A 123464-nucleotide genomic window follows, 5' to 3' on the forward strand; every position below is an offset into this window, starting at 1 on the left:
ATGTCATTTTTTAAAAGTAGTTTTGAGCAATAGTTCTCCAGGCTTTCTGAAAGTCTTTTTAAAAAAATTCTTTGGACATTGGATGCTTTTTGAGTCCAGTCCTTGCACCATATCATTTTCACAGGTACAGTATGCTTTTTGTTTGTTAAGCCACCTAACACTGACCTATGACCCTTCCATGCATAAAAAGACACCTAACTCAAGGGATCAACCAGTGTTTTGTTTGACAGCTTAGGAAAGAAACTATTTTAAATTCTATCTTTAGTCTCTTTGTTAATAGCAGCCTGTCACAAAACATATAATTTGTGCTGATTTACTCAGCTGAATCTATTGAAAATGTCAAGATAACACAGTTTGACAGGCACAAAATAGTATTTTTGCATTAACAAGGTGGTCTCAGTGAAAGGGTGGCTGTCAAGAAACCATTCTTATGGAAGGGAAAGAGAGAGAAAAAGGCTAAGGTATGCCAAATCATACAAGAACTGGACTGGGTAGGACTTATGGAGTACTGAATTTCAATGTGAAATTTTTGGTTCAAATCATCGTTGTCAGAATGTACAGAGGAGGTCAGGGGAGAGAGGTGCAACAGTGTCTACACCCATCTGTAAAACACAGAAAAACTTGGTGCGTTTCAGGCCGGGATGTTGTAATCTTGTCAAAACTGATGAATTATGAAAGCAAAAAAGTGCAGTCAGACTTTGATCCACCCTGCAAAACCATCTGGAAAGCATCTGATTGGCAACAGCTTCAATTTTCAGCATGTCAATGATGAAAAATGTAAATTTGATAGAATTGTGCAAAGTCTGCTTTTTGCCTTATATGCTGTATTTCCATGAATATTTGCACACAGTCCAATAAATCACTGCACTTGTTTTCTTTTGCACCACACTATTCTGGAATTTTCATTTTATTTTGAAGGCATCTAATTTTATGCTAAACCAAAGCAGAGATTGAAAGTTAAGTTAATTGTTAACCTGGTTTTCTGTGCCAAAAACACATGAATGCACTGCTGAAACAACATACCTTCACACAGCAGCAGTTTGTCAGATTCTGACACTCTATTCCACTCTTCAAACTCGCACAATGGAGCGGAGAAGAGTTTACTAAATTCCTATGAGGAGGGTGTGGCAAGACCAATAAAAGGAACATGAGGCGCTATACAAAAGAATAAGAATGTCTGAGCAGTTATCAAAACAAAGAGCCACTTCTTTTGATGTTGTGATTTACTGCTTTTAAAGCTGCTTCACTGTGTATAGTTTATCACTGACCCCCACATAATGTAAAAAAGCTTTAGCATTTAAGGTTAGCCCAAGCACTGAGATTGCTGTAAAAATAGAGATGTCTTATTGTAAAAATATTGACAAACAAAACTGTCGTTGGTGGTCACAGAGAAGATTACTATCAAAAAGTATTTCATTACTAGTATAGTACAAAATTTGAGCCACCCTTCATTTCTTTTATATTTTGCTAGAAAAATTGGAAACAAGTGCAGCGATTTAGTATAAACATTAAACGTGGAAACACAGTATATAAGGCAAAAACTGAGGTTATAAAATTCTAATGAGTTTGAAAGTCAGCATTTGGAATGGCCATCTTTTTCTTCAACATGACCTGGAAAGCCAAGCTTCCCTGTATCTTAATCCATGTTAAAAAAAAATCCCGGTGAGGAAATCCAAGTAAGTTGATTCTGTTACTGTAACTAAAAATGTCACATTTAGATTCGTCACTCCATGAAACCTGTTGCCACTGATTTTCATTCCAGTTCTTGTGTAATTTTGGCTCTCTGTTTCTCTTCCTTAACAATGCCTATTTGACAGCCACCCTTCCACTGAGATCACCTTATTGGTGCAAAAATACTATTTCATGCCTATCAAACTGTGTTAGCGTTGGCATTTTTCAGCAATTCAGCTAAAGAAATAGGGAGAAATTATATGTTTTGTGACAGGCTGGTAGTAGACAAGTTCCTAAAGATAGAATTTAAGATAGTTTCTTTCCCAAGTTGTCTTTTAGGTGGAGCGACAACACTGGCTCATCCCTTGTGTCGGGTGTCTTTTTTATGCATAAATAGGTCATAGGTCAGTGTTAAGTGGTTTAGCAAACAAAAGCACTCCTTTGAAAATGATACGGTGCAAGGACTGGACTGAAAATGAGTGAAAAATCAGCCAATGGTTAAAGAGAAACTTTGAAAGACCTTCTGAAAGCATGGAGAACTATTGCTCAAGGCCTCCTTTTAAAAAATGACAAGAAAGTCTGGCTTCTTAGAAGCAAAATATAAAGAAATGGGGGTTGAACAATACACATTAATTACACACATTAATTACACACATTAATTACACAATGATAGGGAACAAATTAAAGAAGACAAATAATTTCACTGATAATCACACAAATTGTCATTTTTTTAATACATAATATGAAAGAACAATATTCGTTTTCTTGTACAGTACACACACTGCAACATAATGCAAGAAGACACACCACACTCATCAATCATTTGACATTTACTTGAAATTACTCCTTTAGAGATGTCAAAAACTGGAATGAAAAAGCTTTTTAAAATTATGCTTAAAGGGTAAAAAGCACCTTTAGAATGAGAAACATTGATGAAGCACTGCTTTAGAAAGACAGCACAACTTAGCATAGCAGCTAAGTATATGTTAGGCAGACTTTGCCTTTAATAGTGACGGACGTATAAAACAATAAAAACAATCAAACACAGAAAAGCTGACACAGTCGCTTAAATGAGCTGCACCTCCAGCTTAAGGCACAAACAGGTGTGTGCAATAGAGAATGTTCATGTAGAGCAGGAATAGAGAGAGGAGCCCTAAATACTGGAAGTCATGATAGTGATTGCTGGTTGTAGTGCAGGTAATGATTAAGTTTAACTCCAATCACAGACAGTGTTTGGTGGATAAGCTGAAACATATGGATTCTTCTCTCTCTGTAGTCACTTCAGTGTAACTACCATAGAGCCCTGTGTTAGAGAGATATTGCTTAAAGGTAGCATGACACTATGACAGTCCCATTATAATGGCAAAATTAAACCGTTTCCCAGTTTATATTGTTTCCTCCGTGTGATTAGAAACTTTCTAATTCATAATTAATCTTATATTTTGTGATGACTTGTTACAGGCTGATTAAATATGTCAGCATCAGATATCCCACACATTAACGTCTTGGTCCTGTCTGGTTAAGTTAACTTTGTATAGTTCTAACACATTTCTGTGTACTGAGTACTCATAAGAATAGATATAAACACCCAACAATAATTTAAAACCTGAATGCAACACGAATGTTCAAACACAGAGTAAAGAAATGCAATTGTTATGTAAAAACAATATTTACTTTATAGCTATATTTGGATTTCTCGTCCCAGAATCAAATAAGATTGAGGAAAAGATTCACCAGCAAAGCCGGAAGTGAATATTATGCTCTGTCACAGTGAGCTGTCTTTTAAACATGCGGACTGCAGAGCTGCTGAACATAAACGACTTAATGATTACATCACTCCCACTGAGGAAAACGCAGGGAAGTCCTGCATTCACACTGTGTAGTCTAGATCAGCATTCATCTTATTGTACATGTCGTATATAGCATCAACAGTTGCAGAGAAGTTGATGAGAAATTTTCTGATTTTTTCCAAGCAGTCCTCTTCCTTGACATCCCGACCCTTGGAGAGGGCTCTCAGGAAATCGGACTTATACGGAGCAGCAAAAAGAGCCGCCTATAAGAACAAGCACAGATTTTACTTACAAGCCTACGCGTCTAATGAGCTTATGACACATTTATTGTATAAAGAAAATTTTTGTAGCTACTTTGAATGCACCTTGAACAGTTGTTGCACAAACCAGCCGTGATATCTTTTAAGTGCTATTTCATAGGCTTTGGTGACATTGACTCGGATAAGGTTTGGATTGTTCTCGTCCTTTTCACCGTCCACCAGGCTCTGAAGGAAAACTTGGATGAATTTTAGACCCCTTTTGGACAAGAAGACATGCACAGTGATTATGGACGAGGACTTTTCTCAGCTTGACGAAGCAAGTGCAGCACAACAGTCTAAAACAGGGATGTCAAACTCATTTTACATCGATGGCCACATTAAGTGGCATTGACAGAAGAGTGAAACTCCACTTTCTGTCAATGTAAGGACTTTTAACTACACAGTCAGTCCCTAAGATATATTAATAAAAGATGAAGAAGTGTTGTTTCAATAGAAAATCTCAGTTTTTATAATGATAAATGTGTAAAATTACAGAAAAAGTTCTGCTAGCACTCTGGGCTCAGAGTGCTAGCAGAACTTTTGCCGTGGTATGAATGGCTGTTGGGGATTCTTTATCAGCAGGAAAAGATGTCAAATTGATAGTTGAAAGTATTTTTAAAACAACATTTTAAAATATAGTTAAAAGTTTAAAATATATGTTTTAGAAAATTGTCCACCGGGCCTACTTGGAGTCTTTGCTGGGCTGATTCTGGCCCCTGGGCCTTATGTTTGACACCCCTGGTCTAAAATGTAGAGTTTCTCACACCTTTTTAGCCACATAAGTGCCAAAGTTGCTCCAACTTTGGGCCATTCTCCTCCATGCATGTCCTTCTCTGCCTCCAAAATCTGCTGGAGAGTCTTGAACCGTCCGGGGTTGCTATCATAAACAGACTTGATTTTCTGTTAAATAAAACAGTTATTGTATCATTGTATCATCCATTAGCAATGTAGAAGTCAAGGGGCATACTTACTGTGATGTTACCCGATATGTCAGCCTTGATCGGTGCGAAAATAGTAGAGCCGAGGCAGTCTGAGGAGGAATATTTACACAGGCTGTGACTCGCAATTAAAGAAGTCAAAACTTATTTCCCCACACATGTGAACAAAAACTACGGAGCTCATATGAGATGATGAACATTCTCTTTGGAGGTAATCAACATCTCCTACTAATTAACACAAAAGCTCAATTTGAATCTGTATTAAACTTGACTTAAACTCCAGTTTGAATGCACAGGATCATCTGTGGGGACTTACGAACAATCTCACAACCCCTTTAGAAGTTAGATTTTTTTAATTATAGCTGTCCTTCAAGATTACAATGGAATCCCAAGAGCTTAATCCCATGTTTGCTATTTGACCTGTCCGTACTTGTAGACTGTTGAACAGTAATGTCTTTAAAAATCTAAGTGGTTTACACATTCGTCCCTGATTTGTTTCTGAAAGCAGACACAAATCCCTTTGGAGTTGCATCAGGCATCTGGTTTTTAAAAGAACTGAAAACTACCAAATCAAATAAATAGAGCTGTGTGCTGTGGCGACCCCTCGTGAATAATGATATAGCTTTAGTAAAATGATGGAAAAAGCATGTGCAAACTGCCAGTGGTTTTTTTGCACCCTCTGGTTAAAAGTTTTAAGCCTGTGTAACCTCTGACCGCACCCTGCATCAGTGCTGCACGGCAGGTATGTTGTAGGGTGACAGGTGAGCATTGACTCTACAACTATGATTATAAATAAATAAAGTGCAGGATTGTTTAGTGAACATTCGTTAAGAAAGTGTTTTTCCTTTGTTTTCCCACCAGTGACAGGTCAAAATGTCTGCTGTGACAAAAATCTGCTGTTGGACAGCGAGTATCAGACACATAACACTGTTTTCATTTGGTATCTGTTAATTAGGCGATGCTGAGTGAATAGTAATAATGAACAACAAGACATCTCGAGTGCGGACCTCCCATGGTTCATGGCTGACCTGCTAACACAACAGACAGCCTTTAGCTCTTGAGCTGTTACTGGAAACTACCCATGACTAAGCCTTTTCTATTGTGCAATGCAGTGTAATGCATCGCCACAACACTAATGGCATCATTTAATGTTTCAGATCCCTTTAATTTCCATACACTCCACGGGGAAAAGGTTTTTGTACTAAATATTGGACTTCTGAAACTAATTATTTATCTACTAATTATTTATTACTAATAACAAGCATAAAGTAAAACTTACTAATTGAAATGACTCAGAATGATTTGAGGCAAAGCCATGATGACATTTTACTACTAACTTTTACTACTACAGGTTAAATAACAAGTCTCTATTTAGATATAAATAAAAATAAAATACACTGGTGTGTTGAAACAAGACTAACAGGAGAGTGAACGTGCCAGTGGAGTGAAGTCTATTAGGACACTAATTAGGGAAGAGAGTTTCAGACACCTGTGTGAATGTACTATGAGTGTGCGGGATGGTAATGGCCTGTAGGAAAGTTGGCTCAAAAATTTCTGGGTCAGGAAGAATAATGGTGACAAGGAGGAAAGAGCCTAATATCGACATCAGACTTGGTTCATCTCAAGGGTTTCACGTGGCAAATTCAATGGAGGGACTTTGGCATATTAATAGAGAATGAAGCCGCACAAAGATGCCCTGGCGCACTGCGGCACCGGTGAATGGGCATGGGGAACTCAACACCGTACTAATCAATTTTCACAACTTAAAATCCAGGCCAGTGGAGTAAATTATGCATGCTAAAGGATTGTGGACAGGTTGGTGGAGAGAAACACGATCCAGAAAAGATTATCATTAGGAAGAGCAACATCGTTTTGTTAAACGAGATGGAAGTGTTGTGACAGATTTATCCTCACCACAAGTTCAGTGTTTAATAATCAGACAAATTCCAAATGAAGATTCACAGCAGTGGAAAAAAACACGTCCATTGCATGGGTGGTAATTTTAACGTAAACTGCACATTTTGTGCCTACTGGACCAGTTTAACAGTCCTGGAAGTATAAAGCACGATCGGTCCGTGGCATTAATCTGGAAGCCTTTGAGAGGTTAATCATAAAGCACCACAACTATACATTTTCCCTGCTGTCATCTATTTTTAAAATTCACAACTTCATTTGCAGTCCCATTAATGTAGTCTCCCCTGTGTTACACTGTGGAAACTTCACTTACCAAAGAATGGTGGAAGGTATGACACAGCTTCCAGAAACGGTCTTGTTTCCACTTGTCTGTCAGCTGGCAGCTGTCTGAATTGGTGCTCCATTAGCAGAGCCATCTCTTTAGTCCGGATACACTCCTAACTGTTGAAATGATAGCAACAGGCTGTCAGTCCTCCACTGCAGCTTCACAGTGATAGGAGGAGGAGAACACAGAGAGAGAGAGAGAGAGAGAGAGAGAGAGAGAGAGAGAGAGAGAGAGAGAGAGAGAGCGACATCTCTCTCTCTATTCACACACACACACACACACACACACACATACACACACACACACACACAGATAAATCTCTCTCTCACACACACACATAGAGAAACCTCTCTCTTTCTCTCTTTCTCACCCTTACACACACACACACACACACACACACACACGGACAGATCTATTCACACACACACGGACAGATCTATTCACACACACACACACACACACACACACACACACACACACACACACACACACACACACACACACACACACACACACATCTCTCTTTCTCTCTCTTACACACACATGGAAGTCACCTACACTGAACTCCTGGCTGCAGAGGAGCTCATGTGATCGACATGTTAGTGATAGGTCCGGGCCATCGCCACCTGCCGGGGTAAGAGGGCGGATAAACGGTACCAGACAGAAGAAACAAGTCCAGAGTAAACAGCACCTGATGTGCTCCATCAGCTGACACTGGTCTTCCTCTGCGTTTAATCGCATGTGCTGCTTTGCTGCCAACTAATGGAGTCTGGTGGAATATCGCTCTTTGGTTCCACTTAATTTATCTGTTTATCTGTTAGTTAGTTATAGTTATCCCGGGATTCGTGCAAGCATATAACAACTATGTAATATCTTACTGTAAGAGACAGACAAAATAGTATCACACATGAACTCCGCAGTTTGGTATTTTACGTAGATTATTTTATTTTAGTCCTTTTTAGTTTTAACATTTTGTGTTAAATATAGTTTAGTTTGCAGAGTAGGTTTGCTAGTTCTTATTGTTAATTATTAGTTTCATGTAAGTTCTAATTAATATTAATATTATTAATATCAGTGGTAGTAATAGTATTAGTGGTAGTATCAGATAGATGTGTCGAATCATATCTAACGAAAATTTAAAGGAAAGTTACAAAATTTCAACACACTGACCGAAGAGATAATCACATAAAATCATGACTTATCGACGACGACAAAGACAAAGAAAATTCAGTGGCGGAAACAAACTTCCAATTATGCGTTTCGCGTTTTCCGCCGCTAACTAAATTTGACCTTCACTTCATCCCGTAGCGTATGAGTAACTAGGAAGTGTATGTATCGGTAACTAAGGAAAGCTGTAGTGAGTAAATTTGAGCTTTCCTTGTTTGAAAGCAAAACGTCGATTTTTTTTTTAATTAAAAGCCAAGGGGAGGCAATCCAAGGTAGCACCGAGAGGTAAAGTGGCTGCTATCGGTGTAGCTAAACGCTCCTTATATCCGAGTGCAGACGGGTAGTTGGAGCTGGTAGTCTTTTGTTCTTATTGTTTTCTTTATGGCCATGAAATTATAATTTTTTCATGGGCAGATCACCTATAACAGTGGAGATATTGAGCTGTCTTCGGCGTCAGTATTTGTTAAGTAACTAGTTACTTTAAAAAAGCAGCATTAGTGAATATATGATGGGGCCAAGAGACCTTTGACTTGTGATGTCTGCATTCGTGCATACTGACTGGCTACATGCCCTAATGAAACTATGTCTGCACTGTTATTTTTAGCAAATTTAATATCAAGCTTTCATTTGTGCTAACTGTTCAGGTTCATGGCTCTGCCGACACTTTCGACCCGTGTGCCCAGTCGATCTCGGGTCTTGGCCGACCAGCTGGCCCGGCAGCGGGAGCAGGAGGCCCGGTGGCGGCAGCAGTGGGAGCTGCATGCTCAGTACTTCAGAGAGCAGAGCATCCGCAGCCAGAAACAGACGGTGTGGAGCTCCCGTCAATCCTACCAGCAGAGGTAACTTCCTCCAGCATAGATGCTCTCACTCACACGGTCTCCGAAACGTTACACAAATATTGAAGCAATCCAACTAAATAACTACACATTGCTTTATATTTGGTGATTTTATTTTTGTATCCTCCTTTCATTTTCTTGTCATTAATTTTACATGATTGCCATAACGTACTCCAGCATTATCATCCTGTTTCTCCTTTATTGCCCTCGGAGATGGCTCTGTAAGTAATCACGCCATGTCATATATAAGTTTTGTGTTATAAAAAAAGTGATAGTACTTGACACTACTCCCTACCTATGGCAAAACTAGGCTAACCTTTATGTTGAAGTCTCGATTTTACAACAGCCAGATTGGTCTCATCTCAGGCTGGGAGCAGAAAAATCTTAAAATCTAAAACCTACAGGAATCCAATGTGGTAAAGCCAGGAACATCCTGGAAATACCATAAATACTGAAATTACAATAAATAAATGTTTTCATGAATTTCTTTGGCCTATTAGAATATGCTGGTATGCTAAGAGAAGTAGTGTTAAGTTGTTTGTTGTATTGTGAGTATACCATAGTGTATCTTCCTTTAAATCTGTGTAACAACATATATATATGTATGTATGTCATATTTGTTTGTCTGTATAAATTAGTTTAAAAAATAGATAAATAGCCTTATGTTATTATATTTACTGTGTTGCTCTTTGTCATCAGTTGACAAAAATGCTAGTATTTATTTAATTTTTTTACCCAAGCATTTTTCTTCTTTTTGTTTTCAGTATGTCAGCATACCATAAAGACAGACTGAAGGAAGAAAAGAAAGCCAGCTTGGAGCAGCGCAGGAATCGACTCAGGGTAATGCTGCAAGAGGAGCAAAACCAACTTGAGGCAGAGCTCCGAGAGATGGTGCCCGACAGGAGCACGTTGGCAAGTCAGTTGGTGCAAAAAAGTGAAGAGCTTCGCACGGCAAGAGAAGACAGAAGAAAGAAAGTTGGTGGAATATTGCCCCATAAATATTCACCACAGTGTTGTGCCATGTAAGTTTGCAATCCCCGTTCATTTTTTTTGTCATGCCTAGCTTGCACAGGAGCTGCTGAGGGAGCACTGGAAGAGAAACAACCAAGAGCTGAGAAAGGTAGGCAAGTTTAAACTATTGATGCAAATGTGACAAGTTGCCGAGCCCCATACCTCAGACCTCGAGGTGTTACCACTGATGAAGTGTTTGACGGCTTCAGGAATCTAGTGACCACCCCATACGTCTAGAGAGTTCACCAAGTAGAGGAAACAGACACTTTTTGTCAAGACATCCATTTGATCTGGAAACCTATATGGCCTGTGATGCAGATATTCCATGACTTTCTGTTAACCTGATTCCAGTGTTGACTTAAGAAAAAGAAATGTTCTGGTATCCCTTCCACCCAGGGTCAAGGTCATCAGTATCTCTGTCTCAGCTTTGTCACAACTCACTCTTTCAATCTGTCTGCAGCTGGAGTCAGGATTACATAAAGATCACATTGTCAGCCAATGGCAGGAGCAGATATCTGAGAAGAAACAGGTAGGTGGATCATTCCAGGCACCAGACAAAGTCAGTTATGTTCATTTCAGTGTTTTAATAACTTTGATAGCCAGTATTGAAGAAGTTGCTTCAGTACTTCATAGTATAGCCCTTCTCAGGCCGGTGTTGACACATATGACCCACAAGTCATTATCTTTTTATGTGGCCAAGTTTTTATGTAACACATCTATTTTTAATTGAACAGTGTTCGTGTACTCTGTGAGCACAGTATCACGGCCGCAACCTACTCTGGTCAGCCCCTCAAAGGTGGTGCATAATTAAGAAAGCTTTGACACTTACTGTAAGTGACCCAGCTTGTCAAACATGCAGAAAGAAGTGGCGTACCAGGAGGAGACGAGACGCTTTGAAAACGAGTACGAGAGGACCAGAAGAGAAGCTCTGGAGAGGATCAAACAAGCGGAGGAGAAAAGGAAAGACGAGGAGCGTAGGAGAGGGGAGGAGCTACGCAAGCAGATGGAAGAACTGAAGCTGAGAGAAGAAGAGGTATTCAGAGCATCAGCAAACAATTTCTTCTGTGCAAAACCACCTTTGCAGGCTTTTTTTTTTGTAAACAAGATTATTTTTTATTTTTCTCTTACAGGCCACTCGTCTGAAAAAGGAGCAAGAGGCTCTACTGTTGCAGCAGTGGGAGCTGGAGAAGATAGAGGAGGACAGGAGGAAGGCGGAGGAACAGAGGAAGAAGTTTGAGATCGGGTATGTGAAGCTTATTCTCCAGATGACCAAACAAAAAGAGTGGTATGATATTTCAATCTACTGAGGTACTTTACATATGGGATTCATGTTGCACTAGGCGTTTCTTGATCCGTCAGTATCGAGCTCAGCTGAGAAGAAGAGCCCAGCAAGTGCAGGAAGAACTGGTAAATACTTTTTTTACCTGCAGATTTTACTGTGTGATCATCCAGATAACTTCCCCAGACCTTTTCTTTGAAATCCTTTTTACGACACCAGGAGGCCGATCGTAAGATCCTGGCAGCCTTGCTTGAAGGAGAGGAGGAGGACAGGAGGCTGGAGACTGCAAGAAGGGAAAGAGCTGTCGCTGATGCAGCCTGGATGAAACGTGTGATTGAAGAGCAGCTGCAACTGGAGCGTGAGAGGGAAGCTGAGTTTGAAGTCTTACACAGGTGAGCGCCAAGATTTAGTAAGCCTCAACTCTCCAGAAAGGCGCACGTGCGGCTCTGTGAATACAAATCAATGCATCCCATTTGTTCGTAGGGAAGAAGCTCAGCATGTTTGGGAGAAACGAGAAGTTCAGTGGGAGAAAGAGAGGAAAGCCAGAGAACGGCTCATGCATGAGGTAAATTTCTCTTGGAGTAAAACTTGAAGTAAAGCTTAAAGATGTGAGTTCAAATAAAAGTTGTCCTGTTTTGGGTTTTTCCTGTCTTTTTTGATAAGGTGCTTGTGGAGAGACAGCAGCAGATAGAGCTGAAAATACAGAAGAACCGTGAGGCTCAGGAGGAATCTCTAAAGAGACGAGAAGAGCTTATCAAGGAGCTTGAGTGGGAGAGGAAATTCAGACGTCGGGAAAAGGAGCAAGAAGAGGGCCGAAGGACAGCGCGGATGCAAGAGATAAATGCTCAGGTTGGATACTTTTTATTTTGTTTTTTATGGGAGGGGGTTCTCAGGTTTATTTCCCCAACTATGCATTAACCTCCTAGGACCTGGCGTCCACATATGTGGACATCACATTTTGGGTTATTAAGACCAAAATACTCAATTTTGCTCTACAAGGGCCTTGATATCTACTTACGAGGACATTATACTGCTACTGTTCGATCGAAATTTTATACGAATATCCTCATTTGTGGCTCTCATTTTTCTTAGAAACAAAAAAAGGTAAAAAAAAAAAAAATCTGGTAATCTTTGTTTTTACATTCATCAGGTCCCAATCAGCCCAAATATCAAAGAGAAATTAAAATTGCATGCCATGAAAGAGTTTGGTCTTAGGAGGTTAAATAAGAAATCATATGTGAAGTTGTTTGTTTTCATGTTATGTAGGTGGAGCAGCAACAAGAGGCGCAGTGGGAGGAGCGGTGTAGGAAAGAACAGGAGGAAGAGGAAGAACGGGAAGCCCTTCGAATCCAAGAAGAGGAGCTGAGGCTTGAGATGCAGAGGATCGCCAAGAAAGGATACCAGGACAAGGTGAAAGAAGAGTGAGGCAGCCGTATTCATGATTCCAAGCTTAAAATTGCTCTTTAATATTAAAATATGCTTGAAACCGTCTCTTTCAGATTCACAGCAGGCCACGATCAGCCTGGACATGAGAGACCTGCCAGACTGAAGTGAAGCCGAACATGAGCTGTTGTATTTTTTCTGTTAGGAATTAGCCTTAAAGGATATTTCATGCTTTTTAAAACAGCCCTATGAAGACTTAAAGGCCATTTGTCACAGTAATTACGCTGTTGGTCAACACTGAGCATGAAGCATTATGTGTTGTCAAATGATTTCAAAGTGACAGATGCACAAAGAAACTCTCCGTCCAAATTCAGGACAAAAACGTCCAATGTTAAAGTTAAAATAAAAGCTCTCACCCATTGCAGTCTTTGAACACATCCTGTGGAAGCAGGCCTGCAGTGGAATTTGACTTTTGTTGTACATTAGTGTTTTTTAACAGCCAAAAGAAAACTTTGTCCTTTGAAAGGATAAAATGTAAAAAAAGAAAAAGAAAAGAAAAGTAGGCCACATGTGCCTCCTGTCATGCCATATTGATTTAATTTCTATTTGTTGGACTCGAATCGATTCGTCTCTGCTCTTAGAGCTCTTGAATGTCTATAAATTTTCTATTCTGTGTGTATTAAAGCTGTTGCAATCAAATCATTTGAGCATTTTGTATTTACAAACCACAACCAGTTATAGTTATAAATTAAGTTTATTTAGAAAATAATTATTTCCCCAAAATGCACCTTCTGCTGCATCACGCATCCCTGCACTCCATGCAAGCACAGAGATGGACGTTACTTAGAACAGATTTCAGAAGGAAAATGAAATCTGCAACACCTGGCGATGATGAACATTGGCTAGCACAGTATTACAGGATCCCATATGTTGCACATTACACACAAAACTAGTAGCAACAGAACGGAGCACAATACACATGGACATACATACAGTATGGTTACTAGCACTAAATATTAACACCAAGAGTGGCTGTAGTGTACAGTGCAATGGGTAGCCTATTAGAAACACACCAAATAATCCTAACTTGATGCAACAACATCTCGGTGCTGGTGAAGATGATAACTTGGCCCCTGAACAAGTGTTTCTTGCATTTATTGACTTGACAAATGGGCACACATAAATAGCTGCAGTAAGTGCACTGCAGACTGGATTACACTTGGGCAGGGAGCAGGTCATATTAATAACTTTTTTTTCCCCTCAGTGTAACAAACATTATCAGCATTGCGCTGAAACTGAAATGTGCGTAAAGTCTTCAACTTATGGAAGCTAACAAAACCGTACGCTCGTTTTTTCTTCCTTTTTTCATATTAAAACTTTACAGTGTAGTGATGCTTAAACAGTGCAATATATTAGAGGAAGCTCCTTTTGCTACAAGAGTGTTTGTAATAGCATCCAATGATAACGATTTCATGGCTCATTTATGGTTTTTCAGCATCCATGCATGGCTTTGGTTTGATAACACTGACCAGTATCATATCGATTTACTGTGCTCTTTGTCCTAATGCAAGGCATTAACTCTTTAATGATATTTTGTAATTCTAATTATCAAAGACAGAACAAGCTATTTCCCCAGCATGTTAGCTGGAAAGTCATATCACCCCCCCCCCCCATCAGAAAATGTGCTTCTACAAAAGCTGGCTAAGTTTCTGACTTTTCCCTTGACACCAAGACTTTGTCTTTAAATATTGTCAATGCTTATTCATAAATAATTAAAAAACAAGGCATGCATATACCACATATACAAAAGACAAAAACAATAAAATAACTATAAATGCGTATAAAAACAAAACTGAGATGCTGACTTCTTTGCAGCCCTGTAAGTGCTGTTAGTTGGTATTTTCCTTTGTGGTGATGGTGACAAGCTGCTTGGCGGCCTTGGCAATGTCATAAGCACATTGGATGACCTGCTGGGTGACCAGCTGCATGTCCGGTCCTGGGCAGCCCTCCGAAGGCACCGCCTTCCGGCACTCGCCCTGGAGCCTGCACGCACTGGAGGTCAACAAGCGCAGAGAGCCTCTCACCGTCTCTGAACGCGGCTTCTGCAGAGGAAGATTAAATGATCTTAATAAACACAGAAAAAGTCTGCTCACAGGCCTCTTCAGAAACGGGGTGCAGTGTGCATCCAGGTGTCAAATAACAAACAATTAGCAGATCCATTCTTTGCAAGAAAAAATCTATTTACCTTAGGAAATAGGGCAGCCATTTCTGTTACAGCCACATGTATTCTTTCTGAGCAGGGTATGAAGCTGTGAGGTGAAAAGATTGAAGTCACAGTCAGAAAGTAAACTGAAAGTAACAAATACAATGGTTATAAAAGTGATACGAATGATCAATTAGCTAATCACCACTGCAATCAGGTTACTTCACAAAGTGGAGGTGCAATTTAGTTTTCAGAACACACCATGCACCATCATCATCGACAGATTACCTACAAAACATGCCATTTAAAAGACATTTTAAACCTTGTAAGTAAACAGCACTTTAATTCTACAGTAAAAAACGTCAAGATCAAAAACAAATATGCTGTCAGCTATAAGTCACTGCACAGATGCACCTTACCTTTTTTACCTAACTAAAGCAAAGTCAGCGCTTGAAGATAAAACATGAAATGAATTGATGTTTGAAACTCGGCATACTCAAGCATGCAGCACAATATGACAGAAAAAGAGACAGCTTGTTAGCAGGTGAGGCAGACCAGAAGAAGAAAGTGTCTGAGGGAGAGGAAAATAAAACTGTGCCTGGGAGGCAGGGACAGAAGCCAGAGTACCAGGAGGTGGGGTCGGGGGACCGGAGGCTGAGCGGCTGAAGGGGAGAGGGGGCCTTCTCAGCCCAGGGTACCAGAGTGCTGAAACATCCCAGGCTGTGCCTGAGCCGACGCACACCTTCACGCTCACATGGTCTGATGGCAGGAGTGATTGGTGGCGACACCAAAACAACATGATAACAGCGGAGCAGAGAGGAAGTAGAGTGAGGAGGAAGAGTGACAAGAGCAGGACAAAAAAAAGGGGGAAATGACAGGGCTTACATGGAACTAATTATAACAGAGTAGCTATGAATGTAGGAGGAACTTGAGGTTTAAAATGAGAGCAAGGAAACGAAAGTTTAAAAAAAACACACACACATACAGTGGGGCAAAAAAGTATTTAGTCAGCCACCGATTGTGCAAGTTCCCCCACTTAAAATGATGACAGAGGTCAGTAATTTGCACCAGAGGTACACTTCAACTGTGAGAGACAGAATGTGAAAAAAAAAAATCCATGAATCCACATGGTAGGATTTGTAAAGAATTTATTTGTAAATTAGGGTGGAAAATAAGTATTTGGTCACCTCAAACAAGGAAAATCTCTGGCTCTCACAGACCTGTAACGTCTTCTGTAAGAAGCTTTTCTGTCCCCCACTCGTTACCTGTATGAATGGCACCTGTTTGAACTCATCATCTGTATAAAAGACACCTGTCCACAGCCTCAAACAGTCAGACTCCAAACTCCGCCATGGCCAAGACCAAAGAGCTTTCGAAGGACACCAGGAAAAGTATTGTAGACCTGCACCAGACTGGGAAGAGTGAATCTACAATAGGCAAGCAGCTTGGTGTGAAAAAATCAACTGTGGGAGCAATCATCAGAAAATGGAAGACATACAAGACCACTGATAATCTCCCTCGATCTGGGGCTCCACGCAAGATCTCATCCCGTGGGGTCAAAATGATCATGAGAACGGTGAGCAAAGATCCCAGAACCACACGGGGGGACCTGGTGAATGACCTGCAGAGAGCTGGGACCAAAGTAACAAAGGTCACCATCAGTAACACACTACAACGGCAGGGAATCAAATCCCGCAGTGCCAGACGTGTTCCGCTGCTGAAGCCAGTGCATGTCCAGGCCCGTCTGAAGTTTGCCAGAGAGCACATGGATGATACAGCAGAGGATTGGGAGAATGTCATGTGGTCAGATGAAACCAAAGTAGAACTTTTTGGTATAAACTCAACTCGTCGTGTTTGGAGGAAGAAGAATACTGAGTTGCATCCCAAGAACACCATACCTACTGTGAAGCATGGGGGTGGAAACATCATGCTATGGGGCTGTTTTTCTGCCAAGGGGACAGGACGACTGATCCGTGTTAAGGACAGAATGAATGGGGCCATGTATCGTGAGATTTTGAGCCAAAACCTCCTTCCATCAGTGAGAACTTTGAAGATGAAACGAGGCTGGGTCTTCCAACATGACAATGATCCAAAACACACCGCCCAGGCAACAAAGGAGTGGCTCCGTAAGAAGCATTTGAAAGTCCTGGAGTGGCCTAGCCAGTCTCCAGACCTCAACCCCATAGAAAATCTGTGGCGGGAGTTGAAAGTCCGTGTTGCTCGGTGACAGCCCCAAAACATCACTGCTCTCGAGAAGATCTGCATGGAGGAATGGGCCAAAATACCAGCTACTGTGTGTGCAAACCTGGTAAAGACCTATAGTAAACGTTTGACCTCTGTTATTGCCAACAAAGGTTATGTTACAAAGTATTGAGTTGTATTTTTGTTATTGACCAAATACTTATTTTCCACCCTGATTTACGAATAAATTCTTTACAAATCCTACCATGTGGATTCATGGATTTTCTTTTCACATTCTGTCTCTCACAGTTGAAGTGTACCTCTGGTGCAAATTACTGACCTCTGTCATCATTTTAAGTGGGGGAACTTGCACAATCGGTGGCTGACTAAATACTTTTTTGCCCCACTGTATATATATATATATATAAATCAGTTGCAGAACTCATAAAAAAACCCAAAAACCTTTCATCTCATTCTGACCTGTCATGTTTGTTCTCCTGAGCAGCTCGCAGCAACTCCTGGATATTCTTGGTGATCTGTTCGGTCTTGCGGATGACGTCCTCTGTGCTGGGAAGCGTGGGGTCAGAGTCCATCTCCAAATCATCAAGTTCAGGGATAGAGCTACCCTCCCCCAGCCAGCCACTGCTCCTCAGCCTCCCTCTCCTGCAGAACCTGCTAAGTGGGTGAAAAAAAAACCCAAACAACAAATCAAGCCCCCTGCAAAAACCTGTTTTTTCCTATTGAACTGTACATGAAGACCACTTTGCCTCACTGACTTCTGGGTGATTTTCTTACCCCGAGTCATCCATCTCCGAGTCATTGAACGTGTTGTCATAGTCACTTTCTGGCATGCTGCTTTGCTTCTCCAATTTTGAAGCCTGGGAGGGAAGAAAGAACAATATGAGAGAGATCCAGTATTACTCACGGCAAAACCCAGCAGCAACTGTGGTGAAAATACATTTTCTTCATCTAAAAAGCAAAAACATAAGACTCATCTGTGTGCTGTGCCAACAAGAAACTGCACAGCCACATCAAAGTGGAGTATAAACAAGTAAAGGTGATGCAGAGGACTGAATCAAACAAGCCAGTAAAGCTGTAAAGCAAAAGCACATCTACAGTTTAAAGATTTCACATTAGTAGAGCAGATTATGCTGAGATCATATCATTTATTTGCATTAGTATGACACTTGTTGCCTTTCCTAATACCTTATGAAACCTCTTGAAATGCCAAAGCAAGGCTGGATTTACATGTGACATTTGAAAACAGCCACACAGAAAGCAACAAACCCTAAAACGTTACTTTACAAGTGCGGCACAAGCTTTTCTCCTCTAAAATAAAGACAAGTAAACCCCAGAGGGCCCACACTTGCATATGTGAAGTCAGAGCTCAGTGGTGCATGCCACACAACATAGGCACGCTATCTTCATACCATATAGGGTTTGCTGTGATCTGATAGCGTGACTTAACTTTATGCAAATTCACACTCAACGCTACATCTAAAAAAACAGGAAGTTCACTGTACTACACAACATGTTCATACTCTGACAGTCTGCGTTCAAGAGTCTGAGCAAAATCCTCTCTGTGCATGCAATACTAAATGCAGCACATTGTGGGATTATCTCATGCTTACATAAATTGTCCTCTTAGCAGATGATCAATCGCTTCACACTGCAAACCACTCACAGATTTCCACTGTTTGGTTGTCAGAGAAGTAAAAGCAAAGTAGCTAAGATTTTGTAAGAAACAGGGCAGAAGGAAACTTTGTCTTATTCTTAGAGTATTTCAAATGAAAAAAAAGTCCAACTAAAACAATATATAATGTGCAATTTCTTTCCTTTGTCTTCACATAGATTGCTAAAATACTTTAATATCATCTCATATACCAGTTTCTAGAACACAAAAAAAGCAGCGCTGCATGACAAGCACAGATTTCTGCTCAATGCTCAGCAGTGACGCAGAGGTTTTGCCTTTACAAAACCCCACAAATTCCATTTGTTTAGTAGGACAATGAGGATGATGCTGATGAAGGCAGGTATCTGGCGGTGAGGACAGCCGATGGAAGGATGGCTCATGCAGGGCAGATAAAGAGCAGGAGAACAGAGGATGAACGGGTAGAATTGGGCTCCGAGGAGATTTGCGGCGTCCCGCGAGACGCAGACCGAGTTAGGATGTACTTAACCTTTTGAGCACTGTCGTCCTTCGACCAACACAAGGTGGATGGAAATGAGGGAAGGGATGAAGAGGTGGTCACAAAAGCGCCCCTTTCCGTCTAAAGACAGGGTTCAAATCATAATGTAACACAGACACACACACACAGATTTCTTAAAATGAAAAGACCTGTTTATACGGACTTACAAAAAAGCTGAATGGATATTAAAAAAATACTGTGTATGGACTGGAGTCGATGCAAAGCTGTGCAAAGACCGTGAGCACTGAATTCAAAATAATAAAAGTCTTTCTTAGCTTAGGATAAATCAATAGTACAAAGACAATGCAATGGAGCTTAATCCTCCTATTTTTATTCCCTGAGCTCCACTGTTTCCTTTCGGTGTACAGTGCTTTAAAAAAAAATATCACTGAATAGCCTGGAAACGAGCTGATAAAGGGAAAAAAATATCAGAAACTATAAGTCACAGGCTTGGATTAAAACCAAACAGAGCAGATGGACAGTTAAAGTGAGTGTGTAAATGTATGGTGCATTACAAAAACACAGAGTATTTGTATGGCAGTTTAATACTTTATCAACATAAAAAACACAGTACAAACCAACACAAACCATGACAGCATGTTTCTGCGTGTACAACTAAGTCTTGTCTAGCAAAAAAATTAAAAAGGCAGCACTCCCATTAACAACAGATGTTTGCAGATGTGTGTGTTATTAAACTGGACACATATTGCGATTGCTCTGGCTCTATCTAACATTGCATCGCATTGTGGTTTTTAATGAGTCAGTCTTTGAAGAAGCCAAAAATTAAAAAAAAAAAAAACCCAAAACAAAACAAAATAAAACGTGCGTAGTGGAAAACGAGTAAGGAGAGACACAAACACAGGCAGGGGAAAATGTCTGCAGACAGGATGAAGACATGAGGGACAGTCACTGAGTGGAAATGGCAAAGGAGAGCAGGGAACAGGTCTTACTTACATGAGTTGGGAAGGATTGAAGGGTGGGGATTCCCTCCTCTGAGTAGGGAGTTTCCCCTTTAGGGAGATAGGGCTTCAGGCCTGAGCCGGTCTCATACATAGACATGGGCCGACTGGCCCGTGCAGACTGCCGGCGTTTCAGGGCAGAGGGACTGGAGGGGTCAGGGTAGTCTGTACCGCTGGGGATCTGATAGATATTGGTAGTGACCTGCCGCCTGAGAGAGGTGTTCTCGCTTTGCAGAGATTGCAGCTGGAAGAGATGTCAGTAATACACTAAGAGGGGCGCTTTAATGCCACTGTTTCTCTAGATTGCTATCTATTTAAATTTTGATAGATTGTTGCCGCTCCTACTGCCAAGGTTATAATTTGGCAGAAACCACCAGTCTTTCCAGATACAGAGTTTGAAACATGTTCTTTTCTGGCACGTCACCAATATACAAAACCTGAAGCTGTTTTCACAACTATGAATGAATTATAAAAAAAAAAAGTCCATAGCTATGGAGAGAATGCTCGCTCAAAGCTCTGATAGATTTTCATCACAACACCCCTCCTATAGAAAAGTGTCTTGCTGAGTACCCTTCACTAATCATTACTAACCATTGCCATTCATATTCAAACAGCTTTAGATTCTGTTTACTTGACGACAGTATCCAGTAGTTAAGTATCTATAGTGCAGGGAAATTCAAATTCAAGGTCTCGTCTGAAACAGCATCAAAGGAATAACATGAATTTTGGTTTGGGTGGATTCTTTTTGCCTATCAGTGCAAAGCTCAAGATAAGCAAGCAAAAGATCATTGTACAGGTAAGAAACACAGGTGCAGTTCAAGTCAAAGATTCAGCTGCAAGGAAAGGTTTGTGAACACTTTGGAATAATCATGATTGCTGCATGAAAAACTAATAAACATGGTCTGATCTTCACCCAAGTTACAATTATAGACCAACACAATCTGACGAAACCAAAAAAAAACAAAACAAAAAAAAACACTCCCTCCCAGTATAAGCAGGAAAAAGTAAGTGAACCTCTATGACACAGATTTCTCCAGAAGTACTTTAAGTCACGTGATCCAAGTCAGTCTATGAACAATATCTAGGAGGACTATAGAGGTTTAGGAGGACTAGAGGTGGACAAAGCTGGAAAATACTACTAAAGCATGGATGAAAAAACAATTTGGCTTAAATTAAACAGAAAAAGTATGGTGAAGAGAGCATCATGGTTTGGGAATGCTTTGCTGCCTGAGGGTCTGGAGGCTGAGGTTGAATGACTTAACAAGGCAATGGAGACAGACTAATTGAAAAAGAGGACAAGGTTTTTCAAGTTTTTGAAAAAGCTTCAACCTTTTCAGATGTTTGCTCTTCTTCTTGCACCTTGGGTGAAGTTGTCTCAGAAACCTTTACCCTGTTTCCCCACCTTTTTCAAAGATCACGTGAGAATCTGACTTAACCCAGATAAGATGTTGTAGCACAGCCCAATGCAGGCTGTTCTTCCAGAAATCCTGATGAACTTCCGAAGAAACTGTCCAAAATTCCTCAATGTTGTGCAAATCTCATAAGAAGCTACAGGAAACACCCGCTAGAAACTATGGTTGGTAAAGGAAGTTCAATAACATTAAAGAGTTCACTTATTCCCCCCCAAACCTGAAGTAAGTGCTAACTCGGTGTCAACGAAAAATACAACAGTTTGTGTATTTTTGTTGCATTTGTGGAGAGTCATTGTGTTGGTCTATACCTGTGACTGAGATCATTATCGGACCACATTTTATAGCTTAACCAATGCAGAAATCCAAAGCTTTCCACGGTTCTTCTTCCAGGTTTACAGCACTAACAGACTGACTCAGGAATTATAAAGGGATTCAGGGATGCTCTAAACATCAACATTTGATCAAGAATACACTGGCCTTAAATACTACAACTACTTTAAAACTGTGATGAAGATTAATAGCGATAAAGCTAAAGATTGTGCTTATGTGATCATGAACTGATATTTAAATATAAAAAGCTAACAAAATAAGAAACATTTGTACTTTTGAAACTACAAGGTACAACCACAGTAAGCCAAGAAAAGCCACAGTGCTGCACGTTTTCTCCACTACATCTTTATCTAAATGATGCTGTGTGCTACAGTTTACTGCAGGGGGAGAAACAACAGCAGACTGAGTGCAGCTACGTGAATGCTCTAGATGCTCTTCATCAGCTCTAAAAGTAAAACGACAACATTGTAACATCACTGTTACTTTACCCTGGGTAAACTTTATACCAGGTTTACTTTACCAAATAAGTAAATAGTAACTTAATAACTTCCAATTTGGTTTAGTTTTAGCAAGCTAAAACTGTATAAATCTCAAATGTCTCCCATTAAATCATCAGTTGAGTTTAACAGTATAAGGTGAGGTGTTCTGTGAAAAATAGCCAAACAAAAAGTCCACATGTGCTAAAGTATGTTCCCCCAAACAGCTGGAAATCATCCAAAAACATTCATTGCAGTAAACACAGTATATATGACAAAGCAAGGCACACACATACAATTTCAGTTAGTCACTGTGTGTTATCAAAGGGATTAAAAACAAAACAAAACAAAACAAAAACAAAAAAAACACCATCATCAATTATATCATGCTTTTTCTTCAAACATGCTTGTTAGTAACATTAGACCGGCTTTAACTTTAATTTATAAATTAGGTGGGAAAAGTGACCTTGGTGTTAAACCAAAACACACACACACACAAAAAGGAAAAAAAAACAAAACAGAAATCTCTGGTTTACATTCAGACTCTGAAAATTGAACATGCTGGCCATAACAGAGGGTGGACCAGCAGGGTGTCACAGCAGCCTTATCGTACCACAGAGCATTCCTATTCAGGTGGTTCGGCCGTGATTACTAAACACAGGCTGGGCCTCCACACCAGAGAGCGTTCGCACTGTGCAGGAGAAGTGCTCTGCTGACCGCTGTGCCCCCGCCCCTTCTAGTCCGGCCCTCGATGTTAGTGATCTTACGGGTGGAGCGCGGTGGGTACCTTTTTCTGCATGAGCCTCAGCTCATCGCTCAGACTGTTGTTTGCTTTCATGAGTTGCTGGATTTTTGCTTCAGAGGCAGAGAGGGCGGTTTTCACCTCCAGGTATTCTTGCATAGTGATGGGTCCGTCTGAGAGGTCCGAGTCCAGGCTCTGTAAAAGACATGCCAAACAAAACAAAGAGGTGAATGATGCAAAAGAGATTTCATTCAGGGTTTTAGTTTGTGAAAATACTGTCTGGGTACCTTGGTCCTGTCTCCTTTGCTTGATGGGAGCTCTTGATCTGTATCCTCATCAGATGCCACACTATCATAGTCAGGCTGGTCATTGTCCTGGCTATCACTACAGTGTCTGACGGCCACGTTCTTCATGATAAGTTCAACGTTGTCTAGGACAAACAAGAAAAAAAAAAAACTTGTTTTGTTACTCTGTATCTTCATGAGACTCGGGTGTCGGGGGGATTTTTGAAGAAAGTAACAAGAAGACACCGACCTTTGGGACTGACTATCGGATTCCCTTGCTGTCTGCGCTTTGCTTCACTTAATATGTCAATGACCAAAGTTGCAAATTCATGTGCATTAAATCTTGCAAGCTTTTGCCGCCCCTAAATAACACACAGAAAGAAAGAAAAAAAAACACAAAGAAATTACACAAACAATGCACAACCTTTAAGGTAACAACAGAGAGAAAACCAACACAACCACGTTTGCAGGGGTGTTCTGCACAGCTGACTTGCCTGGTTTCGTGTAGATGAATACTCCGGATTCACAGGAAGGAAAGGAACCACAGTTGTCTCTGTGACCAGCGTGCTGTGATTCTGTGTTGCCAACCACACTGCAGAGAATGAGCAGAGTGCTGTTTAAGGCACGAGTACAGCTGCAATGCTAGTGGAGGTGTTGAAGAGTGCGTGTGAATACCACTATAGATGCATTTGAGTCCTCTGGTAAGGGGTAAAACTCTACCTGCATCAGTCTCTCGCCTGTCCACTTCATCATACACGTCCATGGCCAGCTCCTCAAATAAATGATTACTGAGCTACATTAAATAGAAAAGAAAGAAAAATCACACCTGAGCAAACTTCAGGGGAGAATATTTAAAATGAAACACAGTGAAAACACTTACAGACTGCAGTTTCTTTTTCGCTGCCTTTGCAAGTTCCGATAAATCTGCACTGCTGCAAACAGAAAATTGTGTTTGTGAACATTGCTTAATAAATTCGTAGGTCTGTAGGTCTATTGCTACTATAATGCAGTTTATTTTCAGTAATACTTACATGTTCCTGATCCCAATAAATGAAAGCAGTTAAAACAGATCGCATGTGTCATTTGACGTGCAAAAGTATTTTTCTGCTCTTTTTCTGCTTTGAAATTAGAGCTAATAATGAAAACTTCCCTCACTCTGTTTAAAAGACTGCAGCAAGCTTAACTTCATGACAGAACAAGACTCACAACTAAAACAACCATCACTAAATGCCTCACTGCATTCACTCTGCTGGCTCAGTTCAACTTAAACTCATTCACTCAGGCGCATGTTAATTGGTAGACATGCATCATACTGACGTACAGCTTCTGCTTTCTTACCTGTCGGCCATTTGTGGAACGATGAAGTGCTGGCCGCTTTTATGATCTGAAAGGAACAACGCGAAAGTTCTGGATAAGTGCCAAAATCCTTCGGGGCAATTACAGGAACTGTATTCACTTTCTGTTAATCACCATTTAAAATCTGTATTTAGCTCATAAGCAAATTTGATCAGCTGTAGAGCCACATCACTAAAACACCTACAGCACTGTGCAAAAGTCCCGGTCTGTGCTGGATTGTTTCACATTTCTTGAGGATATGACTTTTAGATACTGTTCGTCTGCTGTTTTTAGGTCTCCCACTTCTTCTTTTGCCCTCCACTAGTCCAGTTTTCTCAAAATTATTAAGTCCACACTGCACAGCATGCTCGGATATGCCAAGCTTTCAGCCAGAAGCTCTTAGAATCACTTTGTTGGTGCAAAAATACTATTTTATTTTTACAAAAACATCAAGAGTTCTTGCACATTACTGCTCACCCAGCAGCAGCAAATGCTGCTTTTTCAGCTTTTTAAAAAAAATTTATTTTAAATGACACATCTCCGCTTACCTGGTTTTCGTCCACACAAGTAAAATGCCAGTCGATCGGTTAGTTCATACTGAATTTCCACCAGCCTGTCTGCCAGGTCGTTGTGGCCAGCTTCTCTACAAAACCATATTTAAAAAGTCAAATTAAGCTTAATATTTTGTCTTATATATAAATAATTATTTTACATAATAAACACGTAGGCTTGCCTTGCACAGTCAATGGGAGTTTTGCCTCTGCTGTCTGGAGCACCAGGATCTGCCCCATAAACGGTCAACAGTTCAACCTGAGATACTTGCCCAGCCTTTGCAGCTACATGCAAAGGAGTGCTTCCCTTTTCCTGCCCAAGACAATGATCAACATAACAAAAGCCAGAACATGAGCCAGAATTTGACAGAAAAAAAAAAACACATGCAAAAACACGGAAATGATACTTTTAAATACAGAAGGTCTTACAGGATGAAAGAAATTTGCTTGAGCTCCGAGTGTCAGCAGCCTCAAACAAGTCTCCAGATTACCAGTGCGTACGCTTGAGTGAAGTTGCTGGGGGAAAAAAAAAGGAAATAAAAAAATTTAACTGTGACTTTAAAAAGCACAACAATAGAGCTCTGTTCAAAAACATGCTTCCTTTCTTTCCCTGGTGGATCACTGCACCCAACCATTTCTCCTCACCTTGCTTAAATCCTTGGCTGTTGAGCTGTCATCCTCTCGGCAAGGTATGCGATGGACAAACACCAGCATTTGATATTTGGCTCTTATAAACTCTGATTTGTTTGGACTTTTGGGATGCCATGAAACACACACACACACACACAAAAGACATTGAGAGACTATGAATGAGAAAGCAGCAAGAGAGTCCATTGTCATTTTTTAATTAAAAAACAAAAAAGTACTCCATAATCATTTCCAAACATTTATGACTCACTGGAGTTTGTCCTGAGGGTTGGCCTTGCGTTTTCCACTCGTCACAGACGCAGGGTCCAGAAGGGAGTGCTCCCAAATTGAATTCGCACCGTTGTTGTATAATGTCTGAACCATCTAGGTTAGATTAAAAAGGAAAGCATCGTGTATAATTTGTCATATTGATTTAGACCTTCAAATGGTGAGGGGAAAATAAATAAATAAATAAATAAATAAATCCCCTTCCTGTGCTGCACTTGCTATATTTGGACAAAAATCAATACACCTCAGGGGATCTGCTGCACTTGATGTCATACAGCTCTACTGAATTTAAAACTGAAGTAATACTAACCCAAACCCAAGTATAACATGTTCTAATGGCTTTAGTTCAGCATCTAAGCACAGAAACTACAAGTAAGACAAGTTCACAGCCAACAGAATAAATATGCATGCAACAGCTGAATGATCAAAATATTTCTGTTGAGGATTATTTACCTGCAGCTGCGTAGGGGGCCATGGCGTGTGCGTCAGGTGGCGCACTTGGGAGCTGTGTCTGCCCAGGCTCCGATGTACACTGCAGCACTCGTCGCAGATCAACACGCCTCTGTTCACCGAGGCCCAGCGAGGTTCTGAGCGAGAACAGAAAACAACCAGGTCACAATTATGATAGATAAATTGTGCACTTAGAGTATAATCTTGGAGTTCGAGCAGTTCACTGGTTTTACTTTGATCAAGCCGAGGAAGTTAATCTTTCTTTCTCTTTTTATCATATTCAAATCAACTCAGTGCTTCTCTTTTGACAACAAGCTGGACCCAAAGAGTCTCCTGTTACCGCTGTTGTAAGATGACCACTACAGGCAGGTGCTTACTTGGTAATAATTATGATATTTTGCTTTTTTGTCCAAGGAAAAAACATCATTTGATAGTTCTTACTCACAAGTACTGCTAATTTACCCAAAGTTTAATACAGTTTATTCTTCTGTGCCATAGGACTCTTGAAAATTATAGCCAAGCCACAGTGATATCAGTACTTCACACACACCATTACGCACCTACAAAAATGAGCTCTCAAATGTTTAGAGGCACAGAAGTAACCGTTTTACATGGATCCTTCATAATTCTGACAGATTTAGCTGGATTGGGCTTAAGACAACTATCTTTTAGGTTCCTAGCACCCTAAAAAGAGTTGTGATTTCATGACAGAAAGGGATAATATCGGAGTTTCGAGACAACATAAGAATTTCAGTTGGGCCAAAGATCCCACAGAATGAAATAATCGACAGAATCTGATTGTTTTGATAGCGTAAATAGTCCCCATATGTATAAGGTATTTAGTTTTTGATTGCTATGGCATGATTTTATGAGTTAAAGCATATTATTTTGAGGACCCCTTAGCACAAAGCTGTCCCCAGACCCGCTCTGAGAAAACAAACATATAGTTATCTATAGCTGAGAAAGGTCCCTGAAAAATATGCTGTTTAATCCTGCTCAAGTGGCATTCGCTGAAAACTAGTGTCCTGCTGGAAGAAATAGCTGAGGCTTTTCAAAATAGTTATTTCATATATTTTATTTTTTTAAAAAATCTTCATTGGCTTTCAACACATGGGATTAACAAAATGTTGGTGTTGGCGTTTTCATTAAATTTCTGGACACTAGATCACAATGTATTATATGTTATATAATTAAACATAATAATATCACAAGATGCTGAGTGGATGCTTTAAGATCTAATGAAGAAAAACACAATCCAAGAAAGAAAGAAAAGAAAAAGCCAAACTCAAAACAGGCTGTGAAAAAGGTCACATTCATAGTCATGTATCGCCTTTCTGACTGCAGATTTAGGTGAAGCTATGGGTTGCGTAAAAAGGAAGTGAAGACTAACAGAGCAGCTTCCTCTTTCAAAGCACTATAAAGAAAATACCTGAAGAACTAATAATCTTAGAACTGAGCTGCAATATTAACCTAATGCGTGGTGTTTTTTGCCCTATGAATTAAAAGTGTACTATGACTCTGTGACCAAAATAAATGTGTTTACTTAACCTTGGCCTATTTTGCACGGTTCATGCAGTGCAAAAGTCACAGAGTTGTCTTCCATCTGTGCACAGACTCTTCTTGACAGCAAACATCAAGACTAGAAACACTGTAAAATGATACAACACTAAAGCCCACTGAGTTTCAAGCAGATAGAGTGACGGGACAGGCGCTGTAAAAATCCCAACAGCAGCTGCAGTGCAAGAGCAACAGATGCAGGAGGTCGCTGGACAGATTGTGGCTCCTGGTCCCAGAGTTTTCAGAATCTCTTTCTAACAACTGTCCCTCAGGACCTCCCGAGTCTCAGTGCTCTCCTCAGCACGTGCTGCTAAATTTAATACCACATCTTGAAACGCTAAAAATATTCACACCCAACAACTGGTAGCAGCCATAAAGTGGGGCAATCCAGGGCAGCTGCTGAGGAGAGCTCAGGGTTAACTAATGACATGAGTGACATGATGACAGACGAGCTTCTTAATATTTGCGTTCCGCTGAATGATGCAAAACAAACCGATGTATTTTCTATTATTAGACTTTGCTTAATTTACAGTGCATTATGTCGCCACAAGAAGAAGAAAAATAAAATCTCTCCTGCATTGAGTATGCGGTCAATTCACTCAGCATCCTGTTTTGCTTCCTGTGCCTGCTGAACAGCATCACGTCATTTCTATACAAGTGGAACTTCTGTAAGTACAGCCTCAGACACAATACAACAATTGTATGCTCAGCTCTCAGAGCTTGGTGCCATTGGTCCCGAAAAACAAAGCTCTGTTAGAGAGTGCTCGTGTACCCTGATGCCATATAAGTAGTTATAGCACTATTTTTTTTACTCTATTACATTACAAGTGACTGGTTACAGATGACACGGACTGCAGATTTGGGTTAATGATGCAGCGACTTTTTTAAATAATCAAATCTTTATGAATACAGTAGGAAATACAATACAGTCATTACTCATTAACACCTTTAGTTCAGCTGAGTTCCATCGTGCCAGAAGACCACTGTTATGCCCCCTTTTTTATTGCACTTTACTCATGAGAAACAGTTAATCCCAGCAGTTGAAAGTTAATTTTATAACGGGCATATAAAAGGGACATATCATATAATTATAATAGGGTTTTGGTTGGTTATTAAACCAAACGGCACCCTAAAAACTCCTTTCATGAAGGGAGCTATGGCGTTAGATATGAATACTAACTAGGTAAACTGGATACCCTAAATTACTGTAAAGAGAAACCAAAGTGTTGCCAGCGTTGCTAATCGGATTTATTTGGATTTGGGGTGTTTCTTAAGCACCAAATGTCAGCTAACAGACAAACACTGCATAGATGGTGTGAGTTTTACTTACCTGGGACACAGCAATCTGCGCAGACCTCAGTGTTTCGCAGGCGTTTAGACATCCTCAACTCGGGAAGAAACGCCTTTTAAAACTGAGTAGAGGAAATTGTGTCCGTTATGCTAACCATTGATTACTCCGTTAAGATGCCTTCCGCGTTAGCTAAACCCAGCAAATTAAAAACAATCCAACAACTAACTATCGTACTTACTTCCTTTTAACCGTTGCGAGCCTTTTCGTTTTTTGCTAGAGTTGGAGTTATGACCATGATAACATTTCCTCCCGCTACAACGCCGCTCGTCTGCAAGTGAGCTGACTGAGCAGCCACCTGATTAGCTAACTAGCCTGTGCACACTTGGTAGTTTACTCCTCTGCCTCTAGACAGCAGCATTTAGCGCTAGCGCGATCCCAGAGGCAGTTGTGACTGTGACCTATAATTGTGGTTTACTTTGCCCATAGTTTTGACTCTCAGGAAATAAACCTCTCAAAATAATACGAATAAGTCCTGCTTGAAATTTGTTCCGATTCTCTAATTTTATATCTACGGGTAAACATGAAATATGAATACAACACAATACTTGTGGAGCTCGTTTTTGTCGGTACACAACCTGACAAATTAAAATCAGGGTTTTAATTTTCCCTAAAAGAGGTGAGTTTGATCTACTCACCTTGGAGTACACTGTAGTATTTTTTATGTCTTAAATTAATCTCCATACATGTTCACCTACCGACAGCCTTTTAAATCGCGCTTTGTACATCTTTAACACTGATGCAATTTTAGATTAAAAAAACAAAAACGGCAAGTGACCAACCCAGATACAAGACGTGAAAACAGTCATGTGTATTAAATCATGTATTAAAATTTGACTGCGTAGAGCAGAAAAAGGCACCGAACGTAACTGAGACAGATGAGTTTTTAATTAATATTGATTTGTGAAGTTTTAAACAATAAGCCGGATACATACAACGTTATATACTATCTTTAAATTTAGCAGGCGTAGTTATGTACATTATAGTACAGGAGATGTGATTCTGTTCTGATTGATTTAATATGTCGCTTGTCTCTTTGAGATTGTCATTGTTATTGTTCTAAATAAAGTTCATTTTTTTAAAAAGTTATGTACATTATAACCTGGCGGTACAGATTTAGATTTTTAACCCGCATCCACCCCCTCTCTCAAAACGTAATATTGCCAATCCCATTTCAATGTTATAGGGCATAATAGGACAATTAACTTTCTGGGAATTTACATGGTTTGTTTAGCTAATGTCTGCACGATATAGCAGCGCTACATTTCAAGAATTCAAAATATGGGAACCAAAGTTAGACAATATAGAAATCACTTTATTTAGTCATAGTACTAACAATGAAGGTTCTGCAACCCCCACGTCGACATGCTAAATGGTTGATTCCAGACTGGGACTGTCTATTATTTTTTTAAGGCGATGATTTTAACTACGAGTGCTGTTTCATTTGTTTTTAGCCTAAATGATTTTTTGTAAACCGTATATAAGGTGTTCCTTTAAAATTGACCATTAGGTTACCTTAATCAGGCGATATTTAATGGACTGCGAGTCTGTTTCTATATAGAACACCCCTGTCGTTGCTGGGAACTACTCCTGGCACTTCCTTGTTCAAAAGTTTTATTTAGGGGAAGGCTTGGGGGGGAAAGTTGGTCACCGGATTGGTTATTCCTTCGACGCTGCTGTCAGACATTAAAGGCATGGATCAAAGCTTTTTGGCGTAACTACTGTGGCTGTCCCAGCTTTTCTCATGGCTCCAGTTGTTAGAGGGTGGCTAACGTTGCACTGAAAGAAAGAGGAAGATGTCCATGGCTAACATTAGCGAAGACATCAGGGTGAAGTTTCCCCTACATTCCGCAGTGTGGGAGAATGACTACAGGAAGCTGGAGCAGCTATTAACATCAACGCAGGTTGGTTAAAACCACTGGCGAGGTTGGTAACTTTGGCACCGATACTCAGCTAGCCGGACTAAGCCAGGAGTGAGCTGCTGAATTTCCGCAGGCAGGCAGTTAAAGAAGGCCAGTGGTGTTTACAGATGCTCCGCAGGCAGCCACATACACATGACACTGAGTAGCGCAGCTTTTTACGCATCTATAAGTTTGAAAGCTTTAAAAGACAAAAAAACCAAAAGTCTTCCGGTACAGACTGGTAGCTTGTTTCCAGTTAAAATGTAAGCTTCTGTCCCATTTCACTGGATTCCTCAAATACACTGATTAACAGACAGCAGTACGTGTTTTATCACTCGCATGCATAGATTTGTTGTTTATTTTTGCACTACCTACAGTAACTCGGCATTGCTATTTAGCTTCAAAATGGAGAGATCCAGTAGCTCAAACAATAAGAAGTGTTAGGGATGGGTATTGATAAGAGTTTATTGATGCAAATGCCATTATTGATTTTCTTTATAGGTCAGATTGGTTTTTACTGTCAACTCAGTTTCATTTTCACTGCTTGGACAAAGTGTAGGGGGAAATAAGCTTGCATGTGACTCAGGTGTGTAAAAAGTGCCGCTATCACGAGTCTGGTGTCACTGTTGTGCAATCTGCAACTTTGGGAAAAACATGCCATGTGTCGTGAAAAGATTCGATGTTTTGGGGGGTTTATGATAATCCGATGAATAGTATAAGCTCTAGATTCCCATCCCTACGCCGATAATTACCTCAATACGTGCTTGAGAGTGTATTTTATTTACTTAAAATGGACAATGCAGTTTGACATAGTTCCAGTACAGAGCATGAAACTGATGTGCCGCACAAAGAGTTTATAGCTGTTCCTAATTTTCAGCCCTTGTTGGGCTTATACATCCAAACTATACAATTATTATGATTCCTCTGTACTGACTCCAGCAGTTTTATATCATTGTTAGCCATGACCAAATTGCATGTTGTTGACTGCACTGGTTATAGTAATTGCTTGGAGGTTGTTATGTCAGCTCGGTAGTATTTAATCTAAACAGGCACCTTATTATTTTTCAGAATGACATCGAGGCTGTGGATCCCAGAGGCCGAACACCTCTGCACCTGGCTGTATCACTCGGGCACCTGGAGTCAGTGAGAATCCTGCTGAGACATGGCGGTCAAGTGACTAAAGAAAATGCCAATAATTGGACAGGTTTGTTACGAAGCTAGCTACATAACAGACAAGGAGGGCTAGGATTTGGATTGGTTTGTTGGTTGATTTTCAATCCCTGCTGTCTATAACTCTACCCGTCATCTGCTGTTGATGAGGTTTCTTGTAAATATACTTATCCAAGAATATCAACTCCTACCACAGCAGTAAAATGGTTTCTTTGGTCTTTAATTTCATTGCTGAGGTTTTTAATGGTTAATCGTTTCTCAGGAAACGGATGCTGTTGCATTAAAAGGTTTAGTGGTTTGTTTCTGCTTGACTTTCTATGGGCAGTGCTGCAGGAAGCAGTCAGCACAGGAGATCCAGAGATGGTTCAGTTAGTGCTTCAACGCAGAGACTACCTCAAAGCCTCCACTGCCCTGGGAGGAGTGCCTGAGCTGCTGTCAAAGATCCGAGTGGTGTGACTTCATATATTTTTGCCTTTTGCTTGTCATCATTTGTAAGTGTGCCTGGAAACATTTATAACATTTCTTTTGCTCTTTCTAGTCTCCAGACTTCTATATGGAGATGAAATGGGAATTCACCAGTTGGAGTAAGTTTTTTTTTTTTTTTTTTTTTTTTTGTGAGTGGAAATATATATTTTTTAAGTAGATTTTTAAAGTAGACAAGTGTATAAATAGTATTATGTTCATGCAAAAACAGCTAGTTTATCAGAAATCCAGTATGCAAAAGAGGGATGGTTTCAAAAGTTGTTGTTTTTTTATTTAAGGCAGCAGTCTATTTTTAAAGATTGACACTTTTCCTGTGCGGCTTCATCAGGTCACACAGGAAAAACTACATACCTGCCTGATGGCAGGTGAAGTATTTGTTTGCTTAAGTGGTGTTTTTCACGTATGGATGCTTTTTGTTTCTGTATCCTGTTGTTTCGCAGTTCCTCTCGTGTCCCGGGTTTGTCCGAGTGATGTTTGCCGCATCTGGAAAAGCGGCGCCTCGCTGCGAGTGGATGTTACTCTTCTAGGCTTTGAGAACATGACCTGGATCAGAGGGCGTAGAAGCTACATCTTCAGAGGAGATGGCATGTGTTTACACTCCCTCACACAGACGAGTTTTCTTTGCTGCTGTTTTGATTAAAATGGTCTAAGCGACTCCCTGTCTGCGTGTCTGCAGATTCATTTGCAGAGCTGATGGAGGTGAACCATGATGATGAAGTCGTGGACATCGAACGCTTCAACATATCCCAAGAAATGGAGGATGTGACGTTAGAGTCAATGCAGCCAGCTGAGCAGGAAGTTGCAAAAAGGTTGACGACTCCTATTGTCAACACCTACTTGGACACAAAGGATATTGCTTTTGAGAGGTAAGAGGCATTTATTCCTCCTTGTTCCTGTTTTTCCTCATGTCAGGAAAGGATCTAAATTTGTTTGATAAGCTGCGACAGAACTCCAAAGCTATGCTACTTCACGAGAGTTGGCTTCTCATGGCATCTTGTTTCAGTGGAATTACTGCCTGAGCCAGGTTACTGTGTAACCCATTAGAGTTCATGATCACCACCTCTGATCTATGGATGACATTTCCAGTAGTATAAGATAAGAAATATTTTGAGGCCTTACATGGAATATTCTTAAATTTTTCAAAATTAACACGTCAAACCAGAATCTAACATGTTAAAATAGCAGGGTAGATGATTCTCTATTATACAGTATATTGAGTTATTATGGAATTTTTACATGAGATATTCAAGCTTTTTCTTGTCTGTCCTTCTGGAAACTGTAGCATCTAAATGCAATATTTATATTTAGTACTTTTTTTTTTTTTGTTGTTTATTCAACATCCAGCTAGAGGACATGTTATCACAATGATGATGACGACACAGGTGACAGACGGCATCTTACTTCAGCTATCCTTACATTAGTAGTTGCTGTTGCACTGTTGGATTGTGAATGTATTTGAATCTAAAGAACAACGATGAATCTCTTCTATTATGATGTTTTATGTTTTCTGGATATATACCAGTCTTTTGTTTTGTGTTTTTCCTACAGGACTAAGTCTGGCATTTGGGGCTGGAGAGCTGATAAAACTGAAGTAGTCAATGGATTTGAAGCGAAGGTATAGAGAAGTTATAAATCAAACCAGAATGTGTTTATAAAATGTGCTGGTTTTATTACCTGACATTGTATTTTTGTCATTTTCTCAGGTTTTCAGTGTGAACAATGTAAATGTGGTAATCAGGACACGGACGGAGCATCTTACAGACGAGGAGAAAGCCAGGATAAAAAGTACAGTTTTTAAGTATTTCAGTATATATATTGTTTTTGTTTGCTTTTGGGGGGGGTTTCAGCACATAGTTTAAATGAACTGATCAGTGACAGCATTAATTATTAAGTATCCTTTGAAAGAAGCTCAACACAGCCGGGCTTTCTTTGTGTTAGCTGGCTCACAAAACCTAGAACCTAGTTGATGATAACGGATCTGTTAAGCCAGACTTTCTGCTTCAGGCTCTGCACAGACAAATAAAGCAGACATGGAAATTTCTTTAATTTGTCAGTGGATCAAAGTTGTATTTATTTTTTTTAAGTTTAATAAACATTTTTGGTGTTTGTTGTGTGTTCTAGCAGCTGCAATTCCTGCAGTGTAAAGGAGACTTATCAGCAGATTGGAAGCAAGCATAAAAACATTTATACGTTTTCTGCATCGCCAAAACAATATATGCAAATTTTAAGGGACCTGCTGTGATTTTACAGCTTTGCTTCTTTCATTATATCAGTAAGGTAGGGCTTAATAACTTAACTTCCCCCATCCTCCCAGCAGAGAAAACAAGCTGTAAACAAGAGCACTCAGGGAGATCTCCTTCTGCAGGGCGAGGGCTACACTAAACTTCAATGTTTTATGATGTCTTTATTACAGCACACGGTTTTCAGCCTGTTATGGTGTCATTGTGACATCATAGCGTGTCGTATTTGGTTCATAGCTCCCTCCATGCCCTTTCATATGAATATAACTCTCATGATATATTCTAAGAGTATATATTTTGACAGGTTCCTTGGAATGCGTTTTTCACAGTGAACTTTAGCCTTTGGTGCTAAGAATGAAGGTGAAGGCAACCTGGGTACTTATGTGAAGTTTGAAGATGATCTATAAAAATTGTGGGTAATATAAAGTTTTTACAATTAATTTTTCACACTTGGTGTGACCTTGACCTGATTTTTTTTTTTTTTTTTTTTTTTTACCAAAATGACATCAGCTCAAGAAAAAGGTATCTTGATAAGAATGCTAACAAACACATACTAAAAAAGAACCAAATCCATACACCTACCCTTCGGGAGGAGAAAAAAGAATCAATGAAGTCGTGGTATATTTTAAACTGAAACTCTAAACATAACCTTTGCCCCACAAGATTATTCATTCAGCACAAGTTACCATAGTGATTTAGCCAGGTAAAACGAGAGCTGCTCTTGTCACACCAAAAACTCCAACTTTAAGCTTGACATAGCTCGCTAACCAATTGATCTCGCTTTGTAGCGCTCTAGTATTAATGTGGCTATTATTTTGCCTTGTATCACTCACCTAAACACCAGCACCAACACTGGCAGGGTCGTCCTCTCTGACATGTATCCCTGACTGATTGAGGCAGATCCATGGATGCCCCATCCACTAACCCAAAGGACCCAAAGTGTCAGCGAAATAAAATAATAGTAATAATAAAGTTTAATTGTTGATGCCTTTCAAAACAACATGAAATCTGCTGCCAGTTCAAAATGTCAGGGAAGTGGTTTGAATGTTGTTATAGTCAACTTTTCTTTACACTCATAACAGAACTGAATCTGAGTGCTGATTGGCTGCTTTTCTTTTGTTTTTGGTCTTTCCAAAGGTGAAAGAAACATCCTGGAGTCTCTACTGGGGACTGTGGAGCAGCACATAAATGCGCAAGGAGTAAGTTGTTCCTTCAGCATTATTGTAAACGTGATACATTTTGTTGCCATGCACCTGCTTATTTTTTGCGACTTCATCATTCTGTAGGACCTGACTCTCGAATATGCAACTGCCAACAATCCCACTGCGATCACTCCAGAGGAATACTTTGATCCCGACTTTGACCTTGTGAAACGAGACATCGGCCGTCCTATTGAACTGAGTATTCGAACACAGAAGTAATTTCAAGTGTTCTAAACTCCAGTCCACTCATTTTCCTAGTTGTATTGTGGAATTTAATGTTTCACTTTATCTGCAATCTCCTCTCACGCAGATTCAAAGGAACATTGTGGATGAGTGAGGACCATCCCCTCTCCCTGGTGGAGCAGGTAACCCCCATTATCGACCTCATGGCTCGCACGAGTTCCCATTTTGCAAGACTACGAGACTTTGTAACCCTGAAATTCCCTCCTGGATTTCCTGTTAAAATAGGTATTTTTGCAGTTTTATGATTTTTATTTATTGTTATTTTTTTCACTAGAAATTTTGGATTTGCAGAAGCACTCTGATACCCTTTCTGTTGTCACTTTGGTATCTCATGTGGCCCTCTCTTTCAGAGATTCCCCTGTTTCATGTGCTTAATGCCAAGATTACCTTTGGTAGTGTAAATAAATGCAGCACTGAGGAGGAAGCGAACACATCAGCAGCAGCCACACCAACATCCACAGGAGACGATGAAGCAGCAGGTTGGAAAGCAGATGGTTTATCCAGAATATTTAAACACAAAACGCACGATTGTCATTTTAAACTGCTCAACTACTGGTTTTTTTTTTTTTTGTTTTTGGTTTTTTTATCCACCCTACCCAGCACCACCTCCTTTCCAGGTGTGTCCCTCGGTGTTTGAGGTACCTGCGAGTTATCACCGTCGCGGGGGAAGCCGCCACATGCCTGTGTCCAATAACGATGAGGAGCTCTTACAGTACGCCATCCATCAGAGTCTCCTGGAGTCTCGTCAAGGCACTGGCCAGGTCAGAGCAATCGTCACTGACACAAACTTCTTTTTCATGCAAATTTCCCCCCCCCCTCCCCACATGCTGAAGACTGTAACTTCCCCTGGTGTTTGTGTGTTTGTAGGAGGGGCTCTGGGATCATGTTGATGGGGACTTCGCTGATGTAATGCCGATTAACCAGAGTGACAGGTAGGAACAGATTAACAGTGTTACAAGTAACTCTGTTACTGAGTGTTTTAATAGAAGGTGCTTGCAGCTTAGGAGGCCTAGGGATTCACATGGTTGGTTTTGTAGTGTTTTTAGTCAAACTTTATCACATATTTATTCTGCGCACCTTAAGTCTGTTCAGTGTCCACCTGTGAGGATGATATTCTGCCTCGCTGCCTGTAAGCATCAGTAAAGGCAACAGGAAAAAAGGTGAATCTCAGTTTTATCCTGTTGACCTTCTAGGAGTATCCCAGAGGGGGTGCTGGTGGATTATAGAGACACCTCCAGCCCTCCCAGCTCTGCCTCTGCCTCTAGCCCTGATTCAGACCTGCGTCTAGCAATGGAGCTTTCTGCAAGAGCTCAAGAGGAAGAAGAGAGAATGAGGAAACAAGAGGAAGAGGAGCTGGAGAGGATATTGCAGCTTTCGCTCACAGAGAAATAAAGGGAATAAGAGGGAAATATAAATATTAATAATAATTATAATAATACAAATTCTGCTGATCCAGAAAGCAACCACCACACCTCAGTTTTCCTTCCTAACCACTCTCATCAACTATGCAACTGCAGATCTCTTTCTACAGCAGATAATTCTTACACAGCCAAAATCAAACTGTCTGTATCCAATATTTTTCAGAAGGTATTTTGGTAAGAGTATACTCTTTTTTTTGTATATTTCTATCTCAGTATAGTGTCTCCATCGTCACGCTTCTTTCCTGGACTGTTTGAGATCATTCTGGATGGGTTCTACTTTTTATTTATTCAGTTTCTTTGTTTCAGTTCAGACTCACAGCGGCAACTTGCAGGTATTTCTGTCACTGTTGTCTCGGGTGAGGGTTGAGTCAGTGTAACGTGGTTCTGTGAACAAAAAAAGTTTGACTGACTGCTCAAAGGTGACTTCATATAGTGTCGGCACACAAATGTGATATTCGCGGCCCCGGCAAACAAACACAGCAGTGCTGTCATTGTAAAGTCTCCCTACATAGTCACTTGGTTGAAGATATTGGACTCACTGAAAAGCAGAAAACTCAGGGTTAGCAGTTTTGTTTTGTTTTTGTTCCTTTGCTTTGGAATAACTTTGTTAATCAGCTGTAAAACTGACAGAAGTTAGCCAGGTAAATGATTTTAATATGGTACCACTCTAGCATATCGTTCTATAAGAACACTATGCCAGTGTTAAGTTGGAAAGGTTTGTTGGGTTGATTCAGATGTTCATATGTAAATGTGTCTTCTTGTACTTTGTGAATGTACTCTCTACAGATGGAGTAGAGCATGTTGCTTTGAAAGAAATTTGAAATTAGCCGCATGGTGTAGTATCTCTTTGCAAAAAGGATAAAGGGGGTGGTTGGCTTTCCTTTCCTGTCTTGAGCTTCTGGTGAAAATTGACTTCTCTTTTCTTTTTTTCTTTTTTTTTGTAAATTCTCACTGAGCAACTTCACCTCAATTCAGAAATGCAATAGCAAAGACCAGTCTGTCTGTGGATTTATAATAGTCATGCAGCTGGGAAGCAGTAGTTCCAAAGGGCAGTCTACATTTTGTATCCATGAACAACTCAACACCTCTGTGCGGAAGAAGGAAAGCAGCACAGACCCTGAGGTCAAGCATGAGCGCCATACGTTGGGGTTTGATTTTTTTTTTTTCCTTTTCTTTTCTTCAGCATGTGCCAAGGATTGCTTCGCTCTGATAACACGTGGTGGAGCTGAAGCGTGGCAAAATTTATATGCAGTGCAACTCAGACTAAACTGTTTAAATGAGTTTCTTTAAAATTTTGTAGTTTGAAAAACAAGGTGTCTCAGCTGTGTGATGCCAAGTAACACTCATTAACCACTGTCAATGATTTTTACTGACAACCAACCACTTTATCAGAGGTCTGTGCGACTGACTGCATCAGAAGCTTCAGCTGAACAGCTACTAACTGTAAAGATCAAGTTGCCAAACTGCTGAAAAGTCAAATTTGAAAATGGTAGCTTTAGTTAATTTAATGAAAATCTTTGCAGTGCGCCATTTGAGCTGTAAGGTTTTTTTTATAATAGGTTGAAAGTTTCAGAGAATGTGTCAGTTTTCAAAATGTTGTGAAATAAAAGCACTTTATTTCCATTACTGCATGCTTCTTTTTTTTTTTTTTTAATGTGGTGTGTGTGACCATGAATAGTTGCCTGTCTCTATGTGTGAACTCTGTGATGGACTGATGACCAGAGTGTGAGTCTTAGATAGAAAGTACTTACATAGAAAAAGCATAGAAGTGCTTGTATGAATGAGTGAATGAGGCGAGCTGTATGAAAGTGCTTTGAGTGCGCAGAGTAACAAAGCACTAAATAAAAACCAGTCCATTTACTGTTTGATTTTATCCTGCACATCAGGTTCAGTCATGACCAGATCAAAACAAAGACAGCAATGATAACTTGCTCTCACTTTTTAATCTCAAAGTTTAATGCTTGCAGAACTTTTGCTTTTCATCAAACAAAAAATACAACCAATCACAAAATTTCCAGCTTTGAAACCCAAATAAATAACACATGGTGCTCTCTTTTTATAAAATACAGGCCCAGATTACTACTTGTGCCATTAGGTGAGCATTTTAAATCAGTTTTGTCTCATTCTATTTACAAAAGCAATTTTACATAAACTAATATGCAGTGGAGCCAAAAAGCCTTAAAAATGAATCTGAATTTCAGAATATCTACCCCCTATTTGAAAATGATAACAGCTAATAGCAAATGATTCAAGGAGTTTCTTGTGATGTGTATCATCTTAAAGTAGTTCCTGCGAGCCCGGTGTGTTGGCTCCTTAGCAGTAATAATATTCTCCAAAACCAGAAGGGTGAAGGATGTCTCTGATGAAACCAGTGGTTCTCCTTGGTCAGGGTGGAATCAACTCAGTACAAGTATCCATCTCCAGAGCACTTTGGGTTTAATGCACTGTTATCCTTCTCTCTCTCTCCGCATATACCCTTGTGCTACTGACACAAATCTCGCATTTACACACCTACCCAACCCAAGAGACCACCGCTCCTCCTCTGAGACCAGACTAGGCGTGGTTATTTCAACTGCACTTTTTATTCTTCTACTTTTTATTTAGAAATGTCCTTATCTGTGATGGAGTTGCTTTTAAGTGACAGTGAACAGCGAGGTTTAGATGGAGCAATTTCTGGAAAGTTTTAATCTGCGATCTTTGTCTAGTCATAAAATGTGATTCAGTTTCTTTTGCCACTATCACCTGAAGATGACACAGGTGATAGTGGTAAAGCAGTTTTCTGCTGGAAACATGAGGCCCAGTCTCAGATGTTTGATCTCCACTGTATCTGTGTTCACTTTAAATTATATTAATAATTGACCTGAGATCAAGATAAATTAAAGACATTAAAGATACACTGATCAGGCATAGCATTATGGCCACCTGTCTAATACTGCGTTAGTCCTTCTTTTCCTACCAAAACAGCCTTGAACCATCAAAGCATGGACTCCACTAGCCCCCCCGAAGGTGCAATTTGAGCTACTGTAGCTCAAATTGCACCTTCGGGGGGGCTAGTGAAAATGTTGCATTGGGCCAAGTTGGCCAGCCGTTACTCTTGACGTACATCAGTGAGCCTCCATGCTTGGACCACTTCTGATAGAAACTGACCACCGTACACCGGGAAGAGCCCAAGAGACCCGCAATTCTGGAGATGTTCAGTAGAGTTGGCTATCACAAAGTGGCCCTCAAACTCACTCAAACACCTATGCTTGCACATTTTCCTGCTTCTAACACACCAAATTTGAGGACATAATGATTACTTGCACCCTAATATAGCCCACACTCACCAACAGGTGCCATGATGAAGACATAATCACTGTTATTCACCATCAGTGCTCACAAAGTTACGCCTGATCTGTGTTTATAAACTAACTGCGCACACTGGGCTTTTTGGCAGCTGCTTTTCCCTCAGTCGGTTCCCATCTGCACATGGTTACGGCAACAGAGCGGGTGTAACTTTGCAGACAGAACAGGATTGTCTCTCGGTTCATAAGTCCTCCAGATTTCAGCGACGAGACAGCGGTTTGTAGACGCAGACAGCCATAATGATCATCAGCACCAGCACCACCGCCAGGACACTCCCCAGTGTGACTGTAAGGACAAAAACACAAGCACAGCCAATAAAAACAGACTAACGGGCAGACAAGCGCGACGGGTTAACTGGTTACACTGGTTTAAAGGTTTCTGTTGCAGTATATAGTTGTGGTCGCTGGAGACTAAAGAGAAATAAACACCTTGAACCTTACACCTGGATGTCGGGATCATTGAACGGCCCCTCCACAGGCCTCACATTTGTTCTCACCTAAATTCTGCTTCTGCAGGACCACATAAGCTCTCTCGGCCACCCTGTAGTCGTCGGGCTGAGCGATAACCAGCGCATTAAAGCACATTACTGCAGCTTGTGTGAGAAGATGCAGCATCTTAGCAGTGGAGGATGGAGATGGAGGATGAGGATGACAGCGAGGGGTTTCTTCTTCCGCTATAGGATCTGGGTCCTAACGCCGTTGGATTATTGTATCGTGAAACTGTCCAGAACAAGGGTGTCAAACAAAAGGCCCGGGGTCCAGAATGGGCCCGGCAAAGAATTCAGCTGGACGTCTTGGAAAAGACGAAGGAGCGCATGCATTTTGTACTTTGAATTGTTTTTAATACGTTTGAGAGCTTTTCATATTGATGAAGATCCTCCCCACAGTCTTTCCTATTCTGTTCCTTCAGTCTTTTTATCTTTCACACGTAACGTAGGTGTCTACAGCTGTGTCCCCACCAACTCCCTCGCCCTTTGTTGCCTTGTGTGTGAACATATTGTCCCAGTCTCCCCTAGGCCCTACTCCCGAAAGTGGATTAAATTAACAACTCTGAGCTTGTTTTTAAAATTTTGAGTTTGATGAACACGCTTCGTGGAATAGCCCTTTGACTGGTTACAGCTCAACTATGAGACAGAGATTATTCATCTCAGCCTAGTAAGCTGAGCTAACTGTAGACTCTCTCAGCAGCTCTGACACTGAAAGCTTCAGGATGGTGGAAATACAAAGTGTACAAACTCTTTTCTCTTCTCCGCAACATAAAACAGTCGTGTGGTGTCTCTCACACTCTCAGTTTCTGAAATGTCAAAGAGCAAAGAAGGCTCGTTAGAAAGGTTGAGCTCCTTGAAGTTATATTTTAATATAATTACTCTGCGTGACTGGGGTATAATCTCATCGTTTATAGACAAGTGCACACCATTGCAAACTCGTACAGCTGTTGATTACATGCTAGAAAGGCATAATGAGTGTTAAGAAATGTCAGTCACGGTGACCTGAATGTAAAATCGAAGGCTTCCTGGATACATTTATCACAACAAGACAGCATTTCATAATAGCATGAAGCCAGAAATTGTATTGTAATGGAAGGCATTTAAAATCATAAAGTTATGACCTTAAGCTTAACACAAAAATATAAAAGGACTCATCATTATCAAATCATTATTGTGTTTTTTAAAGCTTTTTCAGTACGATGCAAAGTGTCTTCAGATAACGGCTGACATGACTTAGCAATATAGAAACCGAATTAAATTAAATTTTAGTTTAATCAGTGGAAAGTATTTTTTAATTCAGCAGTAAATTAGATGATCAGTCAGTTGAGTTGCTTAACAGTTAGACCTCCAAGTGTCATCAGACCATCTGCTGCAGTTAGGATCACCTCAGCCATCTGTGAATATCAGGGCTAGGCAAGTGAAAGGACCCTCTGGAAGGGGATGGAATCAGAAGTAAATGAGCTGGGGAGGTCGCCGCCTGAGGAATTTGGTTATTTTGGGAGTTTTAATTCCTTTTATTGTTAATACAAGTGTTTGAAGTTTTGCATTCCTTATTCTAGTAGATTACAAGCTTTATTTCTTGTGGCATCTATGAGTGTTTGAGTCCATTTTTTTCTTATAACTCCCCAGTGATAACTTTCAGTTTTTCATCCTGTGTTTTCTTTCATGTATATAATAGTAGTTTTGATCATCGTGGTTTCCCTATCTGTTTCTCTGTGTTTATGTCTTTGTCCTGCAGTGTTCCCTCGTCTCTGACTTTATGTTCAGTCCTCATGTGTCCATGTTAACTATGTTTCCTGCCTTCGTATTTGTGAATATTCATGTATTTTTCAGCCTCCTTTGTTTACTTCCTGTTTAATTTTAAGGTTTGTTATCTTTTGTCTCCTGTGTTGATTTTGCTTCTTGTCTTTAAACAAAAACCCAACAAATAGATGGCTCAGGAGATAACACGTGTTGCCTACTAGTCAGGAGGTTGGTGGTTTAGTCCTTAGCTTCTTTAGCCTACCTGTAGGCTAAAGAAGCTAGCTTAAAATGCTTATGCTAATCGGTGGTAGAAAAGCATAATACCCAGTATCAGTCCCTTTGTTGTTGAATCTCTTACAACTGTCAGATGTATTTTGTGTCACCACTGGTTAAATCAGCAACTAGAAACTACAGCCATGTACAATGGACACCAACAAGTCGGAGAAGAGTACAGTCAAGTCTAACTGCCTGCACATGTGATGAATGAATGTTATTCCTTTATTTCTATTATTCACCCCTTGTTAGAATTATTAGCATTAACTGGAGGGTTTAACAGTGTGTTCATGCAGTAATTCTTTCCATGTATACTGTTTCTAAAGCTGTCCATATCAAGCAGGAGAGAACCACCTATTTAGCGTTGCCTCTTTTATGTGTCTCCTGTGCTTGCCTGTTCTCTACTTCAATAGCAGTCACTGACACAAAAGGGCTTTGATCTGCACGTCCATCACCCAGCAGCTCATTGGGGAATCAAATGTTTCAAAACCACTTCCCACTCTCGTATATTTTCATACCTGTCAGCCTTGACGTGATGGAGCCGTGCTCAGATAAAACTCTGAAGGGTAGCGTTAGCGGAAATTGTACATGTGTGTGTGTCTGTGTCAGTGTGAGGGCCTGAGGAGATCAGAAGGTTTAAGCTGCTCTATTCGCCCGTATGTGGATGGATTGTGGATGTTGCAAATTAGCTTGTTAATTAGAATATCTAATAGAGGTGAACAATGACAGCCAACAGCCATTACAAAGACACGAAGATCATCATGTGGAAATTACAGTTCAGGAAAAGCACAGGGTGTTTGATATAAATAGTGGAATTTAAAAATCTTATGCAGTGTTTTTCTTCCTTTTGTCACATTTAATCTGTTCTATTGAAAAGGAGTACAAACGATAAAATACGCCATTTATGCTATAATTCATTTACACACACATGTCTACAGAAACCACACCGAAGAGAACAGAAAGCACAGAACAATCATCAACCTCGGGCATCACATCGTTCCCTAATTGTAAATAAAGGATAAAGCATTTCAGATAAGGTAACACTAAAACAGAGCTACTATTTATATGCAAAACACAAACAAACAAGCAAACAAACATTTGAACAGTCTCAAATTAGAAAGTGGAAATATTGTCTGGAGAGGCACAGAATCCATAGATATCAATACAACCTTTCCAAGTTTTGCAAATACAGTATAGCATGTATTCATATTAAGGCAAGACAGGCTATCTGGAGTTAAATGAAGCTATCAGACAAAGACCAGAAAATATTCAACAGTCTCATTTAAAATAATCATGAGATTCTTTTACATATTGTATTAGTGTCTACTTTAACTGTGAAACATACACTCACAGTTATGATAAGAAGATTACACTTTTAACACGGTCTTTGTCTGAGAGTCTCACTTACCTCCACTGCAAACACTAGTAGGGAAAAAAACAACTTTTTCAACTTTGACTTCTTCAAGCTGCTGCCTTTAAAATCCTATGCAAGCACTGTATTACAGACCTACTGTCTAAATACAAAATACATCAAATACACTGTAATACACTCTTTTGTTATTTACCTCAGGTTTTGGTTGTAAATAACACGAAATGACTCACTCAACCGAGATTAACTATGATAGCCTCACTGCTGCTACAACTGCAACACTGATGATCCCACTGTTAGTAAAGCTGAGCATGCAAAGCAACAACGTACATAAAATATAGAAATGTTCCCATGCAAATATTCCCATGTTCCTTGGCATCATCTATCTTTATAAGATGAAAAGAGACCACAGATTTTACCACTTAACTTGTACAACCACAAGAAAGCAAAACGAGAAAACTCTAAACTATCCTGGTGACGCAGGTCTGAATCGCTCTCTCTCTATCGTTTCTGTTTCTCTCTCTCACACAAACACACACACACACATAGGGCAGAGATATGAGTATCTCAAATCCTCTCAAAATTAAAAATTTAGCAGCATTTACCTTTATACAGAGTGTACATACGCAGTGAGAGTTCAACACCATTAACTGGTAATCAGTCATAATGTTAGATCATGTTTAGGTTCAGCCATAAACAAACCTACAACTGTGGTTTTAATGGCAATCTAAAAGCACACAGAGATGTTTATCTCTCTATGGTACAGTGGCCATGTTGAGGTTCTCAGCGTGGATGTCTGGTATTGTCCTCTCGGGCCTCAGACACACGGCCAATCTCTGTGGAAAACAAGGGACGCGTGCAAACGAAGCAGAGGTTAGATTAGAAGAAAATGCATCAGAAACAGTTTCAGGACTTTGCACGCATCCACCGACCTGTTTGAGGGAACCAGGGGTCCACACCAGCTTGTAGACCATGTAGATTGGGACCCAAATGAAGGATGATAAGCCAACGATGTACCCGACTATGATGCTCCAGTCCGGGTACTTGTAATCAAACAGTGCGAGGGGTGGTGCTTTCAGCAGGGAGCTCACAATGATATACTGAGAAGATATGGGATACGCAGCATTTCCATATATGTTAATATATGACCTGTACTGAGTCCATTATTTAAAAATATGTAAAAGAAGTCTTATTGGTGTAGATTTCTAATTCTAAAATGTCATCAGGACAACAACCTTATAGGTGGATGCAAATAAGAGATTAGGGTATCAAACAGCATATGTCTGTGTGCATGCTAGAAAATATTTAAGGAAGCTACTTCACAAAGAGAAGAATTTAATCTACAGAGGGGGCACTGAACTGTCTGCTCTCTTCAACTTTAAAGGCCACTGCTGAAGCTGTCTTTTGATCCTGCAATGAGCTTTCTCTCATATCCTTGTCTGCTACAGCTCACTGATCTCTGAGTGGCTTAACTGGATGATGCTCATTTGACCCAAAGAACTATGTGTTAAAGTATTTACAATGAGTGAAGATAACTAAAAGATCTTGTCGTTTTTATACAGCATAACCGCTGACGTTACGACTGAACCTTTGGGTGTTCAGAGTATCTCTCACCGCCAGAAACGCAGGACTGATAGCAACCCAGCACACTTTCCAGAACAGTCCCGGGGCTTTCCCAAGCATAGCCTGAACGTCATTGCTAAATCGATGGATTCCTGAAATCAGCAAAAATAATACAATCCCTTATAGGTCACCAATTTATACTGGTGATAAAAGAAACAGAAAACTAGTCAATAGATTTCTTCTTTTTTTTCCCTTTTTTTTTTTTTTTACCATAGAACCAGGAAACTGCAATAGCCTCAAGGAAACCCACTGCAATAATTGAGCTTCCAACTCCAAACTCCTCCAGCAGCTTCACCACGTAGGCACCACCCTGCCAGTAAGATTTTACAATCATTGATCATCAGTCAGCACTCATTTCCCCTCATTTGAGCAGCAGACAGTAGATAGCACTACTCCAATTTGCTACAATGTATCCAGAGCATTAATTATAATTGAAGGTAATTGTTTTAAAATATTGAGGCGATGCTTTTTGCTCTCTCGGGTTTGATGAGGATATAAAACACGAGTAACTTACATTGGTAAGGGTGCTCAGAGAGCCTAAAAAACAGACAACCACCAAGCACAGAACAAAAAGTTCCCGTCTGTGATAGAACTGATCTGGATATTCATCCAACACAGCAGTGATGATCGCCTCCAGCCCTCCAAACTGAAGCACACAGAGACAGCTGTTATCATTAGAAACATGTAGAGAAGTGTAAGGATGTTTGAAGTTCATGAAATAAGAAATATTGGACTGAATTTATGAATTTGAATCTGTGGTAGTAATCATCATGCACTGAATACTTCTAGGTTTCTCATCTCGTACCGTGCTGTCCAGTCCCAGTGTGATCATCATCACAAAAAAGATGATCGCGAAAAAGGTCGAGCCCATCATGTTTGCAATGGCCTCTGGGTAGGTGATGAAGAGTAGGCTCGGTCCTTAAAAGCACAGAAATGAACATGAACAGATGGGAGTGAGTATCTGTAATTATAATAGTTACAATACATTTTATTTAAAACAATGTTTTACTGTTTTGCCTGCTGACCTTTGTCTCTGGCTACATCCTCAACCTCCACTTGCCTCATCTCTGCCATGTAGCCCAGCACCGTAAAGATGACGAAGCCCGACACAAAGCTGGTCAGACAGTTTACCAAGCTGGTCACGATGGCGTCGCTGCCGAGGAGGAAGCAGCGCAGTCATTGAACTTACTTATAGAAAAACACTTTCTTAAACAACAGGTCTGTTTGCAGACGGAGGCAGAAATGACATTTTCAGCATTTCGCCTGGTTTTCTTTACAAATTTCTTAAAACTTTTTCTGAGACACTTAGCTCACACACACCCAACAAGCCGACAAGATACTGTTTGCTTATAAAGTATAGAATAAATAACTTACAATTAACAGATAATAAAGAATACATTAATTACACATGGAGAAATTAAAACTAGAATTTGCATATTTGAGTTTTTTTTTATTTTATTTTTTTATTTGTTTATCAAGAGATTATGGAAACGTATATACATTGTATTGTATGCATCTTACATGACATATTTTCTCAAACATTTCTTTCCCAATCATTTTAACTTTTTCTTGTTAAACAAAAGAGAAATTAAAATACAAAAAACATATTTGAGTTTTAATTTGTATCACACTATGTTCAGCTTTTTAAAAAATTGGTTTATTTTTTTATTTTGGAAATTTATTGCTTAAAATTGTATCGTGCAATTTATCACATTTTTTTCTGAGGTAAAAGAAAATCACACCGTCGGCGCAGAAGTCTCAAAAACTCAAATAGTATCAAATAGTGTATCAAATGTGACACACTAGGCGTTACGGGGATAATGTTTCCAAAGCTTGTCGTTAAAATCAAACACAACGCTCAAAAGGAGATGTGTTTTCACTCGTGCAATGGTTTCAGCATTTCACCCAGAGCATCAGTCTTTACTATTTAAGCCACAACCACAGTTTCAGACAATAACTCAGTGTCTCATATGTCAGCAGGCACTGAGGGATCTTACCGATAGCAGTTGTTTGTGAAAGAGTTGTAGCTTGAAAGAGCCAAGAGGACCCCGAACCCTGGGCCCAGAGAAAAGAATATCTGAGCAGCAGCGTCCACCCACACCTACAAAACACAGAGGCAAAAATGCTCTGGGATGCTGTAGATTATTATGGTATTTAAGAGTATTAAAATAAATTGTCACTGATTAAACACCATCTAATTTTTCTTGTTTTTATTTTATTTTATTTTATTTTGCCAAGCAGAGATTGGTTGTGTCAGTGGTACAGTGGGTACACAGCTGTATGCAGGGAGATCTGAAGAGCAGCTCGCATTCGGCATTAAAAAGAAGAGGACAGCGTTGGATATCGGGGAGGGAGACAGAAAGGGAGGCTTTTGTTAATGGCAGAAAATCTAAACCAATTATGCATCTTATTATCCTGCTCTGTGGCTTATTTATGCATCTCATTTCATCTCATCCATATTCTCTTCTAACCAAAGCACTCACACATGTTTTGCAAACAACAGCAGCGAGCTAAGAAGGAAGATGAGAAGGCGCGATAGATAGAAAAGAAATACAGGCTGATTCTCAGGGGACTAGTGGGTAGAATTAAATGAATATTTGGAAGATCCAGCTGTGCTGCATGTCTGAGTGTCATCATTTTAACAAGTTAAATATGCATCGGGATTTCTCCTCAGTGTTGGTTAAAATTATCAAGAATATCAACTTATTTGAGTCATTTCACCAGGACCTGCTAAGTGTGAAAGTTCTAAGAGGTTATAAGCACTTTTTTCATATTAGCAAAAAAATGACCCTGCTATAGATAAAATGCTGCTCTAAAAAGTGGCTGCATTGATTCTTCTCACATCGGTGAAAATAAATTATTCTTTTATTTACTTAATTTTTACACATGTCAAATGAGACTACAGGTAACTGAAAACGTATTCTCGTAGAACAAGGGTTTTATGGATCGTTTAAATTAACAGCATTTGTTTGTTTGTTTTTAACTTTAAATAATTATATAATTTATAACAAACCAGCTGGTCCCCCAGCTTCAACTCACACTGGTCTCCAGCAGCTTTCCCCACTGTGGTTTGAGATAAAACACCACACCTCTCCAGGCTCCTGGCAGAGTGGCGCCTCGAATGAGCAGGATAAAAAGCACAATATAGGGCAATGTGGCGGTCACCCACACTACCTGGTGCAGAGGAAGGCGATATATCAGAGTTGGAAACAAAGGTGTAAGAGAACCAGAAATCTAAGATAAAATCTGTGATTCAAGCAAAGAACATCCATTGTTGTGGCAGTAAAGCGACAGCAAAAAAACTACCTTCCCTGAAGTCTTCACGCCCTTCCACAGGCTGAAGTACACTATGGTGAAAATGAGAAAAAGGCAAAGCATCAGCTGCCAGCGAACCCCACCAACATCTCTCAGCCCAGATGACTTGTGGATCTCAAGAACATTCCTCCTGTTGAAACAAAACATGGAACATCACGTTTTCAGCAACAAGATCATATTTCCCAAACAAAACCACCAGCTTGACTGTGTCAAGGATTCCCGCACAGCCGTGTACCTATGTGGTTTTTGCTACTCACACTTACATGCACTTACGTGTAAAATTCCTCTGCCGGAGACCTGGAGGCATTTGTCCAGGTGATGTTGTCCATGCCAAAATAGTTGGTGCAGTCGGGGGTGTTCCACACATTGTCGCAGTTAGTCCAAGGCAGGATGCTGGAGAACGAGGAATAGAAGTAGAAGAGGGCCCAGGCGATGATGGTGTTGTAGTAGAAGGACACATACAGAGCGATGATGCAGATGGCGTATCCTATACCTGAAACACACCAGGAAATGAAAAGAGCTTTGTAGCTGCAAATAAAAAATGTGTTTTGTCCGCACATGATCTGTCGAGCAGCTCAGGCCTCACCTTTGAAAATGGGACAGATGTGTTTCCATATTGATATGGCTCCAGTTCTGTGAAACTGTCCCAGTGCCAGCTCCATGTAGAAGAGCGGAACACCACCAAAGATGGCCATCAAAATGTAGGGAATAAGGAAAGCACCTGCATGGAGAGATGACATCTGAGGACATTTGTAAATGACAAAAACACTAACTTAAACCTGATTTTGGTTCCCATCCCAGCTTAAAGAGTGAATCTGCATGATTTAAGTGAAACTGACCCACTTGTTAGAGCAGGCAAAGAAAGAATTGTCCACATAGTCCTGTGATTCTTTTCCTAGTTTTTGTCCCCTGACCTAAAAATCTTATCTTAATATGAACTTGTTAAGCTCTTTTATTTTTTGAAATTATAAACAAAGACCAAATGCATTTCAAAGACTTTTTAATTGAGTTTCTAACGGATGGATGCTCTCTTCAGCACCATGGACAGTTTCTGCTGTCATCTTTTTCGAGCAGAAACTGTGAGATCAAAATCATTTGAGGACAGAACAAGTTTTACAAACAAAGTCCGCACATCCTAACTTATAGATCGACCTGCTTTTAAACCTTTAGCCTACTTACCGCCACCGTTTTGATAACATATGTACGGAAACCTCCAAACATTCCCAAGGTCCACAGCAAAGCCAATCACAGACAGGAGAAAATCCATCTTTTTGCTCCATTTGTCTCGGGACTCCGTCTGCGTGATGACCGGCACCGGGACCGCGTTGTTGGTGCTATAGCCGGGGTTCGGGGAGCTGTGGTGGGTCAGACTGCCGGCCATGACCGCTGAGTCCTGTCGGGGCACCGGACTGTGAAAAGTCAGGCAGAGGAACAGCTCCTCAGAGAGGAGGATGCTTCTCCTGTGATGATGACAGGGTCGAGTGGGAGGAGTTGTTGGTGCTACACTTGGGGATACCTGTCAGTAGAAATCATACCCTCACTTTTTAACCGTCTTTCAACTAAAACGTCCAGGATGATTTACAGACTCTAAAGCGACGATGCTAGAGTTGATCAATGCGATAACTCACTTTAAAGGCGAGAGGCCTGTTTTTGAACACGGTTGAATTTCACCAGCAGCAAAGACTGATGGGATTGCAGCTTTACTCACATTTTTTTTAAACTCCTTTCCCCTGAACGCATCATGATGTGCAGTAAAGTGAATGTTGAAGTTTCGCTGTGTAAGTCATCTCTTGCACGTCACACCATCGAAATTCAAAACTCTGCAACCTCATATTTTCTCTTTTTATCAATATGAATTAGAATTTGTTGCCGCCTGAAACTCAAACTTTAGAATATAAAGACTGAATTTGGATGAATTGGTACATTATGATCCTCATTTTCTGGGGATATCAGTGTCTTTATTTTTGCAAAAAAAGGCCAAGGAAAATTGATTTCAACATCTTATACCTGAAACATGAGTGAAAGATTAAATCAAACAACAGGCTTCTGACACAGTGTAACAGTAATTTTAACTAGTGTGCAATCGGTCAGTTTGAACTTCCACAGATTTAATACAGAAAGCCATAAACGGCACCTTGGACCATCTTGGTTTGCTGGTCCTGTGGCATCATATAGTTTGGTGAAGACAGCAAAATAGAATCACAGTAGCTTAACTGCACTGATTAGGGAAACCTAATAAAATGAATTTGTAATCAAATCTACCGCTTTTAGCACTGAGTAGTTTGAAAAGGCTACTAACTGGATAGTCAGAGAGCCATGGTCATGTAGGTCTGTGAGCGGAGAGAGTGCATCAAATGAAGTTACTTTGGGAAATGGATATGACACAGGATAGGACAGGAGACATCCAGTAATATCATAAAATTGTCACTTAAGAACCAAGTTGCAGCCGCACTGTCTGGCCTGGTGTCACATGGTTTACTGCCCAGCTTCCCCACCTGAAGCTGGGGCAACGTGCTGTGCAGAAGGATTGATTGTTTAATAACTGTTGTTTTGGCCCTTTCCTGCTAAATGGACATCAAAGGAGAAGCAAAGAAGAATATAGATTATTTCCCCTTCAAGTTAGCACCTCTCCGGGTAATACGGACGATGATGCAATTCTACACTGCAATCATCGAGTCCATCCTCACCTCCTCCATCACCGTGTGGTACGCTGGAGCCACTATCAGGGACAAACAGAGACTGCAGCGTGTTGTGCGCTCTGCTGAGAAGGTGATTGGCTGCAGACTCCCATCTCTGCAGGACCTGTACACCTCCAGGACTCTGCGGCGTGCAGCCCGGATCTCAGCTGACCCTTCTCACCCTGGACACAGTCTGTTTGACCTGCTCCCCTCAGGCAGGAGGCTCCGGTCCATTCGCACCAGAACCTCTCGCCATAAGAACAGTTTCTTCCCCTCTGCTGTTGGACACATGAACAATAACCACATGACTGTCCCCGCCACTAACACATGACCCTACGCTGTGTCACTGCATCATTCCATGTTTGGCACTGATCACCACCTGCACTCATGTATATATCTTTCTACGTAGCACTCATAATTCTTATTCTCATGTATATATCTCATGTATATCTCATGCACATATCTTTCTTTCTACATAGCACTTTAATTCTTATTGTCTGCACTGAAGCACCGCAGCAATTTCCTAATGTTGTAAACCTCAACATCTGGCAATAAACCCATTCTGATTCTGATTCTGATTCTGATAATATTATTGTCAGAGCTAGGATGGAGAAAAGCTGGGAGGGAAAGGCTGTGGTTATCCAGCCGAGGTGTAGGGGCCCCTGAGGGCCAATAACATAGCAACAAACCATACATTACTGGCCTTCTCAGACATACAAACCTGTCAATCTGCATTGGCATACATGTGCAGAAGAGCATCAGACTGACAGGAGCCTCCCTCACATGCCCTGGTGTCTGTTAGAGCACGTCGACTCTAATCACGCATCGACATGTGCATGTTGGCTTCTGCCAGAGGCTCTGCTGACAGGCAAAGAGGCCTGTATGACACAGCATTGTTATTTCTAAAGCTGGTGTTGGTGTGGTTTAAAAATCCTTTGAGTTGTTGTCATTTAGAAAATAACAAAGTCCCTAAATTTAACCTTTTTCATCTGTTTTGTATATTTATATCAAAATGTATTTAAATCAAGTTTTACTGCAACCCCTGTTATTTGTTATTTGATCTGTCCACTTGCACCTTGTTGTGATTCATAGGAACCTGTCCATTTTTTAAAATACATTTTTCTTCCTATACAGAACAGCATTACGCTAAAAGGCTGCAAATAAATGTGGAGTGTTGATGTTTGTGTGCGTTGAGCTGTGGTCTAAAGACAAACATTGCTAATTAGGCAGAGGATAGCTGGTGAGGAGTTTGGTGTGCTGTGCTGTTTACTCAGGCAGAAGTCCTGTTATGACACTTAACACGACATCCTATTACCTCACATTAACTAAAGGTGTGAGTCACCCCAGCCGGGGAATCCTGGGTTAAAGAGGATGCTTGTGAGGAAAAACAACGTGGGGGGAGAAAGGGGCCCAACCCTGCATCCCTCAGTCCCCTCAGTCTGTCATCTTGTGTTATCACTCCATCCTTTCACCACCTGATTCACCTGACAGCTCAGTCCTCCAGGCGTGGCTGGACTCATGGCCTTAAGATCTCCCACTCTATAGTTCACTCAAGTCTACTGTGGTTCTCCAACTCACATTGCAGGTTTCTCTAATGTGTTCTGAGTTGGATGCTATGAGAAAAAAATAAAGTAAGTGCAAAATTTAAATAAAAGGTGAAAAATGGTGATCCACGTGGACCTGCTGGTTATTTTTCTTCTAATCACTGGGTATAAATATATATTACACAGTCGCCATCTTCTGGACAGTGTGAGTTATAACTCTTTGTGGGGATTTTCTGTTGCAGAATGACGCGGTTTTTCAAGCTTTTTTTATTTTAAATTTTACAGAAAAATAATGAAGAGTCATATCTGGTTTGACATGCAGTAGAGTGTTACAGTAGAACAGATGAGGGGAAGAATGGATCTTCATATATATTTTATTTTATTTCTTTTTATTCTCTTTTGCGCCTTTTGTTTTTATTTTATTCATTAATTTAGTTAGTTATTTACTTATTATTTTAGTAGTTACGGTTAATCAATGAATTTTATTTTTTTATTTGTTTATTATGTTAATAACTGATTTTTATATAATAATTTTACCCAGAATTTAATTTAATTTTAGTTTTGTTTTGTTTGGCATCTTAATTTAACCGTTCTTCTACATTTTGACCACAAGATGGCGTAAGAACAAAAGATTTCCCCATCTGATAAATTTACGCAAAAACGAAGCTCTGATGTGTTTTAGTCATGTTTTAATTTCAGTAATAGATTTCATCCAAAATCTCAGTTAAACCAAATTATTTTTACTATCCTTGAGTCAGATTGTCGCTAAGATTTCTTGTAACTAAAGAGCGTTTGTAATACGTTGTATCCATACGGGTTGTATCCGTAAATAATATAGTCCACTCCGATTTTAAGGCTAGAAAGCTGTCTTTCGGTGAACATTTATTTCTCTCCCCTGGTTCTGACCCGTTCCCGGAGGGAGCGCAGCGTGTCTTTAAGAGGCGTGTGCTCGGAGGAGGTGGAGTCGTGATCCACATTGTACAAGCAGCTGATGGGAGGGTGCTGCGTTCAGACAGGAGACAGGATCCATGGCAACAATCATGGCAGGTGGGAGCAAAAGAACATTTTAATTTAAATTTATTTAAGTAACATTTGGCTCTGTTTGGGAACGCGGAGAAAGTTGAGTCGTGTCAGAAAGTAAAGATGCGCTGTTTGGTTTATTTTATTTGTGTTTCAGAGGCAGAGACCCGTCAGCGGCTGCTGCGCACCGTCAAAAAGGAGGTGGGTGTTTTCAGCTCAGCAGTTATCGAGTCGGAAAAACAAACATGTTGGTTCGTATGAAGCTCTGCAGTTCAGCCTGTGCTCGAAGAGGCTTGCCAGGTGATCCCTAACAAACACTGGCTGGCACCGTGTCAGCTGTTTCCTGGTGATGATTACAGATGTGTGCCTGTGGTGCTCATCTGTACCTCAGCCAGAAAAACACCAGGAAACAAGCTGATAGTAAGGGAGAAAAAGTAGAATACTAATAATAGTTATTAAAGTCCAGTAACAGTTTATGGTTGGTTAATTTGTTAAGGTCTGTTCTCAGCATGAATGATGTAGTGCTGCACCTCACTAATTATTTGGGTGGAGAAGCAGCACGAAGGAAGCAGATTGTCTTTAGCCAGTGTTTGTTGTGTTTATGGCACAGCAAACCATCAGCCTTCTGCCAAACCATTTGGTGATTCTAGACTCAAACTGTGTGTGTGTGTGTGTGTGTGTGTGTGTGTGTGTAATGAGTTTTGTGTATATGAAAGCTTCCATACATGTCACTGACATGATAATGACTGTTTAGACTGTTACATAAAGCCTGTGTTAATGAGGCTGGTGCGGGGATGCAAAGCTCGACCTGCAGGAGCATCTGTTTGGAGGAAGGTGTTATTAGATTAGCTAATGTTTTTATGGTTCATAGTGTTAAGCCCTTTGTTCCACAAAATGAATGCCTTAGTAAGGTTATAGAGTTTCATTAGATTATGATGAACGGTCGAGGTGATTGTGCCGCCAACACTCCCCTATACAGTCTTGAAGATAAGCAGGCACACTACATTCAGCTCAGTAAGTATTAAAGTAAACTGCAGGTGAAATTCTAAAGTCCGAGAGCCAAATGTCCTACATGTCACCAGTCATGGAGGGGAATGGTTGAAAATAGATAGTATCTATTGGCATGTTGGCTAAACCTTTGCCTTGATGGTGGAAGCATGATGGAAGTGAACATGTTGTGAGATGTCCAAACTGATGGGCCGTGCCTTTGTGAAGAGCCTCCTTTCATATAGATGCTGAAGGTAAACAAGAGTGGCACCATTTTTTCCCCCACTTTGCTCCTTTTTTTAAAACATGTATTAAATCTCAGCAGCTTCCTTAAAGTAATAACACCCTTTCTTTCACACATAGCAACCTTATTTAAATCAGCAGCAAGCTTCTGGGGTCGTAATTGCGTCCACCCAAACATGGGACTGGCAGGAAACTAAAACTCCCCAACAGGAAGTTGATTTATCATAACAGAGACACGTTGAAATATTCACAGTAGAGCAATAACATTCTGACAGCTGAAATCTAAAACGAAAGCACATCCAGTGTATTGGAGATAGATGACAGGTGCATGTCTGTTAGCAGACTGCTGTGTGTTACCTTATTGTGTTTCCATTGTCCTGTAGTGGTGTATACTTTACAGTTAAGCGTTTTTGTTGCCCTTTGTTTGTACAGGGTAGGTTTTCTCAGTGTCATCCACGCCTTTCTAATATAACCCAAACCCTCCGAGTCTTGTTGGTTTTGGTCTCTAAAAGAATATTCAGATGAAGAGGGACAGTAACAGCTGTTTGATTGTTGCATGGAGACATTTTCAACCTTCATTTGATAAAAGTGTTTATGTTTTTTTTAACTTTCCTCTCTAATTACCTCATGCTCTACTGGGCTTTATTCCTTTAAATCATCACATCCTGAATGTTGTGAAAGGAAGAGTGTAGAGGCGGTGGCCTGATTTGTTTTCCTCTGCTTCTCCAGTGTTTATCTGTGGAGAGCAGACCCTTCCCATGATTAAATATGCTCTCTGTGTGCATAAGGCCTCTCAAAGATTCTTTCACTGGGGCTCTTTGTTAGCGTAGCAGCGACTTTATTCTCAGACAGCTTTTTAATGAAGATCAGCATTTTTAATGATGTAAGAATCTGAAAAGAAAAAAGAAGAGTGGAAAGTGTTACTTTCTTTTTTTTACCATATTCGATCAGGATACACACTGAGCTGATGGGCAAACAAATGACACATACAATTTACATTCTTTAAAACATTTTCATAATTAAAAAAGCATCACTGATCCTGGCAGTGATCGGAAGCTTGTAAAGGAGGTCCTTTTAAAATCTTTGACATCTGAGGTTCTCTGTGCCGATGAATGTCTAAGAGTGTGGCAAGTGATTTAAAAAGATATCTGAATTATTTGCAAGGAAAACTATTAGATGTTAAACATTTCACTTTGCCCTCCAGCAAATTTAGCCCACAGGCAGGACATTAGATGCAAAAAGAAGCCTCAGAAACCCAAAATGTCTTTGCATGACGTGCTGACAGTCTTACAGAGCCTGGTGTCAAACTCCATATATCTACAATCAGAGCAATCAGAAATGTAGCCTGTGTGGAATTTTGTCAGGAAAAGCCTTTGCTGTCCAAAAATAGCATCAAAGCTAAGCTACTGTTTTACAAAGCAACCAAAGACCAGATCATTAGGAACGGAAATATATACACATACGTTTGTTTGGCCACAATATCAATAATGTAATATGTTGTACTTATGTAGCGCTTTTCTAGTTTCACCCACCATTCAAACCACTTAAAGCACTTTATCTAGATCACAGCCAAAAGCCATTTAGAATCACCAGTTAACCCAACATGCTTGTTTCTGGATGGAGGGAGGAAGCCCAAGTACCCAGCAGATATGTTTGGTTCACAACAAAAACATCTTTTAGGAGAAGGTCCTCATTCCAACTTTGATTGGAAATGGAAATGTTATAGTTTGGGTTTGTTTCATGCAGCCTACAGTCATTTAGTCAACTATGAATTCAGCGTCATATCACAGAGTTCTGGGTCAGTCTATCCAAAAACTGAACCTGAGCCAGAAATGGAGCTTTCAGCAGGATAAAGATTCTGGTCCCAATAGAAATCCACTAAGGAATGTCTCAATCAGGAGAAACTGATGGCTTTAGAGGAGTCTAATAAAAGCTAAATTGAGACATCCTTCAACATTTTTCAGCTGAAGAGTGGCCAAAATCAGAGATAGTGGAAACTTATTCAGAGGTTTTTAGGGTTTTTCTTTTTTTGCTACATCTATTAAATCTGTTGATAACATTTTTGAAAAAGCTGTATCTACTTCTTCAGTCCCTGAAAGGAAAGATAGACGTTGTTGTTGTTGTCTGTGCCATTTTCACATCAGTTTATGGTTTTTATTACTCAGTGTGGGCCGTGCCATATGGTGACTCTATGCTGTGTGTTCTCACACTCTCCTTGCCCAGCTGGTTTTGTGCCATCAGTCTGCTCAAATATACCTGGATGTGGGCCATTATCCAGAGAGCGCAGGATGTCTGTGACAGCTGAATTGCCTTCTGGTGCAAAATTGTTTTAAATAAGAAATCTTATTTGCCTCAGCTTTGATACAGAGCCCCACTCTGTCTGGCTGCATTTCGCTCTGATCGTGCTGCTCCCTCCGCCTTCTTGAAAATCACGTGTGCACGTGCACATGCACACAAACAGAAATACACACCTGTGTTTGCTAAAGGAGAGAAGGGGCAATAGAGAGAGGGAGAGAAACTGAAGAGCTGTGTCATTTAGTTTCCTGTTTAATTTTTTACTGTTGGGTCTTGAGTTCCTCCTGTCTATAAACGAGATTGCACAAAAACTACCAAGCGGAATTTCATAAAACTAGGTGGAGAGGTAGAGCGCGGTCAAGGGAAGAATCTAGTAAATATTTATGCACATCCGGAGTACTTTCTTTGAAATTGTTAATAGAGCTTTGGCCTTGGCTTAATTACATTTTGAGGACAAAAAAAGCAAATGAATCAAAGTGAGAACTTTTGCAGGTAGTCAAACTGAATAGACTGAGAGATTGACTGTTTATAGAGATTTTTCACTTTAACTGTTTGTGCAGCAAACACAGTGGAGGTCTGTGAATTTCATCATGTTGTGTTGATTGCTTGTGCGTATACTCCTGGTCTCAGGGATTTGTACAAGAACCAGTTCTTCACAGACGTTGCAAGACGGAGACTCTGACTCAGTAGTGAGCAGCTACTAGATACAAAGCAGATTATGGAGTGGCTACAGCACTAATCCAGGGCTGATGCATTCATTTTGCAGGGACAAATGCAGGGAAAACATCAGATATTATTATTGTATTAGAAACTAATATTTCTGAGATTGTTTCATTAAAAACTAGCATCTCAATTCCAAAAAAAGTTAGGATGCTGTGTAAAATGTAATGACCTGCAAATCTGATTATTTTCAGTAGAACATAGAAAAGATATCTATGTTATATTTACAAAAAAAAAAACAACTTTCTCATGAAAAAATATAAAATAAAAATTTTACAGGGGCAACTAAAAGCTGGAAACGTAAGTGGTAATTGCAACTAATTAGTTTGACTGACAGCAGGTCAGGAAGATGATTGGATATAAAAAGAGCATTTTAGAGCGGTAAAGCTCATGAATCTTCAAAAAGAAATTGTGGAAAACTTTCAGAATAATTTTCCTCAATGTAACATTGTGAAGACTCTTTATATCCCATCGTATACGATACATAAAATCATCAACAGATCGGAAAATCTGGAGAACTCTCTGTGTGCAAGGGACAATGATGAAAAGCAATATTGGATGCACGTGATTTTCTGGCTGTCTGGCAGCACCACATTAACCACCACAACAGAACATTTCTGTTGTGGAAGTCACTGCAGGGGCTCAGGAACACTTACAGAAATCACTGTCTGTGAGCACAGTTCACCGTGCCATCCACAAATGCAGGTTACAGCTCTGTGACGCAAAGAAGAAGTCGTATATAAGCATAATCCATAATAATGCTGCCATCTTCTCTGGGACAAAGCTCATAAAAAAACAGACTAAGGCAAACTGGAAAACTCTTCTGTGGTCAGAGAAGTCAAAATGTAAAAATCTTTATGGACCATCCGATTTATTTTCAGCTCTCAGTTCAAAAGCCTGCGTCTCTGATGGTATGTGGGTGCATTAGCGCTTCTGAAATTGGCAGTTTGCATATCTGGAAAATGCACCATCAATGCTGAAAGGTGTATAAAAGTGACTTATTAAAGGAATATATGCCTCCATCCAGATGACTTTTTTTTTTTCCAGGCAAGGCCATCCACATTTCACCGAGACAATGCTAAACCACACATAGCAGCTGTTACAGCAGCATTGCTTCCTGCACTCCATACAATCCTGACCTTTAACCACTTGAAGACATTTGATGCATCATGAAAGGAAAAATATAACAAAGAAGGCCCAGGACAGCTGAGCAGTTAGAATGCTATGTCATTCAAGAATGGGACAACATCCATCCATCCATTTTCTTCTGTTTAGCCAATTCAGAGTCACGGGGAGGCTGGCGGCTGTCCCAGCGGCCATAGGGCGAGAGGTGGTTTACATCCTGGACAGGTTGTCAGTCCACACTGAGGCCGGAGTACCCGGAGAGAGACAACAATTCAAAATGAGCAAATATTACATATGAAATAGTAAAATGTCTCAGTTTAAAGATTTGATGTTTTCCATGTTCTTCTGTGAAAAAAATGTCAGTTCATGACATTTGGAAATGTGCATTCTGTTTTTATTTACATTTTGCACAACATCCCAAATCTTCCTTTCTTTTTTTGAAAGTAGCCCTAGTGACACTTTTAAATCGATAGGATAGGATTACCTGGCTTTGCTGAGGTGCACTGCTGCTACACTGCTTATAATCAAACTGAACTACAGTACTTCATGCTGTTTAGTATGGCAGTTGAGGCAAATCTGCACAAACTGGACCATGTTATGTGAATGGAGGGCCCTGCTTCCTCTAAAGCTGTCCTGTCTCGACCTCGAATGATACGTCGTGTAAAATTATTTCATGTCAAGGCTGAATATTGACACTGTACAATCAGCGCTTCAAAATCCCACAGCGTCCTCGTAAAGGTGCCGTCATCAGAAAGACGTTTTAGAAAAGCCACCCTGTGGTTAGAGTACCTTGGAACTGTTTTGGGCTGTCTTTTGGTTATATTGACCTTTATGGTGGCATCACATTCTCTGCCATTTTTACAGCTGATCACTCTTTTCATTCGGTATTAAGCTGTAATTCACATAATGGAATCGTGATTCAGCTGGACCTCTTTATAAGAGAACTGCAGCTCCATGTGCCGTAGATTAACATGAATAACAGTAATTATTTTTTTCATTGTGCGCTCCCTTCATTCAGCATTAGACTTAGTGATTATGAATAATGTAGGATGGAGATTTTAATGCAAGGAGCTTTCTCTCTCCCTCTTATTTCCTTTCTCTGCTCTTGGAGGAGTTAATTGGAATACTCAAAAGATCCTTTATCACTCATGCTGTTGCCTTCAAGCAGACTCATCGTGCTTTGCTGATGAAATGAATCATTTTTTTCTCTAAATTTTCAGTTTTTTCTTAAATCTCAGTGAGAATATATTGTTTCTTGGGTGATATTGTAGCACATATGGTTGCTTTAAAAAGTAAAGTCTGGGTGGTATTTCTGCTTTATTGATGCCAGAGTAACAAGATGACGACAACACGGCGCATCTAGATATTAATAGTGGCTGTCGGAGAGCCGCATTCAGCCTCTTATTTCAGAGATGAATGAATGTTTGCGCGTCCTTTTGGCGGAAGTGATCCACTGTGAGACTCGTGACGTCTCCATAGAAACCTGTAGGTTGTCTGTGCTTAGACGTTTTACCATATAAATTCCTCAGAGGCCTGATCTGTAGCCCAGACGAGAGAGATGAGGAGGATGCTTCCTCAAGTTAGCAGTCAGTTTTCTGTGTGTCAGATGCACTGAGAAAAAAAATTGGTGCATATAAAAGCCCTCTGTGTTTTAAGCGTTTGTGTGTGTGTTTGCGTGAACGCAGGCTTTTATATAATCATTAACGGAGCTGGTGTGCATCACAGTGACTGCCACTTTCTCTGGCGTGTCGGCAGTGTGAATCATTTCTGTTGATGCTAAAGAAAACAATGCTACTGATGCGAACAGTCCAAGTTTGAGTAATGACTGCTGTCTAATTAGTGAGTTGTTTTGCTTTTTTTTATTCCAGGCTTCTGGGTTCATTTGTCGTCCAAGTATTTAGAAAAAAAAAAGATTTGTGGATTTAATTTGTCATCTTGCATAAACAGTGAGAGCTCAGTTGGCAGATTTTCTTAGCAGTGTTTGTGCATCTGTTACATTTTCGTGCCTGTAGTCTCCGTCTTAAAAATAGGGGTAGGAAATGCAGTGTTGTACTCTATATTGCCAAAAGTATTCACTCACCCATCCAAATCATTGAATTCAGCTGTTCAAATCACTTCCATGGCCACAGGTGTATAGAATCAAACACCTAGGCATGCAGACTGCTTCTACAAACATTTGTGAAAGAATGGGTCGCTCTCAGGAGGTCAGTGAATTCCAACATGGTATTGTGATAGGATGCCACCTCTGCAACAAGTCCAGTCCTCGCTACTAAATATTCCACAGTCAACTGTTAGTGGTATTATAACAAAGTGACAGTGACTGGGAATGACAGCAACTCAGCCATGAAGTAGAAGGCCACGTAACATCACAGAGCGGGGTCAGTGGATGCTGAGGTGCATAGTGCCCAGGGGTTGCCAGCTTTCTGCAGAGTCAATCGCTACAGACCTCCAAACTTCATGTGGCCTTCCGATTAGCTCAAGAGAAGTGTGTAGAGAGCTTCATGGAATGGGTTTGCATGACCAAGCAGCTGCATCTGAGCCTTGCATCACCAAGCACAATGCAGAGTGGGATTATGGGTTGTTTTTCAGGAGTTTGGCTCAGTCCTTTAGTTCTAGTTAAAGGAACTCGTAATTTTTCAGCATACCAAGACATTTTTGGACAATTTCATGTTTGTGGAACTTTGTGGGAACGGTTTTGGGGATGTTCCAACACGACTGCACATGTGCACAAAGCAAGGTCCACAAAGACATGTATAAGGGAGCTTGGTGTGGAAGAACTTGACTGGCCTGCACAGAGTCCAACCCAAAAGAACACCTCTGGGATGAATTAAAGCAGAGATTACGAGTTAGGCCTTCTTGTCCAACATCAGTGTTTGAGTTCACCACATGATCTGAATAATTGCATTGTGCTTGGTCATTGTGCTTGATTGATTGATTGATTGGTAATTTATTTCAACATGTGAACAATATACAAGTACATTTAGAAAAGAAATAAGAGAGAAAAAAAATACTATACAAATTACATACAAAAAACCATTCTGATTAATTTACATGTTGAAAGGGAGTGGGAAGAAGTATACACTTATTTAATCCCACCCCTTTGCCATAAATTATCAGTGAATATTTAGTCAGCTTCCTTACTGATATAATTTGTAATAAAAATAGTGAACAGATTTCTGATATACTATATACTATAATATCACATCATGAATTTTTTGTTTGTTTGTTTTTAAATAGAGACATTCACTTAATTTAAATATTTTCCTTTTCTTTATAGATCGAGAAGATAATATTTTTATAACTCTTTTTGAACAGTTTTATGTTTGGACATTGCTTTAATTCCATATTCAGTTTGTTCCATAGTTTCACTCCATGAACAGAAACACAAAAGCCTTTTCTTGTAGTACGTACCTTCATTGTTTTGAAGTTACAAAAACCCCTTAAATTATAACTTCCTTCTTTCAAAAAAAACATACTCTGAATATTACCTGGCAGTTCTTTATTTTTTGCTTTGAATAGAATTTGTGCTGTTTGGAATTTCACTATATCGTCAATTTTCAATATTTCAGACTGCAAAAATAGTGAGTTTGTATGTTCCCTATAACCTGCATTGTGGATGATTCGAATTGCTTTCTTTTGAAGAGTAAAAAGTGAATGTAATGTGGTTTTATTGTTATTGCCCCAGACCTCTGCACAATAGCTTAAGTATGGTGAAACCAGTGAACAGTAGAGAATATGAAGTGATGTTCTGTCGAATACCTGTTTTGCCTTGTTTAGTACTGCAATGCTTCGTGATACTTTGGAATGAATATATCTTACGTGAGCTCTCCAGTTAAGTTTTTCATCTATTATTACCCCCAGAAATTTATTTTCACTGACTCTTTCAATATCAACACCATTTATTTGAATCTTTGCATTTGTATTTAAACTACTATTTCCAAATAACATCAGTTTAGATTTATTCAAATTTAATGATAATTTGTTTTTATCAAGCCAGAACTTCACTTTACTTATTTCATTAGTCATATCCTCCAATAAATTCTGCAGATCATCACCAGAGCAAAAAATGTTTGTATCGTCAGCAAAGAGAACCATTTTTAATACTTTGGACACTTTACAGATGTCGTTAATGTACAAGTTGAAGAATTTTGGACCCAAAACTGACCCTTGGGGTACACCACAAGCAATGTCCATACATAAGGAGCAACCACCATTTATTTTCACAAACTGCTTTCTGTCACTTAAATAACTCCGGACCCAATCTAAAACTACCCCTCTGACACCATAACGTTCCAGTTTTCTTATTAATATATCATGATCTATAGTGTCAAATGCCTTTGTCAAGTCTATGAATAACCCAGCCACATATTGCTTTTTGTCTATGGAATTTGTGATGTATTCTATTGAATCTAATAGTGCCGATGATGTTGATCTGCTTGATCTGAATCCGTACTGACTCTCAGTGAGTAGTTTATGTTTATCTATAAATTTTTCCAGTCTGTTTTTAAACAGTTTTTCAAGAACTTTTGAGAATTGAGGTAGTAAAGAGACAGGCCTGTAGTTTGTGAAATGGTGTTTGTTTCCAGATTTGTATAGAGGTATAACTTTTGCTCTTTTCATTCTGTCTGGAAATCGACCAGTTTGAAATGATAAATTACAGATGTATGTAAATGGTTTTATAATAGCCTCAATGACTCTTTTAACCACTATCATATCAATATCATTACAATCCAAAGATTTGTGATTTTTACATTTTTTGACAATTTCAAGAACTTCATTTTCATCAACGGCTGTGAGAAACATAGAATATGGATTTCTGTCAATCAGTGTATCGGGTTTTTCCTGTGCTTTCCCAGGATGAGTGATTGTTCTTGCTAAATTTGGTCCAGCAGTTACAAAGAATTCATTGAGACTATTTGCCACAACATCCATATTGTATTCTTCATGGTCATTACAAATGAAATACTTGGGATAGTTCTTGCCTGCAGCTTCGCCTCTGTCAGTGCGCCCCAGGGCAGCTGTGGCTACAATGTAGCTTGCCATCGCCAGTGTGTGAATGTGTGTGTGTGAATGGGTGAATGACTGAATGTAGTGTGAAGCGCTTTGGGGTCCTTAGGGACTAGAAAAGCGCTATACAAATGCAGGCCATTTACCATTTACCATTCTAGAAGAATAGTCAAAAATTCCCATAAACATACTCCTGAATCTTGTGGAAAGCCTTTTCCAAGCAAAATATAAAGACGTGGTGGGTGACTCAAGATTTTTGCACAGTATTAAACATCACTATATAAACTTACCAGTACTGCCAAATGTCTGAGTAACTTTATTCAAGTATAAAAAGTACTTTTCAGTTATTATAGTTAACCTCTCACTTAAAATCAAATTTAAGTGAGAGGTTAACACTTTTCACCTCATTTGTTTGAGAACTAGATTAGCATTTTATAAATGAACAATAAACATAAACGTCAGATGCTATGCTTAGAATAAATATCAACAGTAAGGTAGCTAAAATTACTGTCATCTTGATTAACAGCAGTACTTAAATTCCTCATAGCCAGTAGTAATAGTTAGATAATAGCCAGCCTTTAAGTACTGTGTGCCTTCATATTTTAACAGCTCATGTTTGCTTAAATAAAGATCTGAATGCCAAATGGATGACCTGAAGTGATTTAATTATCTCTGTTTTCTTACAGTAAATGTGAGATCAAAATACAGGTGGCATAATCCATTTATGTATAGTGAGTAAACTAGTAATGAAATTATTAATCAATTTAATTGTGCCATAGTGGAAAATCCAATCTGAAGATAGAACTTTATCTGGTGGAAAATATTATGATCCCGCTGTAAATTTCATTGCCTTACAGTTGCAGAAGTGCCACACAGAGAAAATATTTGCCCATGCCACCGAAATATAGAGTTAATGTGCTGGAGAAGGTGTGTGTGTGTGTGTGTGTGTGTGTGTGTGTGTGTGTGTGTGTGTGTGTGTGTGTGTGTGTGTGTGTGTGTGTGTGTGTGTGTGTGTCCGTAAGTCAATGTCTTTGTGTGTAGTGGGTGAACCTGGCAGTGCAATATGGTCATTGTGGACAGACTCATTTCAACAGGAAATTACAGCTATCTGTGTGGCCGTGTCCAGGGCTTGATACTTTCCATGCATATTGCAGACCAGTGCCCACACAGTAGGATGTCTCCATAGCCACCAGAGCAGCTGATACACCCAATCATCTTAACTATTGGCTATACAGTTAGTGCCTTATATTATCCGACTACTTACCTTTTTTTGTAGTTTTGCCTCTGTGCACCTCCACAGTGGATACAATCTTTATGTGATCGATATGCAGATTTTTAGCTTTAACAAAAATCTTAGCAGTAAATGGTTTGGAATTACAACTATTTTTACCCACAGTTCCCCACTTTCAGAAGATCAAAAGTAATTAAACAAGCTAACATCATTTTAAATACGAGGATTATTTTAATAATCGGATGAAAATCCTTTGCAGTCAAAGACTACCTGAAGTCTAGAAAGACAGGGACATCACCAAATTCTGTTTCCTCCCTTTAACTGTTATGTTATACCTTTTCTGCAACCACCTACTGCAGTTGTTGCTTGTTTGTGGGTTTTTCTGGCCTTTGGCAATCATGTTCTGTTTGACTGAAACAGGTGACTGATTTGGCCATTAAAGAATATTTTATTTCCCTTGAGAAAACCTTGGGTTGCTTTTGCAGTCTGCTTTTGGCTGCTCTTTATTTGCACTGCGCAGTGTTGTCTGTTCATTTCTGCAGCATTTGTCTGATCTGAGCAGAGGGTATAGCCCTGTACACTTCTGAATTCATCTTTATAGACTGCTTCTATCAGCAGTCACATGTTCAATAAACAGTAGTGACCTGCTTCGACTGGAAAACATACAGTGCGTGCCGAAGCCTCCACCATGTTTGACAGATAATGTGGTGTCAGATCATGAGTTGATTCATCCTGATTTCATCTGACCAAATATTTGTTCTGAACTGTGCAGGCTGGTTTAGATGTTTTCTGACAAAGTCTAATCTGGCCTACTTCTTCCTGAGTGTAACCAGTAGTTACAGCCTGATGATGGCCTCCCTCATTTGGACCTCATATTGAGAGTTCCAGTGAACAGCTACCAATTGCAAGTTTAGTCAACCCGGGGTCATCTGTCTACTAAATGCATTGTGGAATAACGAGGCAACAGGCCTCACTTGGTCATGAAACCAGGTGTCAGACAAATGTCCAATCACTTTTCATCCATATTTCCCTTGATAACATGTATGTGTAGAACATGTTGCTATTCTTAAGCAGTTAATGCAATGCTTTTGTTAAACTCCTCGATTAAAAGCTGAAAGTCTGCACATCAGTCTGTTGATTGATTTGTTTGGTTTTTTAGTTCCACTGTGGTGGTTCACAACTATAAAAATGTGTCATTGTCCAAAATCTTATGGCTCTAACTGTAGCTGTTGGCATGTGATCAGAGAGAGGGACAGATCCCAGAGATGACAAAACCTGAATAATAGCCATTTCTGATGTCTGACCCTCTCTATCCTTATTTAAAAAACAAGTTGGGCTTTGATTTATTTGGATGTGAAAAGTAAGAAACAAGGGTCTGTGATGAACTCCCATCCCTTCCCTTTTCTCCTTCCACACCCAAATATATCTCCTTCATTTCCCAGTAGTTTGAGATGAGAGCTGGTGACTCATCCACCAACTTAACATGCATTCTTCCTTCTTCAGTGTCCCTCCCACCTTAATTTCAAACCCCAGTTCATCACTGAGCTCATTTTTATGCACAAAATTACATTAGATTTGAAATATCTATTTATCTTCCTGTGCCACCAAATTTTGCCTGTTGTGGTATATTATTGAATGAGTCACCCAACATCTGCCATGTCATTGACAGGTGAAGCAGATTATGGAAGAAGCTGTCACCAGGAAATTTGTCCACGAAGACAGCAGCCATATTGTGTCCTTTTGTGGTGAGTAATCAAACAAATTGTGAAGCTTTTGCTCTCCAAGTAATTCTGTAATGCTGGAACGGCTTAATGTCAGCTTATTTCAGTCAAGTTACTCAGAACTCTTTCTCTTGTTTATCTTTCGCTCTGAATGTCGAACTATACAACCTGATCTTACGTTTCTCTTAAAAGTGGCCTAAAACTCATGATTAATTTCAACCATTAAAATATTATCAATTATACATGATGCCTTGCTCAAAATTACTTCACACAAATCATACTTGCTTATATCTCACAAGTCATTTATTGATTACAGGACAAAATTAGAAACAAAGCAATCGCAGTGATACTTCTCTTAACCATTAAGCCACTTCATTGCACTTTTTTCTGCTTTTTTGCTTTTTGCTTTTTTTTTGCTTTTTTCTGCTTTTTTCAACCAAACAACTGCTACTGTTATAACTTGCACATTACGTTTCTCAATTTATATATACTAATTTATTGGAAGTTACATGTCTACTTTTAATGCACAGGTACAATACACAACCTGTACTTTTCAAGTTATTCTAAATATTCTTACTATTCAAACATCTTTCAGTATCCTGCTCTGTTTGCACACAACAACCTGGGTTTGCCACTTATCTGTACTTTAATTTTAATAACTGTACAGTATTGTTTTGGTAACTATTGTCCATGATGTAAATATGTAAAGATTTTGAGTGCTTCTGTTCTATGCCCTGTGTTCTGTTCTGTTTGTATATGTGTCTTTTTGCTGCTGTTACAACCCAATTTCCCCTTGTGGGACAATTAAAGGATTATTCTATTCTATTTACACTCATTCCAACGCCACTAACTGAATTTAATTTCTTTAATTAATATTAGATTAATCAATATTCTCATGTAGAGTTATTGATAACAGTGAGATGTTCAGTACATTCAAAGAAAATTTGGTTGTTACAAAGAAATTATCCATTGGTCTGTGTTATAGAATTAGTTTTTCCACAAGGAGAGATGGTGGATGGTGGATGAGTGTGTCAATGCCTACTGCATTAACAGCAGGCAGTGACACACTTTTAGCACAAGAGTATATTTATTGTTCAGTACAAATAAGAGATATTTAAAGTTCAGTCCTTTACCAAGTGTTTTTGTTCTTGCCTCCAAATCACACTTCTGGATTGCAGTATGATTAGTGCGAGAAACACACTGCCCACATGCAGGTGGTCACGCTCATCGGATGTCTGGCTCAGACCGGAGCTGTAATCAATAACAAGATATATTTGTGGATTTAAGTGTGAATAAAATGACTCTCAGCTTGCAGAAAAGGTGATATTTTTACTAGCTGTGTGCAAAGACAAAGACTGTTGGGGGGGAAAAGGCATGGCGTAACACAGACCATCATTATTAATGGGAAATAAATAATTTCTAATGGTGTTCAGATTAGAACCTAAACTCTGACTCTTGGGATGATTGGTTAGGCCAGGACAAAGCAAGTTATGCGTATTTATGGGTTTTTTTTAAATGTCACAAAACACACAGGTTAAGTAAAAAAAATAAAAAATTAAAAAGTTACTCTGAAGCTCCGGGAATCAAACCATGAATAAAGCTGAACACTGGCAGAAAATAAGGCATGTGACAGAATAACAACTAACAAAGGGATAGACAGAGCTGTTAATACCATAGACTGTATTTAAAAGATGGACATCACCAGCGTGACATCACCCATTGGACTCAAGCATTGGCATTTTGGCCATGGTTATGGTTTGTTTTTGTTTTATAAACCAGCAGTGGCCATATTTGGAAAAGAAGGTGGTGTCATCAGCAAATCTGGGTAGCAAGCTGCATCCATGAACTGTACGACTGCGACATAGAGAAATTAATTAGTGATGAGACTAACAAAAGACTAAAATTTGAATCACCAAAACTGGAGCAAAAAGTCTGTGCCATATTACTTGTCAGATAATTTAACTGAAAATGCTTCAAAAGCACCAACAGCACAAATGTAGCAGAGAAGTCCAGTTCAGTGACTCTAGTTAACAGAGGTGAAGGAGAAAACTATCTATAGAGACAAAAACATCCTTTTGTTGATTTAAAGATAAGCTTTTTCACATTGGATTCTTGACTTTGACTTCTTTGACTTGACTTTTTTCCACTTTAGCGCGTGCCTCGTGTGGCCACTAGAGGAACTGCACGCGGCACACCCACACTGGCTTCATTTTACATGCCCAGAGGCTGTAAATACTCAGACTAGGGAAGAGAATTAAGTAGGGAAAAATATTAAATAAGCAAAATATCCCATTAAAAAAAGGCCTGTGGCGTAAATGATATCATTCTACTACTGTATAAAAAATGTGCAAGGAGGTGTACCAGTGATAATAAAGAGAAACTGGTGTTGTCTATAGGCTTGTAATTGCGCACTTGCATTACTCAGACTAATTGGATCAGACTAATATCAAAGAAGGAAAAGTAAATTAGACGCTGCAGAAACAGTGACTTACCTCTTAGTGTCATTGTTTGAAGAAATTCATTTAGAGGTATGTGAAATCAAAAATAAGCTGATTTAGAAATCAATGTTGTTTCCTTTTTGGGTTCTTATGTAAGCTCACTCCCTCATAATGTCCGTGTAGAGCCTGTTTGGGTTATTATCATAGTAGGAAAAGAATTTGCAGCACAGCTTGAACCTATTTAACAACCATAAGTGAATAATGTTGGACATCCTTCCCATCCAGTAATCAGCTTACCCCAAATCTCTTTTTTGTAGTTTTATTTTTCTGCAGGAGGGTTATGAAAATAATTTGTCACAGAGCTCAGATTTTTGTTACAGTGCAGCTAAAAGACTTCTTTAATACCTCTCAGTGTTGTGTTGTGTTGTGTTGTGGGGGGCAGGGTTGTGCCTTTTATGTGTATCCGGTGGTGCTTTCATGTTTCATTTCAACGGTCTCAGCCTGCACTGTGGACATTATCTGTTGGATCATCTAATAGCCTGATTTAATAGCTGCTGTTCTGTCTGAGGTACATCTTTCATCTACTGCTGTCATACCAGTACCAGTGGCAATTCAGCAGCAGGATGACCCTCTCATCTCTGGGTTGTTGTTTTTTTTGGGGGGTAGGGGCTCCTGCTACTACATGTCTTTCAGATGTGGTCTATACAGAGAGTGAGAGTGCGTGGAAGATGGGAGAAAAAACTCTGGGGAGCAATTAAGTTCCAAAGCCCAAGCTAGTGTGATGAGCTGCCCAGGCAGAGGCTAAAATGCTGTTAGTGCAGAGGGAATGCAAAAGCTGTTCACTTGAATTTTTTTTAAAAAAATGTCATAATAAAGATAAAATGCTTTTGAACACTGTACCATTAAAATAAATGATCATCAGCAAATGTGAGCACCTCTATAAAATCAAAGGGCTTGGCAGTTTTATGAGGAACAACTGTTGGTTCTCATCTATTTCCAAACAATTTGAAGTCTATCATACTACAGTAAGAAATATTATTCACAAGTGGAAAATATTCAAAACAGACATCTTCCCAGGAGTGGCCTCTCAGCAGGTATTCCCCCAAAGTCAGGCTGTGTAATCAGAGAAACCCAAGAGCTACATCTCAGACTCTACAGGCACCAGTTAGCATGTTAAATACTTCCTGAAGCTAAAGTAAGATTGTCAACAAGTGTCCTCCACTTTTGCTGTTGGTAGTGGAAGTATTTTGAGCGCACATACACTGTTTTGTTGCCATACAGTTTTAAAGAAGCACAGTGTAATAAGCAGTCAGGCCAGCAGTATCACATAAAAGATTATCCTTGGACCCTAAGACTAGCTTTGCATGATTGACAGTTCAAAATAATGCTCATATGTCTTATGTTTACCGTTAATGCACCCTTCTCGGTTCATTCACTGTCCAAAAAGTTGTTCTCTGACTGACTCCTATTCTGAAAAAGAAGGTTAGATCAGCAGGTGGGTATTCTTTTTCAGCTTACAGCCAGAGTTAGGTGTCTACGATTTCCACATCAGGGATACACGCACAGTAGAAAGAAAATGCCTAAAAGTGAGCAGAGAGGAGGAGGCTGAAGTTAACAGGGGTTACGTCATTATTGGAGATGTTTAATACGAGCATTCGTGGTGTGATATTATTTATGTGACAGAAATAAAGGGGAAAACAAACACATTCTAAATATTTCACTAGCAACTCTGTTTTAAAACTCAAATCTTACTGAAATTGGGCTGCTAATAACTTTTTAGAACCTCGTGCTGACTCATTCCCACAGACTCTCTCTCCCGTTCATTTGCTGAGATCCACAACACAAATGCCTTGGACGAAGTGTTGTTCAGCTGTGTCACTGCCAAGAGTCTCCTAATGCACTCAGTTGCCACAGATACAGGATGATTAGAGGCAATTTTCTGTATTAGCTGTTTTCACCATTAGGGACTGAATCCATGCATGTGATGCTCATTTTCTTCACACTACATGATTTTTGTGATTGTAATTGCATTAAATAGTTCAGATAAAACTATTCACTTCACTAAAGAAGTTGAAATTCCAGTATTGAAAAAAGTGAGTAACAGGTTTCCCTTTTTCTAAAACTATGAGTACTTCTGCAACAGATGTTGGTTGTAATTGCAGAGGATTTAATTTAAGTGATGCTGCAGAGATTGTGACATAAGCTTCCACAAAAGTGTAGAGGTTTAAAGCTTTATTGCTTTCAGCTTTGGCATCGGAGACGACTTAGCTGAAATGGTGAAAGGGTAAAGGGCATGAAGTATATTTGGAGGCCTTTTAATATAGTCATGACATTCAGCATGTTGCCCTTAGAAAGATGTGAGGGATAATTAGCAAAAAATGTTCAGGGTGGGGAAAACTGAGCCTTTTAATGGCTGTGCTGGAGTAAAATCTTGTAAACCAGATTTTAACAGTGACAGAGAAAGTCCATAAAAAAGGGGTGGGGTGAAGGAAAGAGTGACAGTGTTTAGTGGGGTGAAGATGGTAGAAAGACAACGATCATGATGCCGATGATTCGGCGCTGGCCCTCCCTCCCTCTGCTCATCTCGCTCTCTCGTGAGTTGCCATGGCAACCCCAGCCTTCCCCCTGAACCCATGTGAACAGAGCTACGGGATTAGTCCTGAAAGAGGACTCAAATGTCAACACAGCTCCAGGCGCTGCCACGTAGACCTGAAAGGGAACGGGGGGTGTCTTATTCTTTGCCACGGTCAAGTGACTGTGCAAGTGTGTCCACATGCCTTTAACTTGTGGGCCGCTTACTGGGTAAACTGGAAGATTATCTGATGGTTTGGCATATTTAATAGTGTATTGTAACCAGGAAAACAGTTTAGCAAATGGTCATTCATCAAATAAGAAAACAAACAGGTCACATGACAGATGCTAGATCTCTACAGTGTAAATGCACTGAACGTACATACATGTAGACTATACAAATACACAGTATTAACTTATTAAAGTAACTTCTATGTTGTGGAGTACAGCTTAGAAACTTGAGCTTTAGAACGGTCATCTTGGTTTTCTCTTTCGATATGTAAAACTAAAACAGAACAGAGAACCAATCACATGGCAGTAGCTCAGTGCATTTAGCCATGTAGTCATCATAGTCGAGATGACCTGCTGAAATTCAGATTGACCATCACAAGAAAGGTGATTGAAAGAAGATTAATAAGGTTGATGGTCTCATGAGTCGCTATTCCTGCTGTGGCATCCGGATGGTAGGGGCAGAAAGTGGTATGAACAACGTGGAGACATGGATCCATCCTGCCTTGTATCAATGGTTCAGGCTAGTGGTGCTGTGAAGGTGTGGGGGATATATTTTCTCGGCACACTTTTGGCTTCCTTAGTATCAGCCAAGCGTTGTTTGATCACCACAGAGGATTGTTTCTGACCATGTCCATCCCTTTATGACCAAAGTGTGCCCATCATTTAATGGCTGCTCCCAGCAAGAAGACAAAGCTCGAATCACCTGAAAATGGTTGCTTAAATAAGACAATGAGTTGGACTCAAATGGCCTCCACAGTCCCCACATCTCAGTAGCATAGTGCACATTTGAGATGTGGCGAATCGGGAGATTCACATCATAAATGTCCAATCAACTAGCCAGGTATAAAAATAAATGGCCAGTGACGATATTTCAGCTAACACAAACTTAATTAACAAGGGGGATCCTCAGATGCCTGCTAATTGTTTGCCAAGTAACATGCAAAAGAACAATTTCACACCAAATTTGGATCCCAAATTTAAGGTGTTGAAGGTACTGTTAGTGCAATTAACTGCGCAACAAGCCACATTATTTGTCAGCTAACTGCTAGGCTGAATGAGAATGAATGATAAAAGCTACCCATAAGATAATATTTTGTGTTACCAAACACATTTCTGGGTGATGTCAAAATTGCATTAGTCATTGCCGATCAAAGTTGTGGTAATATTTAATGCAGCTGTAGGTAAAGTTACTCTTATGTGAAAGCTTTAGGTGCAGAGTATGCTGCCCATCCATCATAATCTGCCTGTGCGTCCATGTGACGTGTAAATAGCAAAGTATGTAAAACAACTTAACATGTGAGCTTTCTTTTTATATTTTTACTGTCCCGGCTGATTTAAAAATGCTAAAATAATATTTTCTGCTATTTAAAGTCAAATGAGTTTTGCTAACATAATAAAAAAAATAACATTAAACTTAAAATTTTGTGCCACAGAAGCATTTTCTGCTTTACATTTTGCCCGTCTCTCTGTGGGGTTTGATGATTTTGTTGTTATGATGGATTCACGTGTCCTGTGTTGTTATGCTTTTCTGACATACCTTATTAATCAGTGTGCCCTAATAATGGCATCGTGCTTTTGTACACACAGCTGCAGTGGAGGCGTGTGTCCTTCATGGGCTGAAGCGGCGAGCGGCAGGCTTTCTACGTAGCAACAAGATCGCGGCACTCTTCACCAAGGTGGGGAAAAGCTTTCCCCCAGCTGAGGAGCTGTGCAGGAAGGCCCAGGAGCTCGAGCAGATCATTGAGACAAAGTGCGAGACGCACACATCACAGCTCATATCACACATCACAGCAGACTTCAAAGCTTGCACCAAAGCCTGTTTGTTGTTCCAGCGAAAGCACTGAAAACAAATGACTGTCTCTCTGAAGGGCTGGGGTTTATTTTTATGATGAAAAGCTTCTAAATAATTCATGTTTATAGGCATTTTTATTCATGAGTTACTTATGCCACTGTATTTGTTTTATGCAGATTGGGTTTTGCTTCAGGAGTTTTAAAAACACGTCTACTTCCTAAAATTATAACTCTTTCCCTTCTGCAGACGAAGTCAAAGCTTGCAAAGTCAAGACAGCATTCGCAAGATGCCCCGACTGCCCAGCCTCAGCCCGCCTGTAGTCAAGAACCTGTGGATACGGACGGCTCTTTTTGAGAAGGTGCTAGACAAGATTGTCCTCTACCTGGTGGAGAACAGCAGGTAATTTGAGATGGGAAACAGCATCTTGTCCAAATGAGTTACAAGATTTCTGTCTTCCCGCATAATTCCCCTTTCATATTTGTCTTTCAGTAAATACTACGAAAAAGAGGCTGTTCTCATGGACCCTGTAGATGGACCCATCCTCGCATCTCTGTTGGGTAATTATACCAACAGTGGTGGTTTAATATCATTTACATGAAGATTTAAAATTATGACCTAGGGAAAAGTAGGCAGAACAAGGACGTTATGTTATCCTGCCCTTTTTTACAAGACCATTTCTTATATTTACTCATTGTCCAAGCAAGGAAACTGTTCTTTGCTCTTTATATTCTGTCAACTTGTCCTCGTGACCAAATGCTAAACTGCTGAGACGTTAACCTGTTGACATCTGCTGTGCAGCAACACAGGCATAGTCCCGCAGTTGTTTCCCACCAGTGAACAGTGAAAATTGTTTTCACTGGAGGCAGAAGTGCTCCCTGTCTCTATCAATATGCTTGCATGCTTGTCCCCTTATCCCCAACCAAGAGAGTCCAAGTATCAATCCAAGGGGCCTTGAACTGAATAACAAGACAGGACAGCAGCAAAAAAAAAAACGTTTCTGCCATTTTATTTTTGTTTTATTACTTTTTTTCAGTTGATTTTTGCTTGACAGGTCCGAGACAATATACACACTCTAGACAAGAAGGCTTGTATTGAGGGATTGCAAGGAACTTCATACTTTCCAGTGATAGATTAATAAATAGATTAATAAATTCAGTTCAGTCTTTCCCAGCAACTTGAGTCTGTTAATCGTATCAACAGGATCAGCTTTCTGGGATTTCCTTACCTGGATGATTGGACATGCATGAAGTCACTCTTCTGTCTTTTATTTATTACACAATGTGTTTAATGATTGATTTTCATAGAGATTGTTGCTTACATAACAAAACTGTTCAACAGTTGGACCTTGTGCATTGGAATACACAAAGATGAAGACAGCTGACCACTTCTGGACAGACCCGTCTGCTGACGAGTTAGTACAACGACATCGTATCCACGGTGGCCTCTGCAGGCAGGATTCTCCTACTAAGAGGCCCGCGCTGTGTGTAAGTGTTATTTGTTGTTTGTCATTTGTTGAGTCTCTGTGGACTATGATGTTTACAGATGACATTGTGATCCATGGTGAGAGTAGGGTTCAGGTGGAAGAGAGCTTGGAAAGGTGGAGGTATGCTCTGGAGAGAAGAACAATGAATGTCAGTAGAGGCGTGTGTGAGTGAGACAGTGAAGGTGGATGAGTTTAAATATCCAGGGACAACCATCCAAAGCAACTGACAATGGACCAGACAGGTGAAGAAGACAGTGGACAGAGGTGGAGTGGATGGAGACGAGTATCAGGAGTGATTTGTGACAAAAGTATGGTTTTCAGACGATAGCACTGACAAAGTCAGGGGGCTGAGCTGTAGGTGGTAGAGCTGAAGATGTTGAGATCCATCCTGGTCATGAGAACATCAGAGGGGTGAGCAGATTGAGCAGCTTAAAGACAAAGTTGAGAGCAAGGCTGAGATGGTGTTTACATGTGCAGAGGAGGAATGGTGGACAAACAGAAGTTGAATATCAAGCTTCCAGGCAGGAGGAAAACAGAAGATTTATGGATGGAGTGAAGGAGGACATATAGAGGGATCATCTGACAGAGGAGGATGTTAGGGATAGGGGGAGATGGAGGCAGGTGAGCTGCTGTGGTGCCCCCTAAAGAAACCAGACAAAATATTGTCAGGGAGTTAGGCTGTTTATTGCGATGACTCAGATCAGTGAAATTCATAAATTTATTTGATTTTGGGAATAGTGGGTTTAAATGATCTCTATAATCAGTATTATGGATTATCTGTATGGCCTTTTTTTTGCAGTATTGATAAGTATAGCTCCAGACCTCTGCACAGTAATTCAAACATGCTAAAACCAGTGGAGAGTAGAGAACATGGAGTGGTTTGTGGTCCAGTTCACTCAGTACTGAAATGCTTCTTGAGCCTTTGTTATGTATATGTCATGTATGAGATTTCCAGGTGTTTTTATCCTCTATTGTCAATCCAAGGAACGTATTTTCATGAAGTCTTTCCATTTCCACTCCATCTATAAGCGTCTGCACTTGTGTATTTCTTTTACAGCTCCCAAAGAACATAAATGTAAGTTTTACTTAGATTTCATGATCATTTGTTCCTGTCAAACTACATTTTCTGCTGCAAATTTCTAAAGTAAACATATCCAAAACAATAAAAGCTGTATTTTTCAGCAGATGTGAAAGCAGAGTTAGTTTCAGGCTTCTTTTGTTTTTTCTCTGCACATGTATAGTGTCCATTTATGCTGAGATATGAGCTGATATTAGCTTCGGCAGACTATCAGTTCCGTCCCCTTCTGAGATGCTGTTTATCTGTCTGGAGGCCTCGCTAAGATTGCTGCAATGAGTGGAGCTCAGTGTGTCCCAGGAGAAAGAACAGAGTGTATTGCAGACAATCACATTTATTTAGTTGCCAAGTTAAGAGCGAACCAGGTCAACTTGGCCTGTCCTGTACGCCGCAGTGCTTACGGATGCGTTTGTGTGCTCCAAGCAAAATCAGACTGGTTTTTGACATCGGGAACGACTGAAACTGCATTGGTGCACATGAATGAATAAATGTAAGTCATGAGTTTTTGATCTGATTTTATATATTTTGTGTGTGTGTGTGTGTGTGTGTGTCTAGATCCAGAAGCGGCACTCCAGCAGCAGCATGGATGAGCGCCCCTCCCCCTCACCATCAGCTCGTGAATATGTGGAGTCGCTGCATCAGAACAACAGGGCGACACTACTGTTTGGCAAGAACAACGTGCTCGTACAACCGGTAACCGTCTCTGTTCACTTCAGCATTTATATAGCTGTGAGATAAAGTCTTTAAAACCTGACGTACATCCTGTTACATTGACGTCCTGGATAAAAGCTGCTCTACATATTATGTTGTCATCAAAGCGCTCTAGCAGATTTTTTTCTCACATCACTGTGATATAATGTGAATGCACACATCTTCCCTTCCTTCTTTTTTTTTGTCTTTTTCACACAAAACTAATAAATGCTTTGCTTTTATGTGTTATCAGGGTAAACTGTGGATAAAATTTGCATTATTTATTACATTTATTTATTATTACCTACAAACATAACCTCAGTTGAATCCCTGTGGCTCTTTCAGAGGGACGATATGGAGGCTATTCCAGGTTACCTGTCTCTGCACCAGACTGCTGAACTCATGACACTAAAGTGGACGCCCAATCAGCTCATGAACGGCTCTGTGGGAGACTTGGAGTATGAACGCAGGTGCAAATTTACCTATCTGTAAAAATCATTATGTAAAATGTTGGAAATACTTTTATAATACCAACTTCTATAGTAACACATGCTTTAATATGTCATTATAATTATTTTAACTATAGTAACTATTATAAAAAAGCAATAATTTTGTATAGGTGTAGTTAAATAATTATAGATCTGTTTATAAAAACATATATATTAAAATAACATGAATCTGTGTATTAGATAGGCATATTTATTTATAGCATATATCTGTATTAGATTGTGAACAGATATATAAGATGAGCTGGGTAGGAATTAATACTCCTTTTCAAACAGGAAATGTTCAACATTTGGTTTGGTTTCTTTTCTCGTGTGAAGAGGATAACTTTCAATGACTTCATGTTTATTTGTTCTTCATGTGTATTAAAACTTGTTACTTATATATTTAAAAAAAAGATTTGATTGATTGATCTTAGCATGTAAATTGCCTCCACACAGACGTGTAAGCAGCACATTATTTCTTCTCCGCTGCGTTGTTTGTCTAACACTTGGCTGTTACTGAATAATGCAGTGTGTTTGTGCGCTGCTCAAGGGCTCACTGAATAAATGGTGCTGATCTGATGAGGCTGATATTCACACACCGGCATCCAGCAGATGGTTTATTGACTGAGACACTGTAAAAGACACCTGTCGAACTCGTAAATCATGTCATACCTGTGAGGTGTTTTCTCTCTCCAAATGAATTGATTGTTCCAACTACTTTTTTCTGGCAGCTGTAAAATAATGGATTTACATAAATATTTACAATGGGTTTGTGTGTCGCTGTTATCTAGTATTGTGGTTAGACTAGTCTGGGTCACAGCATTTTGTCTCCATATTTTTCAGCGTTTACTGGGACTATGCCATGACAATCCCTCTAGAGGAGATAGTTTATTTGCATTGTCATCAGCAAGGTGGGTGAAATTGTATCACTACTGTAACTCTGGGTTTGCAGGTTATTACTGTTGATCTGTTACATCTGCTGTTTACCTTGTAGTGGACAGTGGGGGGACGGCAGTGCTGGTCAGTCAAGACGGGATCCAAAGACCTCCACTTCGCTTCCCTAAAGGAGGTCATTTGCTCCAGTTCCTCTCCTGCCTTGAGAATGGCCTCCTTCCCCACGGCCAGCTTGATCCTCCACTCTGGTTGCAGAGGGGAAAGGTCAGCACGGAGGGCTCTCCCACAGCACGCATCATTTATTCTAGTGTTCTTCCACACAAAAGAGCTAGGGTGTGCTTCAGTCTCCTCTGATCAATAAATCAATAAAGAAAAGACATCTGGATGTGAAAGAAATGGATGCACAGCCTCTTTAAAGCATTGTGTGGAGAGATACTGGTGAAGGAGTGTGGATTAGTGTCTGCTTAGACCTTGAATGGCTTTGTTAATGTTTCTTTAACTGAACTGAAGAAAGAGAACCACCCACGCATGTTCAGCCACTATTAATAGGCTTAATCATACAGACACTAAACAGGTTCATCTTCACAGGGGTGGCTTTTCTGGGCTTTAGCGGTTCAGCATATTTGTCATTGCCATTAGTTATTTTTCTTGTTGCAGGGAAAGGTGTTTCCTAAGCTACGAAAGAGGGTTCCTCAGGGATCTGGATCCTCAGACTCGGTCTCCGATAAGGAGGAGGACGAGGCCACGGACTATGTCTTCCGAATCCTCTTTCCAAACAGTCAGTCAGAGTTTGGTGAGTCATCAGACATAAGCAGGGCCCAGGGGCTTCTCCCTGCCTTTGCATTTTGATAAAAATGTTGCCGATTGTTTGTTACAGTGACTGTAACTCATCCTCCCCGTCTGACTTCATCCCTGTCCTTCCAACCGATTGGAAAGTGCCCTACCAAAGCAGGGCCCCTGGTCGTACCCAGGCAGTCCTGCAGCTGTCCTGAAGAATCCCCCTCACTCACAGGAAGCAGCTGTAACACTGTCACACTTTGGCTCGTCTGTCCATCTGTCAGCTTTGCCTTGCTTTAATTCCTTGCGTCTAATATCCTCCTGCCCTGTCCTGTGCCTCAGGAAATGTTTATTGGTGTGCCGTGTCAATAAAGCCACAATGCTTCACACCTCTTTTACTGCACCACGACACAATAGCCTTTAATCAGGCGAACAGTGGACAACTAATCAAACATGGCAACCGAATTGAGAAAGGCGCTTGCTTAATTGAACTTCCTCCCTATATTAATGTAATCAAACACGATGGCTTCATTCCTCACGATTATCATAGTATCGTAAATGCTTCTGTTTGTGCGCCTTTTCTTTGCTCTTACAGGAATCGAGCATAAGCAGGTCACTAGTGATCAGCATAATTGTGTTTCAGCAAAAATATTGCAAAGTGCAAATATAACTGTTCTCGAAAGCCTCAGCAGTATGCTGCTCTAAAGGGATTATGATGGCACGTGTTTGTGTGCATGCTGCAGTGACTCCTCCAGATCTGATGGATCCGGGAGCTAAGATGTGGCATCCCACTCTCAGGAAGTCCTCGTGTTCCTCCTGCTCTCAGGGGAGCTTCTCTGAAGCGGCGACACCCAAGGGGTGCAACCATGAGAGGTGAGAGATAAAACACGCCCCAAGATAGACAGAGCTGTGTTACGACCGGGGAACTGTGAAGCTCCTGAAGGCTGCTGCGATTCACCTGACGCACCTGACAACCTCTGCAATACAGAGGAAACCGGGGATGGAAGCAAGATACAAGAACCCAGCAATTACCCAGAAGACAATTGTGTGACATTTACCTCAGTGAAATGAGAACGTGTTGGGAGAATTGGTGATAAGCTGTGCAGATAAAATGGTAGAGAGCTGTGGAAAGAAGACAGGCTGCTGGCTAATTTGTTCTATATGGCAGCATAACAGTTTATCATTTTATAAAAGGTCAGCCCCGACACAGTAATGAACTCTACATTAGATAGAGGATTATCATATATTCGAGAGAATATGAATTACCTGCACTTAATAATTGGTCTAATGATAGTGTATAGCTGTCTGTGTTTTCTCTGCATACTAATGTGGGTTGTGTCTTTCTGCAGGACTCCTCTGAAGCTGCTATGTGACAACATGAAGTATCAGATCATCTCCAGGGCATTTTATGGCTGTATGTAAATGCTTAATGCTGCAGTCACACTAGGGAAAAAGATGGTTGCATGACGATGTTGACTTCAATTTTTTCACATCTTTTGTGGGCGAATTTTGTGTTCGGTATGTCTATACATTACACAACAGGTTTGGATCTTACAATTCTGAATTTCATGTCGCTTTTTTGCATCGCACTCGGTGCGTAATGACCTTCACTCATAAATCAGCAGAAATCACAAATTCATATGAGAAAACTACTCACTGAATCAGTCTACGATTGTTAGGACACAGCTTGCCTCCTACGCGGTGACCTGTGCAATCACTTTGCAATTAAAAGCTGCAAGCTCAACCTCTGGGCATCGCCGCAAGTCTTTGCAGCCGGTCACTAACAGCAAAGAAACGAAATGCGTTCACCGGTCAACCACTGATTGTTCCTCATCACAGCGAGGTTGCCGTCCTATTTTTACTCTACTGTGACTGAGCCGTAGTGTATACCCTGAAAAATCCCTTCACATTCAATTTGAAAACATATTTTATGGCGTGCTTTAGCTTCTTCAATAACAAACTGCATTGTCAACCAGGGCTGGCATACTGCCGTCACCTTTCTACAGTGCGTACGCACCTCTCAGCTCTCGTAAATCACACCATTGTGGCGCCCGACGTGCCCTGTGCCGCCTCCGGAGGCCTCACCGCAGACGTGTGGCAGACTTTCCTCAAAGACTGCACAGTAAGCACCTCTGACATCCCCTTACTGCAACACAAACTTAATATTACCTTTTTTCTGTTCACACACACAAGCAGCATCCCCCATCACTCAGTCAGTCTTCATATTAATATCAATCCTCTCCTAAAAAGTGGTTCACACTATTAGTCTCTCGACAGTGTGCATGACAGGCGACTAATGGCTCTATAAATCTCAAACTTATTTTTAACATTGTTATATTTGCTGGAGTCAAAGAGAGTCTGAATTAAAAATAAAAGAATAGTTTATTAGCCAAGCACTGCAAACTGGATTGTTCTTAATAAACCAGTTGACACTGAAGTAACTATTTCAGCACCAGCAGCCTGTGACCTGTGTTGTTTTGAAGCAGTGATGAACTATTTACATATGCAGTTAATCAACTGCCTGTCTTGTTTCTTTAGGCCTACAAGGAGCAGGAGCTGCTGCGCCTGGTGTACTTTGGTGGTGTGGAGCCATCACTGAGGAAAGAGGTGTGGCCTTTCCTGCTGGGTCATTACCAGTTTGGTATGTCAGAGGCTGAGAGAAAGGAGGTTTGTAGTTTCTATGCTTATGGTTTTGAACCAGAAGCCTTTTCCACCTAAACACTGATCCTTCATCCTTTACTTTTTCATGCAGGTGGATGATCAGGTCAGAGTGTGCTACCAGCAGACCATGGGGGAGTGGCTCAGCTGTGAGGAGATTGTCCGCCAGCGAGAGAAGGAGCAGCACGCTGCGGCTTTGGCGAAGTGCTCCTCAGGTGCAAGCATGGACAGTTACAGTCAGAAGATTAAGCATCACGATTCAACTGTGAGCAATGAGGTAAAACAGCAACGCGTACACATGCAGACTCAAAGGAAAAACACAGTAACCTTCGGTGTAGACCAGTGTATGTTGTGACCAAAACTAGTAATTCATCCAGGTACAATGACAGAGAAGATGGAGAATTAAACATTAATGCCAATTTTACACTTTGGAGCTTGAATTGTGCTTTTTTTATACTCTTTTTCCCACACATGCCTTTTATTCTCTGATCACAGTCCTCCCAGAGCTCAGACAGGCAGAGTTTGGCTCGCCTGCAGAGTGATTCCAGCAGCAGCACACAGGTATCACAAACTCAGCAATATTTGGATGTCAAATTAGTCTTTTGGTCTTTTAAAGATGGTGAAGATAATGTTGCATTTCTATCATCCATTTCTGTCGCTCTGTCCGTTTGATCTCAGCATTTTGAACCAAAACTCCTCACTGCTACCTTCTCTCCTGCTAGTTCTTTACATCCTCCCAACCCTTCCCCTGGAGTAGCCTGCTTCCCTTTGGCTTGTTCTTTCAGGTGTTTGAGTCTGTAGAGGAGGTGGACCAGATTGAGATGGAGCCCAAGAATGGAGAAACCAAACAGGTGCCTAAGCTGCCCAACGGAGCTCTGCAGAACGGGACGAGCTCTCCTGACTCTGGACATCCTTCCTCTCGCAACTTCTCCATCACCTCTGGCCTGTCGGACGGCTCCTTCAGCACAGAGGACAGCGCTGCACAAGATACAACCCCGAGACCTGCAGCTGTCCCTCAGGCATCACAGAGCTCTGTCAAGCCTGCAGGAGGAGAGAGCGAAGGTCAGTCATTGGAAAAGGACGGCCAGGTGCAAGGTGAAGTGAAGGACAAAAGGGTGGAGAAAGAGAAAGCCTCCGATGTGACCAAAACTTCAAAACATGCTGCAGAAACAGGTGATAAAATAGACACGAAAAAGACGAGTTTAAAGCCTGAAATGAAAGATAATATCGAGGAGTCACAAGCTGTTAAAGCAGCGGGGACAAAGCTTGAAGATAAAAGCCTCGATAGGAACATTAAAGGTAACCAATCTTTAGAGACACTAGAAGCGGCAAAAGCATTGAAACCCGAAGAAGCGAATGTGGAAAAGATGGAGGAAGTGGACGAATCAAAGACGAGTAAAGAGGTTTTAGTGACAGGAGGGAAAGAGAAAATATTCAAAGGTCCCGGGGCTCCTGAAGTGGAAAATCTCACTCTCTCAGCAGACACCAGAGTGGTGAAAGCAAGAGAAGCCTACAGTGCCACTCAGAAAGATGAGCCTCACATCATGACTGAGTCAGATGAGTCTCCCTCAGCCATAGAAATGGAGGAGATCCCCAAAGCCAAAGTTTCCATGGTGCCTTGGAGCAGGAAAGGACATTGTGAAACCTCGTCTTCCTCTGAGAACTCGCCCCCTCACGTAGAGCTCAGGCAGAAGGAGGAACAAAGAAAGCTCAGTCCAGAGGGCACAGAGTCCAACCTGTCGGAGCCGGAGATGGAGAGCCTTTACCCTCCCTTTGACTCTCTGGCTGCATCTGAAAACACAAAGAACCAAGTGACCTCTCAAGTGTCAACTGGGAGTCCTTTCTCTGTATGACAATATGATATGAAATTAATTTACATTAAATAAACTCAAATGACCGTAACTATGTTTTAAACATAAGTATCATTTCATCTATTTCAGCAAGAACTTTTGGACCTGTATACACTGAATCTGCACCGCATTGAAAAGGACGTCCAGCGCTGTGATAGAAACTACTGGTACTTTACTCCTGCCAACCTGGAGAAACTACGCAACATCATGTGCAGGTAAAACACCGAGAGCAACACTCAAGGGTAATAAAAGGAAAATGGAAAGGAAACGTGAGTTTCTCGTCATTATTGGCTGTTAAGATTTGACAAAATCTTGAAAAAAGTGATGTCATTCGTTAAGCATTTTACTCCTGAAGAGAGCTCTTGCGGTGAAAAAGATATAGAAGAAGAATGGAGGATTTGTCTCTGTTTAGGCTTAAATAAACTACATAAATGCTCTATAAACGTCATATATATAACTGTGATCATATTTAAACACCGTGAAAAGATGAACACCAATAAGACAAAGCAGTGGGCAGTTCTTTTTTTCAAGAGCTGAATGACTCACTCAGATTCAATTGACAGCTTCCTTTGTCAATTTTCCGACACAATAACGCTACGAAGCCAGGAATACAAGTGATCACAACACTAAGATGTAACCCAAGGAAAGAAAATCCAACAGTGCAGCAGAAATGACTTTGATCTGAAATGTTTTTATAGCCAGTTGAGCTAACAGGCTACACATTCTTTCTCTCTCCAGTTGCATTTTCTAGTTTTTATGTCTGCTTCTATTGTACATGCCTAACTTTTTTTTCCTTTCTTGTAACTAGTTGAAAATAAGAAAACACACAAAAAAGACGTTTTCTTAAACAGCAGATTACGTCTTTATTTTCTTTATGCCTTCACTCACGATGAGCCACTCATCTACACCTTTCTAAGCCCTTCTTATACAAAATATATATTTATATATATATATATATATATATACAGTTTTAGCAGCCCTAATTACAAAGAATAACACGTTTTGGAGAAAGAACATACAGTACTGTGCGAAAGTCTTGAGTCACACATCATTTCTTTATATTTTGCTCCAAAGAAGCCAGAACTTTTTTTTGAGCAACAGTTAAATATTTTTGTGTTTTGGGGGGTTTTTTCTATGTTTTTTTTTTTTTTTTCTTTACTCGTTAAGATCCTTAACACTAACCTAATATCAATCAATACATGCAGAGGAGGTCAGGAGAGAGGTAGAACAATGAGTGTCTACAGCCTTCTGTAAAACAAGGTAGAAGGGCTTTTCATAGTTGGGCCAGTGGTGCTGGAATTATGAAATTATGAAAAACTGATGGAATCATGATCACAGAAAAGTACCATCAGTTTGTAATTCACCAAAAAAATACCAACTGGAAAGTATTTGATTTGCAGTGGCTTCATTTTTCATCATGACAGTGATCCGAAGCATACTGAATATGAGCATACTGAAAACAGAATAAAAGGCAGCAAACATCCAAAGAAAAGCTTGAATGTCTTCTAAGAAGCCTGGAGAACTATTCCTGAAAACTACTTTAAAAATTACAACACAGGTTGCCTAAGAGAGTTCAGGCTATGCTGAAGAATAATGCTGTCCAGCGAGCTTGTAAGAACTGTGCAAACCCTGTTTTTATTCCATATGCTGTATTTCCACATTTCAATAAATCTCCGCCTTTTCCCCAATTTCCGAGAAAAATATATGATCAAGTCTTTTGCAGAGTAGTTGTCCTAAAAACGGTGATTATTATATGTTACAACTTGAGTGTGGAAACAGCTGTTGACATTAGTGCAGCTCAGAGAGAAAAGCAGCCAAGTGGAGTCAAGTTCACTTCTCTTGGTTGTATATTCACAGCTATATCTGGAGGCACCTTGACATCGGTTACGTGCAGGGAATGTGCGACCTGCTGGCTCCACTTCTAGTCATTCTGGATGATGGTGAGTCAACACACTGAGTCATTATTTATTTTCCCTCCTCTTTGACACTTGGTGTATTTTTACAGTATTTGATGTAACAGCAGAGAAGAGTTTGCCCACTCGATTTTTTCACTCCCGCTTCCTCTCTCTGTCCTGTCAGAGGCCATGGCTTTCAGCTGTTTCACTGAACTCATGAAGAGAATGAATCAAAACTTTCCACACGGAGGAGCTATGGACACTCACTTTGCAAACATGCGCTCACTAATCCAGGTCACACAGCATCTACAAACCCCCATTTCTTCTTCACGTTTTTCTCACACAATTGCTGTCTTAATTTTATTTATAATTATTTAATTTACTTTGACCGTCTCTCGGTATAGATCCTGGATTGTGAGCTGTTTGAGCTAATGCACCAGAATGGAGACTACACCCACTTCTATTTCTGCTACCGCTGGTTTCTCCTAGACTTCAAGCGAGGTAAAGTGACAGCATAGCCTGACACAGTTTGCACCAATTAGAGAAGATTCCTCTCTTTAAGCCTTGCTTGTGGATAAAATACCAAACAATCTGCCAGCTTGTTAGCAGCAGATTCAGCTGGAGGAGATTTTGCATGAATGATCGTTAAATGTTCTGGATTTACGATTCACAGTACTTTAGAATGAGGGTTTGCCCTAGTTTAGCCGTACTTTCTATTATCGTATTTGCTGTATCTGTATCGTCTCCTCTATCCACTGAAAGCTCCACGAACTCACCTCCCACCCAAACCTCCGAACGCCGCTGCAGTTCAGCTTTTGTTTGGGCGCTTTGTCTTGCAGAGCTGGTCTATGATGACGTGTTTGCAGTCTGGGAAACCATCTGGGCAGCAAAGCATGTCTCTTCCAGTCACTTTGTCCTCTTCATTGCACTGGCGCTGGTGGAGGTGTACAGGGACATCATCCTGGAGAATAACATGGACTTCACTGACATCATTAAGTTCTTCAACGGTAAAGCCTTGAAGCTGAAGTTCACATATACATTACTGTGCAAGACTATTTGGCACAATAAAACAAGAACAAGTTTCAAAACCAACATTAATCTAGTAACTATCTGGTTTAATGAGGTTTTATATTAACATTATGCTACTCTGATTACATTACTCTGTTTTGCCTTGTTCTAATACTGCAGATAGATTTTTTTTTTTTTTATCCTCCAGACAGTGAAACTTCCATTTCTGTCAGTGTAAAGACATTAAATTAAACATTTAATCCCTGAGATGTCTTAATATATGAAAAAGAACTCCAATTTCAACATTTAGTGTTTCTACATGATAAATGTGTAAAATTACAGAAAAGCCTCCAGTAGCTTATTTCCCAGCCTGTCCTATAATTATGAAATATAAAGTTTTTATTGTCATCAGCCCGTCGGGCACGCAGTCATTGCAGTCTGGACATCCAACTCTCTGAACTCAATAACTCGAAGCATCGTAGGATTTTCAAATTGGTACCATAGCCATACCTTGCATTTCATGAAAATCAAGGAGTAGAAAATTTATGCCTTCCTTCACATTTTCCAGAACCGTCCAGTCGACCAAATTTAAGTCTTTGCTGGGCCAATTCTGGCCCTCTAGCCTTAAAAGTGTGCGTGTTAGTCCCCATAGGGAAATAGTTCCTCTGCATTTAACCCATTCACCCAGTGAAGCAGTGGGCAGCTGCCAGTGCAGCGCCCGGGGAGCAGTGTGTAGGGACGGTACCTTGCTCAGGGGTACCTCAGGGTAGCCGTTCAGTGGAGTCGAACCCCCGACCTTCCGATCATGGGGCTACCACTCTACCTACTGAGCTATCCCTGCCCCTTATGTTTGATATTTTACTTATTAAAGTTAATCTATTTGTTATTGTATTACTATTCAGCCTGTATACTACAGCAGATTAATTTTAGCTCTGTATCTTAAAGACACTGAAGAAGCAGCTACAATATAGAGATCACCATTTTAACAGTCTGACTCATACAATAGATTAGATGTTGTAATATTGCAGCCTCTCCCATCCAGTTTTCAAAAACCTGTTTGTCTCATGCTCATGTTTTAACAGGAGAGTTTCTTGTGAGACTCAACCTTTTCACCCCTCCAGGTCCCTGTATCAGGACCAGGCAGTATTTGAAACCACGCATCATTTTTCGAGGGTTGCCAAGCGTGATATTCAGTGAATGAGCCTCAGATTGCTGCTTTGACTAAAATAGCTGTAGCATGTTTTTGCTCCATTTCTGTGGAGCAGGACATTCAGGCAGGCGATGAACTTACACTCAGCCCAAAATCCCAGTGACAGCAGCTGATTCCAGTGCCAGCACACATCAACTGATGCCACAGCTGATATCTCCTTTTACACATTCAAATGGCAAATCAAATATATGCACTGTTATTGAGATTGTTGCACACTGCCTACAGTTACTGTTGCAGCCCTCCTCTACCTGAGATTGTCTTTTACATATTATGTTTGACTTAATCAGTGCTTTGTCCTTGATGCCTGCTCTGTTCTGTGCCTGCTGGGCTTTCACTGCCCTCAGACTGTCCATGTACATTCATGCAAGGGCAGTAAGTCCCACAACAGAGCAACACTGCTCAATATAAACTTCTGCAGCTAAAACAGTGAATCTTGAGACTGGATTGCTCCCTCTTGAGGTTTAAAACATTATTTACTGACAGTAAATAATTTACAACTCCTACTCTGGCTCACTAAAGATTCATATTGTATTTCAAAACGCTCCCACAGATTTGTCTTATCCACAGAGAGCAAGGCTGGCATCGTGCCCTCGTAGTTTTGTAGGTGTTGCTGACATATTTTCAGGTGAAAATTTAATTTAAAAAAATATATATATAGCCAGGGTTAAGGAGGAGTGAGGCTCATTTTCAGGTACAAATCGCTTTAGACTGAATTATGAGCAGCTGAATACAATTATGTAAATGAGTCAGAGATATTATTTGCTTGCCAGCATGAACTTACAATGTCATGTCCACAAAAACTTTTAATTAGAGCATGAAATGCAGAGTGTGTTATGGATGACTGCGAGTGTAAAGTCTGTGTAAACAGTTTTCTGAGCATGTTTTCAAAAAGTTACAATATCACGGATACGGACAGTTACAGAGACGATCTGTGCAATCTTGCACGGGTAAAAATGTTCAAGCTGTTGTTTGTTTGTGCCTTTCAGAAATGGCGGAGCGTCACAACATCAAGCAGATTTTGACCCTGGCCAGAGATCTTGTGTGCAAGGTGCAGATGCTGATAGAGAACAAGTGATTGTGCTGTTTGTCTTCTTTTCCTTCCGAGCAAAGTGTGACCGGCTGTAGCAGCACAAGAGAAGAACGCACGCTCTCACACATACATGAAGCCTTTACAATCATTTTGCTGCTATGAGCCTTACTGACTATATCCTTATATGTTATTCGATGTTGTTTGTGTTGTCAGCAGGTGTGTGAGAATATTACGCTTAACATTTGTCAGTACGTTGAAGTGAAAACAAATGTAAAGCTGTTTAATTTCCAAATATTTCTTTTTTTTCTCAGAAATCCCTCAAGTGTCAACTTTAGTCCGAGTGCACTTAATATTTTCAGATAAAGATGGTTTTAGCTGCACACTTCAAACCAAAAAGCAGAACTGAATTCAACCAGAGACTATATTTATGGGAAAAATACATTGTGATAATAGTTTATATTGATTATTTTTCGTCTACAAGATAGAGCTATTAAAGAGATACAGTTATCCTCTTATTCTAACGAAGGAAAGAATGTCTGCAGACTTTTAATATGCTTTACACCCTAAAGCAAAAGTAATTTTTACAGACTGATTCAGGACACTGGCTTGGAGCCCAAAATGTAACCCAGTCCAGTTACGTTTCACACACAGTGTTCAGGATAATTCAGCTTTTAACACCACGTTATTGGTTTAGCCAACGGTGTTTCCAGTGTTCTTGAACTGCCTCGTCTGCCAAATAGTATGTCTTTATTTGTTATGTGTGTTAACTGTGGTGTACCGGGAGAAGAAAACGTGTTTGAATTATTGGAAATAAATTATCTTGTAAAATCATAATCTGACATTTATGTTACCAATTGATGTCTTAGCAGAGATTCGTGTAAAGAAACAAGCTTGGATTGATTAACTTCTTTTTTTTTTCATTATCCAGTGAACCAAGTGTGAACTTTTAAATTGTGATTACTCATCTTGATTTTTTTTTCCTTGTGTTGTCCTGTATTGTCCGGTGCCTGTTTTAAATGTTAATTTTAGCTGAAAAGCGGAGATCATATGATTATTCAGTGTGAGGATGGTTTAAGCAGAGAGCTGAGAATGAAAGTTACCGTATGGCAGATTTTTAAAAGTGCATTTTTTTGTTTTTTGGCAGATTCGACAGACGTATACTCATCATTTAAAGCCTAAAACTTTCAAGTGTTGTTTCAAGGGTGTGGTGGGATGAGCTGCATTTAATCTTGGTGTTTCTTTGTGAATGCTAAATGCTGTCAGAAAGCCTGTTTTAATTTATTGTAACATTTATGCCAAAGTATTTATTTATTCATTCATCCATTTCTTTCTTTCGGATGCTGCTTTGTTTGTAAATCGGATATTTTTATTTTGTGGCCAGTTCTAAATGTGTATTGTAAAACAATCAAATTCTATACTTAGGTCATATATACAATATATTAAATGGTATATGTTCTAATAATAAAAAATAAAATGGAATCATTATTTTTCCATAATTGTAATGTGCATTTTACTAAATATAATCAAAGTGAAGGGGGCTGATTAGGCAGAAATACCAACAGGGCTCTGTTCATTAGTAAGAAAACAAAAATCAAGATTCAGGAAGTCATGTGAAAAAGAAATTACCCCTTAAATTGTTTTATGTATCAGGACTTAATAAAATAAAAACTAAATGCACCCAGAAGACTTCTGGAGGTTTCTTCAACTCCTCCAAACAAGTGATAGATGTTCAGTCCTTTTGTTACATTGCACAGTTGCATTGAATTTGCTGGGACGATGACTCTTGGTGAAGACAACAACTTTCTCACTATAGAATGACTGACTTCAAACTGCTTTATAACCCTTCCCAGACTGATTTAACTGATTTCCCAGATCAACATTTGCTGCTTGGTATTATGTTAACACACTTAAATGCTCCAAACTGCCAAAGCTTCTTCTTTTACAGAGGTGCTCACACTTTCCGATTTGCATTTGATTGGCTAATAATGAATCAGTGTGTAATATGTCATCTTGTGACTTAGATAACTTTAGAACTTATTAAGGATTCAATTAAGTTTTCATTACTCCCTGATACTAAAACCCTTAAAAATGAAAGAAAGTGTACTTTCACTTCACATGAAAGTTTTTACAAATGAAAGAGCTCTTTTTTTTCCTGAGGGTGTGACATTTGTGGTGGTGACTAAATTGTGACTTATTTTGTCAAGAGACTCTATACAGATTTTAAAGTCAAGAATTACACCTTAGTGGAAATCAGCTTCATTGCATTCATTTTTTAAAGCGAGCTTCTCAGCGCGTTTGCCCCCTTACAGGATAAAGAACGCCGCTATTATGCCAGCAGGGTCGTTATGTATTTTGAGTACTTTGAAAACTGGAAACAAAAACTGACGCCCGAACAGGGACTTGAACCCTGGACCCTCAGATTAAAAGTCTGATGCTCTACCGACTGAGCTATCCGGGCGCTCGATGCGAAGACACACGGCTGTCGCAAGCTAACTCAAAATTATACTGAGGTCTAATACGTTTTCGTATTTTAAAATTGTTATAATTTAAACCTTGCATCTATTAAGCTGTGTTATACGTGTAACAGGCTTAAAACCCTCATTCCTTATAAACTAAAGAAAATAAGTGTGGCGGTACCAACAAGGAAGTACGTTCAGATTTCAAACTCTCGCTTCCTCTCGTTTTTCCTGCTAGCTACAGCAGGTCCTTGGCTAGCTATAGCATGTGAAGCTAGGTTATCCTGGAGCTTACCTTCCTAGTGAAAGTAGACTAGAAGTGAAATGCTTAATTTTTATACTACATCTTAGACATAGCTGACTGGCAGCTAGCTGTGTTGAAAATGTCCGTGTTTAGCCTCGCTGCTTCGCGTACATTCCGTGGCGTGTCGGTAAAAATCCCTCGGATGTTATTTAGCCTGCTACCCAATGATGGATACTCAATAACAATCCTAAACAGCAAGAGAATCAGCTGGCCGCAGAGCCACAGCGCAAATACAACGCGTCTGCTCAGCTCTGAACCACTTAACCAGAAGGTACAGTACATGTGTCACAAGTAAAAGTCCTGATTAAGTGCAACGCATTAGCATTAAAACGTGGCTGAAGTGAAGTGTTAGAGAAGGGCTCTGGGTTAGCCCCTCTAATTGAGACATGCCGATTAAAACTTAAGCGTGGTTTTTGACGATATATCTGATAATTTCAACATTTATGTGCGAAGTCTGCAGGAAAGCTACCGCTGTTTGGTGGCGCAGTCAATATGAGAGGTCAGAGGTCACAAAGTTTGAAAGTTGCACAGTATTTTAAGCTCTTTAGATCCAGAGATCTTTTCTTTGCGATGTGATTTTAATTTCTCCTAGCTATTTGGGATTAGTTGGACCTGATAACTATAAACTAAAATTCCTGTTGGACCAGAAAGTTGTTAGTTACAGTTTGTTTGTATTTTATCCCCTCACATGGGGATAATGAGCATATTTTGTAGTATAACACAATAAAGTCCACATTGCTTGACAAAGTATAAAACACCACTAATCAAAATGAACTGTCTTCTTCTTTCTGCTGCTCCCTTTAGGCAGTTCATCTCCCTCCATCTCACCTTATCCTTCGCATCCTCCTCTATCACACCAAACCTCTGTATGTTCTCTTTCGGTGTATATGTGAACCTTCTCTGTAGTCTTACCCTTTGTGTCCTGTGTCCAGTTTATCCACTATCTCTTCTCTGTACATGTCCAAACCATCTCAGAATTGCATCTCTGACTTGGTCTCCAAACTGCTCAACCTCAGCTGTTCTCATTTCTAATCCTGCCCATCCTGGTCCAAACATAATCTTAACATCATCTACTCTGCTACCTCCAGCTTGAGCTCCTGACTTTTTGTCAGTGCCAACGTCTACAAACCATACATCACAGCAGCTTCCCTTTCACTCTTGCTGCTGTCCTGTCACAAATTACCCCTGACACTCGTCTCCACCCACTTCACCCGGCCTGCACTCTCTTCTTCACCTGCCACTTGTGCACTGTCCGTTGTTTTGGTTGACCCCAGGTGTTTAAACACATCTACCTTCACTACCTCTGCTTCTTGCAGCTTCACTGGTACACCTGTCTCCCTCTCATTTACACACAGAAAATTCTAAATGTAGTGTCTTCATATGAGGAGGGTCACAGGGTCTGCCTTGCCTTTTCATACTAAAAGTAACTAATAACTAGAGATGTCAACATAAATATTAAAAATGTAACATTTACCCCTGAAAGTGGGGGTATAAAGTACAGTTATCTCAGAAACTACTTTACTACAGAATTTGAGTAAATATACTTAGTTTTTGCTACCCTCACTATATCCAATATAGCAGCATCTTCTATTGAACAGTGGCTCAATCTTGTTACCAGGTTGTCTCTTCTACAGATACCAAAGGTGGCAACATGGGAACCAGTACCAGAGGAACAGCTTCCTCCGGTAATCCCCTTAACACAGCACAGCACAGCATAGTACAGTCATGACTGAATGTCTGGAAATCCACAGTAGATGTTAGATATTTAGCTGACAGATTTCAGTCATTCATCTTTAGGCCATTACTGGCCATTGAACACCTTCCTAATGTCAGTTTAGTTGATAGTGGGCAGATCCCACAATTTTTTTTTTTCAGTGAGTTATTTGTTGCCATGAGGCTTTAGGGTTTTGTATGACATCAAAACAATGTCATACAAAATTAGCTTGGATATGATAAAGCTGTGTAGCAGTGACAGACAGCTAAACTCTTCAAAGAGTGGCTGAGAATAAATGATTGAGGACTTTATTCAATGATTATGTAGAGTACTGGGCATAGTTTAGTGATGGTTGAAGTAAGCTGTCACCCATACATTTCTAAGCAATACACCATTTATCTAACAGCCTGCCCATATTCCTGCTGACCTGGTGGACAAACTGGAGCGACTGGCTTTGGTGGATTTTCGCACCAAACAGGGACTGGCCTGTTTGGAAAAAGCCATACGGTTTGCAGACCAGCTTCATGTCGTTGACACAACAGGGGTTGAACCGATGGATTCAGTTTTGGAGGACAGGTATGGCTGGGGTTGATGTCAGGTATGCACCTGTCAATAAATTAATGGCTGTGTTCACTTGCACGTATTAGCTTCAATGCTGATTAAAGATTGGGTTTTATCCCTGCACAATCAGGGTTTTGTACCTGAGGGAGGATGCTGTGATGGAGGGTGACTGTGCTGAAAAACTGCTTCAGCTCTCAAAAAGCACAGTTGAAGAATATTTTGTGGCACCACCAGGTAATAAAAACCCAAATTTCTTGTGGTTCTGTCAATTAGTGTTGATTTAAAAATGGTATGACTGGATTAATGAGTAGAGAAATTAATAAAATTACCCAATATGTTATGTTATTCATTGTGTACCTGCAGGGGTCTTTAACTATTGCTTGTTTTCTTACCACAGGAAATATTCCTCTACCTAAGGGGGAGGAGAGGACTGCCATGCTGAAAAACTCAGAGTTTTGATGTGTATGAAGTTGAGGCCAGCTTGCCTTCATAGCTACAGTCATAAACACGGTGTGATGTGTGTGTTTTCACATTTTTTCTGCAACAGGAAAATAAAAAAACTTGTACAAGTTGTGTTTCTCACTTTCATTTGCCGCCCATGTTTTGTTTAGTTTCAGTATCGTTTTATGGAAATAGTGAGTGGACGGTTTATTTACAGCCTCTATGAGGACACTGAGGTCAAAGGTAGTACATTATTTTGATCTGCAGTGAATAAAATGAACTGTGCTTAAGTACAGTTTGAGATTCTTGTAGTTGAATATTTTTGTTTTGTGTGTAATTAATTCTTAATTCCAGTACATTTACTGGGAAGTTCTAAATACTTTACATATTAAGATTTGCATGTATTCAAACTTTTTTGTAACTGTTTAGAAACTGTTGTGTGTTTCTTCTCCCTGTGATTAAAGCTGTCATGATTTTTATTCTAGGTCATTAGTGTTAAATATAATTTGGCTCATGGGCCACATAAAGCCCAGTTTCCTCTCATCTGGGCCACACCAGTGAACCTAATGTATAATAACCTGTATGCAAAGCCATTCAGTGGACCAAACTGAACCACCTGCTGGGTGGTCCTGACCCTTTGGCCACATGTTTGATACCCCTGCTTTTGAAAGAGCAATATACAAACCCCCACTGGCCATTTAATTAGGTATGCCTTTTCAACTACTCATTGAGGCAATCATCCAGCAAAACTGCATTAACTATAAATTTCTGCGGCGTGTTTCCAAAACCTTGAGTCTGTGCTACAAAGAACTACAAAGGCAGCTCTGAAGCCAAAAGGGGTACAACCAGGAACTAACAAGGGGTACCCAATAAATCGGAGAGTGAGTGTATATAACAGTCACATGAGACATTTTAATGCGTCAAGTACTTTGATTCTCATCTAGAACAGGAGTTTGCCTCCAGGTGTTTTACTTTATTTAAAGTATTTCTTCTATCACACCTGATTTATGATTTACACGATGATCTCTATCTATTGTAACAATATTAATCAGTGCATAATGGCTTATTTTCCTTTCTGTTTTGATTCCATACAATCCACACTCCCAAAAAAGTACAGGTAGCTAAAAAGAGAGCAGCTTTTCCCTGTGATTTGTATCAGTGGATGTTTTCCAGCGGTGTTTCCCCTACCTGGCTGATAAACCTGTTAGGTTATATGTTCATAAACGCGTCACGGGGTGTGTTGATCAATACACCTGTAATGCTGTAAGCCATTAGTCAGCACTGGAGAATAGAAACCGAAACTTATAACAGTTTATAAAGCCTGTTAGATGGAAAACGAATCTTAAGTGAGTGGGCGGACGCTGATCAGCTGAGCGGGAGAGTATATAAAGAGCTGAGCCGAAGCTTTCCGCTCAGCTGTTGTGTGAGCATCATTGTTTACCTGAGCACGACTGAAGACTTCAAGTTTCCGGAGAAGTTTGTTTTGCCTCAATAAGCCATCGCAAGGTAGGAAACTGAGCAAGCCTGTGAGAAATAACTGAAAAGTCTTTTATTTCCTGAGCGTTTGTATTATAAGGAACTATTTTTGTATTCTTTCAGACTAGCCAACATGGATATAACTATCACTATGGTGGGTGGGTCCCACACCGTGAGGGTGAACCCACAGGACACGGTTGGCTCTCTGAAAATAAAAATCCAGAGCATGCTGGGAGTCGACCCCCAGAGGCAGAGGCTGGTTTTCATAAACGGCCAGAAGACCACTCTCAACGACGACTCCAAACCCATCAGCTACTACGGCTTACAGCACGGCTCCCAGGTGTCCCTGCTGGTCACCGAGCCTCCTCCGACCCAGGTGTTCCTCAGAAATGAAAAGGGACAAACGAGCACCTACGACATCAGGCTCGACGAGACTGTGAGCAACTTCAAGAACAGAGTCGAGAAAAGAGAGGGGGTGCCAGCGAGCCAGCAGAGGCTCATTCACCAAGGCCGGGAGATGCAGGGTGGCAAACTGGAGGACTACAACGTCAGAAACCACAGCACCATCGAGTTGACTTTACGTCTGAGAGGAGGCTGAGGACAATTTAACATGATTCATACACCAGGAAGCCCATGCATGTTATTTAATTTTAATGATATCGACCAATCTTGTATATATTTTTTTTAATTTATTAGTGCTTTTATTTTGAAGAAAAAAAACATTCCTCCAGATTGCACCGTCTGTGTTCATTAACCATTCTGTGTTAAAGTTTGTGTTTAAGTCACACAAACCACTGTGTTATGGATTCTGTCATGACAAATTCATGTTAACTGCACTAAATACAAACAATAAAGTTTCTAACGGAAGTTTATGTGTCTTAACATTTCCTGTGTCTGTGTCAGCTGGGGAAGGGGGGAGGGGGGGCCGTATGTCGTATAGATCACAAGACAAACGGGTCCCATTAAAAGTAGTTCTAAAATCACAGTTTCAGTGTTTATAAGAGACTCTCAGTCATATAAATTTCCAAGTCGAGTATTCCAAGTGTTACAACAGCAGGATGTAATGGTTCCAGTCCACTGTTTAAGTGTTAATCACAATAGTTTCTGTATGTGAAAATCATTGATCAGATTAAGCAGATTTACAATAAACATAACAGTCTCTTGTATTATCTCAGTTATCTGGCTTTTATTACAGTTAGATACATTTATATACGAGATGTTTCCTGAAGATTTACCTTCATATTTAATTTTACAAACTTGGAGGATTTCAAAAAATGTGAGCAAAACTATTCTCTTCTTACTTTCTGAAAAATCACCATAAACTGAATATGTTAGAGTATTTGGTGTTTAGTCACTGGTAGGCTACAGAGTGTGAAAAAGAGAAATATATTCAGTAGCCACATTATTAGGTACACAGCTCAACGGTGTATTATTGCTAGTAACTAATGAACCAAACACACGGCAGCAATTAGATTGAATTAAACTGCATATCTACATTTAAAACTTGTAGATCTGGTCAAAGTGACCTGCTGAAGTTCAAAGTGAGCATCAGAATGTGGAAGAAAAGTGATTTTAAACATGGTATGTTTGTTGGTGCCATATAGGCTTTTCTGAATCAGAATCAGAATCAGAAAGGGTTTTATTGCCAAATGTTGAGCAGGTTTACAACATTAGGAAATTGCTGCGGTACTTAGTGCAAACATACTAGTGCATTAAATAGACATAAAAATAAGAATTAAAAGTGCTAAGTAGATAGATATATACATGAGTGCAGGTGGTGATCAGTGCCAAACATGGAATGATGCAGTGAACACAGCGTAGGGTCATGTGTTAGTGCTGGGAACAGTCATATGGTTATTGTTCATGAGTCCAACAGCAGAGGGGAAGAAACTGTTCTTATGGCGAGAGGTTCTGGTGCGAATGGACCAGAGCCTCCTGCCTGAGGGGAGCAGGTCAAACAGACTGTGTCCAGGGTGAGAAGGGTCAGCTGTGATCCGACCTGCACGCCCCAGTGTCCTGGAGGTGTACAGGTCCTGCAGAGATGGGAGTCTGCAGCCAATCACCTTCTCAGCAGAGCGCACAACACGCTGCAGTCTCTGTAGTCTCTGGCTATGCAAGTTTATTGGACATTAAACTAGTGTTCATCCTGTTAAATACAAAATATTATAATAACAATACTAATTTCACAAACTTAGAGCTTAGATTTTGGAAGACTAAGTCAGGGTCTAATGCAAGGGTGTCAAACTCAAATACACAGTGGGCCAAAATTCAAAACTGAAAAAAAGTCGTGGGCTAACGTTAATATTTACTGAAATATATTTATTCCTCCAGATATAAGAATGAATCTTTTCTTATGGACTCAAACACGTTTTGCTGAAAAACGGAATATGGAACAAGCAAAGCTTAATACCAAACAATATATATATTAGCTGTATAATACCAGTAGGCCAGCTCTAATAGTAATTTGGTATGGCTTCGCGGGCCAAATGTAATTAGGCTGCGGGCTAAATTTGGCCCACGGGCCAGAGTTTGACACCTATGGTCTAATGGAAGAGAGTCAGCAAACAGAACTTAAACCATTTAAGGAAAAACACAGAAAAATATTCTCTGATATAAACATTTAAAATTGACACATTTCCTTGCTGTCCTTTCTGAAAAATCATTTAGTCAGTGATAGACTACACATTGAAAGATCAAGAGAGATACAAACACTCAATGGGCTCCTATTCAGCTGTTCATTAACTCAAATATCTAAACAGCCAGTCACATAGCAGCAGGTCACTACATTTAAACATGATCAACATGCTTTGAGCTGATAAGAAGGAAACAGTGACTCAAACAACCCATCTTTATAACCAAGGTATGCAGAAGAACTATGAACACACAGCTCATCGAACCAGAAGGACTACAGCAGCAGAAGACCACACCGGGTCCAAGCCTGTCAGTAAAAAACAGGACACTGAGGCTATAGTTCACACGTTCACTAAAATTAGACAATATAAGACTGAGTCGCTATTTCTGCTGCAAAATTCAATACACTATAGGAATTTTACACATTTTAGTCCCTCACAGACTCTACTATATCATATATGTGATCTGACGTGTGTTCCTGCATTTATCACTGAAAGCAAAAATTTTTGAAACAATAAATTAATAACTCAAAATTAAATATTGTGGCTGATGCCCGTCTCCTTAATTCAAAGGATATATTTACTAATATCTAAGGCTCTTTATATTACACTGCTGCAGAAGTGTGGTTTAACACTGGAGTATTGTTAGCAGTATTAACATTTGCATTTATAAAAGAATTTAATACATTAAATTGGCAAGACTATCCAAATCCTGAGTAGGAAGACTTCAGCATGTTCAGAATGCAGCAGCCAGTCCTTACATACACATTACCCAGTACTGACATCACTATAACTTCCATTTCAGCACAGAATGACTGGAAGTGAATTCACCATGAAGAGTGCTGAGGGTGCTGACATTACTGTCGTCATTGGAACAAGCTTCCCGCTGACCTGAGGTCAGTTACAACTGTGTGCGTATTCAAAAGCAGACTCAGATCAGTGTTATTTTCACAGTGTGTGTGTGTGTGTGTGTGTGTGTGTGTGTGTGTGTGTGTGTGTGTGTGTGTGTGTGTGTGTCCACGGCATCATAGGATGCCTATGATGTCTATGATATCTTTTATGTTAAGCACATTGACTTTATTGCTGTGACATTTGCCATATAAATAAAATTACCATTAACATTTAATTATGGACAAATTCGATGCACCGCATTAACTAAGAACAGTTCTCTGTGCTAAGTTTCATTGAACATAGCGATAGCTCTCATAAACTCCAGTAACAATGAAGAAATCTTACAAATGTGCTGATTCTCGGTCAAGTTCTGTTGCTTGAACATTGCTGCCTCGGTGCACCTATACAGACAGAAGTTTTTTTCATTTTTAGTAATCTGCCAGTGATATAGTAATCTGCTGATAGTTAGCAATCCAGTGGTATACAGCAAAAAGGAAATGTTAATTTAAAAAATGCATATCTTTGTGTTCAAAATGAAATAAATTCATAATTTATTTCAATCTGAGAGATCTCAAAAATCGACATTTCCATATTTCTTAACCGAACACGCCCTTTGACGCACGACCGCTGCACGTGGCTTAATTTGTAAGTTGGTCGAATTGTGTTTTGTTTTTAAATGGTAAATGGCCTGTATTTATATAGCACTTTACTAGTCCCTAAGGACCCCAAAGCGCTTTACATATCCAGTCATCCACCCATTCACGCACACATTCATACACTGGTGATGGCAAGCTACATTGTAGCCACAGCCACCCTGGGGCGCACTGACAGAGGCGAGGCTGCCGGACACTGGCGCCACCGGGCCCTCTGACCACCACCAGTAGGTAACGGGTGAAGTGTCTTGCCCAAGGACACAACGACCGAGACTGTCCAAGCCGGGGCTCGAACCGGCAACCTTCCGATTACAAGGCGACCTCCCAACTCTTGAGCCACGACCGCCCCAAAGGAAGGGGCGGTCGTGGCTTCCTTTAAGGAAGGATAGTCTCTGATCAAACCACCCCAAGCACCATAGCACTGCAGCGTGATGTTTGGAGACTAGAAACCGAAAGTTGTAACAGCAGAGATGGAAAACGAATCTTAAGTGAGTGGGCGGACGCTGATCAGCTGAGCGGGAGAGTATATAAAGAGCTGAGCTGAAGCTTTCCGCTCAGCTGTTGTGTGAGCATCATTGTTTACCTGAGCACGACTGAAGACTTCAAGTTTCCGGAGAAGTTTGTTTTGCCTCAATAAGCCATCGCAAGGTAGGAAACTGAGCAAGCCTGTGAGAAATAACTGAAAAGTCTTTTATTTCCTGAGCGTTTGTATTATAAGGAACTATTTTTGTATTCTTTCAGACTAGCCAACATGGATATAACTATCACTATGGTGGGTGGGTCCCACACCGTGAGGGTGAACCCACAGGACACGGTTGGCTCTCTGAAAATAAAAATCCAGAGCATGCTGGGAGTCGACCCCCAGAGGCAGAGGCTGGTTTTCATAAACGGCCAGAAGACCCATCTCAACGACGACTCCAAACCCATCAGCTACTACGGCTTACAGCACGGCTCCCAGGTGTCCCTGCTGGTCACCGAGCCTCCTCCGACCCAGGTGTTCCTCAGAAATGAAAAGGGACAAACGAGCACCTACGACATCAGGCTCGACGAGACTGTGAGCAACTTCAAGAACAGAGTCGCGAAAAGAGAGGGGGTGCCAGCGAGCCAGCAGAGGCTCATTCACCAAGGCCGGGAGATGCAGGGTGGCAAACTGGAGGACTACAACGTCAGAAACCACAGCACCATCGAGTTGACTTTACGTCTGAGAGGAGGCTGAGGACAATTTAACATGATTCATACACCAGGAAGCCCATGCATGTTATTTAATTTTAATGATATCGACCAATCTTGTATATATTTTTTTAATTTATTAGTGCTTTTATTTTGAAGAAAAAAAACATTCCTCCAGATTGCACCGTCTGTGTTCATTAACCATTCTGTGTTAAAGTTTGTGTTTAAGTCACACAAACCACTGTGTTATGGATTCTGTCATGACAAATTCATGTTAACTGCACTAAATACAAACAATAAAGTTTCTAACGGAAGTTTATGTGTCTTAACATTTCCTGTGTCTGTGTCAGCTGGGGAAGGGGGGAGGGGGGGCCGTATGTCGTATAGATCACAAGACAAACGGGTCCCATTAAAAGTAGTTCTAAAATCACAGTTTCAGTGTTTATAAGAGACTCTCAGTCATATAAATTTCCAAGTCGAGTATTCCAAGTGTTACAACAGCAGGATGTAATGGTTCCAGTCCACTGTTTAAGTGTTAATCACAATAGTTTCTGTATGTGAAAATCATTGATCAGATTAAGCAGATTTACAATAAACATAACAGTCTGTTGTATTATCTCAGTTATCTGGCTTTTATTACAGTTAGATACATTTATATACGAGATGTTTCCTGAAGATTTACCTTCATATTTAATTTTACAAACTTGGAGGATTTCAAAAAATGTGAGCAAAACTATTCTCTTCTTACTTTCTGAAAAATCACCATAAACTGAATATGTTAGAGTATTTGGTGTTTAGTCACTGGTAGGCTACAGAGTGTGAAAAAGAGAAATATATTCAGTAGCCACATTATTAGGTACACAGCTCAACGGTGTATTATTGCTAGTAACTAATGAACCAAACACACGGCAGCAATTAGATTGAATTAAACTGCATATCTACATTTAAAACTTGTAGATCTGGTCAAAGTGACCTGCTGAAGTTCAAAGTGAGCATCAGAATGTGGAAGAAAAGTGATTTTAAACATGGTATGTTTGTTGGTGCCATATAGGCTTTTCTGAATCAGAATCAGAAAGGGTTTTATTGCCAAATGTTGAGCAGGTTTACAACATTAGGAAATTGCTGCGGTACTTAGTGCAAACATACTAGTGCATTAAATAGACATAAAAATAAGAATTAAAAGTGCTAAGTAGATAGATATATACATGAGTGCAGGTGGTGATCAGTGCCAAACATGGAATGATGCAGTGAACACAGTGTAGGGTCATGTGTTAGGGGTGGGAACAGTCATATGGTTATTGTTCATGAGTCCAACAGCAGAGGGGAAGAAACTGTTCTTATGGCGAGAGGTTCTGGTGCGAATGGACCGGAGCCTCCTGCCTGAGGGGAGCAGGTCAAACAGACTGTGTCCAGGGTGAGAAGGGTCAGCTGCGATCCGACCTGCACACCCCAGTGTCCTGGAGGTGTACAGGTCCTGCAGAGATGGGAGTCTGCAGCCAATCACCTTCTCAGCAGAGCGCACAACACGCTGCAGTCTCTGTAGTCTCTGGCTATGCAAGTTTATTGGACATTAAACTAGTGTTCATCCTGTTAAATACAAAATATTATAATAACAATACTAATTTCACAAACTTAGAGCTTAGATTTTGGAAGAGTAAGTCAGGGTCTAATGCAGGGGTGTCAAACTCAAATACACAGTGGGCCAAAATTCAAAACTGAAAAAAAGTCGTGGGCTAACGTTAATATTTATTGAAATATATTTATTCCTCCAGATATAAGAATGAATCTTTTCTTATGGACTCAAACACGTTTTGCTGAAAAACGGAATATGGAACAAGCAAAGCTTAATACCAAACAATATATATATTAGCTGTATAATACCAGTAGGCCAGCTCTAATAGTAATTTGGTATGGCTTCGCGGGCCAAATGTAATTAGGCTGCGGGCTAAATTTGGCCCACGGGCCAGAGTTTGACACCTATGGTCTAATGGAAGAGAGTCAGCAAACAGAACTTAAACCATTTAAGGAAAAACACGGAAAAATATTCTCTGATATAAACATTTAAAATTGACACATTTCCTTGCTGTCCTTTCTGAAAAATCATTTAGTCAGTGATAGACTACACATTGAAAGATCAAGAGAGATACAAACACTCAATGGGCTCCTATTCAGCTGTTCATTAACTCAAATATCTAAACAGCCAGTCACATAGCAGCAGGTCACTACATTTAAACATGATCAACATGCTTTGAGCTGATAAGAAGGAAACAGTGACTCAAACAACCCATCTTTATAACCAAGGTATGCAGAAGAACTATGAACACACAGCTCATCGAACCAGAAGGACTACAGCAGCAGAAGACCACACCGGGTCCAAGCCTGTCAGTAAAAAACAGGACACTGAGGCTATAGTTCACACGTTCACTAAAATTAGACAATATAAGACTGAGTCGCTATTTCTGCTGCAAAATTCAATACACTATAGGAATTTTACACATTTTAGTCCCTCACAGACTCTACTATATCATATATGTGATCTGACGTGTGTTCCTGCATTTATCACTGAAAGCAAAATTTTTGAAACAATAAATTAATAACTCAAAATTAAATATTGTGGCTGATGCCCGTCTCCTTAATTCAAAGGATATATTTACTAATATCCAAGGCTCTTTATATTACACTGCTGCAGAAGTGTGGTTTAACACTGGAGTATTGTTAGCAGTATTAACATTTGCATTTATAAAAGAATTTAATACATTAAATTGGCAAGACTATCCAAATCCTGAGTAGGAAGACTTCAGCATGTTCAGAATGCAGCAGCCAGTCCTTACATACACATTACCCAGTACTGACATCACTATAACTTCCATTTCAGCACAGAATGACTGGAAGTGAATTCACCATGAAGAGTGCTGAGGGTGCTGACATTACTGTCGTCATTGGAACAAGCTTCCCGCTGACCTGAGGTCAGTTACAACTGTGTGCGTATTCAAAAGCAGACTCAGATCAGTGTTATTTTCACAGTGTGTGTGTGTGTGTGTGTGTGTGTGTGTGTGTGTGTGTGTGTGTGTGTGTGTGTCCACGGCATCATAGGATGCCTATGATGTCTATGATATCTTTTATGTTAAGCACATTGACTTTATTGCTGTGACATTTGCCATATAAATAAAATTACCATTAACATTTAATTATGGAAAAATTCGATGCACCGCATTAACTAAGAACAGTTCTCTGTGCTAAGTTTCATTGAACATAGCGATAGCTCTCATAAACTCCAGTAACAATGAAGAAATCTTACAAATGTGCTGATTCTCGGTCAAGTTCTGTTGCTTGAACATTGCTGCCTCGGTGCACCTATACAGACAGAAGTTTTTTTCATTTTTAGTAATCTGTCAGTGATATAGTAATCTGCTGATAGTTAGCAATCCAGTGGTATACAGCAAAAAGGAAATGTTAATTTAAAAAATGCATATCTTTGTGTTCAAAATGAAATAAATTCATAATTTATTTCAATCTGAGAGATCTCAAAAATCGACATTTCCATATTTCTTAACCGAACACGCCCTTTGACGCACGACCGCTGCACGTGGCTTAATTTGTAAGTTGGTCGAATTGTGTTTTGTTTTGCTTTTAAGGAAGGATAGTCTCTGATCAAACCACCCCAAGCACCATAGCACTGCAGCGTGATGTTTGGAGACTAGAAACCGAAAGTTGTAACAGCAGAGATGGAAAACGAATCTTAAGTGAGTGGGCGGACGCTGATCAGCTGAGCGGGAGAGTATATAAAGAGCTGAGCTGAAGCTTTCCGCTCAGCTGTTGTGTGAGCATCATTGTTTACCTGAGCACGACTGAAGACTTCAAGTTTCCGGAGAAGTTTGTTTTGCCTCAATAAGCCATCGCAAGGTAGGAAACTGAGCAAGCCTGTGAGAAATAACTGAAAAGTCTTTTATTTCCTGAGCGTTTGTATTATAAGGAACTATTTTTGTATTCTTTCAGACTAGCCAACATGGATATAATTATCACTATGGTGGGTGGGTCCCACACCGTGAGGGTGAACCCACAGGACACGGTTGGCTCTCTGAAAATAAAAATCCAGAGCATGCTGGGAGTCGACCCCCAGAGGCAGAGGCTGGTTTTCATAAACGGCCAGAAGACCCATCTCAACGACGACTCCAAACCCATCAGCTACTACGGCTTACAGCACGGCTCCCAGGTGTCCCTGCTGGTCACCGAGCCTCCTCCGACCCAGGTGTTCCTCAGAAATGAAAAGGGACAAACGAGCACCTACGACATCAGGCTCGACGAGACTGTGAGCAACTTCAAGAACAGAGTCGAGAAAAGAGAGGGGGTGCCAGCGAGCCAGCAGAGGCTCATTCACCAAGGCCGGGAGATGCAGGGTGGCAAACTGGAGGACTACAACGTCAGAAACCACAGCACCATCGAGTTGACTTTACGTCTGAGAGGAGGCTGAGGACAATTTAACATGATTCATACACCAGGAAGCCCATGCATGTTATTTAATTTTAATGATATCGACCAATCTTGTATATATTTTTTTAATTTATTAGTGCTTTTATTTTGAAGAAAAAAAAACATTCCTCCAGATGGCACCTTCTGTGTTCATTAACCATTCTGTGTTAAAGTTTGTGTTTAAGTCACACAAACCACTGTGTTATGGATTCTGTCATGACAAATTCATGTTAACTGCACTAAATACAAACAATAAAGTTTCTAACGGAAGTTTATGTGTCTTAACATTTCCTGTGTCTGTGTCAGCTCCGGGGGGGCTGTAGCTATACCGTGAAGATCACAAGACAAACGGGTCCCATTAAAAGTAGTTCTAAAATCACAGTTTCAGTGTTTATAAGAGACTCTCACTCATATATATTTCCAAGTCGAGTATTCCAAGTGTTACAACAGCAGGATGTAATGTTTCCAGTCCACTGTTGAAGTGTTAATCACAATAGTAGTCAGATTAAGCTGTTTCCTGAAGATTTGTCTTAAAATTTAATTTAACAAGAAGTTACATACTAAAATATTTCCGTAAACTGAATATTTTAGAGTATTTGGACATTTGATATTTAGTAATCGGTAGGCCATAGAGAGAGAGAGAGAGAGAGAAAATATCTAATATTTAATTTCCAAGTCGAGTATTCCAAGTGTTACAACAGCAGGATGTAATGGTTCCAGTCCACTGTTTAAGTGTTAATCACAATAGTTTCTGTATGTGAAAATCATTGATCAGATTAAGCAGATTTACAATAAACATAAGTCTGTTGTATTATCTCAGTTATCTGGCTTTTATTACAGTTAGATACATTTATATACGAAATGTTTCCTGAAGATTTATCTTGGAGGATTTCAAAAAATGTGAGCAAAACTATTCTCTTCTTACTTTCTGAAAAATCACCATAAGCTGAATATTTTAGAGTATTTGGTGTTTAGTCACTGGTAGGCTACAGAGTGTGAGAAAGAGAAATATATTCAGTGGCCACATTATTAGGTACACCACTCGACTGCGCATTATTGCTCATAACGAACCAGCTAAGCACACGGCAGCAATTAGATGGAATTGAACTGAATATCTACATTTAAACCTTGTAGATCTGGTCAAGGTGGCTTCCCGAAGTTCAAAGTGAGCATTAGAATGTGGAAGAAAAGTGATTTAAGTGAGTGAGAGAGAGATACAAACACTCACTGGGCTACTGTTCAGCTGTTCATTAACTCAAATATCTAATGCAGAAGAACTATGAACACACAGCTCATCGAGCCAGAAGGACTACAGCAGCAGAAGACCACACCGGGTATCAATCATGTCTGTGAAAAACAGGACACTGAGGCTATAATTCACACATGTTCACTAAAATTAGACAATGGAAGGCTGAGTCTCTATTTATTTCTGCTGCAACATTCAGATAGCAGAGTCAGAATTTGGTGTTAATGATATAACAACATGGATCAGTGTTTCCTTGTATGAACAGTTCAAGCTGTTACTGCTAGTTTAGTGGGAGATATTTTCTTAGCACACTTTGAGACCCTTATTACTGCATCATTTAGTCACCACAGATTAACTAATTACTGTTGCTGTCCATGTCCATCCCTTTATGACCACAGTACCAATCTTCTGTTCTGACCATTCTGTTGTGTTTCCATGTAATTCAGATCTTAAAAAGAACATTTCTGGTGTGACATCAATACAATGTAGGAATTTTACATAATTTAGTCCCCCACAGACTCTACTATATCATATATGTGATGTCTGTTCCTGCATATATCACTGGCAGCAAACATTGTGAAACAATAAATTAATAAGTGAAAATGAAACATTGTGGCTGATGCCAATCTCCTTAATTCAAAGGAGCTACATCAGCAATAAATTGCTAATATCTAAGGCTCTTTATATTACACTGCTGCAGAAGTGTGGTTTGACACTGGAGTATTGTTAGCAGTAGCTAGTTAACATTTGCATTTATAAAAGAATTTAATCCAATGAATTGGCAAGACTATCCAAATCCTGAGTAGGAAGACTTCAGCATGTTCAGAATGCAGCAGCCAGTCCTTACATACACATTACTGAAAGGGAATTCACCATTAAGAGTCCTGAGGGTGCTGACATTACTGTGGTCATTGGAACAAGCTTCCCGCTGACCCGAGGTCAGTTACAACTGTCTGTATCAAAAGTAGACTCAAATCAGTTTTATTTTCACAGTGTGTGTGTGTGTGTGTGTGTGTGTGTGTGTGTGTGTGTGTGTGTGTGTGTGTGTGTCTCAGTGCACATATACAGTCAGAAGTTTTCTCCAGTATTGAAATAATCCGCAACACATCCAGTAGAATAAAGCGAAAAGGAAATGTTCATAAATAGTTTTTATGAACATTCGGAATCATACTTTATTTGATTCCGAGTTACCAAAAGAGAGATCTGAAAAAAAAATCGGGATTTCCATATTTCTTAACCTAACACGCCCTTTGTAGGTTGCTCGTAAACACGTGTTTTGTTTTGTTTTGTTTATAAAGAAGGATAGTCTCTGATCAAAATACCAAAAGCACCATAGCACTGCGTGATGTTTGGACACTAGAAACCGAAAGTTATTACATCAGAGTTCAAAAACGAATCTTAAGTGAGTGGGCGGGCGCTGATCAGCTGTTGTGTGAGCATCATTGTTTACCTAAAGATTTCCGACGTTTGTTTTGCCTCGATAAGCCATCGCAAGGTAGGAAGCTGGGCGAGCCTGCGAGAAATAACAGAAAACTCTTTTTTTCGGGTGTAATTTAAAGAACTATTTTTTAATTCTTTCAGACTACAGTCAAAATGAATATAACTATCACTATGGTGGGTGAGTTCCTTAACCTGAGGGTGAACCCACAGGACACAGTTGAATCTCTGAAAATAAAAATCTACGAGAAACTGGCAGTCGACCCTCAGACTTAGTGGATAAACCTGTTTGGTCAGGTGTCAAGGGGTTGTTTTGATCAACCTCCACACGATCATTTGACGAGCATATGACGCATATGGGGGTTTCCAAAACAGCGCCCCTACAGGTGGCAGGACGCAACTCCACGCGATTTCGTCAGATTTGAAATATATATAATTCCATATTTAAAATGTTATAGCAGCATTTTTTTGTAGTTGCTTTAGTCTTTTATTTTTTATTGTTGACAGGCAACAGAGAGAGAAACAGGAAGATAAAGACTGACCATCCAATTTACTAGGTACATCTGTTCAGCTGCTTATAAACAAAAATATCTGAACTTCCGATCACAAGCTGCATATAGGTGCATTTAAATATGTAGGTAGGGCCAGTAACGCCTGCTGAAGTTGAAACCGAACATCAGAATGGGGAAGAAATGTGATCTACGTTTGTTGCTGTTAGGTGGTATGCAGCCAAGGTGCAGGAGGTGTCAGTCCTGTCAGCTGAGAACAGGAACCTGATCATAGTTCACACAGGCTCAGCAACACTGGAGTTTTTTTGGACAACTGGTCTGAATCTCGATGTCTGCTGTGATATTCAGCCGGTAAAGTCAGGATTGGCATAAATATGAAAGCATGGCTCCAACCCGTCTAGTGTGAAGGGTTGAGAGTGGTGGTGATGTAATGGTAAGGGTTTTTTTCACTTTGAGACCCTCATTTCTACCGAGGATCATTTCGTCACCGCATTGTTGGTCACCATGACAATCCCTTATCACAGTGCACCCATCTCTGTTCTGCCCTTTCTGTTTTGTTTCCCTGTAAATCATGTCTAAAAAAGTACAGTCAACTAAAATTAGACCGATTTTTTCCTGGTAATCCTGTCAGCAGCTGTTTCCCAGCTGTTCATCCCCCACTTAGTGGATAAACCTGTTTGGTCAGGTATCAAGGGGTTGTTTTGATCAACCTCCAAACGATCATTTGACGAGCATATGACGCATATGGGGGTTTCCAAAACAGCGCCCCTACAGGTGGCAGGACGCAACTCCACATGATATCGTCAGATGGCAAATAAACAGCATTTCACTTTAAAGGGCTCTTTGCTTGGCATGCCAACGAATTTTAAACGTATTTCGTGATATCTAACGCAATTTGTTCTCCACAGAGTCCACAGTGTGATGTGTGTGCCCGCACACATAACCAACAGTATTACCTTTAAAACACAAATGAATAACTATTGTTGCCATTACTGAAGTCACTTCTTTGATTACTGAAGTCACTTCTTTGTTTCCCAGTTCAGCACAGAATTATTTTTAAAATCCTTCAGTGGTTTTGACCCCCAATACATCTATTATAGGCCTACCCAGGTGACCAGATGCCCCTCTTTATGTGGGTTTGTACAGCATTTCTATTCCTTGTCCCACTTTTTGAGACAATGTCCCGCACTTAGACTGACTCCACAGGCCAGGCATTTTTCTTAAGTCTAGATTTTGTGAAGGAAAGGCTTTTTAATTACAGCATTAGAGCCAAGTCATGCTTAGACAATAGAAACTGAAAGTTGTTATGGCAGAGAGGGAAAACGAACCTTAGGTGAGTGTGACGGTGTGGATCAGCTGAGGCAGAGTGTATATAAAGGCTGAGCCCTTCAACTTAGCTGCTGCTCGAGCATCATTTACGTTTCCACGTTTGAAGACTTGAAGTGAAAACGTCATCACAAGGTAGGAAGCTGATAAAGAACTGAAAAGTCATTTTTCCCCAGTGTGTGTGTTTTCTAATGGACTATTTTGAATTCTTTCAGACTACAACCAACATGGATATAACTATTAACATGCTGGGTGAGTCCCACACTCTGACCGTGAACCCAGAGGACACAGTTGGCTCTCTGAAAATAAAAATCTACAAGAAACTGGAAGTCAACCCTCAGACGCAGAAACTGGTTTTCATAAACGGCCAGAAGACCCCTCTCAACGATGACTCCAAACCCATCAGCTACTACGGCTTACAGCACGGCTCCCAGGTGTCCCTGCTGGTCACCGAGCCTCCTCCGCCTGCTCCCATCCAGGTGTTCCTCAGAAATGAAAAGGGACACTCCAGCACCTATGACATCAGGCTCGACGAGACTGTGAGCAACTTCAAGAACAGAGTCGAGGGGAGAGAGAGGGTGCCAGCGAGCCAGCAGAGGCTCATTCATGAAGGCCGGGAGATGCAGGGTGGCAAACTGGAGGACTACAACGTCAGAAACCACAGCACCATCTACATGTTTTTCCGTCTGAGAGGAGGCTGAGGACACTTTAACATGATTCATACACCAGAAAAAAAATGTATACTATAGAATCTTAATAAGTTTGACTAATCTTGTATTTATTTTTTTATTCACTGTTCTCATTATGTGTTGTGTAACAAGTTAGCAAATCTGTGTTTTCATTTGGCACAACGAACAACTGTAATTCATACAAATCAGCATTTTATGGACTCTGTCATGACAAATACATGTTACCTGCACTGATTACAGAGAATAAAGTTTCCAATAGAAGTTTTTCTCTCTTTGCATTTCCTGTGTCCGTGACAGCTCAAGAAGGGAGGAAGGGGGACTGTCATTCTTAAAGTTTATGAGACTCTCAGTCATATAAACTAATGTATTTTATTAGATAAATTTTAAAATATATATAATTCCAGTCAAGTATTTAAAATGTTATAGCAGCATTTTTATTTATTTATTTATTTATTTTTTTGTAGTTGCTTTAGTCTTTTATTTTTTATTGTTGACAGGCAACAGAGAGAGAAACAGGAAGATAAAGACTGACTATCCAATTTACTAGGTGCATCTGTTCAGCTGCTTATAAACAAAAATATCTGAACTTCCGATCACAAGCTGCATATAGGTGCATTTAAATATGTAGGTAGGGCCAGTAACGCCTGCTGAAGTTGAAACCGAACATCAGAATGGGGAAGAAAGGTGATCTACGTTTGTTGCTGTTAGGTGGTATGCAGCCGAGGTGCAGGAGGTGTCAGTCCTGTCAGCTGAGAACAGGAACCTGATCATAGTTCACACAGGCTCAGCAACACTGGAGTTTTTATTGGACAACTGGTCTGAATCTCGATGTCTGCTGTGATATTCAGCTGGTAAAGTCAGGATTGGCATAAATATGAAAGCATGGCTCCAACCCGTCTAGTGTGAAGGGTTGAGAGTGGTGGTGATGCAATGGTAAGGTGTTTTTTTTTTGGGGGGGGGGGGTTGTGCCTGTCCCGTTTGGCTCTTTTGCCATCAGAATTGTCGTCTAAAGGCAAAGAAAGATGCCCAACGGATTTACTTTACCAAATTGACCATCCCAGCCTTGCCGTAATGGTCCATTTGATTCACCTTTTATTGTTTATTTTATTTTCGCTTACTGAATACGGGACAGACTTGACTGGAGGAAAGAAGGGGAGAAAGAAAGAGGGAAAGAGAAACAGCTGAGAAGAGGGACGGGGGAGAAGGGCAAAAAACAAAAACCAACAGAATGAGCAGAAAAAAAAAAGAAAAAAAGAAAAAAAATGCATATATCAATCACCTGGGTCACCTGCTGAGAAAGAAAAAAGAAAACAAGCAGAACAGAACAAGAGTAATAGAATAAACAACATCACAATGATATATGGGAATATGACAGTAAATACTAAATATTAAACATTATTGTGCAGCACATAAGATCAACAGAACACAGTGTGCTTTGAGGTAGGAGCCAAAAAGGGTGTAGTTTGTGGGTGTGATCACCCGTGTGTACACCTGTGAGCATGGACGCGCTTGTTTTTTTTTTTTTTAAAGGTTCCTTCATGTAATGATCTGCTAGAGGGTGTGGGGGGGCCACAGCCCCGTCCTCCAGGGCATGAAGCAGGTATGGAGGAGATCAAAACTCCAGACATCCAGAGGCCCCCAGAACACAAGAGACCAAGGAAGACCAACAGAGGGGCAGCCGTGCCACTGTCCCAGAAAGAGCTGAGGAGAGTCCCAGATGAGGGCTCACTCAGCAGCCGTGGAGCAGAAGCCAGGGGGGGTTGCAGTGACGCGCCCGTGAGCTCCGCCGGCAGCCAGCCGTGCCTGAGTGACCGAGCCCCAGGCCAAGAGGCCGGGGGAACCCCACCTCCGAAGTGGCCCGAGCGAGCCCCAGGCTCCAGGCCCCGATAAGCGGCCGCCAAGGAGTGAGCCGGTGTGTACCTGGACGCCCACCCCCGGACACAAAGAACCACCAACGCACCGATGTCTGAGGGAGTCCGCCACTGGCAGGGGAAGTGGTGGTAGGGGGAGATAGGCCTCCAAACCTTGGAGGGCCTGAGATGTCCCCAGAGAAGTGGCGTCTGACACCCAACCTGACATATAGACACAGACATACAGGCACACACAGATACAAACATCCATTCCCACCCTTTTTTTTTTTTCTTAGCACACTTTGAGACCCTTATTTCTACCGAGGATCATTTCGTTACCGCATTGTTGGTCATCATGACAATTCCTTATCACAGTGCACCCATCTCTGTTCTGCCCTTTCTGTTTTGTTTCCCTGTAAATCATGTCTAAAAAAGTACAGTCAACTAAAATTAGACCGATTTTTTCCTGGTAATCCTGTCAGCAGCTGTTTCCCAGCTGTTCATCCCCCACTTAGTGGATAAACCTGTTTGGTCAGGTATCAAGGGGTTGTTTTGATCAACCTCCAAACGATCATTTGACGAGCATATGACGCATATGGGGGTTTCCAAAACAGCGCCCCTACAGGTGGCAGGACGCAACTCCACATGATATCGTCAGATGGCAAATAAACAGCGTTTCACTTTAAAGGGCTCTTTGCTCGGCATGCCAACGAATTTTAAACGTATTTCGTGATATCTAACGCAATTTGTTCTCCACAGAGTCCACAGTGTGATGTGTGTTCCCGCACACATAACCAACAGTATTACCTTTAAAACACAAATGAATAACTATTGTTGCCATTACTGAAGTCACTTCTTTGTTTCCCAGTTCAGCACAGAATTATTTTTAAAATCCTTCAGTGGTTTTGACTCCAATACATCTATTATAGGCCTACCCAGGTGACCAGATGCCCCTCTTTATGTGGGTTTGTACAGCATTTCTATTCCTTGTCCCACTTTTTAAGACAATGTCCCGCACTTAGACTGACTCGAGTCAGTCTAAGTGCGGGACGCCTGGACTGCCGTCTGTGGTCTTCAGCATGATCACAATGTGTTATTTATGTATTTTGACTGGCTTACAATGACAGGACAGTAAGCATTATCAGTGCACATGCAATAACCAAAACCGGTTGGAAAATCCCCTGGAATTAACAGCAATCGAGAATGAATTGCTTTCTTCTCTGTGTTATTATGATGTGTGTTACACCCCGGCCTAGGCAACCGGGGTGCAACGCAGGAAAATAAAAATAAGGCAAAAACACACGAGAAAAAACTAATACGGGCTTCCACAAAAATAATCCCAAAACGACATTTAAAGCAAGATACGACATTTATTTACATCACCAAACACAAGGCGCCAAACTATTTACAACGCGGGGGGGGGGGGAGATCGCGACCATGACATACAGAAACACAGGGCTTAAATACATAGAAGGAGCAATTAGGGAATGGACCACAGGAGGGAAACACAGCTGGGGCAAATTAGACCTGACGAGACAAGGAAACGTAAACTGAACACTAAGATAACACAGACTTTCAAAGTAAAACAGGAAACACATAACAGTCACGCCAAAACAAAACGCCTAAAACAATACACTGCCAACGCCGAACCGTAACATGTGCAAAGACTAGCCATAAAAGGAGTCTTTTAGGTTGCCCCGATGAGACGATGTAATTGTTTTACTTTTATACTGGTAAAATGTGAAGGATTATTCATACCACTGTACTAGTCATTTACAGACATGCAAGAAATTAAATGCATACCCTGAACTCTTGACCCGTACACGAAGAGATATTGTTGCACTTTGCTGCCATGCTAGGGTCCACTTGTCAAAGGTCAAAGAGTTGTAAAATCATGACAAAGATGCTATGAGAGATTATGTTTGTCCTGTGACTAAATATTTGAAGATGGGTCACTGAATAGTTCATTATGAAAATGTTGTGATCATATACCTTTCACAGTCACTCGACCTCAACCAAGACTATTTGGGGGAAATTTGACTGTCATAACATATAGATAATAGCTTTGTTATTGTTTCCGAATCAATTCTAGGAAACACTGAAGCTGTTGCAGAGGCATGTGTTGTACAAATACTTCAAAAACTTGTGTTTGCCACCTGCATGTACACATTGCTTCTGTGGTTCCGGTCTGTGTTGTGTTTTGTTATGGAAATTTTAACAATAACCTGCAACACACCCAGTGAGCTTGATATGAAGTGGGTTTAATAAACACATTGCAATGTGGAGAGAGCATCCCAGTGAAACACTAGGATCATCCCACTATCTGTTTAACGTCTCCCATTACAATGGCCTCACTGTGTTAACATTCCACATGCATGTAAACTGGTGATGGGAGTGCTCGTAAAGTGAGAAAGTGATATTACTATAACTAATGTGATATGATTAAACATGTGATTAATACAAGAGAAAAGAAATTTGCCTCCACAGTTTCTATACAGTTTTGTCTTCTGAGCCTGTTGGCAGAGAATGCTATTTGTGTGCAACTTAATAAAAACATATCAAACATATTTCTCTTTCAATAGATTTTATTTATTTATACTTGCATGTTTTGTCAGTGCCCTTACGATTATTGTGGTGCTGATTCAAAGAAGACCAGTAAGTCTAAGGCAGATTAAAGCCCAACTTAGGCATTCATTAAGTGAATCCACAACTCACTGTTACTATAACACAGGACACTTTATTAAAGTGGATGAAACAGGAATACAGGAAAACAGCACTGCAGGGCAGTCAATCAGTGAACTTGATTATGAATCCAATGCGAGGGGCTTTACATAATCAACTGTGTACAAAAAGTCAATAGTGCCTGTCAGGTACGCTGGAATCATACACGTTACCAACAACAGTATCATTGTGAATGTTACACACTTAAAGAAAGTTTACGATGAGCAGCATTTACTGACAATAGCCATACACAGGTAAATGTGTAGTAAATGGTAGTGCAGTAAATCTGCCTAGTACGATATTAAATACACGATACACTTACGACTTCATATATGTCACATCGTTTGTAACGAGCCACGGAAAGCACCACCGGGCACTGCAGACGTGAAGGCGCGTGGATACCGTCTGTGCCTGAGTGAAGGCAGCGACTCGGTTGAGCAGCTCCTGTGGAGGTTTGGTGAAGACCATACTTCTCACCCGGCCTGCTGACGATGTGCAGGGGCATCTGGATTTATAACACGAATTGCTAGTGTCGCCGTCATCAGGTGTAGCCATTTGAAAACACTAGAAATGGGCGTAATGCATTAGATGCTGGCTACCGCGCAGCTAACATTTACCCTAAAGTAGGGCTGCTCAATTATGGCAAAAATGATAATCACGATTATTTTCACTGAAATTGAGATCTCGATTATTTGACGATATTTATTTAACCCTTTAAGACCTACCATAGAACCAAGTCCGCCAGAGCTTATATTATTTTTTTTACATGCTGTAGTGCCAATTTTGGGAGCATTTCAAGTTGCTATACATCAATACAACTGTTATAGGCCATGTTTTAATAATATGTCTGCATTAAGTCCATAGTAATTACATTAATTGCAAAAAAGTGCAATAGACTACAAAAAAATTGAAAATCGTTTTTGTTTTTTTTACATATATTTCTGCTTGGGGAAATTTAAGAGGCTTATCCTTCAAAACTTTAAATACAAAAAAGTTGCAAAAAATAGTTTACAACAACAGGAAATTTATTTTGAGTGTCTTCATAGTTTTATTTTAGAGATACAGCAATTTTTATATACTGCAGGAAAAACAAAAAACAATCCTATGATGCAAATTTGCAAAGAAAACAGCAGGTGCATCAAAATAAACTATTTCCAGCAGTGCAATTCGAGTTCTAAGCATCCCAGAAACTATTCAGAAAAGTCAAACGTGACTTATAAAAACACCAGTATAGGCTTTTAAGGCCTACAAGTAAAAACCTACATTTTCCGAGAAAATGATGTCATTTCCGGTTTCGGACAGGAAATGGCGGACATGCGACAGTTTTCGCTGATGTCTGTTTCAATGTGGGAAGTGTTACGCAAAGCGTGTTTCTGAAATATTATGTTTTTGTTCCTGCAAGCGCTTTTTATGCAATTTTTGCAAAGCTTTATGTGGAAGGAAACCGTGACCGAGGACAAGCTGATGGCATAAGATGTAAGTACAACTCCTCCAGTTTCATATGCAAAACAAATTATTGCGCTAGCTTACGCGGCTCGGTTCTACAGGGATTTAAAGGGTTAACAATAACAATGTATTGAATAATGACTTTAAAAAATAATATAAAATAGTGTGCAAATACTGATAACAGTGCAAATGTTTGCAATATAAAAAATAAATGAAAAATGTAAACATCTATGTTTCGTGAACTTTGCAGTGTTGCTCTGTGGTGCAGCTATGACACCATAGCAAAGTTTACACACTATGTCTACTTGATCCACGTCTGACTCCGCAAACCCATAATGTTTCCACACCACTGAAGTTTTTTTTTTTTACCTCTCTTTTCAACCAACGGCAGTCACTCTCCTCTCCAAACAACTTCTGCTTAGCTTTCCGAGCTTCCCTCGGGTCCTCCTAATTGTTGTGATGCGTGTTCGAAATGCAGAGAGGTGCGCTCGATTTGCCACACGGAGCAGCGCGAGAGTAAAGGGAGGGGCTAATAATCGGCTCAGTCATTTTTAATGATCGTTGAAAGCCCAGATCGTAATCGTGATTAAAATTCCATTAATTGAGCAGCCCTACCCTAAAGTAAGAGTTGAATGAACTATTCAGCCTCGTGTAATTTCAGCTAAGTCCAGGAGCATCTTAGAGTCTATAATTTACCGTAAACATAAAAGAAATGCAAGTTTCCATAAAAAAATAGCGGACTTACCGGCTGCTTTGCTGTCCCGGTACATGTTGTTGTTGTGGTGACGAAACTTCCGTCGACTGACGATTGGTAGTCTAAAGTGGGATTCAGCGCTCCTATTGGGCCAGACTCTGAGAATGCAATAGAATACAAATACATTAAAAAAAATACCATCACAGGTCACAAGAGTAGGAACACAAAAATTGTCAAAGGAAATCTATGACGTTCATCTCTTCATCATTTATTAAATGAATTAATTTTAATTCAGCCAGAAAGGAAAACAAAATCATGAGCCTGAGGAAAACTTTAAACTTTCAAATCAAATTCAAATTTTATTTGTCACGTACACAGTCATACACAGTACGATATGTAGTGAAATGCTTGGACAACTGCTCGTGACCTAAAGAAAACAAAAAAGGAAAAGGCTATGAATAAGATAGGAAATAAATATGAAAAATTAAAAAGGGTAAATTTAACTAGGAAGGAATAGAATATAAATTAAGGTTAAAAATGAAATAACTGTACAACACAAATTAGAATGAAGGGTAAATTTAACTGGGAAGAATAAGATAAAGATAAATATATAAATTAAAGTTGAAAATAAAATAACTGTACAACAAAATACACAATACACAATATAGAACTATATAAGAATGTATGAAGAAATCTAAATATAAATAAATATATACACAATAACAGCAGCTGTACAAGTATTAACCGGAAATGAAGAATATAGTGACCAGTGTTGTGCAAAACCAAAGTCCAGAAAGTCCAGTGTGTGTGTAAGAACTGTATGTGTGGGTCAGTACTGTGTGGTGGTGTGATTGAGAGACCGTATCGCCTGCGGGAAGAAGCTCCTCCTCAGTCTCTCTGTGTTGGTCTTCAGGGAGCGGAATCGCTTTCCTGACCTCAACAGAGAGAACAGTCTGTTGTTGGGATGGCTGAGGTCCTTCACGATCTTCCTGGCCTTGGTCCAGCACCGCCTGCTGTAGATTGAGTGCAGGTCAGGGAGCTCGGAGCGGATGGTGCGCTCAGCTGACCGCACAACCCTCTGTAGAGCTCGTCTGTCCTGCATGGTGCTGTTCCCGAACCAGGTTAAGATGTTTCCCGCCAGGATGCTCTCTATGGTGCACGAGTAAAAGTTCCTGAGCACCTTGGAGGGCAGTTGGAAGTCTCTCAAGCGTCTGAGGTGGTAGAGACGCTGTCGGGCCTTTTTCACCACGGTGTTGATGTGACAGGACCATGACAGGTCCTGCGTGATGTGAACTCCGAGGTATTTGAAGCTGTCCACTCTCTCCACTGGGCACTCGTTGATGACAGGGGTCTGGTAGTTCCTCTCCTGCTTAGTGCTGAAGTCCACTATCAGCTCCTTTGTCTTACTGACGTTTAGAAGGAGGTTGTTCCTCTGGCACCAGTTCTCCAGATTCCTAATCTCCTTCAGGTAGGCCGTCTCGTTGTTATCAGAGATCAGGCCCACCACGACGGTGTCGTCAGCAAACTTGATGATGGTGGTGGAGCTGGTAGTGGCCACACAGTCATATGTGTACAAAGAGTACAGCAGGGGGCTCAGAACACACCCCTGGGGGGCTCCAGTGCTGAGAGTGGTGGAGGCTGAGACATGTCCGCCCATCCTTACTGCCTGTGGTCTGCCAGTTAGGAAGTTGGAGATCCACTGACACATAGATGAGCTGAGTCCCAGATGCTCCAGCTTGGTGGTGAGTGTGGAGGGAATTATGGTGTTAAATGCAGAGCTGTAGTCTATGAAGAGCATTTTAACATAATTCCCCCTTCTAGTGTCCAAGTGAGTGAGTGATGTGTGGAGGAGATGAGAGATGGCATCGTCTGTGGAACGATTTGGACGGTAAGCGAACTGTAGTGGGTCCAGTGTGTCTGGTAGTGAAGAAATTATGAAGTCTCTGACCAGGCGTTCAAAGCACTTCATCACTACTGAGGTGAGGGCTACAGGGCGATAGTCATTGAGAGAAGCAGGGTGGGGTTTCTTCGGGACAGGAACAATGATGGACTCTTTGAAGCATGTGGGGATCACCGACTGAGATAAAGAGATGTTGAATATCTCAGTGAACACAGGAGCTAGCTGGTATGCGCAGTCTCTTAGGATACGACCTGGGATGCCGTCTGGTCCTGCTGCTTTCCTGGTGTTCACTCTCTTGAAGGCTCTCCTTACTTCATGCTCGGAGATGACGAGCACGTTTCCGGTGCTGGCAGTATCTTCCTGTCTGCAGCCGTTAGCGCCGCTAACACTAGCATTGTTGGAGACCTTAGCTGCAGCCTCGAAGCGAGCATAGAAAGTGTTCAGCTCGTCTGCCAAAGTCACTTTATGCACAATACTCATGGAGTGGTGTGAACGTAAACCAAACAGCCAACAGGCGGTATCTACTACGTGAAAAATGGCGCCATCTTGTGGCCCCTTTCTGTCACTATAATTCATTCAAGGCTTTGTGGGAAATGCTTCACCTGTGTAGATAACAGCAATGTTATGTTTGTCCATACTGCCTCCTGTTTCTGCTGTTACGGAGAGTTCCAGCAGGTGTCGCTGTGGTTCTCTCTAGGGGTTATGTGTACTTCCTGTTACGAGTGTACGGACGTTCATGTTGGCTGCTAATAAACGCCTGGCATACAGTTACAGCGGACTGATTATTAGTTTCAGTCACCGGCGACATTTTTTCATCAGCAGAACGTTGACCGTCACCACAATGAACCGAATTTGATGACGTCACAAAAGTCAGATCGAAGCATAACCAATCAAAATCTTGACTTTGATCTCTGAAAATCCTCAAATAGCCGTTAGTTCGCAGTGTTCCTCACAGCAATCAGTTGCGATTAGTTCACATTTGCTCCGTGTTTTTAAACGGTTTGCTAAACCGATTTAAACTCTTTTTCAAGGACATTTTAAAAGTTCTATACCAATCAGCTAAAGTTTGACAGCTGTACCGACCAGTTTCCTCCAGTCTATTAAAGCAGACTGTTTTCAAAAAATGGATAGAGGCGGCTCACAAAACCTTGACGATGGTGAACAAAACCATGTTGGTGTAGGGCTAGCAGTCGATGAGCTGGTTTTGGAATGGCTGCAACAGAGAAATCTTATAGCAGTTCACATGATGTTCCCCTGGCTTGAAATCGATCAGTTGCTTGGTGTAGTTGATAATCAACTGCCACAACAAGAGGAGGCAGTTGATGTTCCAGTAGGAGGCATCGAAATAAATCCTCCCCAGGAAATAGCAGGACCCTGGGAAAATAATAGAGCAGAGATGGGAGTAGCCGATAACATTGAAAGAAATCTACCCCAACAAATAGAACGACCCTTGGTCATTAATGGAGCAGAGATGGGAGTAGGAGATAACAGAGAAAGAAATCCACCCCAACAAATAGAACAACCATTGGTCATTCATTTAGCAGAGATGGGAGCAGGAGATTACAGAGAAAGAAATCCACCTCTAGAAATAGAACGACCCTTGTACAATAATGGAGCAGAAGAAGATCCAATGGACGAAATGAGGTGGTGGTGGGAAGATGAGGGATCTGAGAGCGACACTGAAAGTGTTCCTGATAGTGACACAGATGACAGTGATGACGATGGAGACAATGGCCAGGATGCTCCTGTGCTATTGCCCCCCAACCCAGTACCAGGCGGTTCGAGGAGGAGACCAAGAGAGGAGGAGGAGGAGGATGAAGAAGAAGAAGATGGGAGAGCTAGAAAAATGTCTAAACACT

The 123464-nt window shown here is 40.4% G+C and overlaps 11 protein-coding genes and 1 non-coding gene across 14 annotated transcripts; 8 read left to right on the forward strand and 4 right to left on the reverse strand.

Moving 5' to 3' along the window:
* Window positions 1-2381: 2381 nt before the first annotated feature.
* On the reverse strand, window positions 2382-7947 carry gltpa (glycolipid transfer protein a). Its single transcript, XM_085475360.1, has 6 exons — window positions 7496-7947; window positions 6926-7053; window positions 4732-4790; window positions 4527-4660; window positions 3827-3977; window positions 2382-3724 (listed from the first exon to the last, which is right to left on the reverse strand). The coding sequence occupies exons 2-6, from the start codon at window positions 7026-7028 to the stop codon at window positions 3542-3544; spliced, it is 630 nt and encodes a 209-aa protein (XP_085331486.1). The 5' UTR covers window positions 7029-7053; window positions 7496-7947; the 3' UTR covers window positions 2382-3541.
* A 286-nt stretch (window positions 7948-8233) lies between these two features.
* tchp (trichoplein, keratin filament binding) lies at window positions 8234-13312 on the forward strand. Its single transcript, XM_085475355.1, has 13 exons — window positions 8234-8389; window positions 8749-8943; window positions 9705-9915; window positions 10004-10060; window positions 10412-10480; window positions 10811-10984; window positions 11082-11194; window positions 11292-11358; window positions 11450-11622; window positions 11714-11795; window positions 11894-12079; window positions 12497-12640; window positions 12730-13312. Exons 2-13 carry the CDS (start codon window positions 8753-8755, stop codon window positions 12760-12762), a joined length of 1500 nt encoding a protein of 499 aa, XP_085331481.1. The 5' UTR covers window positions 8234-8389; window positions 8749-8752; the 3' UTR covers window positions 12763-13312.
* A 36-nt stretch (window positions 13313-13348) lies between these two features.
* On the reverse strand, window positions 13349-29960 carry git2a (G protein-coupled receptor kinase interacting ArfGAP 2a). The gene is made up of 22 exons (XM_085475361.1): window positions 29727-29960; window positions 29528-29609; window positions 26644-26777; window positions 26174-26286; window positions 25921-26026; window positions 25705-25791; window positions 25458-25588; window positions 25273-25367; window positions 24728-24773; window positions 24270-24321; window positions 24110-24182; window positions 23884-23981; window positions 23640-23751; window positions 23393-23535; window positions 23151-23300; window positions 20141-20389; window positions 19178-19267; window positions 17793-17875; window positions 17478-17672; window positions 15444-15575; window positions 14859-14922; window positions 13349-14715 (listed from the first exon to the last, which is right to left on the reverse strand). Exons 2-22 carry the CDS (start codon window positions 29577-29579, stop codon window positions 14503-14505), a joined length of 2418 nt encoding a protein of 805 aa, XP_085331487.1. The 5' UTR covers window positions 29580-29609; window positions 29727-29960; the 3' UTR covers window positions 13349-14502.
* Window positions 29961-30954: 994 nt separating this feature from the next.
* On the forward strand, window positions 30955-39831 carry ankrd13a (ankyrin repeat domain 13A). The gene is made up of 15 exons (XM_085475350.1): window positions 30955-31449; window positions 32515-32650; window positions 32942-33066; window positions 33155-33200; window positions 33540-33683; window positions 33776-33965; window positions 34648-34714; window positions 34803-34884; window positions 36477-36538; window positions 36626-36756; window positions 36852-37009; window positions 37135-37263; window positions 37385-37545; window positions 37652-37716; window positions 37978-39831. The coding sequence occupies exons 1-15, from the start codon at window positions 31342-31344 to the stop codon at window positions 38174-38176; spliced, it is 1803 nt and encodes a 600-aa protein (XP_085331476.1). The 5' UTR covers window positions 30955-31341; the 3' UTR covers window positions 38177-39831.
* A 5132-nt stretch (window positions 39832-44963) lies between these two features.
* On the reverse strand, window positions 44964-51750 carry slc6a4b (solute carrier family 6 member 4b). The gene is made up of 13 exons (XM_085475352.1): window positions 51540-51750; window positions 50947-51081; window positions 50634-50853; window positions 50352-50490; window positions 50085-50219; window positions 49043-49146; window positions 48071-48198; window positions 47851-47963; window positions 47560-47691; window positions 47256-47355; window positions 47037-47137; window positions 46355-46522; window positions 44964-46258 (listed from the first exon to the last, which is right to left on the reverse strand). Exons 1-13 carry the CDS (start codon window positions 51739-51741, stop codon window positions 46178-46180), a joined length of 1758 nt encoding a protein of 585 aa, XP_085331478.1. The 5' UTR covers window positions 51742-51750; the 3' UTR covers window positions 44964-46177.
* A 3799-nt stretch (window positions 51751-55549) lies between these two features.
* On the forward strand, window positions 55550-92517 carry sgsm1a (small G protein signaling modulator 1a). Of its 2 annotated transcripts, XM_085475362.1 has the most exons (26): window positions 55550-55629; window positions 55760-55803; window positions 68880-68955; window positions 75759-75921; window positions 76210-76362; window positions 76453-76520; window positions 77302-77447; window positions 79077-79214; window positions 79557-79681; window positions 80543-80610; window positions 80694-80857; window positions 81251-81386; window positions 81471-81614; window positions 82114-82243; window positions 82720-82784; window positions 83347-83492; window positions 83909-84037; window positions 84123-84305; window positions 84524-84589; window positions 84814-85875; window positions 85969-86093; window positions 87736-87818; window positions 87958-88067; window positions 88178-88274; window positions 88613-88780; window positions 90978-92517. In XM_085475362.1, the coding sequence occupies exons 1-26, from the start codon at window positions 55611-55613 to the stop codon at window positions 91064-91066; spliced, it is 3897 nt and encodes a 1298-aa protein (XP_085331488.1). In that variant the 5' UTR covers window positions 55550-55610; the 3' UTR covers window positions 91067-92517. The 2 variants fall into 2 exon arrangements, with proteins under 2 accessions (XP_085331488.1, XP_085331489.1); XM_085475363.1 differs by lacking the exon at window positions 81471-81614.
* An 889-nt stretch (window positions 92518-93406) lies between these two features.
* Window positions 93407-93479, reverse strand: trnak-uuu (transfer RNA lysine (anticodon UUU)). The gene has a single exon. It is a non-coding gene; the product is annotated as a tRNA-Lys (tRNA).
* Window positions 93480-93490: 11 nt separating this feature from the next.
* On the forward strand, window positions 93491-96627 carry gatc (glutamyl-tRNA amidotransferase subunit C). 2 transcript variants are annotated; one of them, XM_085475364.1, is made up of 5 exons: window positions 93494-94052; window positions 95416-95466; window positions 95902-96071; window positions 96187-96290; window positions 96454-96627. In XM_085475364.1, the coding sequence occupies exons 1-5, from the start codon at window positions 93861-93863 to the stop codon at window positions 96513-96515; spliced, it is 579 nt and encodes a 192-aa protein (XP_085331490.1). In that variant the 5' UTR covers window positions 93494-93860; the 3' UTR covers window positions 96516-96627. The 2 variants fall into 2 exon arrangements, with proteins under 2 accessions (XP_085331491.1, XP_085331490.1); XM_085475365.1 differs by lacking the exon at window positions 95416-95466 and having other exon boundaries at window positions 93491-94052.
* Window positions 96628-97888: 1261 nt separating this feature from the next.
* LOC146696976 (polyubiquitin-like) lies at window positions 97889-98840 on the forward strand. The gene is made up of 2 exons (XM_085475366.1): window positions 97889-98003; window positions 98097-98840. The coding sequence occupies exon 2, from the start codon at window positions 98107-98109 to the stop codon at window positions 98569-98571; it is 465 nt and encodes a 154-aa protein (XP_085331492.1). The 5' UTR covers window positions 97889-98003; window positions 98097-98106; the 3' UTR covers window positions 98572-98840.
* A 3822-nt stretch (window positions 98841-102662) lies between these two features.
* On the forward strand, window positions 102663-103631 carry LOC146696977 (polyubiquitin-like). The gene is made up of 2 exons (XM_085474159.1): window positions 102663-102795; window positions 102889-103631. The coding sequence occupies exon 2, from the start codon at window positions 102899-102901 to the stop codon at window positions 103361-103363; it is 465 nt and encodes a 154-aa protein (XP_085330285.1). The 5' UTR covers window positions 102663-102795; window positions 102889-102898; the 3' UTR covers window positions 103364-103631.
* A 3476-nt stretch (window positions 103632-107107) lies between these two features.
* On the forward strand, window positions 107108-108057 carry LOC146696978 (polyubiquitin-like). Its single transcript, XM_085474160.1, has 2 exons — window positions 107108-107220; window positions 107314-108057. The coding sequence occupies exon 2, from the start codon at window positions 107324-107326 to the stop codon at window positions 107786-107788; it is 465 nt and encodes a 154-aa protein (XP_085330286.1). The 5' UTR covers window positions 107108-107220; window positions 107314-107323; the 3' UTR covers window positions 107789-108057.
* A 3246-nt stretch (window positions 108058-111303) lies between these two features.
* Window positions 111304-113255, forward strand: LOC146696979 (polyubiquitin-like). The gene is made up of 2 exons (XM_085474161.1): window positions 111304-112440; window positions 112521-113255. Exon 2 carries the CDS (start codon window positions 112533-112535, stop codon window positions 113004-113006), a length of 474 nt encoding a protein of 157 aa, XP_085330287.1. The 5' UTR covers window positions 111304-112440; window positions 112521-112532; the 3' UTR covers window positions 113007-113255.
* The last annotated feature ends 10209 nt before the right edge of the window (window positions 113256-123464 follow it).

Source organism: Copadichromis virginalis, linkage group LG12 (genome assembly GCF_057382275.1).
Source record: "Copadichromis virginalis isolate Kocher_CV1m ecotype Utaka linkage group LG12, C_Virginalis_male_GT1.1, whole genome shotgun sequence".
NCBI lineage: Eukaryota > Metazoa > Chordata > Actinopteri > Cichliformes > Cichlidae > Copadichromis > Copadichromis virginalis.

Coding starts and splice junctions, on each gene's coding strand:
- gltpa (XM_085475360.1), bottom strand. CDS start 7,028: ATGGCTCTGCTAATGGAGCACCAATTCAGACAGCTGCCAGCTGACAGA. Junction 3,978..4,526: donor GCACTTATGTGGCTAAAAAG/GTGTGAGAAACT, acceptor CTTGTCCAAAAG/GGGTCTAAAATTCATCCAAG. Junction 3,725..3,826: donor TTGTGCAACAACTGTTCAAG/GTGCATTCAAAG, acceptor TTGTTCTTATAG/GCGGCTCTTTTTGCTGCTCC.
- tchp (XM_085475355.1), top strand. CDS start 8,753: ATGGCTCTGCCGACACTTTCGACCCGTGTGCCCAGTCGATCTCGGGTC. Junction 10,985..11,081: donor TGAAGCTGAGAGAAGAAGAG/GTATTCAGAGCA, acceptor TTTCTCTTACAG/GCCACTCGTCTGAAAAAGGA. Junction 11,623..11,713: donor GAGTTTGAAGTCTTACACAG/GTGAGCGCCAAG, acceptor ATTTGTTCGTAG/GGAAGAAGCTCAGCATGTTT.
- git2a (XM_085475361.1), bottom strand. CDS start 29,579: ATGTCTAAACGCCTGCGAAACACTGAGGTCTGCGCAGATTGCTGTGTC. Junction 25,792..25,920: donor CAGCCAAGGATTTAAGCAAG/GTGAGGAGAAAT, acceptor TTTTTCCCCCAG/CAACTTCACTCAAGCGTACG. Junction 24,774..25,272: donor CTTGTGTGGACGAAAACCAG/GTAAGCGGAGAT, acceptor TGTTCCTTTCAG/ATCATAAAAGCGGCCAGCAC.
- ankrd13a (XM_085475350.1), top strand. CDS start 31,342: ATGTCCATGGCTAACATTAGCGAAGACATCAGGGTGAAGTTTCCCCTA. Junction 31,450..32,514: donor AGCTATTAACATCAACGCAG/GTTGGTTAAAAC, acceptor ATTATTTTTCAG/AATGACATCGAGGCTGTGGA. Junction 33,966..34,647: donor AAGGATATTGCTTTTGAGAG/GTAAGAGGCATT, acceptor TTTTTCCTACAG/GACTAAGTCTGGCATTTGGG.
- slc6a4b (XM_085475352.1), bottom strand. CDS start 51,741: ATGGCCGGCAGTCTGACCCACCACAGCTCCCCGAACCCCGGCTATAGC. Junction 51,082..51,539: donor ATGTTATCAAAACGGTGGCG/GTAAGTAGGCTA, acceptor CTCTCCATGCAG/GTGCTTTCCTTATTCCCTAC. Junction 50,491..50,633: donor CCGGCAGAGGAATTTTACAC/GTAAGTGCATGT, acceptor TTGTTTCAACAG/GAGGAATGTTCTTGAGATCC.
- sgsm1a (XM_085475362.1), top strand. Junction 84,590..84,813: donor ATTCCAGCAGCAGCACACAG/GTATCACAAACT, acceptor TTGTTCTTTCAG/GTGTTTGAGTCTGTAGAGGA. Junction 86,094..87,735: donor CTACGCAACATCATGTGCAG/GTAAAACACCGA, acceptor GTATATTCACAG/CTATATCTGGAGGCACCTTG.
- gatc (XM_085475364.1), top strand. CDS start 93,861: ATGTCCGTGTTTAGCCTCGCTGCTTCGCGTACATTCCGTGGCGTGTCG. Junction 95,467..95,901: donor CAGAGGAACAGCTTCCTCCG/GTAATCCCCTTA, acceptor TTTATCTAACAG/CCTGCCCATATTCCTGCTGA. Junction 96,291..96,453: donor ATATTTTGTGGCACCACCAG/GTAATAAAAACC, acceptor TTCTTACCACAG/GAAATATTCCTCTACCTAAG.
- LOC146696976 (XM_085475366.1), top strand. CDS start 98,107: ATGGATATAACTATCACTATGGTGGGTGGGTCCCACACCGTGAGGGTG.
- LOC146696977 (XM_085474159.1), top strand. CDS start 102,899: ATGGATATAACTATCACTATGGTGGGTGGGTCCCACACCGTGAGGGTG.
- LOC146696978 (XM_085474160.1), top strand. CDS start 107,324: ATGGATATAATTATCACTATGGTGGGTGGGTCCCACACCGTGAGGGTG.
- LOC146696979 (XM_085474161.1), top strand. CDS start 112,533: ATGGATATAACTATTAACATGCTGGGTGAGTCCCACACTCTGACCGTG.